At 41.0% G+C, this 144,179-nt stretch overlaps 1 protein-coding gene across 4 annotated transcripts; it reads left to right on the forward strand.

Annotated features, from left to right (window-relative positions):
- Positions 1 to 6,169: 6,169 nt before the first annotated feature.
- On the forward strand, positions 6,170 to 109,495 carry MCTP2 (multiple C2 and transmembrane domain containing 2). Of its 4 annotated transcripts, XM_068409974.1 has the most exons (22): positions 6,170 to 6,664; positions 11,334 to 11,396; positions 12,542 to 12,650; positions 24,058 to 24,200; positions 25,005 to 25,081; positions 26,251 to 26,362; positions 28,293 to 28,328; positions 37,236 to 37,400; positions 39,226 to 39,356; positions 46,046 to 46,232; positions 47,122 to 47,215; positions 50,978 to 51,080; positions 53,444 to 53,546; positions 62,723 to 62,824; positions 63,539 to 63,613; positions 64,415 to 64,534; positions 88,772 to 88,894; positions 91,739 to 91,780; positions 102,243 to 102,352; positions 104,586 to 104,695; positions 107,026 to 107,123; positions 109,421 to 109,495. In XM_068409974.1, the coding sequence occupies exons 1-22, from the start codon at positions 6,191 to 6,193 to the stop codon at positions 109,487 to 109,489; spliced, it is 2,646 nt and encodes an 881-aa protein (XP_068266075.1). In that variant the 5' UTR covers positions 6,170 to 6,190; the 3' UTR covers positions 109,490 to 109,495. The 4 variants fall into 4 exon arrangements, with proteins under 4 accessions (XP_068266075.1, XP_068266072.1, XP_068266073.1 ...); XM_068409971.1 differs by lacking the exon at positions 91,739 to 91,780 and having other exon boundaries at positions 6,191 to 6,664; XM_068409972.1 differs by lacking the exon at positions 88,772 to 88,894 and having other exon boundaries at positions 6,191 to 6,664.
- Positions 109,496 to 144,179: the final 34,684 nt, after the last annotated feature.

Consider the following 144,179-nt stretch of genomic DNA (forward strand, 5'->3'; position numbering starts at 1 on the left):
TTTAGCACCCCACTATGCTTTGCAAGTGAGCCTGTAGCAACAGAGCAGTAGAAGAGCAGGATCTGTATCAACAGACTGGCATCATCTGAAGCCTTGCAGGAAAGCTTAAGCTCAAACGCAATGGCAAAATTTGGAAGCTGGCCAGGACGTGACCCTGCTTTTGCAGCAAGTCGCCTCTGTGATGAAGACGTTAGCTACACTTCAGCAGTGCTTTCCCTTTGATGCTTGTTAGTACTAAAAATAATTCTAACACTGGTTTCCCTAGGGTAATTAGCCTGTGCAGGATCAGACTGAGATTAGACTTTTTCTGGTGCCTTATGAAATTTAAGTGCAGGTATTTACCACATGCTGTAAGACACAGCTGCAGGAAGAAAAGGCTCTCTCACTTTTTCAATATTGTGATGTATGTATTGAATTCGGTGTCCCTTGTTAGTTTATGTGATCACACCCAGAGAGGAATGGCTTCAGGAATGACTGACCAGGTCAGCCTTTCGTTTTGGACTTGTTTCTTCTGCAAAAGCAGAGCAACGCTCGAAGGTGTTAATAATCCAAGGGACATCCTGCCCCTGGGAAAGTATTCCCTTTTCTTTTAAATATTTTAAATATCATATATGAGTGTAACTGGTGCTGGGTTTGGAATTCTCCAGGAGAAACTGGTAACTCTGAAGAAAGGGTTACTTTATTTGGATGATACTATCTTATTTCTGCGGCTGTTGATGCTTATCATAAAGCTACTGCATTTCCAGATAAGGTACTGACAACAGCCATTGCAAAGAAGGAAGCATAGGTTTCTTTTTCTAAAGTAATTCCACTTTTACTAATGATTCATATTTGACTGTCTTCTAGACACAGTGATGAGAAAAACCTGGAGTACTTCGTATGATCTGTTGTAGAAATAACCACCCAGCACATACAGTTGTTGTTTAGCCAGCTGAGAGCTGTTTTCCTGATATTTTTTCCTTTTTTGCCCTGGGAAGAAGGGTTTAATTTATGGCTCCTAGGACCAGAGGGTGGAATTTATAGCAAAAACCTAAAAGAAGGGTGTGAAAAGGGGATCCCAGTCTCTCTCCTCCCTGCTCCCTTATCTCCTTCTTGACGTCAGCCTCGTTTCTCAGCACACTGAATTCAGAAACTACGAATCTAAAGGGGTTATACTCTTATGATAACTTTCAATAGCCAAACACTATGTTGCATAGCAGAAGTGTAATTAACTTTGCTTGTGACTGGTACACTGTCTCATGCGTTAGGTTTTAAGCCAGTGAATCTGTGCCAGGAAGGCAGAGGTTGGGGTGAATATCCTATGCTGGAACAGCCAGAATCAACAGAGGTTTTACAACGAGGGAGTTTCATTACTTCCTTCCAGTATGAACCTATGCTAAGACGCATGCAAGTGAGGAACATCTTCCTAACAGCCTCTAATGGGTGCAAGCTGGAACACAGGAGGTTCCACTTAAATATGAGGAAAAACTTCTTTACGGTGAGGGTGACCGAACACTGGAACAGGCTGCCCAGAGAGGTTGTGGAGTCTCCTTCTCTGGAGACATTCAAAACCCGCCTGGACGCGTTCCTGTGTGATATGGTCTAGGCAATCCTACCCCGGCAGGGGGATTGGACTAGATGATCTTTCGAGGTCCCTTCCAATCCCTAACATTCTGTGATTCTGTGATTCTGTAATGCATGTTAGTGTTTGCAGCTACAATGGGTTTAAATGTTGGCTGGCATTTATTTGTAGCTGAAAACATACCGAATCGGACATGACGAAGATGGATGGCATGCAAAGTGACCCAACGTTTTCACCCTAACTGGATAAGCAAATTGAGTGCAATGATTACCAGATTTATGAAGGCTGTAAGAGCGATGGTGGTGTGCTCAGTTGCGTTTTTATCTTCTTGCTGGCTTTGAGGACGCCTCTTAAAAGCATTAGCGAGGAGTGTTTCAGGGGTGCTTTCAGTGAGCATTGCACACTTCTGGGTGTACAGGGATGGTTACTTAGTGAAGAAAGACAATGTATTCCATAATCTCCAATATGTAAATCAATTTGGTTTTGTTTGCCCATTTAGTTATATTGGGTGCTTTTGTAATGTTTTCAGTGTCTTGTAGTATTTCTCACTTGTGACTTTTCTGGCTTCCTGACAAGACAGTAAGTGAAGTAGAATTGCAGAATGATTTCTCAAGGCTTTCAGTGGCATTTGAAATATCTCTTATAGCCACCTGTTAGAACACCTGAAAAAATTCACTTAGCTCTAGGTATTATAACGATTTAAGGGAGTATGTAGGGAGTGTTATAGTGAGAAAAACCAAAGCACATCCAAAATAAAAAAATCCTAAGGACCATTAGAAGATACTTAAGGGAGGATAAAATGCTAGAAATATTTGTTATATCAGTCAGATGGTGAGCTGTGACCAACTTTTCTGTCACTAATCCTTTCCTTCTTGCCCCTATTGCCCCCAAAAGAGGAGGAGACAGCAGAAGAAAAGGATATAATAAAAATGACAGGTGCAATCAAAAATGGTCTCTCTGAAGGAAGAAATTAAACCATACAGATTCTTCTGAGCATTTGAGATTTAGCAGCATATTAAAGAGAAGGCTGAAGAAGATAGACTAAAAAGGTATTTTTTTCTTACTGCATAAGAACAAGGAGCCATCCAATTAAATGAAAAACGAACAAGTTAAAATTGGTGACAGAAAAATGTTTCTCTTTGGTTACTGTGTGCAGATTTTTTGCTACAAGGTGTCATTGATGCAGGGAAAGAATAAAGAGGCCAAGCTTAGACCAAGGATTTGGCAAAGTACGCTTTTCCCTGTAGTTGCGTAGGTGAGATGGTTGGCACCAAACTTCTGAGGCTGTGGAAGGAAGAGGGAAAACTTCTGGGCTGTGGAGGGTAAGGGGTATGTGAACATGTTGGTGCTGAGAACACTTTTACAAGCAAGGGAGAATTTCTCTCTTTAAAAATTATGTTTCTATTGATGTTGCTCAGTATGGAAAAGAAAAGCAGAGAAAAATTGATGTAGGGAGAAAGAACAGTTATGCATGTGAGTATGTGCTGGTGTGGCACTGGGGGTACCCTGGAAAGCCTGGCACCCCGGCTCCAGCACCGCACTGGGGAGGGAAGGTGGGTCCCCATCCCTGAGCCTCCAGGGACCTATCTGGGGAACAGATTTCTGGTCATGGTGGTGACATGTTTTTTCTGCTTGAACTGGGGAAATGAATAAAAGTGCCAGTCTGGATGTGCCTTCACACTGTATTTACCCTTTTCTCAGATCAGAACAGATTGTGTATTTGTTTTTATGTGTGTATTATAACCATCATTTGTATTAATTTGTTTATAAATAAAATATTTATAAAAGAAAAGTTATAGCTGCAGCAGGAGCGTGGGTATATAGGTTCAGAAGTGGAGTATGGCTGAACCCCTTGGTAATCCAGGGATGCACTTACTGCTTCTGTGACCTCAGTTCAGGCAACCTTGTGCTCCCCACGCAGCAAATATCAATGAATCCATGTAGCTGGGCCATCCCTGCTGCCCTGGCAAAAAAACCCAGAAACTCTTTCCCAAAGTCCTTTTTTTTTTTTTTCTTATTTTAGTTTGTGTTTTTTTTTTGGTTTGGTTGTTTTTTTGTTGTTGTTGTTTTTTTTTATTATTGGGGTTTTGTTGGTTTGGTTGTTTTTTTCTTCCACTGTGATCCTGCCTGGCTTGAGCAGGACTCTGCTCATCCTGGGGTTAAATACAAGTGGGTCTTGGAGATACAATATGGTCCTTGCACCATCCTTGCTGAATGGGCATTTCTGTTTAGCAGCTGAGGGAACATAACTGGAAAAAACATTCAACTGGGGGAAAAGTAACTGCAAAAACCTACAGGAACAAGCCTGGTGCTAGGAAACAAAATCTCAAAGCAAACAAAATAAAAACGACAGCAGTGGGTCCTCAACGTGAGAGGGGTGGAGAATAACAGGAAGGGAATAGGAAGCAGTAAGAGCCTTGGGAAGTGGATGTTGTGAGCTGGGTTCTGCCTGTATTTACAATGGCTTTACTTCAGCGGGGTTTCTATGGGTGTAGGTGAGCAAAGCAGAGAGCTTTGGCAGTAGATGAGTTGTTTAAATGAGTCCCAACAGTGATGTTTCATAATATTTTGTGCAAATGTGTTTAGCCTAATAATTTCTGTTATTGGCATGTGATGTAACGCTACCAAGGAGGCCTGCGGCTGCCTTGTCAAGGTTTTATTTAAAGAGGGAAGAGCCTAAGCGAAAGCTATCAGCTGATGAGAGCAAATGCAGCCACGTCTCTGGTGAGTTGCGGAGGGCATCGTGTGCTGCTCCAGCACGGGCGTTCCTGCCTCTCCGCTCAAATGGGTTAGGGTTGGCAGTTATTTATTTTCTTCTTCCGCTGTAAATCTGATCATCTTGCACTTCGCTGTGAGTTTGGTGAGAAGATAAAGCCCTGCCATGCCTTTGTGTGCTTCAAATCTCCCTCTGTGAGGTTCAGAAAATTGTTTTTCCTTCTCAGTGATGCTTGTGAGGGAAAAAATAATTTCAGTTTGTCCATGTGCACTTTGATACCAAGTCTGACAGAGAGGTGAAAATACTGTGTTAAGCTGATATATCCATACTAGTACACCTTCCTATTTGGGCAAAATTTGTTACTGCCTTGTGAATGCATGTAATGCCATTAAAGCTTATTGTTTTTTTGTATGGAATACAATGATGCTGATATTAATCACTTATATACCCATATAAAAGGGGGGAGGATTGTGCAGCTTTAGTTACGTAGTAACACAGTTAAAAGCATTTTTTTGTAGATGCCTGAACACTCTGCAAGTACTTTCGGGTTATTCATAGAATTATTTGGATCAGTTATTAAGTAACTGGCTATACAACCTCATTCAAATCAATGACTGTAAGAGTAGATGTGTTTGAAAGCAGACAGTGATTTCTGTATCTGGGTTTATCCAACAGTTGTATTTCTATTGCCTCTTCTGGCGTTTTCCCTAGTGATCAGGAAAACAGTGAGATAAGTCAACAATGCGAATATTAGAACACAAATGTTCTGAGTTTTGGAAGCAGCAGTCATGTAGTTAACGGTATAAATTTCTAAGGATATAGGTATATGCTATAAGCTCTGTGTATGTGTCTTTGGGACCGTAAAGGAGTAAATCTGCAGGTTTCATCAGCTTTTTTCTTAATGAGTTTTGATGATGATTTGGCTGTCTCTGCTTCACAGAATAAGGATGGCTGCTCAGATGTTAATGATGACAGACACCGTCCATGAGGACATTCGTGTGCGCAGAAGAGGTGTCCACGTGACAGATGGTGGACAATCCTTATGATGCAGATGCAGTAGGTGACTGTTTTGGCTCTTTTCTTGTCCCTCCCTACTATATAAATGCTTGGTATGAATTAACTGAAAGACAAGAGTCCACCAGTAGGTTTTCAAAATCTGGAAGTGATTCATCCATCCATTTTTCTCCTCATTTTCTCTGAATTGCCTTCTTTATGAGGAAAATTAATTCTGCAGCGGCAACTTTCACTGACAGTGGGTTAATGTAAGGGAGTGTTTTGGGGTCTCAGCTGGGATTTCTCATGTCCTATGTGTCCTCTTCAGCCTCAGACACTTAGTTTGTGGAGCAGTTTTTCGTGTTGTGCTTGTTCACTAACATGTCATGTAAGAATCCATGTAGCATAGGAAATAGACAGAAAAACCCTACATAGGCTGGAAAAATGTCACCAGAAGTTAGTGCCAGCTTTGCCAGCATTTTTCGTGGGCTAGCGTTATCACACTTTAACTCCCATCAGTATTTGTACAGAAACAATTTCAAAATGGATAAATCACCAATTTTTGCAAATCAGGACTTGGCAGAAGAAGAAATACAATGTGTCTTCTTAGCACATAAAGTAGTGGGTAGACATTGCATTTTAGTGTAGGATTAAATACTCCTCTGGCTGTTTTCCTCCTAAATAATCAAACCTACCCACCAGATTGTATTTGGAAGCACTTACTAATGCAGCGTACTTTGTTTTAACTGTTTAGAAAAATGACTGAAAGTCTCACGATGAGACAACATGAATCATAATCTTCAGCGGCTGTTCACTTTCGTGATTGACAACTTGCCTTCTTCCTACATTCCTTTTAGTCACCCTGGGAATCGCTGAAGCCGTTCCGTGCAGGAGGCATTGCTGAGATTCCCCTTGCAGCAATGGACTTGGATAAACCGTCCGTCTGGGGATCCCTGAAACAGAAAACTAGACCGTTCCTGCAAAACCTAAGCGTGAAGAAGACAAAGAAAAGGTCTAGCAAAATGGTGGAGAGGAAGGTCCGCTCCTTGGACCGACGCCTCAGCGTGTCAGTGCCTGACATGCTGAAGGTGGAAACTCTTACGGAAGAAGAAATGACTTATTCCAGTACTCAGGTGTTGTCGAGCTGCTCCCCCAAGAGCTTCTCCAGGTCTGTGGTGTCCGTGGAAAGCAGAAGCACTTCGGTGAGGCTGGCGGGAGAGGACTGGCCGTGGGCGCCGCAGCAGGTGATGCGCACGGAGGTGTCAGTCACCCACCCGGACACGCAAGACGTGGGCAGCCCTGCGTCCGAGGGGAGGAGGAAATCCAGCGACGACCTCTTTGAGCTGCTGCAGAGCACCCGCCTGAGCCCTGCTCTGACGGACGAGGGGGCAGAGGTAGGTGCTTGGGCATCATCCGGGCTCAGTGGCTGTATCAGGCTCTTTGTGCTTCTCCTTGATCGTCTGAGTTATAAAGCGATGGAGGAGAGGGCCCTATTCAAGGAATGAATGGGGGATAAAAATAAGCATAAACCATTCATGATATATAAATTATTGGAGATTAATTCAAATATCCTTTCTGTCAGTCTGGAGCTGCAAAATAACCGTGCTTCATTCTTTTATTCTGGCAAGGTTATGATACTTCAGATTTTTCAGATTTGTTGGAGTTGCTTGATTAAGTCAAAAGTTGTTGCAGCCCTCTGAGCTCTGAAATGTCTGCTGATACATTTGCAATAGTAATTTTTTTTAGTTAATACAGCTTTACCAGGATTGCTATGTAGCAAAATCAACTTTCCATCTACCCACTGAAGGCCCAGCTGAAGGCAGGAGGTGAAAGATGACGGGTGAGCGAGGTGAACTCTACCTCTGCCTGGAATTACCTAAAACAAACACATGATGGAGAACAGTGAACATGCAGCATCATGCTCAGGGCTGTCCTTTGGGTTTGCATTGTGATTAATTAGAGGAAGCAGAAAACCAAATAATTTCTTCTGCATTGCCTGTCTTGTCCCCCTTCTTCCCTTTCCCCCCACCTTTGCAGTCAGTATTTCTGTGGCTGGATGTACTGTCCCATGAACAGGAGGATCCAAATCTAAAGTGCTTCGTATCTGACATGAAACAGTAATTCCTGCCTGGTCTTAGCAAAGTGGGGAATCCTGTGGAGTTGCGCGATGGCTTTCTATTAGAGACAGCACATGAAGATTGAAGCTGCTTAAAATATTTTAGGAAAAATTTGGTTTATTTGTGTTTTGTGGAATTACATCTCCTCCTGTTGAGTTTTCACTGGGAAGGTTAGATTCTTGGACTTTGTTTTGAGGCCTTTTCCGCTTAACCTAGGTGCTACAGTTATGGTAGCTGCTTCCCTTAGTCATCTGAGATGCAAAAATGGAAAACAGATGTTTTGGTTTAAAGTCGTCCTTTGGGAGTGGTGACTTCACGGGTTAATTAATGTTTTTTAAGTGCATGTTCAAAATGATGGTTAGTGCTGCTGTGGGGAAAATGGTCCTTTGTGATGTAAAACTCCTTGTTCTGCATCTGGAAGCTCTGTGTATTCTTACCAAAGCAGTGTTAGCTCCTAGTCTGTTGTGATGCAAAGTATCAGACTGGTAGTAACACATTGGCTTCAACTTGTTGGAGTGTACCATTATTCAGAGGTCTACATAAGAATAGCTGAAATAGTATATAATTTTGTTTCTGTGCTTAAACTTTACTCAAAAGTGGTAGTAACTCACTCAGTATGTGGTAGATTGTACATAATGAACATGTTATTTTATGAGTTTTTCCAGGTTGCTTTAATGATAGCAGCAGTTCTTTCCTGCTGTTGTAGACCAGAAACTCTAACCTCAAATTTACCACAGCAGCACCAAAGTTAATCCTAAATCCTGCTTTGACTTTGAGCAAACTTAAGTGCTTTAGGAGAAGGAGGTATCTATATAGTGATGGAGTAGTTTAACTTCAAGTTTCCTCCAGAGTCTGGTTTATTCTCTGCAGCATTTAAATCGTTCCCAAATTGTATGTTTGTGTATGTGCTTGTGTGTGTAAACCACTTAACATCTACTTTTATACCAAATCATCTTGCTATGTGAATATCCTACCTTCCCTCCTCTGCCTCCAATTACAATTTTTAAATGCAGAAAGAGCTGTTTTTTTTTTTTCTAAAGAATGCATAGCAGAGAGTGAGGCAAAGAGAAGTGGAAATAGATAAGGAATATTGAGTAAATCTAATTATTTTTAAGTTGAATTCAGTAAAAACCTCGATATTCAGCTTTCCATGTACTTCATTGAATAGCTACAAAATTTCTACTCTGTGTGCCTTGGATAGGGACAGTTTATTGCAGACGTTATTGGTCTCCTAATACAGGGTGGGGTTGCTGTAAGGAACACAACAATAGCTCACATAATTCTTTTGTGAGCATCGTTTACTCATCGGTGAGGTAAATCAGAAAGAAGGCAGATCCCTGGAACAAAACAAACTAAAAAAAGCAAAAATGTAGGTTGAGCTTTTTCCCCCTGAATTGCTTGTCACATGCCACCTACTCGTTTCCTGGTTGTCTTTGGTCACCCAATATCATCAGATACTTTCCGAGCCTCATGCATGAGCTCAGTGTGGGCTTGTGGTTTTTACACTTGTCTAAACTGTCAGTACAGAGCTGCCAGTGCTCGGAGCGTGATGCCGTCAGTAACAGCTCGTGCCACAGATACCCTATTTCCATTTCCTAAGAGATTTTACTTTTACTCTCCCTGTTCTCCATTGCAGCCCAGCTAGGCAAATGGAAGGGTGAAGGAGCAACTGCAGTTGTATCGAACCCCTCCCTGACTGATTCAGGGCAGGTTGCAAATGCCACTTTTTGCAGTTGGGTTTTGTCCGTGGTCACGCGTCGTTGCTGAAGTGCTCTAACACAACTTGGTCTCCCTGCTAACGCCTTGCAGTGAGTCACTGTCAACCCAAAGCCTCTTCCCCCTGCTGATGCACTCAGTGCCCTTGTATTTTGAATTATTCTTCTGCAGAAAACAAGAGGAGATAGAGGTCGTAAATCTTGTCAGGAGGAACATTTGATTTATTTTATATACACATGTTCTCATTTGATTTGTTTTTGCACAGATACATTTGGGCCTATGACCTGCTTGGTGGATGTGGCCATGCTTGTTTATACTTTAAAGTTCAGAAACGTCACTGTAGTGAGATAAAATCAAGATTTCAGGACCATATTTTCAGCGAGGCTTTTATCTATATTCAGTGATCTCATTGCGATTAGCTATCTAGAATAATAGCAATTTACATTATACAGAGCTAAAATGAAAAACCAAGCTTTTTTATTTAAAATTATAATCTTGGTTCAAAAATCTGTCCATGTAATGCAATTAAACACAAAGCAGAATAAAGACAAAATCATAACTTTGAGGCTAATTTTTTTATTGCAAATGATATCAAGCTAGCAGAGAAGGGTGCTTTTTTTATTATTGTAATTTCAATGCAGTTCTTTGATTCGGTGTTTATGCCATGTAAAACAAGCTGTAAAGAGAAACCATTATCAGTGCTAATGATGATGCCTGAAGGAGATTCCTGCGAAGCCAGAGACTATGAGAAATACTAGGTTTAATGCACACAAGTGAGTTTTTATGCATCCTAGTCAGGAAATTCAAAGTTAGTGTTCCCACAGCAGCTGTAACTCAGCTCTGTTGTGCGAGAAAACTCTTCTGCTGCTCTTTATGATGATAATTTTTCTACTTTTAATGTGTTTTTGCAAGGTGGCCAAGTTATGATTACTGTGGGAACCACAATGTTAAATTTTGTCTGTCATGCAAGTGAAATTTTAGTTGCAGTGCTGTGTTACTATACTTCCTGATATGTAATATATGTGTTGGGGGTGGGGGGGGGAAGAGGAGAAGAATTACACAAGAGCATATTTATATTTATTTCAGCATATCAATATCTCTGAGATTTATGATCTCTGGTGCATGAGCTGGTTCTTTTTTTTTGTGTTTTATAGTGCTCCACACAATGCAGCTCTCATCTGAGAGATTTGGATGTTGCCACACTGCACGTAATAACATTTTCACATGAGGATTGAATTCCTCCTTCTGTGTGTTTCTGTAGACTGAGGTTATTCTTAGCATAAATCATTGTATTTGAATGGGCTGTGATTGCCCTGTGTTAGACCAAAAGAGTTGTCCAGGCACGTAGGTTGTCTTCAGCTAAAATGATGATCAGAGGCTGTTCTACAGTCAAAATAGCGTCAGAGGTGTCTTGACAGATGAATCCCTTCTGTGTGTCCAGACAGACTAGATGCCGTGCCACCATAGCCTCAAGTTTTTGGATGAGTCAGTATTTAGGAAGAAATGTTTGACTACTTCTCCTAAGCTGGGGACTAGATAAAAATCCTTTGGGTCTTCCAGTTATTGCAGGAAGTGGGGGGAAGTACATGTCCAACATCTTTTTTTCCCTTTTCCTTTGAGTGTTTCTTTCTAACTTTTTTCCTCTGAGCTTTCCACCCCCCTCCCCTCCGCCCCCCCCCCAAAAAAACCTTCTCCTGGACCTTGCCTTTTGGGTGATAAAGAAGAAATTGTAGCCAAGTGGGAGAGGAGCCAGCTCTCCAACCCCAGGATATTGGTGCTGCTGCCACCACTTCTGGCATTTTTTATTTCATCTTAGCAAGGACACTTGGAGATTCAACAAATAAAATTCTGCTCAGGAATAGGGGTCAGCATTGCAACACTGACTGGTAAGTTGCCAGATGCAATAACCTTCAGGCATCAGAAGAGTTTGTGGTAAGGACCTCCAGCACTGAAAGCACAGGTCTCTACTGGGGAGGAGAAGAATTTATTCCAATAGCTGGAAACAGGCACTTGTTTTTTTTTCATTAGACTCAGGAGACTAAGAGCAGTTATTATGAAACAGGACGAAGAAATGTATATCTAAATTATGGAGGGGAAGGTTCTATAAGCAGAAGTGAAAGAATTTCACTAGTTACATGTATGTGTGAGTATTTTCTTGACTCATACTAGGAGTATTTTCCTGATCCCTGTATTACTGTTGTCTAATTCATTGTATCTTTTTTTTTTATAGTACCCATGTGGAGAAATGGATCTAGACTCTTCCATATCATCTCAAATTTTTGATGACCAGATGGTAAGTCCTTTCATTTTAAAGCGTTTTGAAACTTGATCAAAAGCACAATTTATTTTAGATTTAGGTTCTTTGCTTCTTACAAATTTTAAAACCCAGCAGGTGAAGAAGCCTTCTGTAGATTTCTCCAGTGTGGCTTTTTTTCGTTTGTTGGGTTTTTTGTTTGTTTAGTGTTTTTTGGTTTTTTGTTTGTTTGTTTGGGTTTTTTTTTCAGCAGTGCAGAGCAGTTGCTAATGTTTTAAATAGGGCCGAATGTTCTGGATTTTTTAAAGTATTCTATAATTTATGTTGCACTGGTAACTGATGAGAACATCAGCATAAATACTCAAGCAGCAGCCCAGGAACAGACTGGATTAAAATAAAGACAGCAAATACCTTAATGGCTGTAGGGTTTGACGGACAACAAAAACCCAGTTTTAGGGCAGTGCAAAAAGGCATTGGCAGTTTTGACACGTGCTCTTCTCATGTAAAGCACATTTGCCTATTCCGGATGAACTTCTCTACCTCTGATAACCTCTCCAGTGCTGTCCAGAGGCTGTTTTCACCCAACGTGCTGGCTGGATGGTGCTGATGCTGAAGTGTGTAACCCCGGTAGTATCTCTGATGAACAAGGATCCTTTCAAGTTTGCTGCTGCAAAACTTCACAACAAGCATTGCCCGCTGCTGTGTTTCTCTCTTTTAGAACTGTACAAAGAAATGCTTTTCTCTCAGTAGCTATATGAAATATACACTTCCTCATGAGTTCATCAGATGAGTACGAATGGACTCGATGATCCTTATGGGTCCCTTCCAACTTGAGATATTCTCTGAAGGCACAAGAAACAGCTAGAACAAAAAAAGGTGCAGTAGGTTGGTAGGATTTGGCAAGTCTGTGCGTGTATTAATGATTGTTAATATTACCATTCATTTTCAGGTATAACCCTCCTTGTGTTACCCATTGCTTTGTTGAACGTACCTGATGCTGATCATTAGTTATTTGCATGATGAAGCAGAGCCTAGGAAAGAATTTTTTTTTTTTTCCTTTCTGTAAAAGATTGCCCCGAGGAAAGATGAGAACTTCGTCTCTGCAAAATTGAGAGAACACCTGCTTCATTCATGGTGTGCTTCAGGAGGTGTGCGGTGGTGACTGATTTCTTTGTTATCCTTAGGCTCTAGAGGAAGCAAACGATTGCTTGGGTGACCTGCCCAGCCCCTTTGCCTACCTGCTGACCATCCACCTGAAGGAAGGCCGGAACCTGGTTATCAGAGATCGCTGCGGTGAGCCCTACCCTTCAGCTCATTTCCTTTAAAACTCCCATGGCTCTCCTTTCCCTGACTTCAGTTTGGCAGCAGCTGGCTTCTTATCTCTAATGCAACAAGTCATTGACTTGTGTCCCTTGCCCAGTCAGAGCACTCAACGCTTAGGTTTATCCACCTTAGATACACAGGGGAGGGAGCTGCCCTCTGCTGCTCCTCCTGACTGCGCAGCTGCAAAGCACCGCCTTGGCTGGACTTAGCATCTGTGTCTATTCAGGAGCTGCGGAGTCATTAATCTTGAGAAATTCTATTTGAGCTAAAAAAAAAAAAAAAAAGGCCAAAGAATATTTTGAAATTTATTAAATGATGGAGCTGCTCCAGGAGTGCTTTTGGGGTTATCAACAAAGATTTTAATAAAAGGGAAACCATGGGAGCAGGGCTGTAAGCCAACAAGCCCCTCTAATGCGGGATGCAATCTAAGGAGGACAAGATTTAAAAAAAAAAACCCTCAAAAAATACAAAACAAAACAAAACAAAACAAAAAATTACAAATGACATATCAAACAAATTAGAAAAGATTTGGGGAATTCCTAGAAAAACTGTGTGAAAGTGCCAGCTGTTAGCCTGGCTCTTGTTCAGGCTGTTGCAACAGGGAGTAAAAGCGCTTATAAGCAGTCGGTTGGTAGTTTCTCTGTGAGGGAAGAGCTGTCCTGCCAGAGGCTCTGCGGAGGCTTGGAGGGCTCTGCAGCAGCAGCTACTTCAGGACCTTTGAGCTGAACCTGTCAGAGAACTCTTCCATGTGTCCAGTCTTTCTGCATTTTAGATTTATTCTTTCTTTATTTTTTTTTCTGCATGTGGAAACAGTTCTAATACTTTTGCATTGCAAAATGTATCAGCAATTTCTGTTTTGACATGAAGCAATAGGATTTATTCATACAGGTTTAAAGAAAATAAGCTTGCACAGCTTGAAGACCTGTGGAAGGTTGCATCTGGAGGGACCTGCATGGATTTAGAAACCTTTATGCGTGGGGTACTTGTTGTTGGAATTTCCTTTATTATTTCAGTTAACTTTTTCCATGCTGGTTTTTCATGTCTTCACCAAATAGTTACTCTTGGCCAAGGGTATGCTCATTTTCCTCCCAGCTTTTGGAAGGAGTAAATGAATACTTAGATCAAGACCTTTACTCTTTAAACAGAAGCATGTATTTCCTAACAGTGTGGCAGTTCATCAGATTTACTAGCAAGCTGCACAAGCCAGGACACATCCAGCTGCTTATATGGAAAAGATGCTATAAATGAGCAATTCCAGCAGAGTAATAGTTCTGAAGAAGACAAAGCATACTTTGCTCTAGGCTGTGTTTTGTTGCATAAGAAAGCAAATGCTTGTCTTAGTGAAGCATTAGACAACGTAGTGAAACAACATAAGCAAAGGGGAAAAAAAGCATTTGATGGGTCTCTGTGGCCACTCATTTAGTAAACTAAGTATGTGAGATGGTGTATCATTCAATAAAATTCCTGCTTTTTTTTGCACAGACACTGGGATGGGGGAAAATAGTGACTTAATGATTATTCTTCAGTCACCATCATGTTGCAGTGGCAGCTCCTTAAAAAAAAACATGCTGCTGATGCCCTGATGCACATCTTTATAGGTCTCTGCTGTCGTACTGGTTACTTAGGATCTTTGCATGACGCTCAGGCCTGACCTGCAACCACTGTGCTTTTTGCAATGCGCTCTTAAAAGCGGGAAGTTGTCAGCTTTGCTCATCTCTCCAACGTGAGAAAACCTCAGAGAAAACTTGTGGGCCAGGAGAACGCGACTTCCCTCTTCTTCCCCCACCACGACGCCGGATACAGCTGCTGCGCTGGGCTATACCAGCCTGCTCCAAATAATCTGAATATAGGAACATGTTGTCCTCAGCCGGCGTATCCCGCAAGTCGCACTGCGGCTTGGGCTGAGGGCCAAGTCGTCCTCATTCACGTTGTGGGAACAGCAAACCTCTAGCAATGCTGCGTGACACAGCTGGGAGAGGGTTTCAGTCCCTCTTCCCTATGGTTTTCTGGGTGCAACGAGGCGCTGGAGCTCTCCAGTGGGTAATGCCGAGATGCTGGTCCTGTGTTTTATGTGTGTGTTGGAGTTTGAAACCTCCTCTGGTCAGCCTTGTGTGGGCAACTGCAGAAATGCTCTGGTTAGTAGGAGTGGTGGCAGAGTGTCGGAGTTCATAGGTAGCAGTAGCAAGGTCCTCTTTTTATTCATATGAAGTGGTCATACCTAGCGGTAACTTCTTGCCCTGGTCATTGATGGAAGCTGACTCCAAATGCTGTGTGGAGTATGCTATACATTAAATAACAAAATGCTTGCATGGAAACCACAGACAGAGTGACGAGTGTATGCCAGCACCTTTAGCCTATAACAGATTTGACATAAGTTTTGTAAATCTCCTAAATTTTAATACTCAGTTACTATGATATCAGCAATTGCTCTGAAAAAAAAAGTCTCAAAGCAATCATCAAACCCATCACTTTACATTTTGGGGCGGGGGAAGAAGTTCTGTATCTACTCAAAGAGAAAGAAAATGGCACTAACTGTGATGTCCTACCCTCTTCTCACGCATGCACTTTTCCCCTTTAATTTTAATTTACACTTCGCTCAAGCCGAAGGGAAGCAGCCCCAGAGTGTGGGTGGCGGTTGCCCTCTCCTGGCAGTTCCCAGTGCTGGAAAAAAATCAGAGTTGCAGTGTTTTCTTCTCCTATCTTTTTTTTTTGAAGTGTAAGTTGTGTTGTGTGTTACAGCTTTATAGCAACTTTTAGTGCAAGAAGTGATGAACAAGATGTACTTGAAATTCGAGCAGAGTCTCTTGTATTGGCGCTCAGTCTTTGTTTCTGCCTCTGTTTTGTCCCAGTGTAAGAAGTATGTATCTGTGCGTGGATAGAAGTATATAAAAAGAAATCTAAGCTGTGTGATAAAGGAGAAATATTTCTGCCATTGGAAACAGCTGTTGCTGGAAACTCCTGGTTCTACTCAGCAAATTCACAGGGCTCTCCCTGAATTTACACATTGTATGCTTAACAGTCATTAAGTAGGAATTAATTACACTTGGCGGAGTAAAGGTGAGCAGTAGTTCTGCTGATAACTGCAGGCTGTAAGACCAACATGTGACTTTACTTTTTTCCAACTTTCCAGGTATTTTTCCAGACTTTTTGACTTGCTATGTACTGCTCTTTCCAGGATATGTTCTCTTTGGTGTGATTTAAATTCCTCCTTCACTTTACCAAATTTGTATTACTCTTTTTTATTTTTCCTTTCATCATAATATCTCTAACATTTGCTCTTTCCTTTTTTTTCCTCTTTTTTGCCTCTTGCATTGATTTTTGTCTCTCTGTTGTGTCTCTCCAGTCCAGGACTTGCTGTAACTCCTCTCCATGTACCTGTTCTCTATAGAGGGAGTACAGTGCATCAGTCCAGGAGTCTGGCTCAGCTGCATGTGCTCCCTGGTGCTTACTGTAAAGTGCATAAGCAAAGCAGAAAAAAACCCCAGAGTTGCAATGTTTTCTTCTCCTCTCATCTCTTTTTTGAAGTGTAAGGAAAAGAAAAAGCCTCCATATAGCAACACCTAATGTATGTACCCCAGCCAAGGACGCTGAGTGCTGTTAGGGCAGGATCTCGCTTCTGGTGGCAAGGGGAGAGGCTCCAAAAAATCCCCCTTTGGGTCAAAATTGCAGTGTCCCCTCTTAGGGATGCAGGATGAGAGAGGTGTTACCTGTTAGTCATCAGCTTTCTTGGAGTCTGATTTACTTGCTTCTCACTGCTTTCTGGGGTACAGTCTAACTCAGTCATACATTAGAAACTGCCTAAGCAGATGGTAGTGTGCACCTGGCAAGCGGCATTCACATCACCTGTGTGTACCTTTGGTGTCTGATGTTAGATGGTGAATGGGTCCCGTATTTATAGCTCTTGTAATTGATGAACGAAACACTGACAGTTATGGATCTGTCTGTGTATACACACAAAACCAAAAGTTTGGGTTTTGTGTACTTTTTATAGTATTACTGTTACTAGGTGACATGAGGTAGCTCAGTGATGGTGAGTTTGTAGTTTTAATACTGTCAGTAGTAAGAATGCAGAAATGTATTTTATTAATTATCTGTGGAGCACCAGTAGTTCTGCAGAAAAGAGAGATAATTACTCTATATCTTTTTTAGCTTTAGAAAAAATGAAGCATCCTTAATCACCAGTGCTCTAAGTGTGGGCATTTTGTTGCACCCTTAGTGGTTTTATGGCATCGTTGAGCCTTTTTTTTTGTGAAGCTCGTAGCTTCCAGCTCCACATGCTTTGAACTGGGAGGGGCTGGAGCCCATTTCTGCTTGCTGTTTTGCTTTCACAGGGCAGGGTGAGGCCTCATGTTCGTTGGAGTCAGTCTAATGAAATCTGACATGTCCTGCTCCTGTATGGCTCTGAGATGCTCTGGCTGTGCACACTGCTGCCTGTACGAGTCACCTTTGCACAACGGTGACGCTGTGACACCAAGCAGCAACGTGATGCCCCAGCTGTACGGAAGTGTTACCTTCCATGAGCTGACAAACCCAGCTCTACCGCTGTAAGAAAAAACCCAGAAACTGAGGTTTGAGTGCTTGTAAGGCTGAGAAGCCCCTCCTGTTTCCGAATCCTGCACTTTCAAAGTCTGAGTATATTTTTTCGTTTGTTAAATGGTGTGGTTACAAGAAACTTATTTCTCGGATGTAATGTCAGCTGGTGAGTGGCTGTGGTTGCTGTCTTCCGCCTCCCTACCCTGAGCTGTGTTGCTCCAGCCTGAATTTTGTGTGTCTTTTCCACATAGTCTTGTGTTTTCTAGATTTTTACAGGATCTTTGTACCTCGTCTCTCTATTTTCTTTCTTTCAGGTTTCCCTTGTTGTCTCCTGTTGCTGCACTTTGGTTTTGCTCTTTTTTCTTTCCTCTCATTATGCAGCTGAACGTGCGAAAGGAGCAGGGTGGGTTGCAGGAGTACAGAAAGTGCTGTCACCTTTCTGGGCGCATCCTGGCTCCCCCATCCAGAGCACATCCTCATCTGCTCTCACATCTAACACCACCCGCTGCCCGAGGGTCCCGGTGGGCTCCTGGAGCTGGCAGAAAGGCCATGCTGCTTGTGCAGCTCCTAACATCAGTGTGAGCTGTGCCAAAGCTCAGTCTCCCAAGGGCAAAATAAAATGAAAGAGGACAGAATAACGTGTCCTTTTAACTTTAAGCAGTAACGAACCTGCAGTAGCCCACCACTCATAGCTCTGGGCTGTCTGCTCCATGGGTCCACGCTGGTACCAGGGTGCTGGAGGAAGGGATGTGTTGGTGCTGTGCTGGGCATTCGTCAGCTTAGAGCAAGTCCATTATATTGGAAAGCAAATGCTCAGAGCAATTAGGCTGAATTGCTCCCTGCAAACACACTGATTAAATTAGACTTTCTCTGTTTTCAGGGTATCTGCAATTAGATCATTAGTCTTTCAGATTTATTAATTACTGAGATGCATTAGGCAACTTTTCACACTTTTTGAAGGGCGTAATCATGGCTAGTTTACAAATGCTAAGAATTTGAATGGCACTGGGTACTTGTTTTGACATTTTCTCGATCCCATGTAGCTTTGTGTCCAAGGGCTTGTGCTGCGAGCATTTGTCTGTGCCGAGTCCAGTTTCTGGAAGCGCAACGTGTGTGGCTGAAACTTTGCCCTTATACACAGTGATCCCCATGAGCATCCCTCGTGGGCTGGCCGTGGGAAACGGTTGCACAGAGATAGGAACATCAGGAAAATAGATGGAGTTCAAACAAAAGCAATTAATCCATTATAGGCATAGGCACCTTTGGTAAATTAATGTTAAATTAAGAAATACGGGTATGGCAGCACTGGAAAAGAATACCCAGGGCCCGGAGAATACATATGACTCTTCTTTGGTAGATAACTGGTATTTAGATAATGGGTTTCTTAAACTGATCAAGCTCTATCAGTCCTCAGAGCTGGCACTTGGGGGCAGCTGCCTGCGTTAACAGCTCACGCTGGGTCTTTCTGGGAACCCCTATAAGGAGATTTTATTAGGCCAACGACGTAGAATACAAGAAAATGCAGCTATATTTACACTAAATGTCCTCAGTGCTGGCTGGTAATGTAAAAGTGGCTTCTGCCCTGTCCTCACACCCTCCTGTGAGTTCATACCTAAGCCCCAGCTGGGAATACAATGTTCAGTTGGACTAACAGTATTTTGGTAGGGTCTTGGGTATCATCTTGGTTTGTTTATTTTAGTTTGGTTTTTGTTAAACACTATTCCTGAAGTGTCTTGCATAGAGCGTCCTGCATCTGCTTCTTTCGTTTTGTTAATGTTCGGTTCAGGCTTTTTTCCCTCTCTTTTTTTTTCCCTATACATTCTTCCCAGTTTTCTGTTCTTCTTGCTTTGTTGGTTTTTGCTGTGGTGGTTTTTTTTTGATTTTTGGGGGGTTTTTTTGCTTGTTTGTTGGTTTATTTTCCCTTGGAACCTATTGATGATGCTTGTTTCCAAGCAATGTTTCACTTCCATCTGGTCACATAAAACTAGCTGGGCACAAAACTTTCCAATATTACATGAATTTCCTGCCAGCAGAATACTTTTTTTTCTGATTTCCCCTTTAAACCTCAATCTCAGCTATTTCACTACACGAATATAGTGGTTTTCCACTTAGAAAAAGTGTGTGTTCCATTTTAAAATGTCTTTTACTCCTTGTTATAAATAACTCCAGTAATACTATTTCTAGGAAGATTTTAAGGAATTTATTCTTTACATGCATATAAAATAAATCCTTCATTTCCTTCTTCAGATTAAAATTTCGGTTTTTAACCAAAACTTAAGATGGCCTAGGTTATATTTCACACTGTTCTTTTGATATTTTTTTTTTTTTCAGGATTTTTAAGGCAACCTGGTGGTAATTTTTTTTATTTATGTAATGAGACTGGTTTCATATGCTACATTTCCAGTAAGTTTACTCCTATAAAATAGTGTGTGGCTTGAAATTATATCAGGTCTTTTGGTTTGGGGTTTTTTTCTAATTATGAAGCAAGTGGGTTAATAGTATTAAACCCAGTTGATGTGATACATCCCTCGGTAGCTGCTAGAGGGCAGCAGTATCCATTTAAAAACACCATTAACAGTTTCTTGGGCTACTAAACCCTGTCCTGCTGCTGTGTCCCAGCAACTTTGGCTCGCTGAAGCTTGCTCAGATGATTTTTGGTCTGCCTGCACGCGTTGCTTTTTAGTGTTAGTGGAAGAAAATAGAAGTAAAATAGATATTACAGAAATGAAATGAAGGGAGCATCACTGTTGAGATGCATGTTCTTTAATGGGAAAACAGATCCAGCTGATGGAATGATTTTTTTTCTTAGAGGTCATCCTTTCTTTTTACTCTTACTGGGTTTGTTTTAGGCTGAAAAGCAGGTAATCTGGTTTGTTTTATATATTTTGTCCATATGTTTTACTATGTGAGAACCTTCTTCTCATTGCATAACATTTAAATTAACCTCAAAGCATCACACCTTGCTTTTCCCACCAGAAAAGTGTTTACCTTGGGCTAAATTCTCAACTAGTTTCAAGAATAATCAGTCTCCTCGCATGACATTGACATGTGGCCACAGCTGATGTGACTGAGAGGAACGGATTCAGACCTTGCATTGCAGAAGAGCCTGGGTGCACGTGCTTAAAAGTTGTATCTAGGAAATGGCTGCTGAAAAGCTTTTTTCTTTAAATGTCCTGGCTTCTTCAGAAAGTTATTGGGTACCTTCAAGTTTAAAGGAAAATTATAAAATTATAGACTTTTTTAGACCAGTTTATCTCTAAAATCACTAGGCACTTTTTTAAAAGTTATGTTCTTTTGGCTAGATTGTAGATTGTCTCTAATAAACAGCTTTTAATTGATGCAGACGTCTTTCCAATCTTGAATCCAGAAGCCTTCAAGCCTTGAATTCAAATACAGTTAATAATTTGCAGTCTATGCTGTTTGTCCCATCAGGTGAGGCTTGTCCACCTGGCTTATTTCTCATTCCCTGTCTCCTTTTTAATGTATTATGATCACCTGGATGCAATCTGAGGCAGCTTAAAGAAAAACAGAAATGGGCATGTTGATCCAGGGAGGCACAGGAGCTTCATCAATACAACACGAATGACTTGGGGAAGCCTTCAAAGCTCCAGGAGGGGCTGTGGTGCCGTATCCAGCCCCATTGTTTCTCTCCTGGCCGTCCAGGTCTACCCCAGCAAACACCACCGAGCGCCAGCTCCCGCCGCCGAGGTGAAGGTCCGTCTGTTTGCCGGCGCAGAGGTGTCAGCCCGTCATTTGTACGATCCAGGAGCCGCCGACCCCTTTTCCCCACCTGCCTAGTTGAGATGTTCCCCCTCTGACAGCCAGACAGGCGAGCGCCGCCGAAACCCGCGCCCCTCGGCAATTATTTTCCCTAACAATTAACGCCGGTACTAACTTGACACCTTTTTCCTTGTTTGCCTTTTGTAAACCATCATCCCTTTTTCTATTAATTCCCAGCATTAATATTTTCTTTCGCGCAAGTGCCGCCGTTCACCCGTGAAAGAGTTTGAACATTATGTAGCTGTCAAGATAGCGAGGGATTACCCAGTGTGCCTTGCCGGAGTAAGTGACACCACTGAGGCCCTGGTTTGAGATGTTTATTTTGAGAGTAAGCTGACAAGCATGAAGGCCTGATCCCAGAGTGGCAATCTTATTTAATTAAAGGCCCTCTTTTTATTACAGTGCTTTTCCCTGCACAGTTTTTTATATAAATATATATTTCTATATAGAAATATATATTTATATAAAAACATATTTATATGTATTTATGTATAAACATATGCAAATATAAAGGAATATATATAAAATAATAATTATATATATATATAAAATATATGTAAATATAAAGGAAGACATTCTTTTTTATACCTCTCTCTATATGAGAATGATTGCTAAAGCCTGGCTCACATGAGCAGTGCTGGGCAGCCCTTCCCCCTCTTTTATTTTCCTTTACTGTATAACAACCTGTGAAGCTTTCAGAGCAATAATGCAATTGGGATGCTTACTTAGCTATAGTCTTCTTGCTTCCCATCCTCGGAGAAAGGATACTTTGATACTTACAGACACTGAACTTGCTGGCTGTTTGCTTTCTCGGTCTCCTCTTTCTTTCTTCTTGGGTTTTGCCCTCGCTTACAGCGTTTCTGTGCCAAAAGCAGATGAGTTATGGCCATAGACCACCTGCCTTCATCGCCTTCTTCATGCTTTCATTTCATCAGTTGCTTTCCTTATCTCGTTCAGTTGCTATTTCCTGCACAGGATACATTGTGGACATTATTATTACTATTATTGTTATTTTTAATAATGCAGCTTGCTTCTGCTTATCCTGTAAATAAAAGCCAGGGTTTTTTTTCCCTTTTTTCTTTTTAAAGGAGGTGGAAGAAACTAACACCAAAAAGCTTAATGCTGTTATTTCTCAAATTCTGTAGCACCTGAGGGCTACTACCCGTGTTGTGGGGCTACATTTTATCTGTGTGTTCCCACTTGTGGAAAATGTGCTGGTTTTAAGCTGTATATTTTATATAAGAGCATAATCATAGTTTTGAGAAGTGTGCTAGGGAAAGGTCTCGTCCTAACTCATTGAAAACAAAGAGAAGCTGCCCTCTGACTTCCCTGGCTTTGGATCAGGCCCTTATTATTATTCTTTGTTAGAGGACAAGGAAAATTAATGTCTTTTTAAGTTTGCAGCATTTTTCACAAAAACAGGTTGATTTTGGCAATTACTATTTAGGACAAGGATCAGCTGCAGGTAGTATTTGAAAACCAACTAATATTTTCCTTCTGTGAACGAAACACCCCTTATGTGCAGAATTGGCCAGGGCTCTATGACTCTTCTCTTTTGAAATTAAAATAGAATAAAAACTCTCTGTATCTCTTGAAAAGAATTCTTTATGTCCCCGAGACACAGTTCTTCACAGTACTATGTAATTCCAAATAGATGCTAACACATAACTATTTATTTATTGTGTCCAAGTATCTTCACATAACACTGATCAGAGTTTGGATGTTTAAATATGGATTTTTCATGTTCTCACTGTTTCACCAAAGTACTCACAAGACTGAGTGTTGGTTTTACACTGGGTTATCCTGAACTGCCACGTGTTTGTCGGTCAGCAGCTTGGTGGGAACCAGGGAGGGACCAGGTTCGGATTATTTTTGAACATGTGAGGTCTGGTGTACGAGTCAGTCTTTCCCTGCCGGCAGCCCACACTGCAGGCTGGGGGGCAGCCAGGACCCTCACGTTAACTGTTTTCTTCTAATGAAATTGAACTGTTAGGAAGGAAGTTTAATTCCAAATATAAGGTATAATACAGACAATATTGAATATGACAGATAAATGGCACCTGGATCAATTAACTGTATATGCTGCTACACCTCGGTTTTATTCTTCCCCTTATTTGCAGCTTCTGAGATTTTTTTTTTTTATTTTGCAAAGTTTGTGTGTGTTACTAAATGAACCATCTAGTTAAATCCTTTGTGTACCTCGTTCCCCCTCTTGTTTGGTGTCCTGCAAGGTGGTTGGTGTTGGTGCAGATGCCACTGGTTTAATAACAATCATAAAAAGTTGATTCCCTCTTCTCTCTTCCTTTGACAGCTGCAGGTCTCTCTATTGCTGCTGAGTGGCACGAGCCTCACACTCTGTCCATGGACATCTGCTCCATAAAAATAATGGGACATTATTGCCATGGCAAATTGTGCCACTCGGATTAAAAAATGCGTTACCTGAATATTGTTCGTTGTCTTTATGGACTCTATTCTGCGTGTGGTTTTTATCCTGAGCTGGTGAATAATGTCAGTGTTTTTTCACTGAAACTTCAAATTTAGTGTTAAGTAAATCGGCAAGTGACACCAGTGATGAAATCCTGACGGCTATTTTACTATTGTTACTGGTTTCCTTGGAGCTCCCATCCAAGCTACAATGCGTTTGAGTTTTGATCTTTTTATATATTCATAGTCACAGGATCACATTTTCTCTCTTCCAGTGTCTGTAGTGTTAGTTGGCCTGTAAATAGCCCTTCATTCCTGCTTCTGTTTGCTAGTTTCCCAAATTAAAATTTTAACAAAGTTACTAAAGAATAGTTAACATTCTTTAAGAACAACACAGCAGAGATCAAGCAAACTATGAAGGATTTTTGTTGCCTGCTTTCAAACAACTTTCTGATTCTGTTCGGTAGATGTCCTGTAGGAACTAGAAATTTTTATAACGGTAATTAAGTATATGCATGTTATATAAAATAAGTAATTATCATTTATTGTTGTTATTTATTGGTTTATGAACATATAATTTAAGATTGTGGGGTTACATGGGGGCAGTGCTAATCTATTTTTTTTTTATTAATTTTCACAGGTACCAGTGACCCGTATGTGAAGTTTAAACTGAATGGCAAAACTCTATACAAAAGTAAGGTAGTCTACAAGAACCTCAACCCAGTTTGGGATGAGACTGTTGTGCTGCCCATACAGACCCTCGACCAAAAGCTCTGGATCAAGGTAAGTTTTGGGTTTGGGTTTCTGAAAGACGGGTAAATATATATATATTTTTTTTAAGCAATTATTTTCTTCTTTAAAAACGTATTGATTTTTATTCACTGTGTAGCAGCATAACATAAAACACGATTCAGTTTAAGAGTTTCAGCATTTTCAAATTAAAATGCACGTATGTCTTTTCCAGATTTTACTCGCATGTTTTGCTTTCCGTCTGCAAAAACCCAAGTTGAAATAAAACTCCTTGACTGGATACGTTTAAAGCTATGGAGTGAAATGCTGCTCGCTCTTACCGTGCTTGTGCAAACTCAGTGAAACCAATCGCGGTTTCATAAGCACGTTTTAAGAGTGTAATTTGGCTGAGTTGAACAGAATTATTACCTGGGATGCAGCCGTGACAAGTGGCAAAGCCTTTTCTCATTATGAATAACGTTACAGTCACCAGAACTGCAAGCTACCAGTTGCGAGCACTAATTGCTAAAACAGCTGTAGCCACAACTACCTGATTTTTGTGCAGCGTTTCATTATACTAGCGCAGAGAGCATAAAGGAACAGGCACAATCCATAGCAGCACACATGTCTCTGTTTACATAATATTAAGAAGACACTTTCAAAATGCTGTTTAAATATTTAGTTAAAAATACAAATTAAAGCAGGAGATGGAAAATTATCCCTGAATTATATCTAAGCTTTGATCTTTCAAATATGGAATTGAGCTGAAAAGGCTTAAAATATCTGTTCTTTTATTGTCCAGGATAAAACTGGCTTATGAGGTGAAAATTAGAAATATTTATTTTATTTTGCTACCAGGTGTACGACCGAGATTTAACCTCTTCAGACTTCATGGGTTCGGCATTTGTAGCACTCGCTGAACTTGAACTCAATAGGTAATATGTTTGTTTAATTAAGGGTTGTTAAAGCAGCTTGATTGAGAAACACAGGAAAAATAATGAAATGCTTTTGCTCTGGCTTGGAATTTGTCTATTCATGAAAACTTATTTTGATAGGAGAGTGGGGGAGCACATTGGAAAAACAAGAAATTGCTTGAGATAAATCCTGTATGTGCGTGTTTTTATCCAGCATCACGTACAGGATTCAGATCCAACCTGGATGAGCCCAGTTCAGCAGAAGGAGCCCTTTCCTTTTCATGTCTAGGAATAAGAGTTTCTATATGCGGCATTGTTTAGGGAGAGCAACACCAGAATAATTTACGGAGGTGGAAGAAAAAAGTGGGGAGAAGGTTGGGACCCCTTCTTAGCCCCACGTAGCGCGGGGTGCCTTTTCCTGCCTATGATTGGGCTGGGGAGCGGTTTGCCCGGCTGGCTCGAGCGCCCCGTTCCAGCCTCCCCCCGCAGCCGTCCATCCCCGCGGCAGCTGCATCTGGCCCTGATTTAGCACAGAGGCAAAGCCCTGCGCCTTTTGTCTGCTGCTCCTTGGTCTCCGTGTGGAGCGGGAAGCCAGGAATTCAAGTTTTAGTTCTCTCTTTTATATTCCCTTGCTGTGTGACTTTTTTTTTTTTTTGGAGAAAATGAGTTCTCCCTGTGTGGGTATATTATAGCTCCCATGGCTGCTGCATCCGAATTTCTACAAACATTAATGAATTAATCTGTGAGATGGTGCCACCAGGTAAATACCAGCATTCCCATTTTCAGAGAGGGAACTGAGTCACAGAGGGAGATTAAACGCACGCAGAGGTAAGGCAGAATACAGGTCTCGTGAGTCAAATCTCAGCCATTAATGTGAGAAAATTCACTTGGATGAGTTTCTCTGTCACTCTTCTTCCCTGTGGAGGTAGTAGTAACTCAATTCAGCAAGTATCTGCATATGGTTACGAGTATTAAGTAATACTGTATAAACACTACGCTGTGTTATTAGAAGGATGGTGTATTTTGTCAGAACCAAGAAGGAACCCTCCAGGTTTCCCGTTTTAACATTTAAACTCAATATTGGGAATTTCAGACAAGAAGCTGAAATTTGCACAGCTCAGCGTGACCTTTTAATGATAAACTTCAGTTAACTGGAGTCAATAAATGTACATCTTTTTTTTCACTTGTAGAACTATTGAACAGGTTTTAAAACTGGAAGATCCCAACAGTTTAGAAGATGACATGGGAGTGATTGTATTAAACTTGAGTCTAGCAGTCAAGCAAGGAGACTTCAAAAGAAATGTAAGTGGCTTAGGAAATCAAATTTATAGCTGGAATGTGTAGGGAGGGGGAAAAAAAACCTGGCCTAATCTGATTTACTGGGAAATGCCACCTTTATTTTCATCCTCCAAGGCTCAATATTGAAATCAAGATAGATCATAACTTTAAAAAAAAAAGCCCTGTGTTTAACTGGGTAAAAGTTGCATAGACATCTGTAGCTGGATGGTTCTGTCTCGTAGGCATGAACCATACCTGCTGTGATTGCTATTCCAAGGCATACTATTTTCTGATTTCCACCTAGGAGTTTAACATTTAAAAAAAAAAAAAAGTGATTCTTTTTTTTATGACAATTTAAAAATACATTCGTGTGAAATCTAAAAGCAGAGATTTGATGTTAAGACTTAAACTGCACCAGTCCTGCAGAGGAGCACACTGGCTGAGAGGAATAACCCTGATTTTGCCACTGACAGTTTCTTGACTGAGTTCAATTGAACTTGTCTCCTGTTGCTGAAATATGGTGTATTTAGTGATGCTAGAAACCCAGAAGAACCTAGGCAGAGACTGGGAACACCACAACTGAAGCTGAGAGTTTTTAAATTTCAAGTCCTGCACGTGTTTTTTTGCTTTTGTTTTTATCTTTTAAGATTCCTACTTAAGATTTTCCCTTTTAAGATTCCTTTTAAGATTCCTGTGTTTAACACAGAGTGTGGAGCATACCTGTGTTGGTAAACTCGTTCCTGCTCCTGTCCAGCAATGGGTGGGGAAAAGCCAAGATCAGGCATTGACTTGGACTGGCTTGAAAACCAGAGCTAATTTTGATATGTGTAATAAATATGTTAAGAGAAAATCTTCATACGAGTCTTCTATATAGTCTAATATGAAAGTTGCTGTTTACAGCACATCATTGAGTTATAGGTATGTAATTCCAGTCTGAATGGGTTTATTTATAGAAACGTAAATGTTTCAAGGGGTTGGAAAGCAAAATAAGAAAAAGCTAATGTGGGACATCTGCTGTTCATTAGTTATTTTTTAAATAGGTGCCTTTTTTGAGAATTGTAAAATCTCAATTAACATTAAGTTAATTGTAGAGTTATTTCTACCTCAATATGTGATTATTTAAAAGCTTAATAACAACATTCAAACCACTGTTGTTGTATTTATATATCTATATTATGAGATGGCTTTGATCTGGGATGAGAATTCCCCCTCTAACTTGTACGAGAGAGTGTTGTTGGCACACACGTCACTGGATTGCAGGAAGGGGTGAAATAAAGACATAAAGTTTCTTTAGCAAAAAAAAAAACAGTTTATCCAAAAGAACCTCAGGAATTCTTCTGGGATTTTTAGGGAGGCATGAGCTAAAGTGGACCTAGCCAGTGTGACAGAAAATGCATTGGTTTAAAGTAGCAGCTTTTGGTACTCTTGGGTGCTTAGTTAACATTCAGAGTGCAGATAATAGAAGAGTTGATGCACGCTGTAATTTTTTTTAAAGACGATGTTTTAAGCCCTCATATTTCAAATGCAAATTGCTCAGCCATTTCCAGTGGAATCGGAATAGTGAAATGGCTCTGGCCACATTAGCACTTAACAGCAAGATGATTTTTTTTTCCTTTTTAAATTAGCTTACTGTAGAACCAGATGGCACCAAAAGTATAAGCCATGTTTCTTACTAATGGCTCTAGGTCCCTCCACTTTTTATTCTTGATTACTTTTTTAATTTCCTCTTTTTTGGTGCAATGCAGGTATTTGGAGTTTGATTATTATGTTCCGTGAGGGAGGGAGGTAGATGAATGCAGTCATAGATCCAGCCCGTTACTTAGTAATAAGCTCTTCTAACACGTTTGACAAGCTGCTGTTTGAAATATTTTACTAAACACTATCTCCATTTTACTCCTTCTCTGTTTCCTCTCTATGGGTTCTCTTTGGTACGATGGTGGGGACCCATGAATAGAGATGGTCAAGTCGGAAGAAGCGAACTTCATCCAAGGTAATCCGTACTTTTTTCTCTTAAAAAAAACAAAGTCCCCTCCCAAAATCTGTGCCCTCCTCTGAAACAGAAAGGGTAAACACAGGAAAACTCTGAAGTATAGATGCAACCTGTCTTAATGTGGTGGCTGCTACACTTTTCGCCTTTTTTATTTTTTTCAAAGTTATGAGAAATTGCTGCTGTTCTCTTATTGGAGGCGCTATGGTAGCGTCTAGTGGCAAGCCAGAGTCAGACCCCATTCAGCAAAGAGCTGTAGAAAGAGAGAAAAATTGTCTGTACTAAGGAAATGGGTGTAAATTCAACCAAAAAAAAGGAGCTGTGGAGAGTTTGAGTTGCTTAAGGATACCTGAAAGTTGGCTGGTAGTCAGTACTGGAGTTGAACATGGGTCTCCTGGATCCCAGTCTAATCATCTGGGTCGCCTCTTGCCACAGGAGGAATTTGTGAGGCAGTATTTCTTCTGGTTGCTCCTGTGGGTTTCGAAATTCCTTTTGTTCTTGGGATGGAGACCGAGTAGCCAGTTTTCATTACCCGTGATGTAACAGGATTTCCAAGATTAGTGTGTTGCTGCGTATCTACATAACTTGCTTTCCTTGGTCTTCTGTAGTATCTCTGCAGGCTTCCATTACCTTTATATTCCTGTACTGTCCCATTCTTGCATTAGATTTTAACTTCTTCTGGAAACACTGTGGCTTTTTATTCATTCTGAAAAGCTTTTAATTTGCTGTTGAGTAAATAACAATGATATAGAAACTGCAGGCCCCTGTACCCAGCTTGAGAGCTATACAGTCTGACTTTCTGAAAAGCAGAATTTGGCTCTTATGAGAACACATATGCATCTTGGTATTTTCCCAATATAACTATTGGTTTATGCCTAGATAAATTGAATAATTAACCTTCTCTTGTTCTGTTCGTTACAACTGCGGTGTGCAATGTAGAAGAGCCAACCCTCTCAGGTATTGTGCCAGCGAGTACATTTTTGTCAATAGAAGTGCGAAGTACAGCCCTTGGAGCTGGACGGCAGCTCTGCAAGCCCCGGTTCCAGTGATATCGTGGTCCTTCCCACGGCTCTTGGTGCAGAAAGCCTCCAGGCATCCCTGAATGCCATATGACAGAAAGTGGTGGAATAGTGGAAGAGCTCAGCACTTTAGGTTTTAACTAAAGCTCGGGAAATTACTGTACCCCCACTCAGTGTAGCTTGATTCCCCCTTTCTCTCACACGTGCATACACAGCTGACAGCTCTTGACGCTCGTTGGCTTTGGGTCCCAGGAAAGGGAGCCAGGTTTTTAAACTCTGGTCCTTTTTGTCCAGAACAGCTAAACTTCTGTCTTGGTTGCTGTCACTGAAATTTTTTTTTTTTTTTTAGTTGTGCCCTATATCTTATTGCATTTTGAATAATTTTTTTACATACAGGATTTTGGACCTTTAGCTGTAAGCCGTGCTGGCAGGTTGTTCAGTTCTCAAGACTCTGGCTTGTGCCTTAGCATCTTTTAAAATAAAATTAAGAGATGCTGAAGCATGGTACTGAGTTAGGAGAAGTGAAAGTATCATTTAAAAGAGGAGGTGGCGGGGGGGGGGGAAGAGCTGAAACCCTGTGCTCTATTCTGTTGCAGTCACTAGAGGGTAGGAGAGCTTCAGTTCTTCCTGGGGAAGACAGTTCGTGCTCCAGTGTGATCTCTAAAGAAAAGCTCTGTGACCATCCAAAGGCAGTAAAAATATTTCCCAGCATGCGCTGGAAAAATCTGACAAAGCAGTATTTCCTGGTTTATTGATTCTGCTACTGCACTAAAGCACTAGTACTGTACATCAATAACCATCTTTAGTTAGGAAACTCCAGTGTGGGGAAGCAGTACTAGCAGTTTGTGGCAGGACATAAAGGCTGGAAAGAAAAATTGTGTGCATGGGGAATATAGGTGTCGAGGGAAGGCACAAGAGGTTATGGAAGAATAGCCAGAGAGTGTGATGGGGTAGAAAACAATGTTGCTGGATGAGATAAAGATACAGGAATAAGGGGGGCAGGGGAAATGGAGAGGGGTCTGTAACGGATACACAAACTCGACTCTTCTTTGGCTACTGCGCTGACTCTGGTTGGTTGTTGCAGGAGAAAAAGGCCATATACTTTCCATTTGAGCAGCTGAACTGAGACAGATCTAAATTTCATCTCTGTATGTTTAGAAAATAAAAGTTTTCTATTTGAAATGGTTTTCCTGAGGTTTTTTTTTTGGGCTGAACTATAGCTGACCTGTATTGTAATGTTTAGTTTTTCTTCTACAAATACAGGGAAAATTACTTAGTTTAAGGATGGATAAAATTAATAAAACCTTCATAGCTTTTTTTAATCTCTATTGCCGATATGAGAGAAGTCTGGTTATACTCTTAGTTTGATGATTTTGTTATCTTAACGCAGATTTGGTACATCAGTGTCCTACGTGAGTCTTGTCACATCAGTCACAGGATTCTTGCTGGCTTTCCAAATTCACCCCAAATGCTTAGTAGCCCTATTGATAATATTAATACCTGATGCAGCCCCATGTCAGACTGGGGAAGGGGTTCCCGTGGGCGGTTGTGGATGCTGTGCACTCTTCATGTGTGTTCTCTGAGCTCCCTTGCTACGTTTCAGACAACAACGAAAACGGCAGCAGTACGAGATCTCCAGTCTAGCTACTGTTGCCTCACAGTCATTACGGATAGGATGCAGGAAGGATTTCAGCGACTGAATATTGTCCTTTAAATCACTTTAGTACAAGAGCTGTTCAACTGGATGATTTAGCTATCTGTTGATTACACTGTATATATTTTTCACTGCTGCTAGAAGGGAATCATCACACATTTGGGCAGACTCCCAAAACATGCGCAGCACATCCAGAAGCCTCTATTTTTCATGGGAGCTGAGAACAGCATTGTCCTCTGTGGGAGCTGTCTCCAAGAGTGCAGATTTCTTCTTTTTCTCATGGAGGGTGGCATTTGGAGAACAAGTCTTATGAGGAGCAGCTGAGGGAACTGGGGTTGTTTAGCCTGGAGAAAAGGAGGCTCAGGGGAGACCTTATTGCTGTCTTCAAGTACCTGAAAGGAGCTTGCAGCAAGGAAGGGTGTTAGTCTCTGCTCCCAGGTAACAAGCAATAGGATGAGAGGAAACGGCCTCAAGTTGTACCAGGGGAGGTTTAGATTGGATGTTAGGAAAAATTTCATCACAGAAAGGGTTATCAAGCATTGGAACTGGCTGCCCAGGGCAGTGATGGAGTCGCCGTCCCTAAAGGTATTTAAAAGACATGTAGATGTGGTGGTGCTTAGTGGTGGACTTTGGAGTGTTAGGTTAATGGTTGGACTCAATGATCTTAAAGGTCCTTTCCAACCAAAATGATTCTGTGATTCTGTGGTTGGAAAGGGAAGAGGATACCATTAGGCAGTATTGATATATGCACTCATATCTGTGTATTGGCAAGCTCTCCCCTCTTTTCTGTTTGTTTTTTTTCTGGGGCGCAGAGGGAGTTGGTAGCTATCTCTGCTGGAGCCCAACACGCTGATGCTCAGTAGCCTTGTTTGTCTCGGGTGGCTTGAGTCTCACCCTGAGTGCCCCACGCGCTGTTTCCAGCGTTTGTACAGCTGACTAACCTTTAAGTGTTGAACATCTATGAAGCAAATAAGCAGGTTTGCTTGGGGTGGATTGACCCGCAGCAGTTCAGTCCTCAAACAAAAGCGACGCTATTGCCACCTTGATAGCCTAAGCTGATTGAATAAATTGGCTGAAAGGCTGACCGGACCCGAGTGCTCCTCAGCATCTCATCTCAGGGGACAATCCCTCGCTTTCCTTTTTTTTTTCCTGTGTGGGCTGTTAGGTTCAATTTTTGCCTGCCTCATTGTATTTGGCTTTCTCCCACAATACCCCGTGGGCAGCGGTGCTCTCGGAGCGTTGCGCGGAGCGGAGGGACTCGCTTGCCACAGGGTCACGCGCCGTGGCGGCAATCTCGTGTCGGTTCACTTGCTTTTCTCGCTGCCCTCTCCTCTTTTCCCAGGGGGGAGACTGCCTCTGCAAAATGGTTTCCCTGCCTAATGAGGGAGAGGTCCAAAGAGTCTTCCTGTCTGCGTGTTGTTGTTTTCTCAAATGGCAAATTACGTGGCCCAGTTTCGACTCTGACCTCTTCACAGGGATTGCAGCAGGCTTTCTGTTGTCCTGTCTCATCCTTTTAAATGAAAGATGTGAGAGATGGGTTCGCTTCACACTTGGCCACCTCACCATGTCATTTAAATGTACAATTTTTCTGCATCTCTTTATTGCTTCAAAAACAAGTTTGAACTTGGGGCATGTATGTGTGTGTCAGGAAAACAGACAGGTTTGAAAGCAGCCCTGATGCACCAGAGGGGATTCGCTGGGTGCCTATAGAGGGAGATTATATACAAATGGTGTTATTGGGGAGACTCGAGCTCCTAAAGGATTTGGCGAAGCTGGGTCAATGAGCCGGTTCTTTCCCCTCCAAAGCACCATCATTCTTGCTCGTCTCCTATACTTGGCTCTGTGAAGGCAGAATATGGCCCACCTGCTCGTTCTTGTCCAGCTTTCTCTTTAAACCAGAACCAGAAAGTAATAACAAATTGAAAGTTGGTGTGAGAAGCTTTTATATTAATTTTGAAAGCAGGAACTAGATTCTGAAAATGGTACCAGGAGCACTGATTTTAAATTACTCTGTTCAGAGACGTGGGATGTTTTCTGGGCAAATGTTCTTTCTAAGCGGTAGGGAGAAGAACCATCTTCTGTTCCTCAAGTGGCAGGATCCTGCTCTATGACCAGCCATACTTTTGCTTCAGAGAATATTACTCATTACTTACCTGATGTTGCACAGTCCTTAAATCTGCAGTAAACATGAGCTCTTAGACTTTAAAAACATCTAGTTTGTTTTTAAGAGTAAAGCTTTCTAGATATTCTTGTTCTTACTGTTTTCTTTCTGTCTGGCTTGTTTGAGGGATGCTTTTTGTTCAAGTTGTTATCCATTTTACAGCAGTGAACTGCTCATAAAGGTGACCTTTATGCTATCACTGGTTATTTGCAGACAGAGCCCAGCCAAAATCGGAGCTCTATCAGGAGACAACCCCTCAAATTCTGGTCTCAAGGCTATCTTGATTTCAAAAGTGATGGGGGGAGCCAGGGGTGGGATAAGCAAATTTGTCCAATGTCTTGTGCTCGGGACATGTGCCAACTTCCATCATAAAGCATGTGTTTCCTCATTTCCAGCCTTATCGCCTGATCCTAGCTTCAGCCAACTTTTCTGTACCTCTGCAAGACACCTTTACTTTGGTCTGGGATGTAGACAGAGTGAGAGCTGGCTGACTGCAGAGAGTTTACAGGAAAATATAGCAGGAGAGGCTTGAAGGACCTGGCATCCAGTCTGGGAGCACAGCTGGAAAGAGCCCGGGTTCAGCAGCAGGAGGAGCTGAAGTACCCAAGTGCGGAGGCATCCGTGGCCTGGGAGGTAACAGGAAAAGGGAAGAGCTGAATAGATAAAACCACTTCAAAATTGTCACTGATTAAGCAGCTATGTCCTCCTTTTCTGGCCAGAATAGACAGGGCTTTTGACTTTTCTGGTCTCATTGTGAAGGCAGGTTAGTGTAGTGACAGCTGGAGGGAGGGTAAGTATTTGGGGTGTTTTTTTCCGTGCTTGTTTTGCCCCTGAGTAACTTTGTTGGACTAATCGCTGCACTTGTCTCAGCTCTGCTCTAATAGTTTTGCCAACTCAGAGGGAGGCTGTGAAGTTTAATCAATTAACTCTGTGTAAATCAGTTTGAAACACGTAGGTGCAGAGTATCAGAGAGGAGGTACGACTTTTAAAATAAATAATGCAATATCATTTTCTTGTCACCTGGGAGGCATTTTCGGTAGTGCAGGCTTCCCTAGGTGACACTAAAGTTGACTCATTGATGGTCCAGTTCTGTGGGTCTACCACACATCTGGGTTTCCCCAGATGTGCTTCCTTCCAGAAACCGTGAGTGGAATCTGAGACACTGCCTGTTTGGCTGGGATTTCCATCAGGGTGGTCAGAGGAACAGCCTGCCAAGTACCCGGGGAGTCTGGAGAGGTGGCCTCAGAGCATGCACATAGCGGGTCTCTGGTGCACGCGTAGACGATAGGAGGCACGGGAGACGTGCCAGACCTGCTGAGCACATGCTGTGGGAATGACCTGGGCATGTCCAGGAAATCCAAAGCATTCCTAATGTGACGGACTGTCTTGCAGGAGCACGACGCAAGCAGCCATCCCGGGCTCCGTGCTGTTCCATTTGGAGAGAGGCTTGTGGTGGTGGCGGCAGAGCTGGGTTGGGGGAGGTAGGAAGCAAACTGCAGTCATCGAGCCTGTGTCGAGGTGCTGCAGATCAGCGCTATGCCCTAAACCGGCTGCAAACATCTTGGCTTCTCTGTCTAGCGTGATGCTCTAAAGTCATGCTGGATCTCATCCAGAAAGTACCCAGGTCCTGTTAGCTGGAGACCAACGTACACCTCTTCTGAGATGAGCACAGAGTGCTTTTGCAGCTGCGCAGCCATCCAGAAAGGGGGTGCACAAGGCCGTTTGCTAGGGGCCACCTGTTTTGGAAGGTCAGAGTTGATGCACTGCAATGTGTTCTAGTAATACTGAGCTGCAGGCGCTGTTTTTTCTCAGGACTCTCTGGAATCCGGGCTGGTTTGGGTACCTTCCAACAGTCCTTTGAACTGTCAAGTCAGTGGCTAAAAGGGTGGGGGTTACGTATGCTACAGAACTTGGGTAGGAAGGCCCCCAACACTGAGTGACTCCCTAAAATACTGGCCTGGTTAAAAAAATGAAAAGAATCCAAATTTGACTTGAAAACTGAGTGATAACAACTGTCTTTTGTGTTCAGCCTTGAAGCTTTGAAGAGAAGGGGATGCTTTGTTTTTAAAAGAAATTGTAACGCGGATAATAAACTTTGTCTGTTGTTTTTGTGTGAACTAACATCAAATATCTCTTCCTCCTCTGAGGAAGGAGCTGGGGAGGGAGGGAAAATCCTTGGTCCTAAAGCAGCGAGTACATCACATCAAACATGACTATGTTAAATACTAAAACGTTCAAAGTACAACCGAGATAGATAAAGGCTTTGATGGGAAGTGGATATTTCCCAGGGACATTACAAGCAATAATCCAGATGTTATGGTGTAGTGCAACGAGTGTCCATGGATAGATGGGGAGCTCAAGCCAAGCAGCGCCTGCTGTAGGCCTTAGCCCTCCACTCCCATGCTGTTACGCCATATGGAAGCAATCTCCAGGCCCCTTTAATAGCCAGCTTTGGATTCCATTTTCACAGGGCTCATAGAGCTAAGTGGAGCTGTTTTATGGACAAGTTAGATAGAAGCCTTTCCAAGATAAACATCCAATTTGAAATTAGGACATACCAAGCTGCAAAATTATTTTAGGGCATATTTCATGGAAGCACTGCCATTTTTCTAAGGCGATTGCCAGACTGTAGAATGCCCTTTGATCCCTTGTGGACATTACTCCCTTTTTTATAAAAAGGATTTTGAAATAGTTGCAGTGTTTAGGGAGGAATATATCTGCCGGGACTTTGAAGTATGTCCATGGGAACAGTCGTGCTTTAGGTTTTTGGCCTAAAAGACGAACTTCAAAAAAAAAAAAAAAAAAAAAAAAAAAAAAGAAATTACATTGCAGCTGGATTTATGAATCAAAATCTCGTTTTCTTTTTAAAGGTAGGAATTTTTAACCAGTGTGCCAGGAAAGCCAAACGGGGTGTTTAAATAGAAGTATATTAATATGCTTGTGGGATTCAAAGAGTTGGGTATTTTAACCAGTAAAAAGCAAGTAAAAAATTTGTGAGCTCACCACCCATGATTTAAGAATTTTGTTGCTGGGTAATTGATCCATAAAAAGTAATCTTCAGACATCAGGTGCTTTTGCAATCGTTTTATTTAGCGACAACCATTTCTTAACTTGCTTTTAAAGCTAACACGTCCTGTTTTAAAGCAACTTGTGAAATCTTCTCCTCCGTCTTGCTCCCACCTGTATATGACATGATTGAAGCTCTGAAGCGTGGCGAGTTAAAAGTTGCTTCACGGGAATAAAATATGGCAGGATTTTTACTGCGAGAGGAAAAGCATAGCCTTGAGTTTTAATGTTTCCAGCTCACTCCCGCCAAATAAAGGCCTATTTAATCATCCTCTGTCCAGTAAAATATTGCCAGTTAGCAAACCGTTAGTGCAGCCGTGCTATGTAGGATGAAGCTGCGAAGGTAACAAATGTGGCTACCAGGTAACCATAACTCCGGATAAAGAGCCCGGTGGTGTCAGTGTTTTTTCAGCAGGCATCACTATTTTTGATTCGTGGGCTCTGTTTCTGGAAGCAGGAGCTCCAAAGGCAGCGGGCGAAGAGCTAGTGTGGGCGACAGGCGGTTGAGTGATTGAGGTGGTGGGAGATGCGCGTGCAGCCTTTCACCTGACCATAGACTTTATGATCGTGGGCTGTCTCCCCAGAAAGGACAGACCCACGTTTTATGGATGTAGCTGGAGACATTTAAGAGTTTACTTTAGTTTCCCCCTCTTGCACCTCTCCTCCGCAGCACTCTCCTGTGTCTTTCACTGAGCCAAGGTGACAGATTGCTTTCAAAGCTCGAGGTCTGCTCTTACCGAAGCTCAGCCAGGTTAGCTGAAGTTGACTTCTCTGGTGGTGTAAGCTAACCCTGCTGATTTTGCTCGGATGCTGAGCACCATCCCTTCACGGGGCCAGCCGTAGTACAGAACAGGCAGAAAATCCGTAGCATCCTACTGCCCTCCATTCGCTGCTTCCTCCTAGGTGATCATGGTACCTCGCTCACTTCTGGTGCTTTCATATCACAGTCTGAGCATAAAAAATGTGAGTTTGGGTGCATGAATGTTTCGTGTCGCTGATTTGCTTTTCAGTCAAGTTTCATGCGGAGCATGCGACTCTCCGACTCTTTGCGCAAGAATCAGTTGTGGAACGGGCTGGTCACCATCACACTCTTGGAGGGGAAGAACATCCCCGGAGGGGGCTTGGCAGAGATTTTTATTCTCCTCAAACTGGGAGATCAAAGATACAAGAGTAAGGTAAGTATTAAGGATTTCCTTAAGTCTGCTGAAGCCAATAAGGTGTTTGGTGTTTCTTTTACTGGTGTTGCTATCTCAGATGGAACTATTCTTGAATCTCTTTTATATAAGTGAGATCAAAACCAGGAGAACAGATCAGGGACATGAACATTTTACTAATATGTTTTACATGCCAGTATAGAAATAGGAAGTTAGGAATATTGTGTGTATCTGGTTTTGTGCATTTAATATACTCATTGTATTGATGGATGTTTGACATTAATATGAAATGAAATAAAGCTACATGCATCACACGTGTTTTGTTCTATGCCAATACAGAAGTTAGGTTTGCAATGTTAGGTATGCTGGAAAAGCAGACCTGAAATGGTTCCCAGTGCAGGGGAATTATTATAATAATTTTTTTAAAGCACCTTTCTTGAAAAATGTTACATATAGCAGAATCTGCCCCCCAACACAGAATATTCCATGGTTTTGATTTGAATTTTTATTCTTCTAGGCTGTGTTTACTTGTATGTAGTACTGTTTCATGGGAATCTAAGAAATGAAGGGGGTTCCCAAAGATATACATTTCATCTTCAAAGTCTAATAAGGAGAGAGGCTATAATTAAAGTAATATTCTGTTGAGAAAGCAAGAGCTCTGCATGTCATGAACTGGAAGTACAGAGGCAGGAGGAGGAGGAAACAAACCCCCTCCTGTACAAAATGTACAGAGCGAGTTCACAGAACATGACGTTCAGATGTAGGCGCATCTGAAACCTGCACTCTGTCCCCCGCATTGGACCACAAACCGAGGTCACGATATAATGTTTTTATTTAGAAAAGTAGCTTTGAAAAATAACAAATGGGTTAGTTATTTTAGAATAAATATACATTATTCCAGTCAAGATCCCTTTTTATGTTTCTCTTTAATGGTCCGTAGCCTGTGTCACGAATCCGCAGTGCTGCGCTGTTTGCGGTCACAGAAAATGAAAAAGTTTAAAATGAGAAGTCAAGTACAATGTTGCCTGCAGTGACTTAATTGCTTAGTATTTGTGTCTGGGGTCCAGCAAAAGTTGGGGACCGCTGCTTTTACACCCTAATAAGAGTTCAGCTTGGCAGTACTTCATGTTCTTTCCTGGAGTTTATTCCACTTATAAAGTACGATCTCTCATGGTCCAGAAAAGCAGACACGGTGGGAGAAAACTCAGTCATGGTCCAGCTAATCCTGTCTCCTGTTCTCTCAGTGGCCATGCTGATATTGATGGTGGGTGGTGTAGTGTGATATGAATTGCATGTGATTTAAGTCTCAATCCGGTGAATACTCAGAGTAACCTGAACACAAGAACAATCTCACCGAACTCAGAGGAACAATTTACAGACACCAAATTAATTGGATGTTAATAATTTCAAGGCTGCTCCTTCTTTTCCTGTATCTTAACACAGAAGGGTGAAAAATACTGGTTTGGGTTCCTGATTTCATTCAAACCTCTTTTCAAGTGATTGTCCTCAAAAGGTTTATTCTTGATTTCTTCCAGTGAGTGATGGTGATGTTGAATGATGGGCACAGTCCACTGAAAGTGGGTCTGGTGCATCCACCTTGCATTTCAGAATTTCTCCGGCTGTTCAATTCATGTCACACTTGCACATTTGTCGTTACTGGGAGAGAGGGAAGAGAGTTTTTAAGGAAAATGAGGCTCTGCATGATGGGCTGGGGAGCTTCGGGTGGAATGACCTTGGTACTTGATGCCTTAACATCTAGTCTTGTTCTTGTAGAATTGATATGTGCTTTACTGTGGAAATAAGTACCATTTAAGAAAAGTAAATACTATAACTGCATGTTTTCTAGACACTGTGTAAGAGTGCAAATCCTCAGTGGAGGGAACAGTTTGATTTTCACTACTTCTCTGACAGGAAGGATATGTTGGACATTGAGGTCTGGAGAAAGGATAACAAAAAGCATGAGGAGCTTTTAGGAACGTAAGTTTTTTTTGGGGGGGGGATGTTAAGTATAAAAGATAATGTGATTTTTACATATATATTTTTTTAATTGATCAATTTATTTTCATTACCTGTATCATACTGTGTGTTTCTCTCTTTATTCTGGTCATGTCCAGATGCCTCTGTTAAGGGTATGTTTATTAAAACCTGTTACTGGGTAATTGATTAACCACGACCTGAACACAGAGACACCCAAGCTGACTCTGTATGTACTGACTGTAAAATCCAAAATACTGCAGGAACTCAGCAGCAGCCGTTGCTGGGGGAGCTGGCGGCAGCAAGGAGGCAGGACTTCTCTGCATTTGCGTGGTTATGTTGCTCCAGACCCCTCGTGCTCTGCAGGGCTGGTTTGTGGCTTCAGGCTGGTGCCACCACGGGGACCTTTGTGCTCCTTTTGTGTGGCACTGCTGTCCCTTTTCTCTGTTTGCACCTCAGTGGTGTGTCCTTGTAGCCTTGTTTACGTATGGGTCCTGTTACCTGGGTTTGCTTCAGCTGGGTAATCTCTTCCCCATAGCCACAGAGGACTGATCCTGTGGGTTTGGTGCCCCATGCTATTGCACAAGCTCATGTTGCTTAAAGAATCATTTTCAGGGGCAGCCTCACAGGTGATTTACCTGTCTCCTGACTGATATCAGATTTTGTCCTACTACATTATTCCGTTATAGCTTCAAATTCTCAAGTAATGATTTTATGCCACATTAGCAGATGAGACTTTAATTTCTTAACAGGAATAGAATATGGTTCCTACTCTTATATCCTGCTCTTTCCCTTCCACTCTAACTCCTTATTTTGTGCAGCATTAGTACACTCTTTGTTTCCTAGTAGTAACCATATTTTTCCTCCTGTTGCCTCCTCCCTTCTTTTGGCTTGCAGTGTTGTCCTCTAGACCTGTCTCCCCAAGCTGCATCTGAACGCTTGGCTGCATGCAGCAGCTCCAAGAACCATTTAATTTACCGGAGCCCCTCTTTGGTCTGTCCATGCTTATCTGCTTGCAGGATCAGCACCACAACCTCTGAATTCTTAGGGGCAGGGACCCTCTCTGCAGTTGTTTGCCATTCTCACCTGGCAAGGGTTTCACAACTTGCTGACTAAGTAACAGTAACTCGTAAGAACATTCTCTTACTTTAAGCATTCAAATAGTTTGAAGCTATTCACTGAGAAGAACAATGCCCTTTTTGGCTCTGCAAATGTTTGTGGTTTTGCAGAGCAGGAAATGTTTTCTGGCTGAATGCTATTGCTCATCACATGGAGAAGTGGCTGAAGATGAATCTGTTCCTTCCATTCTCACAGTTACTTGTATTACTTCTGATATTCTGTTTAGAGTTCAGAAATGTAGCAGTCTTTGCGGCTTGCCTCTGTTCGGTCTCCCTGATGCTGGAGCAATTCTTCTTTAGGTTTTTCCCCTTCTTTTTTTTTTTTCTACTGGTTTCTGGCAGGTGGTGTTCAATGTGGCAAAAAAGTATCAGCAAAATGCTTATTCTGTTATTAAAGATTTCATCACTGGGAAAGCTTGTGTGTGTTAGATTTACCTTAAAATTATTTTTGCTGTCTGTGTGGAGAGAAAATATTACAGTTGTTGCCTTAAGCACAGCAAATTCACTGTAGCATCAAAACAGGAAAAAAATATACTAGATTTTAAAGAGCAATTGCAAGAATAGCTAAACACCAAATGTGTAATAACAAGCCTTGTTTGTACGGTGTAGAAACTTTTGACACCTAATAAATAATATTTTATGAAGGGTTCAAGTGCAGTCTAATCTGGAAAAGGATTCTGTAGACAAAACAGCATTATGAGGTGCCATGTTTATTGTCCCCATGACTTCCAAGTTGAGTTTTGAGATTTCTGGATTTCACAACATCATTGTAAGAAAGATATTTTTAGTAAAATATTTGCGGGTTCTAGTCGGTCATTACATACAGCATTACAACCCAGCTGCCTTCAAATAATTTGCATGGTTTTAAGGAAAAGGCAAAATTTTCTGGATCTTAATTCTGTGGTCAGTTTGTGGGTACAGTTAGGATTCCTTATGCTCCCTTAAGGCCATGTAGGTTGAACTGTGTTGGTTAGATCTTTAAATATATATATATACACACGCACAATATTTAAATGAAGTTGAGGAGATGCACAAAGTGGAGTCATGTCTGATAATCCAGACTACTAAACTTTTGTGGAATAAAGACTTCTGTTAATTCCTTTAGACCCAGGATTTCAGGTAGGATGGATGCCTTTAACGCCTGGAACATGGCTCTTCTCCCAGGCATAATTTGGTTTCAAGGTAAAGTATTGTTCTTGAAATAGGACCTGAAATGTCTGTGGAGACTATGGAACATGTAGAATAAGAACTGTGTTGGACCTCCGGTACTGACCATCAACACCTGGGGCCTTTGCTTCTCAATTAGTGAAGAAACATTTGGTGCAATTTCATGTCACCCTTCTCCTATTGTGAAATGAACCCTCCCTGTCAGTGCACATCGCAAGCTGAATTATTACATTCAGCCTGCCTGCCTTCTCCTTAGATTTTCTACTGGATCCAGTTTCTCTTCATCGCTTAAAATACTGCAGCGTAGAGTGGTTCAGCTGCCAGGGTCCAGCACTGAGGGGTGGCTGTGTTTTGGTGCTGGATGAAATAATCCCTCTATTTAGTCTGCACAGAACTGTTAGTAACATTTATTGAGTGCTTTTTGTGTCCTTTGGGATAAGAGGCATGCTATAAACAGGAGATGATGTTAAGGTATATTAATAAACAAAGGTGTTAACATGTGCAGAATTTGTCCAGGCAGAGTTAAATTGTTTATGCCGAGTTGTTAGCGAGTGTTCCTGCAGTAAGGGATATGATTTGAAAAAGAGATGCTGCAAAACGTTGGAGGTTTTTTCTTCACATATTTACCTCAAGAAGGAGGTTTTAAAAAAACTGCTAGACTTAAGACCGTGAGCTATGAGATTGGAGTGCATCCAATGTCTTTATGATGAATGCCTCCAGGAAACAGTGTCTTTGCAACAAGAAACACTCCTTATTTTAAAGGCCGTGCTGTTGGGATGGAGCAGTAAAATCTACTGTGGCTGTGTCCAAACCTCTCATTTAAATTTCACCAAGCTATAGGAAAAATCAGACAACCAAAACTTATCTGTAGAATAAGTCAGAATAAGACCTTATTAATTGTCTCCCTGACACCAGTGGCATTTGAAATTCCTTTCCAAATATTAATCATAGGTGCATCTTACTGTAAGCTGTGATAACGATTCTGACCTCTTTTGTGAAGGGCTTTCAAGAATTCTGCAGGGGAAGAAAATGGTAATGTTTTGTGTATTTTTCCATATGTATTTATATATATTTAAGGATACTTACTCTTTGTAATTTGATGAACTGTGGACGGAGCAATAAAATACAACTCCATAATTACTGGTAAGAGGCGAAGCCCAGCACCTTTTAGTGAAATTTTAACATTTGATTCCCTGATAAAGTTAAACAAATAATTTAACCCCAAATTTACTGTGTAGTGTTCTCAAGTAATATTTCTCTGCAAAATTAATAAAAAACGGAAAAAAAAAAAAAAAAGAAAAAGTTTGGCAGCTGAAGATGAGGGCTGTAAGTCAAAAGAACAGCCTTAAATGCAAACTAAAGCTGTGGTGTAATCCTCTGTGGGACTAGAGGTCAATATAGAGGTATAGACCTAAATATTGATCAGGAGGAGGAAGGAAAGCATTTAATTAATTGTGGTTAAAAAAAAGTGATACATTTGTGTGCACAATGCACTCAACTTACAGAACTGTATCCCCTACAGATCTTGTATATAGCCATGTGTGTGAAACACTATACCTGAATTTAATATGTAATGTAGCAAAAGATGACAACAAGCAGAGCTATCCCATTCTGAGACAGGATTACTGTGTTGAGAATTTAACTCAGGAGATCATTTGCATCACCTAAAATACAAATAATCTGAGAGTTTTGCCCTTTGCATTCAGATCAGGCAACTTTTGAGCAAAAAGTGGATTGCTTCCTTAGTTTTATACTGTGCCCATCGCCATAGTCTCTTACCACTTTCCTGTGAAATAGTTATCTGTAATAAGGTCTTGCAGATAGAAAGCTGAGAAAGAAGGAAAGGAAGTTTCTGTTTCAGGAGGATGGGAGAAGTGGTTTGGAAATCATTAGACTCGTTTTAATAGTGTAGAAGTGTTTGTGGGGAAACTGCTGAATTTATGTAGTAAATTGAATGTCTAATTGTTTTACCAAGCTGCATGCTTTGCAGTCTGATCAATTATGTTGTGTAACCTAAATGAAACAGATTGTCTTTTTTTTTTTTCTTAAGCCTTTTGCCATTTGCAAGTGCAAATGTGGATTTTCTTTGCAGTTCCTCAAAAGAAAATACAGAGGCATACCATCACCTTGAGTGAACACAGATGTTTTAAGGAAGTTAGTTTGCACGGAAATCAGACATGATTTGAGGAAGAAATGCTTATGCTCCACCTCCTGCTGTTTTCCCCTCCACATGTGCATCCCTCCTACCCCCATACCCTTATACTCAATCTTTTCTTTGACCTTTGGCTAATCAAAGTCTTTTAATAACAGAAACAACTCCAATTTGCCAAAACAAGCTAGAATTATATTTAACTTTGCCTTTGAGATACGAGCGATTTCTGAGGTCATCTATCGGTGGGACATGCACCGTTTTCTGAACAAGTTGTCTTTTCTTTCTTACCCCATGGAAAGTTCTTAACATAAAAAAGCAAATGCTGCTTTTCCCAGTTGAGTGGGTGGTGTATGAAATGCTGATGTGGGAGATGTGGCCTGTATTGCCAGATGAACCACAGACCAGCTGGCTGGCCCTGAGTTTTCCCCTCTCCTTGCTTCAGTTTCTTCATTTGTTAAAAAAAAAAAAATCTAAAAAAACCCCAACAAGATAATGATACATTCCCCCTTTTGCACTGATACCTAAAGTATCACTAAAACAGCTACAGTCTGAGAAGCGGCTGTGTTAATGCAGCCAAGGTGATGTTGACCTCCAAGGTGGAAGTGATAAGGTTGTCTTCTCAAATGCTTGCCTTTTTTGTGGTTGTTTTGTTTTCCTTTCTGTGTTATCTTCTCTTTTTATATCTTTCTGAAGAGTCTAGGCGTAGCAATGAGCTTCAAATGCAACCTCTCACACTTGGAAATTGTGTTGAGAGGCAGCCTACATGCCGAACAGTGTTGGTACTCTTCTTGGTTTATTTTCTTTTTCTTTCAAAGCACTTGAAAGCAGTTAATAAGAGTAAACTTGCAACCTGTTGTATGTTCAGTGCGGTGAATAGCAAAGAGCACACTTAAGGCAAAGTCATCCCCGTTGATTCTGGTGAGAAGCAGCTTACACAAAGAGCTGTGTTTTAATACACGGAGCTACTGGATGACTTAGAAACTCGTCAGAGCAATGACTTTTACTTCATAACATACTTTGGTTTTTCAGGCTGAAATGTTTTGGGATTTTTTTTTTTCACCCCCCCTTAACATTTGCAGAAAATAGGCTGTTAAGAAGCGGAAAGCATGCAATTTATAGCAGATGGGTATAAACCGCTCCAGCTCTACTACTGGAATGGGATCAATCAGGAACACTACATGCACCATTTACCCAGAAGAAACCCACCTGGGGGAACCCTGTGGAATTTTAGCCTATTAAGACAACACCTTAACAAGTTTAGTTTAAATAAAAACTTGTCGGCAGGCATTAAGCGGAGCGAAAGCTCTCGCTCTCCATCATCCGCTCGCCGTCCCTTTGAGAAACGTGACTCCCCTTGCACTGTGGCAACAAAGCTGCTCCTTCCTTAATTTTTTTTCCCTTTCCTTTTTCATCTGTAACTTTTGTTCAGCCTGTTCTTAAAAGCCAAGCCCCACAGAGGTTCAAAAAAGTTCCACTCCATTTACTGGACTTCTAAATAGAAGGCATTTAGCCGAGCCAAGTGATTAGGCTTTCTGTTGCATTTAACCGCTCCCTTCAAGTATAACTGGCTGTCTAGTGATCTCTCTCTGCTTTAGCCTGTACTCATCTTTTATTATTGTCTCTTTATGAATGTTTCTCTTTTTTCCCCCTCCTTATTTTTATTTTCTGGGGAAGTATAAGTTAATGATACATATTATGTGCAGGGGTTGGGGGGGAACTTTTAAGACAATCCTTCCCTTTGGGAAATATAACAGTACACTGAAAATGTAGCTCTAGTAAGGCTTGTAAAAGAGATTGGGGCATACAGTATAATGTAGCATAAAATGGAGTATGTGACTTGAAAGAAACTAATCCATTTTAGGCTAATGTTTTAAATTTTGTGTTTGCCCCTTTTCTTTTCCCCCAGGTGAAGTAAAATTGTGTTTCAAATCTATCAGAAAGCACTAGGGGATTTTTAGAGGGGAAGTGAGGCAGGCCAGAGTTAAGTTTTCCTACTGTACTTGCAGCCCAAACCTTTTACCTCTGCTTACCAGTAGTGAACCAGCAAGCAAAACTGACAGTAAGTGCAATAGAAACTGCCTAATTGGTTTCCCACGTTTAATTTTGAGATGCCATTTTTTTTGCATTCTTTCCATCCTAAACAAGCAGTACGTTTTGGTGCCTGCTTGCTACTGAAATAATTATAAATGTTGCTTTATTTTATTTTTTTTTTTCCAGCCCCTTTTTCTTATTAACCCTTGGCAATGTCGTTCTAGGTGGCAAGTGGATATTACCGCCCTGCCAATGAAGCAGACCAATTGCTTAGAGCTGCCTCTGGAAAAACACCCAGGGTCCCTGCTAATGTTGATTGCTGTTGCCCCGTGTACGGGAGTGTCTATCTCTGATCTATGTGTCTGCCCTTTGGGAGACCCCAGTGAAAGGCAACAGATTTCACAGCGCTACGTGAGTTTGCATTTTTTTTTAATTTCCTTTTTCTCCTTTTTATTTTTTGTTTTGAAAGTAGTCAAAATTGCAGGGAAAAAAAAAATTGTCTGGTCATAATAACATGTCTCCTACCAGAGAAAACTATTACATGGAATAGTTGTTATGTTTAGAATGACAAGGAGATTGGCAGGGCAGAGAGACCCGAGCAATTTTGCTGCTTGTATTTGTGGGGTTTTAAACTAATACTTTTCTTTGCAAACTTGAATTGTATTAAGATTATAATGGGGAATGAGAGACACTGAATATCATGGAGAGATCATAGTATACTTACCTTTCTTTCCTCCTTTGGGGAGGATATGTTCTGGACGTTCAACTGTTGGAAGATAAAGCCTTATGATGGCTTCCAAGCCTCAATCCTCAAAAGCTGGGCAAGAAGGAATAAACATATATCTCTCTAAGATGGGGTGCGAGACTGAGGCATGAGGAATTTGAACAACACAAGCCAAAGCGACTTTTGAGGAGAGATTCCTCACTCCTGATCGAGTGTGCTGCCCTCCCAACCCATACTGCTTCTCCAGGTCTACCTATGTCCCATTTTCTGTTTCAATTGGCACGCGATACTTGCATAAACATGCAGGGCTCCTTCCAATCTCCACCATAACATTAACGTGTAACTTATGCGAATGGAGAATTTCCTTAGGAGCAGGTAGCGTGTGATGTCGTGAACCTCAGGGTCATGACGCAGTGAGACTGGGATAGTGGAGATGTATTTATGGGTGTATCAGCTGCTGAACTGAAACACTGCAGAAATAGTGATGGATATAAAAATGTAAGTCACTTAGTTCAGTAATTTCTGTTTCTTACTGAATTACAAATGAAATATATCTTTATGCTTTTCTTCTTGCAGTGTATAAAGAATTCCTTTCGGGACATAAAGGACATTGGCTTCTTACAAGTCAAAGTTTTAAAGGCGGTGGACCTGTTGGCAGCAGATTTTGCAGGTATTTTATTTCTGTTTTCCAGCATATGATGCTATAATGTATTGAGTGCTACTTAGACTTTGTGCAGTACTGTCATTTGATCAAGGAAAAGTAAATCTTCCCATCATTTCTCCAGTGGTGAAACCTGTCTCAGGGAACTGAGATACCAAATGGGTTTGACTCCCAAAAAGTCAAAGGTGAGGTCCTCACCTTTGCAGGAAGGTCCAGTGGATGGAGATCTGATTTCCCTTGTAGATCTGAGTGGCACAACCAATAATTTAGCACTTAGCATGGTGTGCTGTTGCATTTTCCAACAGTAATATGAAAAATAAGAGCTGATATGAAGTGATAGTGCCTGCAAAGCAGCCTTTTCCATCTTATATCAGGTGCCTTGTGAGTTCGTGAACAAGACTGAAAGATTTTGGGGGCATCTGACACCGTGCTGAGTGTGTGGGTTTGGGTGGTGCTGCAGGCTGTCACCCGAAAAAGAAAGCTTGCCAGCAATGGGGATGAGAGTGTGACGGTTTCTCTTACAGCTTGTTTGAGGCTTCAATTTGGGATGATCTTTTTGGCTCTCTTACTCCAAGAAAAGGATGGATTTTCCACTGAGCTGTACCTCAAATTGTGCTTGGTCCTGACAGCAATGGACATTAACATCTTTAAAAATACAACTTTATATTGTTTCTCCAGGGAAAGTCTAGGGAATTGATACTTCTCTGTGGCGACTGCCTGGATATTATTATTTTTATCATCTTCTCCAGGATTCTGGAGACCTTTTAATTCCACTCTGTATCTTGCAGCAGCTCATGATTCACAGACACAGCATTGTGTGTTGTATATTTGCTGACACAGTCACTTTTTAAGGTAACTTGTTGATAAAGGCAGGAAAGACGCTAGAGAGAAAACACTCTTGCCCCATTCTTTGGTATTCATGCAGACATTGTAACATGAGAGAACGTTGCTCCTAAAATAAGGACCAAAGGAGAAAGCCCAAGGTTAATCATGATATTTCAGTTTCAATTCACTGCGTAACCCTATAGTGGAAAAAACAATGTTAGTGCAGACAGTAGTACTTTAAAGAGCTGAAGAACTTAATTTGAAAACAAACAAAAAACCTGCCAATAATGAAACGTAGCTTGTACAGAAATGCATTTCTAAATTGACTTAATGAATACATGTATATGGAAATAGGAGTGTAACTGCACCTTACTAACAGATTTAGTAAGAACTGTACCACAGCAAAGCAGAACCTTTGGCAACGGCAAGGGTAGGGCTATCTAGAAATATGTGGGGTTTTAATATAGACAGCGTCCAGGGAAAGAGCTGAGCCCAGGTTATCTACCCTTTGGAAAGCTTCACTGATGCTAACACAGTTGCATCAGTGATGGATTTGGCCCCCTTTCCCTCAATACTGGAGCAGGAGCATGTGGGTGGATAATGAACATTGGAACAGAGATACGCAGGTTCTTGATTCTGCAATTCAAAGACTTTTCATACAGAGTATGTGACACACATTCCTTGTGCATAGCACAGAATGAAATTCTGCTTAAGTAAAAGGTTACTCAGTCTGTCATTATATTCAAAATAACCCAGGCTTTGAGCCTGATTCATGAAGCAAATGACAAATTGTTTTTCAATGGCAGCGCTGAAAATATCCTGGTATTATGCTGTAATAGACCCACCAAATTGCAAAAGGATGCAGCCATTTTAGGTAAAAATAGCATAATTTCTGATCGTGAAATGAGAGACATAAAGATTAATTATCTGTTCTGAGCCATTCATAAATGATTAGTGCAGCAATTATGGGCTTCCATAATAGAGGCCTCCTAGAGCAGTGCCATATTTCCTGCATTGCCAGGGAGACTGCTCAGATTTATTGTTATCGATAAAAGTAAATTCAAAGTCTAGCTAAAAATCAGACAAAGGGAAAAATCACAGAGACAATAAGAGGTACAAAGATTTCCAAGGGTTAATAGAGGAGCAGTATGAGCAGGTAGCGTTCCCTCCCTGTCCTGTCCCACAGCAGTCACAAGTCTTGGGTGGGTGAACTTCTGCAGGTCAGTCAACTCATGACAAGTGTAATGCCATCTTATACCTTATTACTTATTCCCATAATAAAGATTGAATTTTGGTGCGATTTGGGTTTCTGTTGTCTGTTGATTATATGTCGGCATTATAGATTTTAATTGCAAATTTTTAGCCTACTATAATAATAGCTATTAGAAGACAACATAGTATCTGCTGTGGTTTTGAACAGTGTTTTGAAAATCTTTATCTTACCATTTGACATAAATTTTAGGCTGGTTTCCACACGGTTATTTCAAATAGGTAGAAGCTCTTCAGCCACAGCTAGCCCAGTTTGAGCCTCCCATACTTTTATATTCCTAGATAATAGTTTTGTTGATGTGAAAATGACTTTTTCTGCTTTGTTGGATGTTTTCTGTGTACGCGTGAGAGTTCTTCTCAAACACTGCATTTGCTCACTGACCAAAAAGTAGCATTCAGAATACCAAATTATACAGTGGGATTGTTTTTGGCATATACCAGTTTGCATTTCAAGCAGCTTCTCTGAAAGGCTGCATGCATTTTCCACGCTTACCAGGGAAATGGGCACATAAGCTGAAAAGGAGAAAACAAATAGATTCCAGTAATACACATGGTCTTTAAACTTTACTGATATTGACTAGTTAATATCCACTGTTTACATACTGAAAAGGTTCCTGTTTAGTTTACAAACTTCTCAGAGTAAGAACCTTAAGAGCTCTGCATTAATAATACCAAAAATAAGGATTAAGAAAAAGACAGCTTTTGCTTAAATATCTTGTTTGTCCGCTGTCTAAATCCCTGCATTGCTGACATATTTAGTCGCCTACATAAAAGTTAGGCTGGAGTGTCTTTGGCTGAGTTATACATGAACACTGAAGATGAGATTAAGTCAGATATTGAGCCAGACATGCTGATAAAGGGTACTGTGTTCATGATGGAGACTGCTGAGCTGCAATAAGTTGTGAAAGCTACAAATTTATGTAATGTGAGTTATCAAAAAATACATTAGCGAACATGTCTTCACCATAATAGGTTCCACTTTGACAACCTTCTTTTGACAGGATTTTTGGTTGATTTTTTTTTTGGGTTTTGGGGGCTTGTTTGCTTTAAGCACGACACGTGGTTCATGCATGGATTCTCCGGTTGATGTTGGGTTTTGTTTAAACTGCGGCACTGTGTAGGGTCTTCATAGCTTCAAGGACTTGCTCACGTGGAACTGATTGAAGAAATGCTGCTGATACAGACACAGTGCTGTGCTGCTCTTCTTGTGGTGTGGGTGCTGTAAGCAGCTGAAGATGACCACAAACGCTAAGCAGATGATAAAATAGAGAGCTGCAACTGCAGCACTGACGCTTACCTGGGTCAGAATGACAGTACTGCTTTTGTAATGTCGTCTGAATCATTGTCAATGTGAGCAGATTTTTCTTGCTGCTTTTCTAAAAACTTAGAGATGATTCACTGTAAGTCTCAGATTTCAGGTGTTAGATTGAAGGCACCTGAGTGAGTTGTAAGGTAAGTGTTAGAGCTTCCAGCCCTGAGAATGCATCGGAGATATTGTTTATTTAACAAGTCATTCCAACAGAATGAGGCAATTTGCAGTTGTCTTAATGGATCTTATTTTTATTTGGCCAGTCACTTCCCCAGCCCTACTGCAAAGAAAAAGTGTGCATGCTAAATACAATAACTGGTCGACTTCATTTTTTTTCTTTTTTTTTTTTCCATCTGATCTTTCCCTAGGTAAAAGTGATCCTTTCTGTGTATTAGAGCTGGGAAACGACAGTCTTCAAACACACACTGTTTACAAGAACCTCAATCCAGAGTGGAACAAAGTTTTCACATTGTAAGTAGATTGCTTTTGAAAACATGTTGGAACACTAAACAGTTAGCAGCTTAACTATAAAGCTATCAACTTTGGGAAAATACAAAGGTCAAGTTTAAGATATGTCATTTTTTCAGTCAGAGACGATGATGGAGAAATATCAAGTATAACTTAATTAAAGCCTTTTGCCTTTTACTAGTTCTTGCATGGAGTTTATTAATAGAAGTCATTAAAAGAAAAATTACTGTGATATTTATAGGAAGAATCATGACTAGACATAATGGAGTCATAGCTGGATCCAAGAGATAATATAACAGAAAGTAGAGACCAGATACTCACACCTACATTTTCCGTAATTTAAAATAAAATGTTTCATTGAACGATGGTAGAATCCTCATTGAATTTGTAAGTAAGCAGAAAATTAGAGCTCATGTTGTTCCTGGTATAGCTTCTGAATTTGAACTAGACAAACATATCTTACCCCAAATTAGAAGCTTATATTTTTATGAAAATCAGAGTATTATTTTTTTTAGTGACTTTGTTAATAAAAAAAGTGATAATTTAGGTATCACTTTTAGGCAGCACAATTTTTTAGTCTTGCTTTATGCTGACAAAGATTTTTGTGAATAACTGAGATAAACTACTACAGTCTTGGAGACATTTGGGGCAAGGAAGGCAACCATGAGGGCTGGCAACGGAGCATTTATGACAATTGTACCTTTCCACTGGAAGAACAGTTTGAGGATTATGAACTTCTTGCAAAAGCAACATTCATAAATACTGGGCTGAACACGACAAGAAGTATCTGATCTCTTTTATAGAAGTACCTTGCCGGATTTCTGTTTAATTCATGGGCGCAGCTGAATGCGTGTCTCTTGGAGTCCTTTCTCTTACTTTGTTCTCAAGAAGCTTCCACTCAGCGCTGTTTATTCTGAGACTGTGCCAGCAGATGAGTCTTGTCGGATGTTCAGCCAACAAAACAGATCTAATAAGAATGCAAAATTATTTTATTTAAACAGAAAGTTTGTGTCTGTACTTCCTGTGGGTCTCAGCAATGTCAGCTATGGACTATTCCTAACTTTCTTATTGCTGTTGCATGGCTAGCCCAGGCACCAAATCTGCAGAGACAGTCAGGCTCTCTCATGTCTCCTTAGATTTTTGGCCATTTTTTAAAATTTCAATTAAGGACCTTAAAAGCTATTGATGATTTAGATTTATTTTGGAGCAGACTAGATGAACCCATTTCAGCTGGAGCATTCAATACTACTAAAGAGCCCTTCCCATCATATTCAGATTTTTCTGCAACACACTTATCAATGTATGTCACTCTGGGGTTTTAATATTTTATACCACTGGTAGCAGTGTCATTGGAAAATTATAATGGTTTGGAGAAGAGTATGGAAGTATGGTTGCAGAAGTGGCAGGTTTCAATGTATTTTAAAGCTATAATGTCTTGAAAACAGTGCATTTCATGGATGTTTGGTTGCCACTAGTGCCTGGGTCATATCACATGCTACGGCTGCTAGCTGGAGAGACAACCAGGTGCTTTTAGGTTCAGACTCTGCTCCATGAGGAGCAACTCCACCGTGTCACAGGCAGAGGTTCTGGGAGTGGGACTGCTCTGAAAAGACCTTCTCTGGGGCAGAACAGCTGCACGCAGTTAAATAACAAACACACTGTACCACGTATCACTTTCTTTAACTCTTGCACGTGGAAAAAGGAAAAGAGGAGATAATGAATGCAACTCGTAAGTCATCTCCGGTTGCACGTGCTTTTGCAGGTACACAGATATAACTTTTCTCAAATGAGACTCTGATTTATTAAGAATCTGATAAATATTTAGGATCAAGTGCCTGCTGCCAGATCAGTAGAGCATTTGCACTGAATGGAATAAAAATATTGTACATTTGGTCTTTACTTAGGGATATTTTTTTAAGTAATTGGTTTTGTTAGAACCTTAGAAAGGAGATAATTGTTCAATAATTGCTCAAGTCAAATTAAGTTACATAGATTTTGTTTCCTGGATTATTTGTTTAATGTCCTGAAGCCTGGTTTTGAATTCAGCCCTTGACCTCTCCCACTCACCAGCTTTCTCTGTTGGAGAGCTGAGTTTTACACTGTTGGTATCAATATCAATGCACAAAAAATGTCACCACCTGGTAGTTATTTTCTTCACCTAGTTATGGGACTGAAACATGAAGGGAAAGCTTGGGGAGTACCCATAATTTGATTCATTTTTTTGGGGAATTTAATTAAATGCTAGTTTTATACTCTAAGGTGTACGAACTTAATTAGTAAAACAGTATTCTCAGATGTTTGTGGAGGGGACTGTGTGCATGTGTATCAAATATTATTTTTTTTGTGTCTGCACTTTTTTTTTCCAGTCCTATTAAAGATATTCATGATGTTCTGGAAGTAACAGTATTTGATGAAGATGGAGATAAACCGCCTGATTTTCTTGGAAAAGTTGCCATCCCTTTGCTGTCTGTAAGTTACCTTTGCCACGTATATCATTCAAACATCGATGGTTTTGCTGGGAACGAGTTGCATTTCTTTTCCCCGTAGCACAAAGCAACACAGATTTAGAGATAAACAGGTTTTGTGATCTATATGTGCCTTAGTTGGCAGTGTTTATAGTTCTCCTTAGTGTAACAAGCATCGCCAACCCGTTTTAGTATGAATTTGGTTGATTGGGAAGAAAATTGCAGAAGTGTCTGTACTTCATCAGTACTATGTGCCATGTAGGTCTGAAAACATAATTGAGTTGTTCTGTATGTTTCCACATCATCTTCTGGAGGCAACATTTTAAGCATATCTTTGTTCTGTCTTGCTTCTTTTTACTCCAAGAAAGTAATTGAACATCACAGTAGGATTGAGTAGAGATAGCTGTTGTTATTGGCACAGCTGAATAAAATTACCTAAAAGGGGTGTTTTCTGCTCCATAATGCTTTTAAAGACTGGTGGCTTTTGTTCTGTAAACAAATATGTGAAGAGTGAGCGCTACCACGGGAGTATAAAATCAAAACTGGGAACGAAGCGAGCTCAGGGGAAAGTGGTTGCTCTGGAGATTAAGGAGAGTTGAAGCTTTTTCAGAAACGGCCAACAAAGGCTAAAGAAAGGGGAACATAAAAGGGTCATTAAAAGACATTAATAGAGAAATGGGGGAAAAGCAGCTTTATGTTGGTGAGACTGATTTAATTTTGGAACAAGGCTGGGAATAAGAGTGAGTAAACCAGATCAAGAGGATTGTAAACTGCTCCATGTGTATGTTCAATATCACAGAAGATTCTGGTAACTTTTGCAGTAACATTTGGGAAGAACTTTCTAGGCTGTGAGTTTTATTAAATCAATTAGTAGATGAGGCTTGAAACATCATGGGTCTCTTGTGCTCATATCAATCAAGCCATGTAAACACATTTAGCTGTAAGCATGGGGGTTTCCTTGAGTTTTGAGGCACTGATGTTTTGCAGTAGGTTCCCTATGCAGAGGAGAGGGTGTGACGGGTATTTTTGCAGTGAGTACTGTTTTGAGCCGTGTACAAACATTCATGCTTGCAATATATAACGTGATTCATGTGATACGTGCAGTAGTGAGATGCTTTCAGTAATGCACAGTGTGATGTTGTGGGTAATAGGACTCTTGAATAGGCAGACGGTGAATCCTGATTGGAATTATAGAGTAGAAAATTGCAATATTGTTTTGAAAGATCCCTGTGAAAGCACATTCACTTCTGCAGAAAGGCTGGCACACATCTTTCATGGTTGAGGCAAGAATTTGTCATTGAGTTTTAGAGGTGGGCTGCTGCAGGACAGGCAGTATTGCAATAATGAGTTAGTGGGGCTCTGTCCTAGCAGAGACTGGAGAAACGGGAGGTTTCTAGAGGGAAAGCAAATGTCCCATCTGACCAAAGTGGGCCATATAAGCCTCACGGAGTCAGCATAGTTTAGGTAAGGGACCAATCAAGATCAGAGAGGGGAACTGCAAAAATTTGATGTTTCCAAATAAATAATGAACTGCCCAGAAAACTCTTGAACTAGCTTAGAGGATATGAGCCCAACCTAAGGAATGCTTTGTAGTGGTGAAGAAATAGGCCAATGTGCTCCAGTTTTGTTGTTATTTTGTCTAATTAAGTGTATTTCTTGTGTATGTGAATTAATAGCAATGCGACTTCTGAATCTCTTCACGAAAGTGTGTTTGTTTTCATCCACTGTGTGCTCTTTCCAGGTTATAGGGGAGTCCAGACCAGGGGAACCCCTGAAATTAGGGGATACAAAGAGCCTAAGCTATAGAAGCTGAGGTGTAAATACTGGGCTCTTGGTGCCCCACACACTGTCATGTGCTTTGCAATCCTCTTGCCTCCGTGGCTCGGACTGCAGGTTCTTTTTGAGGCTGGGGATATTTTAGATTGTTTGTCTACTTAGTGGCTTGAGTTGTCAATATCTCCAGTTTTAGAACAATATTAGAGTCAGTTGGGCAAGGAGGATGATTTGATGTTTATAGGGAGGAAAAAAAACCTCTTAACATCTTTTATTCCATTTTTGATCACTTTGTTAATTTTTCCCCAAGTCCTCATATCTCTGATGTTACTGGAAGAGAGTGGCTGGAGCAGCTGCTCTCCTGCAGATCTGGTGCTTGCCAAATGGTCTGCGTGATCGGCAGCAGGCTGTGTGGGCTCACAGTGAGATGATGTTAGATTTGGATTTTCTGTTGATTTTATCGGCATTTGTCAAGTATCCCTTAGGAAGCATGTAACAAGGCAGAGGAGGGGGAGTGCATGTGTGTGGTAATGTCCAAACTATTCAGCATAGGTTTTTTTGTCCAAGGTTTGAGACAAAAAAAAATAAAATAAAAATTGTTTATGCTTTCCCTTGCCAACTGATCTTCTTCCTTCCCGTCCAAACTTCTCTGCCTCCTATTTCAGTCAAATCTAGTGTAAATATATTCACCTCTGCTTCTGATTAAAAACCATTTTGCACCTATTAACTTAGTCTGCTCAGAGAACTGCAATTTTCTAAGCTCTTTTTCTTGAAATGGGAATTTCAATGTATGTTGTCATTTTGACTATAAGTTTGAATGTATCCTTTAACCATTTAGATAAATATGCTGAAAGAGAACAGTAGTTAGAGTCAAGGAAGCCTCAGAAATCATATAGGTTTAATTTCTCTAGGTAACCAGGCCTAATATTTGCCTTGCATTATACTCTCTTTTGAAATTTTGCCTTTTTTTTTTTTTTCCTGTTACAAATGCACAAATTTGACTTGTGAGCTGTCAGTAGATGAAGTTAGTTTACTTCAGTAATTGTTTATGGATGACTAGATTCTTTTCTTAATGAAAAATTGCCTTGAATAAAGTATGTGTTGGAGGGATATGAAATGTTTAATTAATTTGACAATGAATTTCGGTTTAAATGTGTTCAGGAGACTTACATTGGCATTTTGCAAACATCCGTACACCTTCATCATCACATTAACACACGAATAACCTTACTACACGAAAAATTCAGAGATGGTGAAATTACTTATGCTTTACATTCATCCTTGACTATGATCTAGGCTTATTGCAGGCACCAAATAAGAAACAAAAAAAATGGGCAGTATGAGAAGAGTTTTAAAGTGTCAGATGAGGAATAAAGCCGAAAACTTCATGTTCTTTTGGTAGGCATGATGAAGCAATATTGGATAAATACACAATTTGCTTTTTGTCATACAGCTCTATTAATAATGCACTGTAGAGACATTGATTTTGATAGCATTGCACTGAATTTGGAATTTTCTTTATTTTGTAGGTAGATGAGGGACAGAGGGAGAGAAGTGGTTATTTGCTTGCATTTTATCTTTAGCTTTTCCATGCTAATCAACCTACGGTATTTTTTTTCTCCTGCCCTTCTTTACATCAAACTACTGTCCTCCTCTAAAACACGTATGAGAGACCTCATCTCAAATACAGCTCTGGTCAGCCACTTTCACAGAAGCGGAATTTAAACTGGAAGAGACACAGATTAGTGCTACCAGGATATTCAACAAAATGGATCACTCTCTTGCCAGAGGTGACCTATAGAGTCTGGCTTTCCTAACCTTTGGGCTGAGAAGGAGATTGCTTTCTCAGAGCCTGGGGAATGAAAGGGAAGACCATTTACACCACTGAACAGAGCAGGCTTTTGTGCTAGAAACTGAAGAAGATCCTGGGGAATGGAGAAGTAGGGCAAAAACTTCATTGCTTCAAGAAAGGAGTTTGATAGGTATAGAAGTTTTGTAGATTTTGGGGGACTTGAACTAATTATCAAAGAAGTCCTTTCCATCTCTGTGTTCCTTTGTGCCCTAGATCTTAGTTAAAGCAACTGTATTTCTCTTTGTGAGGGTCTGTCTTTTTTGTTTTGCTTCAAGAGACTCCTGTCTCCTAGAAGGCTGCAAGTTATTAGAGACATGGGAGCATATAATGTGCTTCAATGAATTTGAAAGCAGAGTATATCAAATATCCACGTGTAGAAAGACCTTTGAGTGAAGTTGTATCACAGAATGGAATGGTTTTTATCTGCTGAATTATCAGCTCAGAGTAGACTTCAGCTGCACCCTTTTTTCAGCAAACAGGAAGAGGCCCATGAAATATTTTCAAGTGCCAAGCAAGGCTAGTAGGCAACGATACACTGAAAACAAGTACTATGCCTTTCGCAAGCTTAATTATCTAAAACATGGACTGGATTCAGAGAGCGGACACCTGATGATTGCAGTTACTTAGCACTTGACCATAAGTGCACAGTCTTTTCCAGGAGAAAGCTTCAGAGTTTGAGAACAGTGAAAATGCTGCATTTATGCAATAGAGGCATCTGTAAAGTGGATCTGACTTTTATCCCTATCATGAACCAGAAATTTTGGAATAGAAAAAAAAAGAACCCACTTCTCTTCCAGAAAAAATGATACCTTGTTTCTGAAATTAAATTCTCCCCCAACCATGCACTGCTCACTGAAATGGTATCAACAGGAATGTTCTTCTCAAGCACCACCTAGGATCCTTGTGCTCACGGATTTTCAGCTCCTCCTCAGACTGCCTAGAAGCCCTTGTGTGGCTGCTTGCTTTCTTTCAGACCATCAGCTCTGTATCTGTTTGGTCTGGATGTCAATCCTCTGCCAAGAACCCAAATTTCCATTCTACTTTGAATCCCACAGAAAGTTGTTAAAAAGTGAAATGTTTGGGGCAAAGAGTTTTGGGATGAATGAATGGGCATTTGGTACAAAATCAAATCAAGGTATATTGCAAGACTGGGGAGAAACAAAAAATCTCTGTTCATGTCCAGGTGGATCAAATATGTGGCTTGCTTTCATCTTTTCCTGGGGAAATATGTCCTTTGCTAAGGGTAGGTGTGTGTCTATTACAAGACAGCTTTATGTTATTCAGGGCAATGGTATGACATTGTGCATCAGCAATGAGCTCAAGCAGGAATATCAGAGGTCCCAAATGCTTCAGATGAATTACCCTTGGAGAGTAGCCATTAGCCTTTCCACACGTCACGGGTGTTGATGTACAGAGCTTTAACCCAGCGTTCTTCTGTCAGGTCATCAATATATGACATTGAATCTGCATCAAAGCTGGATACAGAGTGAAGTTTTCTTAAAATCAATGTAAAAAAAAAGCCACTAAACCATATTTCTTTGAGACAAGAGCAATGAAAAAACACCCTTTGCTGTGTAAGGGTCCTGTCTTCTCCGTGTTTTGTGTCATATCAATCTCGGCTTTCGCTATTTCATTAAAGTTCTCGAGCGGTCAGAAGGTTGTTGCTTAATAGATTTAGCATTGGCTGGCTACATCAATACTGTGTTTAGTCACATTTGTTTTACTGGGGACATCTGTGGGAAGAGTTTAGCGCATATATATTCATTCATTTGAAAGGAACCCAGTGCACTTTGGGCCTTGACTGTATGGTGGTCTTGTGTACCTGAACACTTCCTTCAGCTGAAGCACTGCCAGAAGTTGCCTCTGTCTGAAGTGCCTCTGTAGGTCCAAATACTTAATGCACAGAGAATTTTGGCTTTTCTGCTAACTGATAATTTCTTTCGCATGGTCCTGTATGGAGAAGGGACTGTGATATAGAATATGTGAATTGTTCTGTGAAAATATGCTGATAACTTTGTCTTTCTGTGTTGATTCAGAACAGGGAAATGCCCCAAATATCAGCAGTTCCCATGGGATTAAAATCTTGACTTTTTTTCAGAAGTTTTCTGGTGGTGACCTTGCAAAGTGAAGCATGTCGGTGGGGTAGGCACAGCTGTCCTCATGTCTATCACATGGTTGTGGGCACTCTTGGTTGGTGATTGAGCCCCAGTATATTGTATGCTATTAAGAAGCTTACAGAGAATGCAGGCATTAGTATTCAGTGAGGATATAAAACATAATCAATAAAGGAATAATATTGATTATGCCTCTCTAAGGACCTCACCTGCAGATATTTTCCCATTTGATTTGAATATTCCTTTCCTTCCCTTTTCCTATAAGTAGATGTAAACGTTCATGGGAAACATAACCTATTTTAGACACAACTATCAAAAACATTTATTGAGTGAAGCCCGTGTGAGATCAGATATGTAGCAAAAGGTGTTTGGGTGACAGAAGAAATCTGATCTTTCTGACATTTAGGTTCATCCTGGGACCCCAGCCCCGGCTGCAACATCTGATCACCTTTTCCACAACTGGAGAAAGCATTTAAGCAGTCTTTGCAAACAGCAGAGACTGAGGAAAAGAACGCAGAAAGGAGAAATAAATAGATCCGAAATGAAATTAATATAACTGGCTGTCTTTCGAGATTGAGGGAGACGTTGAACAGAATCTGAACTCTGGCCCAAGAACAGCATGCAATGAAAATGTAGAGTATTAAAAGCTAATTTGGATGTTTTCTTCTGGGCACAGTTGAGACATGCCACCGATCTAATCTCCGTGCAGTCATGGGTGTTAGAATTACCCTACACCTTTTGCTGAACCGCACTGCCTTAGCACGTTGCCAAAACTGTAAGAGAGATTTTTCTTTGACTTTTTTGCACAGTTTTTTCTTTTTATTCAAATGAAAATGCAATGGAGAAATGCCATTTCATAGCCAGTTGTTCTTCTCTCTTGTGCTTTTTTCCCTCTGAAGAAGGTCAAAAGCTAGGATATCTGTATGAATGTTTAGTCTTAGGCTGAGTTATAATTGCACATCTTTTACCAGACAAGTCAAACATTTAGAATTAAAGATGCCAAATGAAGCTCACTGTAAAACTGTGTTTGCACTGCATTACTTTCTGCCCTGTTCAATTTTAAAACAGCAGCAACAACAATAACGACACCATTTTAAAAAGTTTCCCAAGCAACAAACAACCCCCATTTCCAAAGGCAGACAGAGATGGAAGTTATTTGTTGCTGATTTGAAAGTTACTGTGTGAACACACCTGCAGCCTCACCCAAAATGCTTGGTTCGGCTCCAGCTCCTAAAATGAAGAGTCTTTTCCCTAAAGTAAGAATTTTTTTGAGTGCAGAATACCATGAGATCAGACTTGGACCTTATCAGTAGTGACAGCATTTCTTTTCCTTTTTCTGTCAATTTAGCAGCATGTGACTTTCTTTTTTCCTTGTTGGTTATGCTCTTGAAAGATTTAAGAAGTATATCCTAAGGAATATAAAAAGGACTTCTTGTTAATTGTTGCTCCTAGGGTAATAGGACAAAATGTTACGAGAAATATATGTAACTGAAATACATGGAAATTCAGCCCGCAAATTAATAACTATGGAGAATCCAGAATTATGATAGTGATATGTATCAGACACCTGCATCCCTACACACTGGGGACAGCATACCTTATATTGTGTTGCAGGAGGGTCCATGAATCAAAGCTCAGTCTAAACTTGCTGCTGGTGGCATCCCCTTGGACAAACAGCCTCAAGCCAAGTCTTTCTGGCCTTGTATCTCCACTATCAGTAAATCAATTTTTTCAGTTAATTTGGGAAATTGAACAAAATCTTTAATTTCCAAATAAATTTTTGTATTGTGTTTTGTTTTTTTTTTTTTTTCATTCGGGAGCTTTTTCAATTATTTTTTGGCCTTGCTTCGGGTGTGGGGTGGGGAACAAACTGTTGAAATAGAAGAACCCTTTATGATGGGCTGACAATACAGTATGTGGCAGCTGGCCCTAGAAGAGGGGCTAGCCACTTCAGCAGCTCTTCTGTTGCGGGGCTGCAGGTTATCTGAGCCTGCTGGTCTGCAAAAAGTATTTTGCGTGTCCCTTTCTTGGGAGCTGCAGTGTCCTTTGCCACCAACTCCAACCCTACGTGTACTCGCTTGCAGTGAAAGCAGAGGTGCTTTGTGATCAGCTTACTGTAGTGCCTATTATTGTTATTATTTATTGTTATTAAATAATTTCCACATATGCCTGCATCACTCCCAGCATCCTGTTAAGAAAAGCTTTGGATGAGAACATAGTGAAAGCTGGAGTTCCTGGTTGGACACCACTGAGGATGCAAAGTTGGTCCTTGTGAGAGCCTTCTTCCCTTCCAACTGTTAGCCAGAAATCTCATCTACCCTTTGACGAGCTATTTTGGTGCAAAAAAGGTGGAGCAACATTGGGAAGGAAAGTGACCTTTCCCTTGTCTCATGAAATCACTTGGTTTCCATTATGCCTTTTTTTTTTTTTTTTCCCCTTACTCATTTCTGCCATGGTTTATATGAGTGCCTCTTCTAAATGCCAGAGCAGCAATAGCCATTTTAAATATGGTTGCAATTTCATGCCCCCAAATTTCCTCCGTTATCTTTAATCTTTGATCATTACAGCCCCTGAATGTAGCTTTTTGGTAAGCTACAGTTTTTTATGTTACTGCTGTTTGGAATTAACTGGTCTGCTTCCTAAAAAGCCAAATGTTTAATCAATACGTATCCTACTGTGTATAATAAATACATTTCTGCCATCACTTTTTGAAGAGAGAATGCTTTTGATTTGAGCCAAATAGTTTACAAAATGGTGAGGCAGGGTTTTTTGTTGAGGGTTTGGTTTTTTTTTTTTAATAGATGTTTCATGCAATAGGGCCAACCGGCGGATTAGAGCATAGAAATGGTATTGAAATTCAAGGGTGGGGTGGGGGGAGAAGTCTTTTAAATGAATTAGTTAATTTTGAACATTTGTTACATTAGCATTCGCTCCACTTAGGCTGATTAATTTATTCGGATTGCGTTTGTTTCCTGGGTAAGAATTTGACAACCTTGCAATAAACCAAATATTAAAAAGTGAGTTCGTGTACTGGAGTGTGCAATAGGAAGGTAAGTTGTTGTTTGTGTCTCTCTTCCTGAACTTTGGAAGAAAAATCCCATTTTAAACCTGTAATAACAGAGGCTGATTACTTCCCATCAACTCACTGGCTTCCAGGGCAGAATTTTCAGACTGGTTATTGCGTGCGCTGCTCTACTATAAAGTACAAGGTCTGTAAATTAAAGTTGGACCATAAGAGATTTAATCTGCAATTTTATAGGTCTCTAATCCAACGGTCATTTTGTATTTCAGGCTTCAAGTATATTTATTATCAGGGTTTGGGAAGGGTTTTTTTTTTGTGCTTGCAGTTTATTTATTTATTTGTAGTGTCTTTAAACTATATTGTGAATTACAGCTGGGAAAATATTGATGCTTTTTTCTCCCCCCCTCGCCAAACTATAGATTAGAAACGGTAAACAAAGTTGTTACACGCTGAAGAATAAAGACTTGGAACGTGCTTCAAAAGGAGTAATTTACTTGGAGCTGGATGTCCTATTTAATCCTGTAAGTTGAAATATTTTCTCTTTGCTTATCGCTGGCATAAGAAATGTGTGAATCTGCAAGGATGGATGTGGGAGGTGACCCTGTAAAACCTAGGATCCGAGCAGGACAAGTCCTGACCTGGTTGCATCTGGTGGTGGAGGGCTGTTTCATGCCGTGGGTGAAGAAGGATTGGGACATCATAGCTCTGTGTTGGCCGATCCAGGTGGATGGGGACAATGCAGGAGCATTTTTGGGCTGACAAGTGACCACAGGCGCCTTAGGAAGGAGGTGCCGATTACTGTATGCCATGGCTTCATTTGCCACAGTCAAAAAAAGGCTTAATGTTTAGATTATTATACATTACTTTTAACACTTACTTTCTCCCCAAAAAGCTGACCCATGATGTTCTTTTCCCAGGGTGCTGACAGGAAAATTAATGAGGCATGTACACGGTGCACTTAGTTTTTAAGTGGCTGAGTCAGGCTCAATTGTTTATGCCCTACAGCCTTTTACCAAGTTAAATCCTATTTATTAAGGCCGTCGTGGGCTGCACCGCAGCTCTCCTCTTGCTGAAGTGAGTCCAGCCTTGCCCGATTTCACTCATCCATGTTTTTCCTAGCAGCTCCTCCTAAGTCGCATAGAGGCTGAAAAGAGTGAAAGATCCTGAAATTCCTAATCAATGCTGGTAATACAGAGCTGAAATAATGAACTTAAAACTCCGTTTTTTTTTTTTAGGTAAAAGCAAGTATTAGAACATTCAAGCCCCGCGAAAAGCGCTTTACTGAGGAGAACCGCAAATTTTCTAAAAAGGTGAAAATTGTGTCCGGGCTAAGCTCTCGCATCTGTTTTGGAAAGATTTGAATTGCAGTAGCGCAGTTGCAAGAACAAAACGTATTTATGCATAAAATGCCAAACACGTGTAAATTCTGCGTATTTCTGTATATATTAAAAGGTTGGTTTGTGTTAACACGAAATTGCTTTCTGATCTAGTTTGCATCAGTAGTTCTGCTTCGTGCCTCAGAGTGGCGAAAATGATAGCTGTGGATGTTACACACTTCACAGCACCTAAAGCTCAACGAGAGCCTTATTTCCTTCTTTGGGAAGGAAGAAACCAGGTCTAAATTAATTATTTAAAAAGTCCATAGGATTCTAGAACAATGGCCATTATCCTTTTTTTAAATAAAGGTGCACTATAATAAGGCTAAAATTCACTATTTATTTATATGGACTACTCCAAAACACGTACAGAAGAGGTTCGGTGTTTTGATTACATTCTCTCTGGCACTTTTCCTCAGACATTGCTATATTTTGAGAATTGAAGAGGAATGAAGGTAGGTTTGTGTTACAGTTTTATTTAGTTTTGGCATCAAGACGTGCCTTTTTTTTTTTTTCTTTTTTTCTAATGGATGATCTGGAAGATTTGGGTGTAAGCAGAAAGCAGACAGGAGCTGGAGTGTGTCTCTGAAACAGACATATTAGACACATTTGTAATATGTGCCCTGGCATGCATTTGTAGCTTAAATTATCCCTGTTTCTGAAGCAGTAGTAGAATATTAGAGTGTTTGATTAAACTCCTCTTCTCCTCCCTTCCTCCCACTCGATATTTATCAGATCTTATCAAGAAATGTTGATCGTGTGAAAAAAATCACCATGGCAATATGGAATACAATACAATTCCTTCGGAGCTGCTTTCTCTGGGAGTCCACAGTAAAGAGCGTGATAGCATTCGTGGTAAGTGGATTTCTTCTTTTCTTGCATGAGGCTAAGTGATAAAAGATCTCGAGTGTTACCATGCCTTCCTCTCCGCCAGTGTAAAGCCCTTTATCGTTTGCTGTTATTGGTATTTTGCAGCTACATGGCTGCAGGTTTCGAGGCAGCTTGGGCCACATTGGGCCTGATGGACATGGAAATTAGACCTTCAGGAATAGCCTTTCTTTGCTCGGTGCAGAAGTGTTGGCCAACCTGTACCAAGCACCAAGGATGCCCATGTCCATGGCGGGTGATGCCACCCTGTAAAGGCTGAGACCAGGTGGTGACCCTGGATTTTTTTTTTTTTTTTGCTAGGAAAGGAGGGAGGTGGTGGCCAGGAGGGTGATGCAGGGAGATTACTTTGATTTGGGTGATGCAGTCTCGTCCCTTCCATCTTCCATTGCAATGAGGCGGCACTTCGCTGTGGGTTATCAATGCCTGCTACACCCGTGTCCCTAATGCTCATAAGCAGCTCTGCTGACATCGCCTGTTGCAAATCTGTTCTCTTGACAGTAATAATACATTGCTTTTTTTCTAAAAAAAAAAGAAAAGGCTGGTCAGTGAGTTCTGCTGCGCTCTGCAAACAAAAAGCCATGTTCTCCACCTGCCTGTCCCACTTCTCAGCTCTCTCCTTTTTTCCTCTTGGTAGTAAACACCCCATTTGCAGTTTTCTCATAATCCACTCAAGCACAAAAAGGTTTTGCCTGCTTTTTATTCTGCGGTGTGACATTTTCTTCATGCTTGAAATGTTTGGCATGCCATTAAAGGTTGCAAAATCGTTTTGTGGTAGTCCAGCATGCAGAAAGTAAGTTTTTGAGTTGAGTGTTTATTAAGCAATATAACAGCTGCATTTCCAAGATTTTTTCCTTCTTTTACTGTCTGTGAATTATAAGTCGCTTAAAGGTTTTTTTGAGGAAAACACTTCAGTGTGTTTGCTACAGATGAGTAAAGTGGACCATCCCTGATTGAAAGAAGCTCCAGAGCAGACAGAGGAGCTGTCTTTCACCCTGCAGATTGGGGGGATGACTAGCACATAAGAGTAGGTAGGATGAGCGGGTCTTTTCTCTGTATTTTTTTTTCTTCCTGTTGCTCGAAGCTTATTTAGATCATATGTAAAGTTAATGGTTCAAGAGCTGGTGGAGAGCAGAGCAGCTGGTAGCTCACTAAAGCAGGTATGGCTGTGCAAGGGAGCTCTATGGTTGTGCACAAGGGAATCGGATGGTCATGCACACTGGGGCTGGAAAGGGAGAAATGTATGTAAAAACCCAGTGCCGATGTCCTACCATCACCATACAGTGAGAATCTAAGCACGTATTTAAGATATTTGCTCTTAAGAGATTTCGCATCAAAATACTTGTGAAGTTACAGCTGTGAAGTTCAGTTTTCTAGACTTAGGAAAAGTTTGGAAGTGGTGGAGAGGCAGAAAAATAAAAAGGTGGGAAAGTGGGTCTACAGAAAAAGGAATTGATTCCTAGTGAAAAGGAGGATGAGCAGGTTACAAGTTACAGATTATTAATGTCTTTACTGGACACCATAATACTTCTGGTTTCCTGAAAGAAAGTGGATAATGGGAAAGAAATAACAATACATGACTCTAAGAATAATTATCACAGGTTTCTTCTACAAACCAAAATTTAAGTCTATCTGATTTTTTTCCACATGGAAATAATTCAGCTCTGGCGCTTAAAATGAAGTGCTAATTGTGTATGTATCTCTCACTATTTCCAGTGTGTGTTCATAGTACTGGAAATACACACACAGCGTGGTAGGTGCAGCATCCCTCCCTGCCCCCATCCGTATGTAAAATCCACTCTTAACAGGTTAAATAAAAGGTGTACCAAATATCTCATTTTTAAAATTGTCATTCCCCAGCAAGCAACAACCAATATGTTCAGTATCTGGCTTTGTATCAACTCAGCCTGTACCAAATTTGTCATTATTGACGACCCGCTGGTGACTGATGCTGAACACCAAAGTGAGGAAGATGCACAAAGCTTCTCACCCATTTTTCAGCTGGGTTTGTGAAACCATGGCTGGTACCTTAAGTACCAGCCAGGCCCTCAAACTATAAAATGCCTTTTTTTTCTTACAGACGTTGTCCCTTGAGCCACTGGCAATAACCGTTTTGACCATATTCTACATATTCCATATATATTCACCATGATAATCCCAGAGGTTGTATGGTCCTTAGGACCCCCCTCCCCTGCTGTGTTGCCCTTGGTTTCCCTCTACAGGTAGCCCATGCCCCTTTCTCCAAGGGGGAACAAAGAGAGAGAGGAGGAGGAAGACAAGCAGACGGTATAATCATGTGAACCTTGTTTTCTAAAGCAATCAGACAAAAACCACTGCCAGACAGAAGAAAATATTAGTGAGATCATCAGCATGGCAATAGGCGAGGACGTGGTATCTTACACCTTCCTGTTTTAGTCTTCATTACAGCTCACCTCCCTCCCCATTAGCGCTGACAGCTCACGTGTGTGACAAGGACACTAGCTGCTGCTTCTGGGTGCGCAAGAGAAAAAGAGGGAGGAAACAGAGGACAGCACAGGCAGGACACAAGTGAATGAGAAAAATGCTAACACCATGATTTCTCATTTATAAGATACATCATCCCAAGCTAAATTTTTTTTATTAGTTGTAAATGGTGAGAGGGGGACAATCCAGGAACATGTCAGTAAATTAATTTTTTGGTGCTATAAAGGCAAAATCCTATTTTTCTTCAGCCATTCTGTGATTTTAATCTGGTCATTTTAATCTGAGTTAATTGTATAGGCACGGGGGACACTGATTGGACTGCTCAGGCACAGGTAAAATCAGGAATTTTTCAGGTTTAGGGGTTTGGAAAGAGCGTTGAAAGGGAGGGTGACGTGAAAAGCAGAATTTTTGGTCATATTTGCCCTGTGCACAAAGGGTTTGGTGCAAATTGTGTTACACAAATTCTAGAAAAAACATCCTGGGTAGGAGGAAAGAGTCTCACATAGGTTTTCTGGACTCTTTATAGTGTACATTTCATTGTTGGTCTGGTGTGAAAAATGGGCACACGTGTTTGTGTGCCTGGGAATATCAGGAATATTCTCACACGTGGAAAATTTTACCTGTAGAGTTAATCGTGTTCAAATATCAGGAGAGGTCTTAAAAGACTTCGTCCATGTGGTGTTCTCCATCAATTCAGGATTTGGGGGGATTTGTAGATTTTTAAGACCAAAAAGCTCTTCAGGCTTTCTACTCTGTTTAATTTTGATGTAGTTATCTCTCTATTCAACCTGATATGTTGTGTTTTGACTGAAACATACCTCTCAAAAAGGGCTTTATTTTGAAGACACCCAGACACACACTCTAGTACATCCTTGTGTGGTTCTTCTCGTGTGCCTGACACTCTTTATATCCTACCCTGGAAAATTTGCTCCCAGTTTCTGAGGTAAATGTTGTGTTTTTAACCTGGTCCTCATCACTCCTTCCTCTTGTCACACCTTCCTCCATTGAGACATCACTTCCACGCTGCGTTACTGGTGTCCAAAAAGCTGGAGCTGTGTAGTGAGATGTGCCTAGGGGAATGTCTGCTCGCAAGTCATCTTGTAGATCCATGTGATTATAAGCTGTTTGTTTTTGTCACTCATGGATATGAAAACTTGTGTTCTTACCTTTCTGATGCACTTTTGAGTTCCTCATCCTTTTTTCCACATGTAAACACTCCCTGCCTGCTCTGCTCCCCCTTCTTCCCTGGTCGTGGAAGTTAAGCCCATAATAACTGAATCATTCTTACTGTACAATATGTATTTAAAAATATTTTAGAGGTTAGTTTTAGTCACAGAATGATTTTCATGAGGAATTATGCATCATTGCACATTGTGCTTGTGATTTTATACAACATAATTACACCTTCTATTGACAGTTTTCTCTGCATTAATGGTAATTATGTCATTTAATGAAATTACAGTAATTGCATTAAAAAAACTATAATCTGGTGCAAATTAAAAGGATATATTGACTGGAATTTTTACTATCATATATTTTTTTTAAAGTTTGCATGATAGCTGCAAGAGACATTGACAGGATCAGGCAAACGATGGGAAACCAGCCACCACAGCACCTCTGGTGTGACTGGCAGCGCTCACTGCTGATTTCCTTCAGGGTCCCTGCACACTCACCCATGCCAGCATACTTCATTTTTACTGGCAGCATGTCCCACTATATCAGGTTTAGGCTTCTTGCTAATCAGGGCTGCTGCCAGGGTGGGTACAGGTGGGAGCTATTTTTCAGGCTCATGCCTAGCTGGCAGCCGGGGCCAGCCAGACAAGCAATGCAGCACGCATAGGCAGTATTTATTTATTTTGCAGTGACATTGCAATGTGTCTGGTAATTATTTTATGATGGGTTAGTACTGGGAGGAAAGGAAGGAATGCGTGGTGATGCAACGTAATGTGTTCGAAATGTGGAGTTTCTGGTCAAACTGACTGCAGCTATTTAATGGTGGGCAGCTGGGAAAAGGACAGGCATGGGATCATTTTGGAGCAGTAGGGGCTTCCCAAAAAGCCAGCTGATGCAAGAGTAGGGAAGCCCTGGAGGCTGTGGATGCCCAGCAGAGCTGCTGGGGGTTGTGGATGCAGCAGGAAACTCAAACTCAAGCTTTTGAACTCCTTGCTGTAGAGGTGAGATTTTGGCACCCTTCTCCATTAAGATCTCCAAAGCTTTATAAATCCAGACTGATTTGGAGGATGCCCTGTTTCTTGGCACTGGCCTCTGGGGCTGTGGGAACTGGAAGCCTGAGGAGTCACAGGGCAGGCTGGGTGAGGCTGCACGTCTGTGCATTATTGTGCCAGTTTGCTTTGGTCTAATCTGGGATAGCAGCAGAGAGAGATCATTTAGACTCTGTAGCCCATGAACTTCTGGGCATCTCTGAGTGTGCCATTTAACATGCTGCCACTTAAGCTTGCGATTTAGGAGCTGGATCTGAGCCCAGCTAAACTCATCTCATAAAGGAGACACCAACCGTCTTATTAGACATGACCAATTTTTAATCCCTGTTGAACTGGGCTATATTTGTACTGATGACCTCCAGGCAAAGGCCATTAGCTTGTTGACAATGTCCTCTAAAATTGCTAATTGCGTATCAGTAAGAGGGAAATGTTCTTTTCCCTCAGGAAAGATGTTTGTTAAGTCAAAATCTCAGCCTTCGGGAGTTTACTTGGGGTAAGTCTTTCACTCTGTATGGGGACAAGTGTCTCCTCATGTTATGGTTAGACTTTCCCAAGCAAAACACAAAATGTTCCAGTCCTGTTTGTACTGAGCATAATTCAACCCTGGATATGACAACAATATACGGCTAAAACATCCAATTTAACTCGTGCATTGTTTTGCAGCACAAAATGATTTTTTTTTTCCCTTGGTGGGAGGGGAGTTATAGATCAATAAAGGGAAATTCTTGGGACAAAAGTTTAGCAGGGAACATGAGGAACCCATGAAGAAGGGAGACTGGTAACAGCTAGGAAATGCAAACAACATAGGATAGAGACTGAGTCACCAAGCATCTCTCGGACCTCTGGCCAGCCAAGCAGAGGACAGAGGATAATTTTCACTGAGACTTTGCTTGTGACTTACCAGTAGATGATGATAATTCACTTTTCTATAGGATGGGGAAGGAAGATGTGCTCTCACATGAGCTTCCCTAAAATCTTTCTTATTTTCCCCATGAATTGTCCACTAACTTTGAACAAGAAGTTCCCTGATACAAAGCACAAACCACCCCGCCATGACTACATGTGTAACTGATGAGAGGGTATAGTCTTTTTTCTCCCCTTTTTTTTTCTCTGTCCTCATAGCTGAAGACGAAATATAAATCATTGTTCCCAAACTATTTGGGAACAGCATTAAAGTAATGGTAGATTAAAATGTCTCCACATTAAAAAGCTAAATAAAATGAATAGATGTAATCCTAAAGAGAGAAGAATGAGTATTCTTCAAACACTGAATAGGGAACTTGGAAAAAGAAAAAGCCTAAAAAAAAAAAAAAGAAGAAAAAAGTATTAATGCAAAAGAGATGGTCTTTACTTCTGCTTCACTGTAGAGCTTTTGCTAAGGGCTTTTCTCAGCCCGTTTGCAGCTTGTGTTTTGCTACAGTTTTAAAGGAGCAGTCAGCAAAGGGACGAATGCAGTTCCTGTTTAAATAGGGGAGCTGTAAAATAATGCTCTGGTACAAAAATTTGTTCATATTTAAGGCTAGAGCTAATGCTGGAGGAGCAGCAAAAGGCAGGGCTTCAGGAATTCGACCTAGTGAGTAATTCTTCAGAGCCCCTAACATTTCCTCCCCTCTTTTCCTCTGTAAATCCCTGGCAAAGGCACATCTTTAAAATTATTGTCTCGAACTCTAGTGAGAAGGCTGGATCAGAGGTATGTTTTTATTTCGAGCTATTATATCCCAGTAAAAGCATTTTCCTAATGACGGAGGAAGCGTTTACATCCTGCTTCCTCCACGCTGCTCATGGCAGCGCCTGTGAAAATTCACCACTGGTGTGTGCAAAGCCGTTAGGAGCACGTTACCTCTCACATGCAATGAGAAACAGGCTTCTCTAGACAATTAAAGGAGATGGTTTTACCCTTCTCCCAGCAATTTTTACATTTCCAGTATTATTCTTCTGTGGTTGAGGGCAATATGATTTAAGCCTGAGATCCCAGGCTTTGCCTTTGCTGCAGCAGTTAAAATTCCTGGAATAGCAACAGTGATATTGATGATGCTGAGAGACACAGAGCAAAGTAAACACATGTTATTTCCAGCTCTTTCAAAAATGCAAGAACAAACAAGGACAAAGTTAATAGGGAAATAACCACTTAGAAGCTTGACAAGACGATAAACAAGATTTAAAAAGCAAAGTTTGAAGCTTTGGAGTCGGGGTGAGCTGGAGCTGGGCAGAGACCAGTACAAATATCCTTTTTAACTTTAAAAAGGATGGATGATCTTGTGTTTACAACTCAGGGGATTCGAGAATTTGCTTTTTACCAGTAATTTTTTCCAAAATAAAAAGAAAACCATATTTTGCATCTGAGGAGTAATACTCATTTACTATGGACCTCCTTGACAAGCCACTAACCCTATATAGAAAACCCCTTGCTTTTGGGGTTGGGGAGCTTCCTCTTACATTAGTCTATGCTGTGCTCATATTTTTGAGCAATAGTGGTGTTTTCTGTGCCATGTACTCAAAACTTGCATGCATCACATAGGAATGATTCCTTCAGCCCTGGTAATAAGAGAAACCCCAATCCCTGCCTCTCGCTCTTTGATTGCATTAGGTTGTTTTTAGTTGATGATAAGCCTTTTAATGTGCTGGTTGTGTGTGTTAAACTTTATAGTCAAAGTATTCAGGTAAAAGCCCAGTCGTGCCAGAGGATGAGCCTCTGTGCAGCTGGTCAGTGGGAATATGTATGCAGGCATCCAATAAAGAATTAAGGCAATGAGAAAGAAATTCAGCTTTGTTATAGTATATAGGTGTATCCCTAGAAGGTGCCTGCATTAAAATACATGTATCTGTCTCCAGACCTGAATTAGAAATATATAGTTTTCATCTGTTTGGTTATCAAATGACAGCCCACAAAGCCAAGCCCAAATGTGCAAACATTTTATATAATAAAAAAAAAAAAACACTAATGAAAAAGGGCTCTTTATAGCTAAAACCTGAACTAAACACATCCACAAACAGTTCTGACGGGCTTTCTGCTCAAGTTGTGACCTGTTGGAGAACTCTGCTCGGCGCTTGCATTTCCAGCTAATTTGATATCGCCTTTTTTTTTTCTTTTTGTGGTTGAAGCTTTGTCATTTGTTTCGAAGCTGTCATTTTTATTAGTCTCCCTGGCTGATCTTTTTGGGCTCTCGTCAGGTGGTGTGTGTTCTCCATTGTCTGCCTGGTCTTGGCAAGCTGTAGGTCCTTTTATTGCCATATGACGTGGGCGTGCTTGCAGCAGTAGCCTGTAATTATACCCACCACAGGTGACAGTTACAAGAGAGCTTTGGTAATAATTTTAGCTGCCTGAGCTGATGTTTATGAAGAGCAAACCCTCTTTGTGGTCTGGCTGGAGTTTGCTATGTTGTTTTGTACTTTAGCTGTTTGATTTATGAAGTTCCCCCCCTTTTTTTTTTCCTCCTAATATGTAACGTCTTGTGTCTTTTGAAGTTCTGAAGTTTGGTAAGATTATTGTTGATCTTATGCTGTTTTGTACATTTCCTATTTATTTTTCAATATCTTGTATTTATTTTGCCTTGCCCAGCAGGGTAAAGTAATACTCTTGCCTGTTGCTGGTTTTATTTGTATATTTAACATGACTGAACTCCTGTTTCTAACCACCCATTAGCAGATACGCTGTGTTCTCCTAGCTGTGAGACGAATCACAGATTAGCATTTAATTATATTTTTTTCTTTGCCTATTATTTAACTATGTTTTATAAAAGATCAAATTTGCTATCCATGAAGGCAGCACTGTCTCCTTTACTCTTGATGGGGCTGCAAAACTTGCATATGCCAAAGGAGAATTTATCTCATGATTCTTACTGTTACCGTACAAATCTACATCCCGATGTTAGGAATTTGCTACAAAAAATGTGGGAAAGACTGAAGTGCACACTGCCTGAAAGCTGGCCTTTTCTCTTTTGGTGTCTTTCTTTTTGCAGTTTTAGATTCCTTAGAGGAACTTCAGATTAAATACCTCGAGCATCTTCTGAATTTGTGAGAAAGCAGTAGTTTGTAATTCTTATCCATTGACTGGTAGGTTGAAAAACAAGAGGAATTTATTGGTAACCATTTGCTAGCTTGCCTGATCCTGAAGAGATCATATTCCATATCAGGATCCAGTCACTTTTGTTTTCCCAATTTGCCCGATGCCTTTCCTGAAAGTTCACTCTATTAGTAGATTAGAAATTGCATAAACAAAGATGAAATTAGTATTCTAAGTTTAATGAATGCTGCATCTGTGTGAGACTCATTAAACAGGAGCATGAGAGAGAAGCGACTTAACCCACCACTATTGGAACTATCAGAATTTGAGAAGCTTGTGTGTAAAATTCCCAAAGTTTGGCATGGATTTGTGCCATGCAAGCCATTTGGAAAAAGGTATGCAGCTCAGCCCAAACAAAAAAAAAGTAGGAAACCAATGGTATCTACTATGAAAAAAGTATTAGGTGGTGAAATTGTCATTAAAAGAAAAAATTATTTTACTTTCTTAGTTGTGTGTTTTTTCCCCAGAATTCCAGGTGTATTGATTTTCTTTCAGTCAGGATCTGCTTGGTTTTGTCTCATTATTCACATTACTTTGACCTGGCACCTCGTAGAAAGTACTTTAAGGCACTTAGTTTTACAGGAAGATTGTAGACATTGACTATTATCTCCCTTGTCATTGGTGGAGCAACCCTATCAGTATTTTGTTTTTATTTCATTTTGTTTTAATTTTTAAAAAGGCAAATCCTTTATTTTTAACACAGACGTAAGCTTAGAACAGTACATTCCCTTGAAACATATAGGCAGCTTTTATTCTTCTAAAATGAGGGGATAAGTAAAGACATGTCTGTAGGTGGTTTAAATCACTGTAACTCCATTCACTTCAGCAAACCCATGTTATTTAACATCAGTTAAAAATCTCCATCCTCATTTTGGGGGCGAATCCTGTGTGAATAGGAGTAGCAGATTTTCTGAAGAGGAGCAAAATCCTGTAGGTGGCAATGGACCCTCATGAATGAGCCAGCTCTGGCACTCGGGCTTTTGTCAGATTTTTCTGGCAGGTTTTCTTTCTCTTGCTTGAACTATTTTATTTTTAATTTAATTCACCCGTTCTCTCAGCGCTAATCTAAGACTAGTTGCAGAAACCTTGACAACTGGAAGAAATTTCCTATTTGAAGGTAATGCAACATTTTAGTTTTATGATGGAGACAGATGCACCTTGAGGGGTTTCTCTTAAAGCATTTTAATTCTTGTGGGGATTTTTGCCTTTTTTTGCCTTTTTTTTTTTTTTTTTTTTAAATAAGAAAGAGTTGAATCCTTTACAAGATCTGAAAAAAAAGGGGTTTGTATAGAAGCTACAGAGCAAATATATTTTTTTAAAAGCCTGTTCTCTTTTAGTTTTACTTTTCTTCACTAGCAACTAAGATGTGCTTTGACTTAGAGGTTAGACTTAAGCAACCAGGAAGTTCTCAGGTTGTTTAAGGATAGCAATAAAAATATCCTAAATCAGAATATGTCCCTTCCATTTTTTTTCAGCATTCATTGGAAAATAAAGCTGGAGCAATGGGATAACTACAAAATTCCAGAAATCTGATTTATGAAAAAAATCTGGACTATTAATTAGTAATAAATTTGACTACTACCACAGTAAAGGATTACACTGGTACCAGTAGCATCAACAAAGTTTTGATCACTTCCCCAACCACTTCATGAAAATTAAATCTATTAATCTTTATTGTGACATCCACACTGCAGTCAAGCATAGCTTGGTTTTAGGTGGTTTTTTTTTGTTTTAAAGGCAGTGCTGTGATTTTGAGAAGTGTTAATAAATGTGTAAAACCTGTAATGTTTTGTCCTAGTCTAATATGCTGATTCGTTTTAGCCTTAACACTACCCATGTAAAGTCAGCATGTTTACTGAAAGATGTGTCGTATGTAAGCAAAAGTCTCCACTAGAACAGCCTTTATTTTACTCTACTAGCTCAGGTTCAGAACTTTCTAGTTGCTTTTTGGGAGAAGTCGCTGTTTTCTGTACTTTCCTTCAGCTTTCATCTTTTAATGGAACAGAGGAGCTGCACGGCTCTGTATCAAAGCCAATTGTCAACTTTCATTAGGTGTGTTCTATTGTTTGTTCAGATTAGAAATAACTGCATTGCACTTTGACTTTGAAGGCTTGTTTGTTTTTAAATATACTAGGTAGATGTGACCTTTTTGTCATTTGTGGTGCACTTGGCTTGACAAATTTGGGGTACCCATTTAAACAGCAGCAAAAACTGTTTGTAATGCAGGTGCTTCACAAAAGGCACTTTTTGTAGGTCGAGAACAGTAAAACAAAATCCTGCAGCTAACACAAAGCATTAATAGATTCGTATAAAGTACTGTTAACTACCACTGTACCTCAAATACATTGTATGGGGGCAAAAAAACCCCCACTGCTTAGTGAGACTGCAGCACCCGGTTTTAGCAGTGGGTGGGAATCCAGTTACCTAATTTTAAAACCCCGTTATGCATTGTCCATACGAGAACGCTTCAGTCGTGGCCTCTGTCAGAACATGATGGCAAGGAAGTCTAATTCCATTTAAAAATGCAGAAAACAAATTTTCTTAAAATGTTTAGAATATTAAATGGGAAATGCATAATTGATACAGTGATATTAGCTTTTTTTTTTAACCGAACATGCCCATCAGGAATTAGATGATGACTTGTTCTAGCAGTTAAGGAAACTTCCCCAGATACTTCCATGTGCACACTGGGAAAATTAAGTGCAATGATATATTTCAATTTCCTTAATAAACTAGACCTGTTTTCCTAATTCCCTTTCCCTCAAGTCACTCCACAGGGGTTAAGAAATGAAGTATTTTGGAGTTATTATCAGATAACTGTTTCTATGAATACAGAACTAATCTAAGTGGTTTTTTTAAAAAATAGATTTATATTGCAAAGCTGGGAAATAAACAGTGGCAGTAGAAAGGAAATATGTGATTAATAAAAATGAAGACATTTTGCAGGGCTACTCTGGATTGTTTTAATCTTTTTTTTTTTTTTTTTCCCTGGGAAGTAGTACTTCTGTAACAGCATGCATTGCAATGGCTTTCCTGCTTTCTTTTTTAAAAGTTATGCTAGCAGAGATAGCGGTCCTTTAGTGCCCGATGAATACTGTCTTACCCACCGATACCTATAGTAACGCATGGAGTGACTATGAGATCAAATGCTCTGGTTAAAAAGCCTTAGGGAAGCATTATGTGTCTGAGGTCTGATCTATTGTCTGGGAGGTCGGAGAGTGTTAATGCACTCTGCAAAGATTAGACTCCTTCTCTAATTGCTCCAACACTTCCTTAAAGGATTTAAACAGCCAGGAAAGGTGATGCTCCGTGTCAATTTTTGTCTTCTGACGGCCGTTGAAGTTTATCTGTCTTTCCGCGGAGACCACTAGATCACGTAAACCAGGCGATGTCAAAAGCACAAACCTTGAATTAGGACTGAGAGCAATGAATGCCCTTATTTACAACTTCGTTATTTCAGCTGTTAAATACTTCAAGGGTTGGGGATGGGATTGCTCTCACATGCCATGCCATTTACATTTGGTGATGGGAACTCCCAAAGTCCCACAAAAAGTTTAACTCGGAGTTTGATGAAAAGTCACCCTTTCAGTTCTGAAGTGGATCACGTTATTGTCTGCGTCCCTTAGAGCAGGGCCGGTGCTTCCCCACCCCATCCCTGCGGCACCGAGTCAGTGCACAGAGCAGCCACTGCTATTGCATGTAGTACTGCCTATTTATCCAAGTGCTGTGCTAAGTCTGAGCTACTGTGAGGCACCTTTTGCTATTTACCTCAAAATTTTCTTTTTCCTCACTAAGTCTGATAAGGATTTGATTTCCCTTAGTTCATAGAGCCTAAATCATGTATAAAAAGTGACTCAGAAATCTGGTAAAGCTCATGCAGGAAAGTTTTTCTGCTGCTTAACCAGCATGTCCATGCTGACAAGTAGCTGACCCCATCACTGGTTTTACGAAGGAAAATAGAAATTTGTGCAACGGATCAGAACCAGTTAAAAGGACCAGATTGTTATTGTGCAGGCTAGCTATTGGAAAATCAGGTTGAAGCACTAAATAGTTTTGTTGCTGGTTTAGAAGACTAACCTATTATAATAGCTATAATTTGCAATATCTAATGTTTGCGAAGTATGCTGCTTTTGCTTGGAAAAACACTTTAAGAGCAAGGGGTGAAAAAGGGTGAATGTTGCTGAGAAAGGAGAAGCACGGCTCAACCCCCAGAGTATTTGGAAGATTTAATATTTCTGCAACAAGGCTGTGGTATCCTCTCATTGACAGTAGGGTAACATTACTGTAACGAGAGTGGAATTTAACCCATCTTTTTAAAAATGTCCGTTCCTGCTTCACAGACAGATGTTGAGCGTGTCCTGCTTCCCTGCAGCTCGCACAACACCACAGGTCCTGCCAAACAAGAGCCGTCCTGTAGTTATTTTTTCTGGTAGAACAGAAGCTTTTAAATTTGGGATAGTGTCTGTGTTTTTGCTAGTCTTGCAGCATCTAAATGTGTTGGTATACATAATCCGTTTCACACATATAAATGTATAAATATGACCTATATAAATATACATATATTCAGTGCCTCTTTTCTAGACTCTGAACAGATGACGAATACAGCTGTTCAAAGGAGAAAAGGATTTTTTTTTTTTTTTTAAAAAAAAAAAGCCCTCTTGGCTCTGAATCGGAAATTGAGGAGCAGAATTCATCAAGTGCATTCTGATCGTTCTCACATGGGTAGTTCCTTCTTCCCTTCCTGCATAGCGTGTTCCTTTGCACTGTTGCTATATTACATGAAATGTTTCATCTGTATATAAAAATTAAAAATTCAAACAAAAATCTGGCCCACATGAAGAACAGGCCCTTTGGGCATATGGTTCATTATGCATATTCGTTTAATTACTAAAACACTTGGGATGTCTCTACTGCCCTTGCTTTCAACTTGTAAAGTTGGATCTGTTCTGCCGCACAGAATATGTTGAACAGGCATGTGTCATAAAGGACTGCAGTTTTCTCCTGCTTAAAGCTCTATATAATGTTCTTGGCTGGATTGTTAGAATTTACTGAATATTAGCTCAATCCACTGCATCAAAACAGCAGTTTGGGATCTCTTTTCCCTTAACACCTTCTCTAACCCCAAAAAGGCAAGTTTTACAGTGGTTAGTTCTTAGTTGTGTTTAGTATCGAAGTAATGTGAGACTAAGGATTTAGATTTCAGGCACATTCCCACAAAGCACCTAACGTCATGCATTGAAGCTGTGTAACTTTTATTAGCTAAGAAGGGATTGCTGTGATAGTGTGACTTTAATTGATTTTCAGGGCAAACAGGTGGTGATGGTTTAGGCATCCCCTAGTCCCCTGCCATTCCTCATTTGGAGCTGTGCATATAATAGCTTTATTAAAATAAACAATCTTCTGGCTTTAGTTTTACCTGAACAGCTGCCTGAAATTGCAAGAGTCTTGCAACTTTTTTTTTTTTTTTTTAGATTGTTCTGTATTTTGGAAAACAAGATGCTATAGGTCTGCTAGTGGAAAATCTCTATTACACAGTCATGCTGTCAATAATTAGGATTTTTTTTGTGTCGCTGCTGTTGTTGCTAGCTTACAATAGTAACATATTTAGGGTATTATTACTGTGAGTCTCCCAGTCATCTTCATGCATTTGCTTTTTAATTCAGCAATTTTGTCACACTGCAGATTATGAACCTGCTGAAATTGTTTAAGTGTGTTGTAATCACTCTCACTGTTCTCAGTGTCCAGGGTGTGTGTCAGGTGTGGGGAGGGCTGGGGTTCAGTTACGATTTTTGCTCTCCTCTTGACTGTGCAAAATGGGTCTTGGGTAGATGAAGAGACCTTCTGGGCTCCGGCACAGGGCTGTGGTGGGGTAATCCCATGTACAGCATAAGGAAAGAGAATAATCTAAAATTCTTTGCCTGAAAGGATGTCATCTTACTGCTTTATGTGTGCTTTATAGCTGTTTTTAGATTTCTGGTTTTGTGATCTGCGTTTACCAGGATGGTTTTTATTTTGAATTTTTTTCATTTATTTTTTTTGCTCCTTCTGCCCTGTTTCAATCTGGAAACATTTATTTAGGACTGGAGGTTTTGGAAAAGAAGGTACCAGACAGTTTTGCAGCATTAGTGTGTACAAAAATCTATTTCTCATCTATGTGGGTTTACTGCAACCTGATTTTTTTTTTTTTATTCTCCCCATGCCATAGCTGGATACTGCCAGGGAAATAACCTTATGTGTGATCCTCCTGCCACTGAACACTGAATTAAGTGTAATTAAACATACTTGCTTTATTAGAGAGCCCTTTTCCCTTTACTCGCTCAGCTCTAATATACACTATGAATGTGAAGGAGGAAGTCATTAAAGTAGTTTAAACATATAGTTTATGCTTCCCATTTACTACCAATTGTAACCCAATATTGAGAGCCCAAAGTTAAAGCACACTTCCACCAAATACTCTTTACGCTTGCTGTACAATTACGTCACCATCTGACCCTCACTGCTAATGTTTCTCACGATGTTAACAAATATGTCTCCAAAGTAAGTGGACATTTATCAGCTCGGCTAATGATAAATTTTTTCATGACCCTTTTAAGGTGTTCACCTTATCCAGAATAAATAAAATTAACCTACATTTTTGCCTCCTTTTAAATAGCACAGTGTTTTTTTCTGACACTTTTTGGAAGAATTATTTACTATAAGATCAGGCTTTTAACTTGCATAATGCCTGTCTTCCTTGCAAATAGATTTCTGTATGAGAGTAATTTCAAAACTATGACCCTGCTGATAAACAAACCAAAACATTAGAGATAAAAATGACCATTTAATTTAGCTACAATATAAAAAAGACAGATTTTTTTTTTTTTGGCATACCACCCCCCACTTTGTTTTAGGACCTTCCCCCACTGCCTTTGTGATAGTTACCCCTTTAGAAATAACATGCAGATTTATTCCCCTGACCCACTCCCAGTGGATTACCCCAAAAGATAGAAAACTCTTGTAATATTTTTTTCCCTATTTTTTCAATTTTAAGCTTTATTGCTTGAGGGTCTTAATTGTATTTTACTTGGCACAGGAAATGTAAAATATGTTCGATAAAAGCATGAGGGAAAAATTAGAGCAGTCAGCATGCTAGCAAACAGGTATTTCTTCAGTGTCTGCAGCGTAAAAGGATTTGAAGTCTTTTACTCTAAAACTGTGTACGTACACAAATATAGAACCCACAGTTTGTGTTGTTGTAATTGGTTTTGTTTCGATTAACCTCTTTTGGGGTTAGGGATAAAGAGAAGATAGCAGCCACAAGAAAACTGTTTAGAGGCACCCTGAGAGACTTGTGGTGGGCTGTTAGGCTTTGGGGTTTAAATGTATGTGTCTTAAAGGACAAAGGCACCAACCCCAGGCACACACCCTTTTGTGTTGAAAATTGTCATCCACACTGACCAGTTTGACAGATAATCTTCAAATAGCTGGAATGCAATATATAAATCTTAACTAACATATAAACTTAACAGGTGATAAGTTCAGTAAAATAAACTTGAACCAAGTGGCTCTTCCCTGACCCCTCATTAAAGAAAGATCTCTAAGGATCTTATTTTATATTTTCTAGGGTGGCTAATCTCATTAATGTAACTGAAATAATAAAAGTAAAGGAAAACCCTGACTTTTTAGTTGGTTTAATTTTATTTTCTTGTTATTTATCTCTTTCCGATTCCAGGCATTGTTATGAACACAGAATAAATTCATTAAACATGTTAATGACACAAAAGTAATTCAGGATCAGAGTGTGGACATTTTGTAAGTGTTTGCAGTCTTAAGCAAAGCATCCCAACCTTCCCTGATGAAGTTACCAATGTCAGTGTCCCAAGAGGACAGGGAAAACAGATTGTAATATTGTCAACTCTTCTGATTTTGCTGCAACTCTTGCAGAATAGCATGCTTTTTCTTAAAGCACCATTTCTTAGAGTCCTGTGATTGCACATGAATCACAGCTTTCATTTAAAACACAGATGAGTTTCTACTTCCTTAGCAGCAGCAAAGAAAATGAGATCCCCCTGAAGAGTCTAAACCAGACAGTGATAAAAAAGACCCTAACACATAGTGACTTAAGCAGTATGAGATTTTTTCGGATGTTCTTCAGGGATTTTTTTGTTGGTTGTTTTATATCTTATTTTGTTGGAAGTGGGAGACACTGGGTTTTTTCTTTTCTTTTTGAATGTTCAAGCTGGTGTTAAAATTGTGACCCTGATGAGTGTAATTCTTGTCCTTCTGCCTTCTTCCTTCGAAGGCTTTGTTCTGTCACTCCTGGTCCTTGTTGCATCCTCACATAATGTAAATTCTCAAGCTCAAGTCGGGTGTCTCGGGTTTTCCACTGCCTTAACTTCATCCTGGGCCGCTTTCTCAGCAAGCTGCAGCTGGGGCAAGCAGGGATGGGACGCATGGGTATGGCGGCAGGACATGGCTTGGCAGCTGTGTCATTTAGCCTACGCAGGCAACTGAGGTTAGCATGGCTAACATGGCCATGTTGTTTCTGTCACCCAAAGTATCTTCTGAAAAAAAAATCAGGTAGATCTACATGATAGCAGATTGTACAAGCATATCCTTTATTCCTGCTTCTCAATTCTGTGCAGTCATAAATCATAGAATCATAGAATGTTAGGGGTTGGAAGGGACCTCTGGAGATCGAGTCCAACCCCCCTGCCAGAGCAGGACCAATCTAGGGCAGGTTACACAGGAACGCAACCAGACAGGTCTTGAAAGTCTCCAGAGAAGGAGACACCACAAACTCTCTGGGGAGCCTGTTCCAGTGCTCTGTAACCCTTACAGTAAAGAAGTTCTTCCTCATGCTGAGGTTGAACTTCCTGTGCTCTAGCTTGCATCCATTGCCCCTTGTCCTATCGCAGGGCACAAGTGAAAAGAGGTTGCCCCTTTCCTCTTGACACCCAGCCCTCATATATTTATACACATTAATGTAATGTAATAATAAATGTAAATAATAAATGTAAATAATAATGTAATAATAAATGTAATACAGACAGTTATTTTGGGGCACAATTTGATGTTCTGGTTTGGCTTTGGGGTGTTTAGGTCGATTTTTTTGTGTGTGTGTGTCTTCAGTTTTAGATTACAATTGTGTTTGCCCTTGCAACAGAAAGCTTGTGTAGAAGAGCTAAGCTTTTTGCCTGTGATACACCCTTAAAAAATTAGTAACTTGTACGCTGATGTGTGAAGCAATGCAGAGATGATTTGTAATGTGGCATAAATATTTAAAGACCTCTATTCCTTCAGGTCGTTTTTGATTTTGGTCATCGCTGTTCAATACAGCACACGTTTCATACCGCTGTTGAGATGCTCTGCGTTCTTTTACTGGGGACACAAAAAGCAAATTGAATCTGAAGTAAATAGGTTTCTTCTGACAGGGCTGGTTTATATAAGTATAATTTCTCTTCCTGCCACATTCTTCGTTATTGCATTACAATGAGGGAGCAACTCTGCTCATAACCGACCCTTCCTTGAGCTCCAGCTTGGTGGCTATGAAGTGGCATAGGAGCACTCTCACCTGGCATGGTGAGAGCATCGCGCAGATGTGGAAAGGAGAGTATTAGTAAGAGTGATTCTGGAATGCATCCCTGGAAGAGGATCTGTTCTTAAAAAAGAAAAAAAAAATCTTTGGGAGAGGGACTTTAGTGGGAAATACATGCTGTGTGACTGCCTCAACCTTTATTTGCCATGCCCTGAGATGGGGCTATATTAGATTAATTTCCATAATTGTTATAGGCTTCTTTTTTAATATTCTCACTAGTCCAAGGCACAAGCCAGCCCAAGAGCACAAGTCTCATTACTGCACTCACATCAGGCTGAGCCCACACCGTGTACCCTGATTTCTGTTAGCATGGGCTCAGCACCGCTCTGTTCACACGTCCATATTCCCGTATCTGGAAGAGATGCCTCTGTATATACGGGTATACATACACATATGAACAAATGCCCTGCTCTATGTGAGTGTGTTCATTCTCTCCTCTACTCTTTTACTCTCCCTTTCTAAGGGCAGGAATAAGTATCTGTCAGAAATAATTTGTTGACGACAGGCTTATTGCCTCCAAGGGATTTGAATGCCCTTTTGGGGAGCCAGTATCTTACATTATTGGCTAATATCCTGTATTTTGTTTGGGGCAGAGGGACTGAAAGCTAAAAAAAAAAAATGCTAGAGAGTTTGTCCCTGAATATTTAGCGGCAGAAATCTTTCCTCTTTTTATAGAGTCCATTTCTACATACATGGCAACTTGAGACGTAACCCAGACATAAGTTAAAAATATGTAATTCATCTCCCCTGTAAATAAAGGGGAGTATATCTTTGTGTCTCAAATCAAAATCAGTGTTTTGGTTTAGTTCAAAACATAACTTGGACATTCACGGCAGTATCAGCTCAAGTTTTTCTCCTGACTTCGTGAATTACATAGACCGTGTTTATAAGTTGCAAGGAAACTTTTGACGAAGCTGTTAGTAGTTTAGAGTTCAGTTAACTTGTGTGTGGTTTTGAAACTCGGAGTTTTGAATAAGATTTTTCACAGCTCCACTGATGAGGCATTTCATTAGTGTTGGAGCCTACACTAGCTGAGAAAATAACCTTTTACCATAGGTTCCTTGCATGCATTTAATCTCCTTTCACTTTTATTTTTTCCATCTGATGGAATGTATCCCTCTCCTCCTCCCATGGCTGTTGTTTTCCAAGAATTATTCTGTCACAGAACACAGCATCTTTTACTTCTTCACAAAGACTCAGCAGGTCAAAAAGAGCCTGTTTTTTAGAGTTAAAAAAATATAATTACTGTGTAGAAAAATTATGCAGAAAATCCTATCTAATGCCAGGTTTCTAAACCTCTTAAAACTGTTTTATCCCATGACTGTGGGTTTGCTGGTGACAAATGTTTTATGGGCATACTTTAGTAGACACCCGTCTAAAAATCTGTTCTTAATAGTCAGATCCTAAATTGGAACCAGAGGGGCAGAAAAAACAGATTTGAAACGTGTTTCTAAGGGTTTGTTTTTACTTTCGGTTGAGACTGCCTTCTCTCATCTTTTGTACTGCTGTCAAAAGGGCCACTCTCATGGTTGTTCAAACTCCATGCTTCTTGACAGGAACAGTTGGACCCCTCTTCAGTGATTTTCAGATGAAACGGCTTCCAAACCTCCAGAGCTTTAACTTGTAGTTATTAGGCCCTTTGAAATAGCAACACATTAATCAGCTGAAATCAAGTGGTCCTTTCTCCAAGGCTGTAATATTCCTGTTTTCTTCTAGGTAGAACTCTAGTCTAAATATTAGTTTCAAGAGCTCTTTTTTTTCCTCCCTCTAGATATGTCTATCCCATTTCTGTTTCTATTTTGATCATTGTTTTATAAAGCTGTGAATTAAATTGCTCAGTTCTATAATAGGCTTTTATGCTCTCAAATTGCATTAAAAGAAGTAACGCAGAAAGCTAGCTTCCACTTGTTTGACTTTTATTTCAGAAATTGGCCATTGTCCTTTTAACTTCCCTCATGCACAGTCTGAAGCCCAGCAGAAAAGGTGTCAATGATGTAATGGGTTATGTCTGACAGAACTTGGTCTAACGATGATGTGAAACATTGAAAAACTTACGGTTTATTAAAACTGGATCATTTGAAACAGGGGCTTGGTTTCTGTCCCTGAGTTCTGTGATATTGAGCAAGTGATCTGAACCTGTTAAGGATTTCCCTTACGAGCCGATGCATTAGGCAAAAGACAGACTAAGGACCACAAAGAATCGAGAAGATACTGTTCCATGCAATAGCCATTGTGTACATCAGCAGCTGAACCATTCTTGAGTTTTGGCAAAAGGTATTGGTAAGAAAACAGGGAGGATAATGCCGGAGCTTCTCCCAGGCATAAGGTATCACTGGGGAGAAAATAAAAACATGCATGATTGAGAATCTCGTAATTTGGGGAGGGAGGGGTGCGTCTATATCACAGGGCTGCTGGTGCTGTAGTCAGTGTCAGGGAGCTGCATGAGAGTTGATAAAATAGGACATGGGCCTGTTTGGGGAACTGCTTTGAAAGCTGATGCTGCAGAACTACTCAAAAGGCTGTTAGAATGCAGAAATATTTCTATTCGCTTTATAAACACCCTCTGAACTTGTATTATGTACTGTATGTTCACAGCAATCATTTCCCATACCTCCGAGGCTAAATAATTTCTGAATAGCTAAATCAATTTGTCTTGTGTCTGTGTTGTATCACAGTAACGAAAGTTCCCTCTGCTGTGGCGGTAGCAGTAAAGCAACTCTTCTCAAGGAGACGTGGGAGCTCTATCAAAGCATTGCTGTCTGAGTTATAACTCAGCAACTGATTAACCAGTCAGCATTAGAAAGGAAGCGACAGTATGCCTCAACTATCATTTGAGGCTACAGTGAGATTTTTGTAATTAGTTTTAAGTCTTGTTTAAGGTCTGAAACTTAATAACACACAAAATGTACTGTTGGATCTAAAATCACCAAGGTCTTGATTTTGTATCTTGCCTAAATGACCTGTGATTGCAAGGTTGTATTATACTTGTAACTGAGCAGAGTGATGTTCATATAGGATGGTGACAGATGCACTAAAATTGGTTCAAGTCCTGCAATTGAATGAATGAAGAGAGGTTCTTCAAGAGCTTCATTGACTCCTGTAGGACTTTGCCTAGCTGACTGCCAGTGGAGTCTTTTTGCTGTGTTGAGAAGACCAAGTTTGCTAATACCCCAGAGGGATGATGTAAATGCAACCTCCTCCAACAGGCTGAAGCAAATGTTATGAATTAATAGCTGGCAATATGAATTTCCATGAAGGAGTTTACATAAGGATCAGATGTATATTTATATGTATGTGTCTATTTTTATCTATCTAGATATACCTGAGATAGATATCTCTATTGATATATACAATATCAGGTCCTTGTTCTTTAGAGTGACATTTGAGGTAGGACAGGAGCTGGTATCACCTTCACTTTGTCTTACAAAGCAAGTAGAGATTCATCTAAGGGAGCTGGAATAGCTTCAGAGGAACTTGCTCAGGTTAGAACTTTTCATTCATGGAAGATTTTTTAGCTTGGAATATCACAATTTTTGAAGTCTTTATTAATTAAGGCCATGCAAGACTCCTGTAAGACAGATCAAATACCATGCCTTCTTGGCCAGGATTCTTGTGTTTCTCTTGCCTTGCTTACATACGAAAAGAGGCTGTTGGAATCATTATAACTACTAATTTTTTAGTGTATTGGAAAGCAGGATCAAAAAGAAGAAAAAAATCAAAACCAAATCCTCTTCTACGTTCCTATCCTGGAAATTAATAGTATGGGGATATAATGTCTGGATGTCAGCCCATTTTGTAAATGAATATATCTCAAAGATTGTTTTACTGGCCTACAAATGCCAAGAACAGGATGACAGTCTAATTCCTTGCATAGCAACAGCTAACATAAAAACAGGTTCACTCTAGTAAAAGCAACTGCTGTTTGGGCAGGGTTATGGATACAGTCATTGTTTCTTGGTTTATGTCTGGCCCCCGGTAGATATTAACTGGCCATTTGTCTGATATCAGACAAGTCTTTTTGTTTAAAAGTTACAACAGCTGCTGTTTTGTAGAGGTATAAATTCTCACCCCGCTGAATGCAGTGGGAAGTGCTTTGTTGGTACAGTGTGGTTGGACTTTCACGTCCATAACACAAAATACGTTGCCATAAATATCCCATCCTACAAGTGCCAGTGTTGCCTTTATATGTCGTGTCTGATGGGCCAAGGATGAAGGGAGGTAGAGATTTTTAGCTTTCTGATCACCCGTAGAATTTTCCCTTCGTTGCAGTTTAGGGTGACCAAGCTGGTGAAGGGTCTGGAGGGTCTGACCTACGAGGAACGGCTGAGGGAGCTGGGGTTGTTTAGCCTGGAGAAGAGGAGGCTCAGGGGTGACCTTATTGCAGTCTACAACTACCTGAAGGGAGGTTGTAGTGAAGTGGGAGTCGGCCTCTTCTCCCGGGCAACTAGCGATAGGACAAGAGGACACAGCCTCAAGCTTCGCCAGGGGAGGTTCAGGTTGGACATTAGGAAGAATTTCTTTTCAGAAAGGGTTATTAGACATTGGAATGGGCTGCCCAGGGAGGTGGTGGAGTCACCATCTCTGGATGTGTTTAAGAAAAGCCTGGACATGGCACTTAGTGCCCTGGTCTAGTTGACAGGGTGGTGTAAGGGCAACGGTTGGACTCGATGATCCCTGAGGTCTCTTCCAACCTGGTTGATTCTGTGATTCTGTAATTGTATCTGACTCATTTTCACCTGTATTATTCTTAAAATGTAATTTTTGTTTCTGATCATTCCAGGTTCCTTTGGGGGAAGAAAAATCAGATAAATGTTTGTGCCTTGTCTTTAAAGGAGATTGTTTAAAATAGCTTCAAGTTACTACCAGCATTAGGCAGTTCTTCTGGAAACACTGTATGAGTAGAAAAGGAAATGGGATCACAACATGCATTTTATGGCAGTTCTGGATTTAGTTTATTAACTTTGCATTGCCAGCCACTCCAAGTTTGGAGTCCGTTCAGGTATTGTTGGTACTTGTAAGATAGGATTGCAGTTTGGCTTGGTAACTTTTTTTTTTTTTTTTTTTTAAAAAAAAAAAAAATTCTAAGTGCTTTTTAAATCCCTATCATGTTAGTTACATGTTTTGTTTATCCAATTTGCAGAACAGAACTTCAAATTTTGCCTTCTGGTTTTGCTATTAGTGGATTTTGTCAGATACCACTCCAAATGCACAAACTCATACTGTTTCTGGGCAGAGAGACTCCAAGCAACCAGTGAAATCAGAATATGCTGTGCTGAAAAATGGCAAGGGTTATTGGATCCCTTTCCAAAATAATGCAACCTAAATTCTTGCCTCCTGGAAGGTGATGGTCCTTTCTCTGTGCTATGCCAAGAACATAGGTGGGTTAATGGTGAAGATGCATTTGCTGATCATCACCCGTGGAGCGATGGGGGAGCTGGATGGCTCCTGTTGCACAAGAGGAAGAAACTCTCTTCCAGTCTGTGAAAGACCCCTTAGCAATTAGAGTTTGATGAAGTGGAGCAGGTTTACTTCTGTAAGTGGGTCTGTTATGCGCTAGCACTAAGGACAAAGGGCTTTCAGGCTTGTGGAGGTCCCAGGAAGGAGTGAATAAAGCCTTCAGACTAACCTTATGTTCGTAGTCTTGTACTTCACCAGATACAGGGGAGGAGAAGCTAACAAATGTCAGCCTATAATGGATTCAAACAGAATAGAAAGAAAGCGCGCTTTGCGAGCAGATTTTCTTTGCCAAAATAATAATAGGAATGAGGTTAACAGAGATTCAAGGATGAACGTACATAGGGATAATGACTGAAAGGCTTTCTTATATGTCTTTCTCTTTAAACACTTGTATGTATTCCCTTCTGCTGCTTTATTTCTCCCAGGTATTTGTGGTCACTGTCTGGAGCGTAGAACTGTACATGGTGCCCCTGGCTCTGCTGGTGCTCTTTGCGTACAACTTCTCCCTCGTCACAACAGGGAAGGTCAACAACACCCAAGACGCCCAGGCAAGTAAAGTGGCAGTAACATTTCTGGCAGCCCCAGCTTGAATTTGCCCTTGAGCAAAATGTCATGCATTTTAATGGTATTAAGCTAGTTGTGTAGCTAAACAGCATTTTCATTTCAAAGTTACTGAAAAGAAACCTCAACCCTCTCAATTTTCGTGATTCAGTTTGAGCAATAAACCATTCAGAGTAGTAGGAGAAGATGACGAGAGTGTGTAGGAGGGGGATTTCACTTACTAAATAACTGTAAATGTTTTTAACTAAGTTGAATTAAGAAAGACTTACAAAGCGACAAGTTCTTAAAACCCATGCCCCTACTGCTCTTACACATTGCATCACACTGATGATTCATGATTCACAGGATAGTCAATAGAAGCCAAAAGAGAAGTTAGTTGTTTTTAAACCTTGTCCTGTGATCTGAGACCTTAAGAAGCCCTTATTCCTCCTCCCCACCCTATACCTTTAAATGACAAATGCTTTTTTTTTCCCCAGAAATGTGTAGTCTTCAGTTTTTTAACTTGATCTGCGAGAAAAAAAGATTTAAATACAAAAATAATTACAACAAGTGCTACTGTTGGGGTGTGAAATGCTGTTTGATGTTGACCACTGTGTTTACTTACATAAAAAGGGTAATTACTGTTAGAAATGAGAGTAAATTCGTGGATGTCCATAATATTCTGTTTTTAAATGTATAATGATTACAGTAATGAAATATAGGCCGAGTTACAGCTTCCTCCTAACTTTTGTTAAAAAGATGATTGACATTTGTACCCATAAAGAATACCTTTACCCAAAAGAACCAAGTGGATTTTATACAAAGAAATAATATCCTAGAATGAAAAAGGTCATAGCTGGTTTATTAGGTTTAGCGAGAAAAGTCGCTCCTAGTTCAGTTTTCATCCTTTCCCAAGTGGAAATATTGTGAGAAAATAGGGAAAGTTGCATTATCCAGACCAGGACATAGACTTGATTTGAAAACAAATGGTAAAAGAAATGCTTTTCTCCCAATTTCAGCCAAGTCCAGAATAACGTAGAAAGATTCTGTGTGTCTTCAGTGACTACTTTATTTCATCTAGAAAATGAAAACTTCCCATGTGGGAGAATCCCAGGCAAACAGGTGTTTTTGTTTTTAATAGAAAAGACACGATATAAAATAGTAATAACTTACCCAGGAAAAAGTACACAGAGAATACCTTCCGGCACCCATCACTCATCCTATGGTGAGTTTGTTGCATGTTTGAGTGAGGAGGGTCTCACGTAAGTCAACAAAATTGAGCAGTACATTATTCAGGTGGGTGCTACAAAAAGGCTGTATCTGAAAATACACGTTAATTGTAGTAATACTGAAGATAGGTCTATCAGAAGGTTGACCCTTTTCCTGTCACACCTCCTTCGAGCAATGTGATGCTGTGAAATTCAGCAGTGCATTTTGCATAAGCAAAGTTACACATCTGCCTAAGTGCTTTGCAGGATGGGGATCATATGGAACAAGTAGTCAAAGTGCCTTTAATATTACCTGATTTCTTTTTTATGCGTGTCTATGATTCTAACCATCTGTAGGTCAAAACCAGACAATCAGGTGCTACCCCTAGTCACATCTGTCCTGCAGATGAGAAAAGGTTTTCTTCAAAATACCGATGCTTTTTACACTGTCATTTATTTATTTTTCGCTTCTTCAGACCTTGGCTGCCTGTGCACTACCTTTGGTTTTTATGTGCCAGCGTGCACATTTCATGTATAGAGAGGAATGAGTGCAACAGTCTGCAAAAGTGGACCTCAAATTCTCTCTGATTTCTGTGCTATAAAATGGGGATAACAGTATTAACCTTGTATGCGTGATCCAGTTGCCAGCTAAATTCACGAATATTGGTAAAATGGTTTATGATTTACAGATGAGGAGCTTCTACAGAAATGTAAACCATGATCAGTGTTAATTCAGCTGCTCAGGGTGTCCCAGAGTGCCAAAGACTAAATCTGAGTATCTGAGTTCTCACTACCTTCTGCATACTAGATGCAACTGCTTTTCGGGGGGGGGGGGGGGGGGGGGGAAGAAAAAACCCCAAAACCAAAACAAAACCACCCAACCCCCTAAAAAAAAAAAAAACAAATCCAAAACATCTTTTTATTGTGATTCTTCACATTCTTTGCATGTTTGCTGTATTTATACTTGTAGTACACTGATTCAAATGTACCTATTAAATAACCAAGAAGAACTGGGAGGACACTGTTAAAGGCTCAGCTTATGAAATACCTGAATTGAAGGCCAAGTGCTCCTAATTTCAAGCCTTAGCCAAGTCTGTCAGCATAGAAGGTAAAGGGAGGAAATAATGCTGCATAAAAATCTGACTGTGATTCGTGACATTGATTATGTTCATACCAATATATTTTCTAAAGTCTAATGTTTCAGTAATGGACCTAAAGCGAGGGAGCAGGCATTATAGCAGCGAAGATTGAACAAGTTGAGTATAGAGTCCTCAGCCTTGACATACCGGCTGGTTCATTTGTCAGACTAAGAACAAAGCTGTTTACAGACAGTAAAAGTTGGCAGTGAATTTGAAAGCCTGTTGCCTTCAAACTACTGGACACAGCCACTAATGCTTTCTTTAGACTTAAAATTTGTATAGGGTATTGCATGCTTTGTTCAGAATAGCACAAAAAAAAAGTCATCCTTGAATACAAAACATTATTTCTGAAAGGTGAAAGTGCTGGGTTTTTTTGATAACTTGCAATAGAAGTGGGAGAAAACTGTGTAATGAAATGTTGTGGGAGTATCATAAGCTTTTCGAACATTGCCTGTTGCTGAAAAATAAGTATAATGTTTTGTAATATGAACATCTGCTTTTGCAGGAGCTTATGGGCTTGGATGAAGATGAGGATGAAGATGATAAGGTAAGCATATCTCATGATTGTGCTAGCTAGAATCAGAAGGAACGTGGGAGAGCACAAACCCATCATCATATCTCCATGGCACCTTCATTTATTATCTGTATTAACTGGGAAAACAATTGTTACCAGTTTGCTGATTGGCAAATTTGATTGGTTTGTATAACATTCAACAGTGGCGTTACCTACATGAGACCTCTGAACAGTCCCCAGTTTGTGCTTGATATCATAACAGGCACATGTTCATGTATGTGCACTTACAGGTAGGTGTATGGGTGGATGAGGTGCGAAGACATGCATGAGTATGTAAAACCCCTCATCCCATCCATGTCGAGTGCTGGATGGACATTCTGTACTAATGGCTTTCCTCAAATGATTTCACATTTCCATTTCTGTAGGCCAGAATTGGTGTGATTTGTGGACAACTGGTTAAAAATTTCTCAACATTTGTTTCAGATCCTGGAAAAAAAATAGTTTTAGTTCATCGGCTGAAATGTAGAAAGAATTGGAAGGCACATTTCTTATTTCACTGGAGTGTAATTACTTGTTCTTCTCACTCTGAAAAATTCTTTGGAATTTTTTTCAAGTTTATCAAACCACAGTGACAAATGATAAAAGGATTAGAGGGCATGACATATGAAGAAAGATTAAGAGAACTTAATGTATACAGCTTGAAAAAACATAAGTAAGTGAAGGAGGATCTGATAATCTATAAATACTTTAAAGCTAAAAGGTGAGGAATTATTTAACGAGCAACAGCATGCAAAGGAACATTAGCTGTTAGGAAGAAACTGTTCACAAGGCGATGTGAAACTTTCAAATTGCATACTAAGTTAATAAGCCCCTTCTTTTAATATTCTATGTTTTAAGACTGTTACAGTGAAATTGTTGATCATTGAGAAGTAAATCAATACCACAGTTAGCAAATGCACCTTAACTCTTCTCAGTCACAGACACTAGAATTGAAGTTCAGCAGACTAATCGATGAGAATAGTTATTTAAATTTAACCTGCTCTTCTGCGGTGGTTATATTTTAATGAGCAACCAGAAATCTATCAAAGTTATGCAGTGAACTTTAGACAATCTAGTTGAATTACAGGTTTCTTGCAACACACAATAATTGTTTATATGTTCTCATTTATAATTCACTCTTTGCATTGTAATATTGGTCAGCTAAATGGACCAATATCTGGACCTCTTCAGAAGTCGCTAAATGAAATTTGCATCCTTTTCAAAGGAATAGTGTGTATTTCTAGAAGTCAGTGATTTCTATTTTGTGGGTACCTAAAGCTAAACACCTGTAAATATGTTGATCCTACATCTTATTTGTGTGATGCCTAAAGGTGTAACTTATTTGCTGGAACCAATCCCATTTACTACTTTTTTTAATATTCCTCTTTTTCATTTGCAAGTTCTGAGGTGGAACAAAAAAGAAAAAATGTATTAAATGGTATTTAATCCTGTTTCCTGTGCTGTGCAATAGTTTCATTGCTGCAAAGCCAAAACATTTTAGGTCAGGTTTACCCTAGATAGAACTCCAATGACTTTGGTTCTCTCTATAAATACAACCGGGCCACTTAAATATGGATGTAATAACTTTGCATTTTTGCCTCCCTCCTCCCACTAAACAACTTCACTGTCATTTTCTTTCTTGTTTTTTTTTTTTTTTTTAACTAAATGTGCAGGTTTGGGAAAACTCCTGAGAGTCAATGTTGAGCTGCTGATGGCATGGCCCTGCCATTTTGTAATCAGCATTGCCTCTGTCTCTGTTTCATGCACCGTGACTCTTTGAAATGGAGAGCTGGTAGAACTGGCTAAAGCTACTCACAGTAGACACTTCCAGCAGGCTTTCTCATCAAGATAACACTTTATATCCCAACATTACAGCAATAATAATTCATAACTTGTATTAATTGGTATACTGGTGTTATGGGTCTGTGGGATTCTGACACAGAATTACCAGCCACTACATGTGTCCCATGTCAAGTGCTGTGCAGCATTTCCTTAATGTCTTCATCCTGTCCTGGGTATATCCCCTTTGCACCAGTGAGGGACCATGCTTGCGCACTGATGACTTGCATCTTTAAGTACATTAGGTTATTCTAAGTGACTTTTCCAAGTCTGAGGGTGGCCAATGCTCTCTAGGGAGTGCAAGGAAAATGTAGTTTTATGACATTATCTCATAGCAATGTCAACATTTAAACAGACAACTATACTTTAAAAAGTCTGTGTATTTTTTTTTCCTCCCTAATACAAGAGCTCCTAAAGTTGAAATCTGCTAGTTGGGTTGTGGTATACGAGGTCACTGTTTCTGTTTCCTATCATCGTGCAGTATCAAAATATTCACACACATAGCCTTTCTGGGTTCTGCTGCATGTTAGACATAACAGACCATGCTTCTGGGAATTGTAACACACCCTCTAAGAGATGAACTGTTTACAAATTATAAATATACAGACGCTTAGTTCAAAAACCCAAGAGCAGATTAGCTCCCTCCACCTAAACTATCTGTCTTAAATGACAGGCCTTAATTGCCAACTCCCCCTTTCTTTCCCCCTCTCCCCTCCTCAAATACCAGCATGGAGGACTGTAAAAGATAAGAGAGCTCTGTCCCTTTGGCACAAGCTGTTCAGTGGATGATTGCCTTCTCGGATTTGTGCCATCTTGGACATGGAGTTCAGGCTGCGTCGTGTCAGCTCTGGGGTTTGTCAGGCTGTCTGAATAAGGATTGTTTTAAAATTACATCACTGAAACATCTTTTGCCTGCCAGTAGAAAGGTGTAGACAAGTTACATGCAGCTCAATGTAAGTGGTCTGATTGTTGACCATTTCTATTTATTTTACTTTTTTTTTTCTTTTTTTGACGACAACTGTAGAGCTTCTAGAACAGATAGTTATCCTGTTGAATGAGTGTATCATAGCACCCAACTGGAAAGAGTCTTGGAGTCTTCTCATGATCTTAAATTGTCTTGGTAGAAGTTTGCATCTCCTCCAAAACAGACAAAACTTTAATTACTAGTATTTCCAGGTCTCGTAACTGATTCAAAAGAAAACCAGAGACAAAATTACATCAACAACAATCCCTGTTCTTTTTTTCTTGGAGGGTTCTAGCTGGTGGTGAGCCAACATAGCCCTGCTTGGCTAGTGGGACGTAATAGGGAAGAATCAGCTGACACAGTGGCTTTAAGCCAAGTTATTTGGCAACTTCAAAGAAATGTTTAGTATCTCATGTATTGGAAAAAAGAAAAGTGGGGAAAAAATCCCCAAAGAAGAAAAATCCCATGTTTCTAATGTAGAAAATTCTCTGTCAAAAATAGGTACCAAAAATATACAAAGTTTTATGAACACAATTCAAAAAGACTCCAGCCGAACAAATTAAAGTCAAACTTATCCAGTAGCAAACAGCTGACATTTTCCATTTGAGTTAGATTCAGCATGTGGAAACCTTCCGTATGGATCTTATTTGTACGGGTGGATTACGATGAAAATTGCATTAATTTTCTCCACAGTAAAGGTCAGTAATTGAAACATGAACCAAGAGTCTATTGTGTAAGATGCTATATCCCCATACTTAGGAAAGGTCATTCAAGACAATATCATCTCATTGTTTTCTTCCCTGGAAGTATAAATAATTTCATTAGTTTTTCTTTTTCTCTTCAATACAACAATTGCAATATAATATTTCAACATCTCCCATTAAGACTACTGAAGAGAAATGATGGTAAAGACTTGAAAATACCCTTGATACACAGGGTATGTTCAGACTGACAAGGAGAACCTACCTTCCCCACAAAATTATGGGGAAGATCGTGTCCTAAAAAAACCTACAAGGTGTGTGTTTGTGGAGGCGTGGACTCCCTTAAATTGCTGCTCTTTCTTCAGTTGGCTCTTTGTGGCTTCTCTCACTGCTTCCTAATGAATCTAGGCACAGACCACGAATACGGTAGTGATGGAAAAGCCTAAGGGACAGATTCTGCTGCTTGCCTGAGCTATGCTTGGTGCAAAGCTGGAGAATGGGACACTTCTAAGCATGCATAATCATCTGGTCTTGCAACCATCTTGACTGCAGTGTTGCTTGCCCTCCTCAACAAGTTTCCAGGTATCACTTCAGGCACAGTTATAGCTTCTGTAAGTTTTCTCCAAGCTTCTTATTAACCTAACCAACTTCTGGTTAAGACAGAGTTCAGGGGTTGCTCTTGTGCTCTGCTCTTTGCTTGGGAGCCTTCCGTGTGCAAGAAACTGGATGAGGAATCGTCTGTTGTTATTTCTTATTTACACTGCAGCATTGTCTAGGACTGGTCTTATCCGTAGGCATCCCGTAAGTTGGCACAATCCTTGTCTCAGCATCGTGACCCACCCATTCATAGGTTGAGGAGTTGAAACAAGGGACTTGCAGAGGACTTTTAGATATCCTGGGGACTGTAGTATGGCTCTCCTCACATAGAAACCTTAGCAGCCTTATGGCGGTCTAAAATTCTGCCGCTTGCCCTGGAGGTAGGTAAGCCAACACTGTAACTTCTCTAAATCTCTGAAGAAAGATTAAGTAGCAATAGGCAGATTACTGGACCAAGCACATAAACCTCAGGGAGTTCTTGTCCCTTAAAAATTCCAACTATTTAAAATGTTGTTAAAATTTATTTTGAATTGGCCAGATGTAGGGGTATGTCTATCTTTCTCCTGTACCCCAAATTGCTAAAGATCATTACCTAGATTACAGATGATGATCTAGTAGTTTTAAGTCTGAACACCATGTGATTGTTCTTAGCTGTCATGTATTTCCAGAAGAAAGCACTTACTTTGACCAAAAGTGTTTTCTTTCCCCTTCCCATTTTTAAATCAAAGATGACTGACATTTTGTCTCCATGCAGGCTTCTTTCTTGTTGCTTCTGGTGCACATGTTCCTCACCTGAATGGTGTTTTTTTCTGCTGTGACTACCAGTATCACTTTAGAACTTGTAGCAATACCACTAGACTCTGGGTTACTTTACATGTCTATGAAAATATGAGCAAGTACAGAAAATGCCTCTTAAACTGCCTGCATTTCATGCCTGTGCAGGGAGAAAGCAACAGAGTTATGACCTAAGCCTCTCCACTTAAGCTTTTTCTGGGGTTGGGCTTAGGAGACTTGTTGGTCCTCTGTGCACAGGTGAAATTCATCTAATGTAAGCAAAGAAAGTGTAAGCATTGCTGAACAAGGCGTGATGTGGTCATCTTCTGCCTTTTAGCCAGTGTTCCCCCAGCCTTAGCTGCAGGATGATGTGCCATTGCTTTTAAAATGTGTCCTTTCAAGGCCGATGGTGCTCTCCTTCATATCCATCTGAAGTCATTCTATTGGCTCTGGTGGAATTATTCCAGATTTCACACCTTTTTAACAGAGAACATAAATTGACCTGTACGTGTTGCATTTCCTTTATTTGGTAATTATTTCAAGTACACTCAGACTCGCTACATTTCCACAGCCAGGCCAGCACATTTGCAGCATGGTGTTAATAAACAAAAAGATCGTGCGATGCACAGTTTCAGGGCTGCACGAGGCAGTTGCTCCGAGTTTGGCAGCCGTGCTCTCTGGGTCCGCGTCCTCCTGGGAGTGCCGAGCAGCCCTCCTCAACACGCAGCAGACATCGCAGCGCAGGGCAAGGCAGTGACTCAGCAAGGCAGATTGCTGGGTTCGTTTCAGCCACCCTTGGCTCCTGCTGAAGGCAGGATCCAGTTCAAGGTTGCTGTGGTGACTATTTTCAAAGCTCTGCCTGGAATTCATTTTAGCTACCAAGAGACTGTCTGTCACTCCATGGCTACCACCTCCCACAAGAGCTTCGTTCTGCTGCTAGACTGAAGCTGTTAGTGAAGTGTTCCCTGCAGACAATAGAGGCCAGTGGTCTGCTGTTTATTCTGTTTTTTGGTTCCAGAAGTTCTTCATCTAGGAGTGTTTTGGCCTTAAGATGTTGTTTGGCACAGGTTTTGCTGGACACTGGTAAGGTCAGAGTTTTGTAGTCTAGCACAGAGCAAGTTGCAAGTTAAATCCAACTTTGGCTACGTCTGCTTTTCTCTAAATAATTACAGGTTTTTTTTAAAAAAAAAAAAACAGAGTAACAGTGGAGCAAAAAGGCATGCATGCCTGAGCTTTCTTCCTTTCTTTCCCATCACTCTTGTTTGTTGCTAGTACACCGGGAAATTCATATCTGGTACATGGGATAAATCCTGGTAAAACATTACCCTAATGTGCTTGTAGCAGCAGTGGCATGAGATAGCTATTGTAAAAAAGCTAATCGTGAAAGTTAGGCCAGCCCAGGGCTAGGCAGACTAACTCTTCAAATTCATGAAGATATTCAAGATTTTCATTCCTGACTTAGTTGCCTGTATCCTGCTTTCTTCCTCCTTTTGCATTAATCCCTATTTATTTTTTCTCCTCCCCTTTTCCTCATCCTTGCCCCCAAGTGTTCCTCAGCTTTATATATAGAGTTTCCCTTGGCATGCGAAAAATCTGCTGATGAATACCACTTGTTTGAAAGTTGCATGCAAGATTTTTTTTGTGTGTGAATGTTTTATGTGAAATTCAAGTATTTAGAACTTGCTCGTGGCTTCAAGCCTAAGTTTTTAGTTGTGTGCATACGATATTTGCAGTATACATCAGAGATACACTTAGAGAACAACACTGAACATTGTCTTTGCATTTGGAGTGTTGCTTACTGGTTTGGATGTATCCAGTGGAAAAATATCTGAAGGATAGAGTTAAAAAATAGGGAACAGCTTTTTGTAACGATGAAAGCTATTAAATAAGTGATCACAAGAAGTTAGATGATCTCCACCATCCAAGTTTTCAGTTCAGTAATGGATGCTTTGCTACAGCAGAAGCAGTAACTGGTGTTATTTGGTCTTTGTTGCAGAGCAGATGATCGATAATTTTTGCCTTCAGTCTCTTCCTCTGTAGGTCTTAGGATTTCCCCTTGCAAGCCCAGCTCTGACCAGTGTAGCTAACCTGTCGTGAATTGCCATGATAATGCTGGAGATGTCCTCTCCTGGCCTGCCCCGTATTTCACACACTTTCAAAGTCTTCAGCGTTGAAAGTACCTCAATTTTGCAGTCGTGTGGCAGTTTCTTTTGCAACTGTCCCTGAATGTCTGGGAGCAGCATAACGTCGTAGGGAAGGGAAGGAAAATCACAGAGCTGTAGTAACCCTTTGAGTGTGCTTACATGTCCTGTTTATTGTTACATATTTCAGAAATAGAAAAATCTAGAAGAGCCTTTCTTTCAGTACGGCAGAGATTTGTGTCTTCATTTACAAGTTTAAGTTGATGTACATTAGCTGGACACAAAAGACTTAATTTCTGAATTTGCTGGGGGTTGTGTGTTTCTTTTTTTCCTTCCCCTGACATGCTTAATCTTTTGTAAGACCCCTTTTGTGGTTTTGTTCAGGCAATTAATGTAGAAATGAAGGTTTCTTAAATCAGGGTATGCAAGGAAGATTTGAAGTAACACACTGATTATATAATTAATTCTCAGTTGTAAATTCATTTTGATGGAGTTAATTCTTTCCTAGAGGCTGAAGACTAGTTTTGGTCCACCCACAGTGCTGTAATCAGCTAAGAAATAAAGAAGAAAAAAGGCCTTGAAGGAATGCAAGTTTCACGACCGGTTTTAGGAAAAAAATGCCAGAAACAGGCAGGATATTTTATTTGTAATTCAAGCAGAAGCTTCAGAGCTGTTATTTTGAACCATGGGTATCCAAATCCTGTTTTCAAGCAGCATAATATGTTGAGTCCGAAAGAAATCAGGAAGAAATGATACCTGAGGAGGATGGAGAAAATAATCTGGGTGGTGGGACCTTGCACAGATGGGAAAGCGTGTTTAGTGGAAGATGTATTTAGGATCATTTTTTACATCTTCCACAAATATGGTAACGTTCCAATGTACCTTTCTGTATGACAGTTGCCGTTTACTAATAAATATGGACTAGTGACTGTCGTCTTGATGGACTATGAACTCTCTTACTGCTTCCAACAGTGTTTAGTGAGGTGCTGACTTCAGAAAGCATAAACAGCACTCCTAAACCTAAATAATTTGGAAAATCCCGTTTGTCGTACTTCATTTGTCTGCTTCTCTGTTGCTTAACCAGTGACCTAATCATCCTGTAGATGTGTTTAGACTACAGGTTTCCAGAACAAAACAGTAATAACAAAGAAAAAGATGTTGATGAGTTTCCAGGATTTTCAAATGATTCGGCACACATATTGCAGTGCATATTGCAAGGGCAGTTGCTGGTCTATTTTACTCTTTAATAACTGATTTCATTTACAAAGCTTCCTAATCCCAGTCTGTCTCTGCCTTTTCCTTGGTTGGGCATATTTGGTATTATAAATTAAAAATGCCATTGTCTAGGGGTGATTTTAGCACGCATGCTAGGTAAGAATATGCCATGCAATTGTCATTATGTCTTAGGAACTGGTAGTTTCTGTTTTATTTTCTTAGTCTGCTCGGTGGCAGCAGCAGAAGTTAGGTTGTATTGGTTAAACTGCATTACCACCACAATTCTGAGCTCAATCGAAGACGTGTAAATGAAGTCAGCATGATGCAGATAGAGCTGACAGATGATCTTCCTTGCAGCTCTGGGTAGCAAGAGTAGGCTTGCCCTGGAATATCACTTTATCTAAAGTGGTTTCTTTACCCCTCTGAATTTGGACAGAATGAAATTCCCACTGACTGCTTCTCCATGAACTGCTCTCCAACTTCTGCTTCTGAGTTTGGTGGAAAAAAAAGCCAACTATGGCTAAGGGACCATTGTACTATTCTAGTGAGTGAATAGTTAAATATAATCTTAACGTGTCATTTACATTTGAGCCTAACAAGGTTGTAACAGGAGTTGTGCGAAAATGACTTTTTGGTGCTATTTTCACATAAACTGACTATTTATTTATTTATTTTGTTCTGGGGTTATTTCACACCCCAAGGGTTTCATTTTTGTTGGTTGTTTTATTAATGTAAAAATACTCATTTTCACACCCAAATGTGTGATTATTTAAAATGCTGCTTCTATTCATTGTGCACTCACTTGCAACCTAAAGGCAAATATTCAAATGTTTGGAGCTTGATAACTCCGTGGTGGTTTTGGCTGGCTTTTTAAACTCAAAAATTGCTGTGAAGAGAAAAGGGCAGTAAGTAATCCAAATGGTTACAAGGGCTGTACTGTCATGTCTGCCTCTCAGCATCCAAGGATGGTTCATATGTTGTTCCAGCACACAACGACGTAGTGCAGTGCCCTCTCTGATGCACGCAAACCCTCTCGCAGCACAGTAGTGCCAAAAGGCTGTAGCAATGAGCCTTCACCTCCCTGGCCCAGTGCGACTTTAAGTAGCCTCTGACCCTCTCTCCTGCATGGAGAAATAATGTGGGTTCCCAACACAGAAGCAGAATTGCAGCAGGGTTGATCCGAGTGTCTCTGACCCTTGCTTACTTCCCACCCACCCTTTCCCCTGCCCCGGCTGGTAAGGACCATGGAGAACATGGATGCAACTTGCATATTACCAGCATCTCCCCTCTCTGGGCACAGACTGGTTAAAACACAACTTAAAATGTCTTTTTTTCTAAATTGAGCTGATTTGGGAGAGTCTAAATGTGATGTAAAATCAGTGTCCAGGGCTCTGCATTTTGTAATAAGTGAATGTTTTGCTGATTTCTTGCTAGAATATCTGCAACCACACCAATTTGCATGCCTGTATGTGTGTTAGATTGCTGGCAAAGAAATACTGAATGTTGATAATTGTATACTGTTTTCCAAGGCTGATTTAAGTCATTTTGATTTTTAATTCATTCTGTGCTTCCTTTTTATTTCTGCACATGTGTAGTAATGTCCTGTAATGTTGTTGCCTAAAATAAGCAGTAAGAAATGAAGTTGTGAGTTGACTGCTGTAAAAGGAAAATGACATTTTTTCCTTTGATTCTTTTTTTTTCCCCAGGAAAAGAGTGGGTCTCTGTATACAGAATGTTCAAAAAAAATGTTGCATTCACTATCTTGCTGCTAATTTATATACAGAAAACAGCATGGCTGTTGGGAGCCTGCAAAGCTCAGAAAAGTGTTATTCAGAAGTTCTGCACAAGAACATTCTGGTTCTTGAGAAGCACTGAGCACCCAGCACTCCCCGACAGATCAGCTGGACTCAGGGGTGCTCAGCATCTCTTCTGGTTTGACATGCAGCTAGGATCTTCAGTGAAAGCCTACTTTGAGATCCTGCAGTCGATTTGTGTTAGATGTAGAAACCTCTGCCCGTGTGCCGAGGAAAAGGACCAAAATATAGGGAACTATATGACTTCATGTTTATTGTATGTGATAAACCCAGGGTGTGTGTTCTGTCCTTGCTTCAGTGATATACTTGAGTTCATGAATGCATCAGCAGTACTGGAAATCTTACTTTCTTCACATGAACATGTTGACAAATACTGAATGTATGAAAAGTTTTGGGTTTTTTTTTTGATAGGAATCTGAGAAAAAGGGGTTAATTGACAGAATCCATATGGTCCAAGAGATCATCGTAGCTGTTCAAAGCATCCTAGAAGAAATAGCATCATTTGGAGAGAGGATTAAAAAGTAAGTGATAATTTTTTCTTGCTTAGCCATGATTTGCAATGAAGCAGAGCTAGGAGGATTAAGCTGAAGTAAATGTCTTGCTCACATACGCCCAGATTTCTGGTTGTGTCTGTTTGTGATGGTGTAGGGAGTCATGATGCCACACAAGGGAAAATATTGCTTGAAGATATGGGCACAGAAGTTCTCAGGCATTTCTTTTCCTTTCCTTCACGGAAAGGAGGTGGGAATTGATGGTTGATGTTGCCTTTCCCACGCCCTCTCCATGCTGGCCTGGTTACAGGGGTTACCAATCACTTATTTCCCTGTCCAATGCATTGATGTTCTTCTATCTTTACCATTTTGAGCTGTCTGCTTCCTGCTGGTGCCATGAGGAAGCCCAAAGGGAGTTTTCTGGGTCTTGTCGCAAGGGGCGGCGCATAGGGTATTCCTGACCTTACAAAGGAGGGAGGTGAAAAGCCTAAAAAAAAAAAATATCCCCCACACAAACACACACAAACTTTTATAACCCAGTCTTTATTGGAGCTTAATTGACCCACATTGTTTTCTGTTTTGAACACAGTGATGGTTTGTGATCAAGCCACACTTTAATGAGGAGCTGGGTTCAAGCTAAAAATACAGCAAACGCCTGTGCTGTGGTTCCATGCCGGACACCCCAGCTGGGGTGGAAGTGGCCCAAAGATGTATTCCAGTCTATGAACAGGGCACTGTTCTGCCCAGCTGCATGGCAGGAAGGCTCAGAGTGCTTAAGTCCTATTAATTCTTGTATTCATTTTGGTAATAATGGTCTTAAAGAACACATTGGGTATTAATGTGGATGCCCGATGTAATTTCAGAAGAATGCCATTGTAACTCAACAGTAATGTACCATTAAAAAATTGCCACCAAAGTTTTTTCTGTACGTGACAGACTGAATTGTGCTACAGTTTCCATCTGTCACTCTAGTTATACAATCATAGGGAGTTTTAATAGTTTAACTGAATTGAGCTGTTTTGCTATTTTTTTTTACTTTAACTTAAGCTACATTGATTGATAATGATGGGTCCTTTCCCACCTATCTTTACTTAATATTTAATACTTCTATTGAAGCTTAAAAGTAGTTCTTTTAGCATCCTATTAATTTTACTTGTCAAGGGAAGTTCGTCTTATTTTATAGCCTGATAAGTGGTCCATGTTCATTCTCTTTTCTTCCTACTCCCCGTCATCATGATGTGATGAAGTTAGCAGAAAGATTGTATGAAGCAGAGATGCCCAGATCTGTAAATCCACCTATGGGCGGACTGGCATTCATGTAGTCCAGGTGTCTCAATGTTTCGTGCATGCTGTAGAGATGTATCTTACAAGGGCACAGGGGGACAAAATAACTTCAAAGGTGTGTTTGCAATAGCTGCTCACCTTAAGTCCATTGTGGGCTTACAGATGAGTGGTCTGAGTGAAAGGAATTCCTGTTTTGTGATGCAATGCTGCAAAAGTCTGAATGACACTAGTAACTGAGCCTCTTGAGAGTGTTCCACTTGGGAAAACTCTGATGCAGGTCGGTGGTGTGCAGAAGCTTGGACTGCTGCTACCCAAGACAGCCTCCTATGTATGGTGTGGTAAGGAATTGTTGAAAACGTAAGGAAATAGAAGCAAGTATATAAATATTGAGAGATCCGTATAGACTATTATTCCCTAATAGTATACAGAGAAATGACTTTAACTGCTCTTTTAAGGTTTAGCATCAGTCATAATTAATCCATTCCAAGTTATTGGCAAGGTTGAGTCTGGCTGCTTGCCACATCTGAGTCGTGCACCGGCACACATCCCATGTCATCTCCACTGTGGCCCAGTGGGGCCAGCTCAGATGGCTCACACCTGCAGCATGGCCTCATCTCCAGATCAGATAATGTGCCTATGAATAATGGAGAGCTGACGGTGAGCAGAGATGTGTAACAAGTGTGATATGTACGAGAAGAAACAAAACCAACTTGCTACATGCCTAACAACTTTACTGAGCTCCCCAGAGACTATCTTTTCTCTCCATATCATTATATTTGCCTCTCAGATATCTCCCTTAATCTGTTATAGCATCCAGATGCAGGAATCTGCTTATCCATCTTCCAAAGGGTCTGCAAATTACAGTGCATTTGAAAGCACCTAGCACTGCAAAGAGGTCATTGAATTATTATTGGGTAGCAGAGTACAAGCAGTGTCCAAGAGCAGAAACGTTGAGAAGGATTATTGTTTTTCTTTACAGCACATTCAACTGGACGGTGCCTTTCCTCTCTGTCCTGGCCTGCTTGGTCCTGGTAGCAGCAACAGTCATTTTGTATTTTATACCACTGAGGTACATTGTTTTAATCTGGGGTAAGTACTCGACCATGTCTCATTTGCATGCGATAAATACAATATATTATCTATAGAATGAAATCAAACAATCTTTAAACAACCTCTTACACAGACAATCAAGTGCTGTTGCTTAGAGGTAAATGAATATGCTATGGCCTTCTTAAAATTACCTTTTTTTCCCCACTCTGGGTGATCCGATGATCTGCTTTTCTCAGAGTTCTTTATAAGTTTCCAACAGCGCCACAAGAAGAGCATTTGTCTAGATAAGCTACTTTCAATATTATTATTATTCTGCAGGAGAGTAATTAGCTTCCTGGTTCTGGAGCCCCCTGGTAGGGACATGGTAGGGAGTCGACCAGATGTGTTTGAAGAGCTGGACCACGGAGGCCTGGACCCTGGGAGCCTTTTGGGTCTTAACTCCCCTGCAACCAGGAGGAGCAGTGTGCCCAGAACCCCATAGTCTAGCGGGAGGCACTGAGCGTCTCTGTGTCATGGGTCAGAAAGTATTTGTGTGAAGGTGCATCATGAAGTAAAAGAGGAGCTTTTTAATATGAAAACTTTCCTGGTGGTCTTATGAACAGTAACATGATCTTTCACAAAAGGAGATGGCATTCCAGCTGCTGAAGACTTTCTTCATCTCAAAATGGCCTTCTGTCTTATTTAGGGTGATAGCTTTTATCTCGGCCTTGAGGTGCAGTGGCTGAGAACATGGTGCAGGTAATCCTCACCGAACCCTGAAGCTCAGCCCCAGTATGTCTGGGCTGTAGGGACCTCCCATCACCCTGCCAGGGCTGAGCCATCTGCTGCTGTCTTGGCTCTCCTGGATGAAGAAAAAGGAGGGAATGAGAAGGTAACAGTATGAAAAGCCACTCTTGGGCAAAAAATAAATGAAATGAAGGATTAAATCAAACAAAAGAAAGGGCAAAGGGAAGGAGAGAAATTGCTAGGAGTAAAAAGTTCAGTAACAAAATATTGCTGTTCTTGTATGGAAGACATGGTGAGTACATGAAAACTATACATCCGTTCAACATCATCTGGACTGACAGGGCCTTCAAATATGATACATGTAAAACAACTACCCTGTGGCAAGGCTTCGAAAGACCTTATGGTATTTTCTGGTTTTTGAAAATCAGGTACACAGAAAATTGTGTTGGCATTTTGCTACAAGTATATGACTTAAAAGCTGAATCTCAGATGCGAAGCAGGTAAATTTCAGAGAGAAAAGGCTGGAGCAGCCATCACATTTGAAATCACTTTCAGGGAAACTACTGTGAGATTTTCAACAGGGGCATGATGGAATTGAGTGCTGTATTATGATCCTCAGAGGCAACCAGCATTAGAATTTTTTTGCTGTTCTTTAAAATGGATTGGCTGATTTTTTTCACCTAATGATCCTTTGCTCTTCTACCACACCTTTAAGTAGCCACACTACTAGTTGCTATTTCTCAGTGGGGAAGTGGTGGCAGTAGAGTGTTAAGTGGCTGCATTGGCACAAGGGGAGAACTGGGAAGGGTGCTCAGCTCTCTTGCTTTCTCATCCTGGTCCATGCAATAGAGGTGGTGCTGGCTGAGGGCTGCTCATCTCTCCCTTTCCTCAAAGGGAGGAGAAGATAAGATGCCATGAGTTCCACAATAATACGAGCATTATGCTCCCATGGATCTTCTGTCCAGACTAGGGACCACCTCTGACAGCTGAAGCATAACTAAGTCCATGGAGATGGGGAGCACTGTTGCTGCAGTTGATAAGCCAAATTATTCACCCTAAGATGAAAATAAAATTAACCTTGTGATAAGTTTTTACAGTTTCCCACAGCACCATAATACGTCCAACTTGTCATGTCTGGTTCTGCAAAGAGAGGATAAGCTATGAGACATGATGAGGAATGGAAACATTGATTTTCAGAAGAAATGGAAGGAAAAAAGTCTTTATCCTGCCCAGTTCTTTTCAGAGCCCTGTAATTCCCTGGGCATGAGGAAAGGGAGTGTCTTTGGTCACGTAGAATAGCAGATTTAACAGTAGTCTCAGCTGCAAATTTGTACATTCTCCCCACAGTATCCCCCAGAATGAATACATGCTGCAATCTTTTTTTTCATGTTGTTGACAACAGATGATCCCCAAAGTAGAGAAATACCTTTATAAATAATGCCCTCCCCTTCCTCCAGGAGACACTTGTGAATGATTCCCCATGACAGGGAACATGTGCGTGGCTTTAAGTCTGAGGCACTGTTTTCACACTAATTTTTACTTGTGAATTCCTCTTCCTTTTTTCACCTTGCCTGAACAATTTAGGAGGAATGGAATAGAAAGGAGTTGTATTATTTTGTTTGCTTTCTTTTTTTTTTCCCTAGGCATAAATAAATTTACTAAGAAGCTTAGAAATCCCTACGCCATCGACAATAATGAGCTACTAGATTTCCTCTCCAGGGTACCATCTGATGTTCAAAAGGTAGGTAATGAATGGCCACTGCCAACAGAGGCAACAAGCGGCACTGAGAGCGGCTGGGTGCTCTGCTTGGGGAATACGGTGCCGGTGCACTTTTGAATAACGGAGATAAGGAATCGGGAAAATCCGCGAAGGGAGGAGGGGGGAGGGTGTTAGAAGAGAGGGGAGCCAAAATCCTTTGTCAGAAGGATAAAATGATTGCAGAAAAATTATCCTGAAAAGACCTACTTAAAAATGATCTGGAAAATCACCCAGCGTGGTTACTGAGCTACGGTTTCCGTCACCTTTCTGCTCCGGTATTTATACAGAGGGAAGAGAAAAATAGTCTTTTTGATAGAGATAACCATCCAAAAGGATTTGCTGAATTCTCCTTTTTTTTTTTCAAGATGGAGGAGGGGGTCATTATTTCCATGACTCTGTGCTTGCTGTGTTTTTTTTTCACATCAGCTGTCCCTCAAAATTCTTCCTCCCCACCCACCTTGAACTCCAGACCTTCCTTGGACAATGCTCTGCTCATCTTTTTCTTTAGAGAAGGCCTTGAGATGTGTATAAAATACTCTGCAGTTGATCAGATCAATCTTCTACCATTATGGAATTATAACTTTTAATCTAACCAGAATCTATCCTCCCTCAATTTCAGTCAAGTCTCGTCTCTTCTTCCATTTCTTTTAAACAACAACACTGTCTTCAGTAATCTCGCCTATCTTCCTGGAAATTATTTGAACAATAAGTCCTTTAGAATGTCAAGATCTGTTTATTTCTTTTGGAGGAAGGAAAATAGTCTTGCTGGGTAATGAAGCCACACAATATAAAGGATTCTTTCTTTTGTTTTAATCAACTGGAATCTGTGTCCTCAGGCCCTGATCCTGATGCCCTGGATCCCACTGACATTGTACCTTCCTCTGTGAATTGTGGTACTTTCACAGTGAGGTGCTGCTCACTGTGAATAAGGGGATCACAATCTCGCCTATAGTCATTTTACTCTGTTGGAGACAGAAAAGTAATTGCCCACATACAGTGTCGAAGCATCTGGTAGAAACAAGGTTGGAAAAGGCTTCTGGTGACATTTATCTCAAGAGGCCACCAGATTGGTTGGTGGCGGCACTAATAACTTGAAAGAAATCTCACCATAGACTGGTGAAAGGAAAAAAGCTAGACAGAAGTGATCTTAGAGACATTAAGATTCACTGTATTTTTAATTTTTGTCATTGCTCTCGTAGAGCACACTGGATTTGCAGTGATGGTTTGCATATGCCCTTTTAGTGTTTATGTTTAAAGATAAGCTGCTTTTCTATTTATGCTTTATTTAACATTTACATTTATAACATTTCCTTGAGTGGTTTCTATCATTTTGGGATCCTTTGAGCTCTCCAAGGAAAATGATAACCATTTTCTATGGGAGGAATGATAAAAGTTCTTAGGATGGGACAAACCTTCTCGGAGCTTTCCACTAGGGCTAAAAATAGTGAGCCTGTGTGACAGCCACACGCTCTAGTGAAAAGCCATCCATGACAGCTCCAAAGCCCCTAGGGTCTGCTTCATTTTACGTGTTATCAATGCATCATCATTTCACTGTGGTACTGCAACGAGTTAGAAATTATCTCTGTCTGTACATTAGCCATTTACAACCCACACATGTTGGACAAAAGATAGAGGAGGAGTGAAAAAGATGGCACGTTCAGCAAAAGTTTCCCCGTGATTTCCACGGGAATACTTTTCTGTAGCACAACAGACGTTTGGAGGTTACACCATCCTTGTCAGTTTATCACACATGTTTTAACCATTATTTTGTATATGAAATTGTTTTGAAAGGTGGAGGCAGCTTTGTCCAGGTTCTATTTGGGAAAATATTTTCCTTTTTTGAAATGATTAAATACGTTAGCATCCCAAGGTCTGTGTACGGTTTTGTCAACTGTCATCTTATTGTGTGTTGGGATCCACTTGAATTGAAACTCCTGAGAGAAGTTTATTAAACTTATAGGTTAATGCCAGAAAGATAAGAAAAACAACTCCCAAACCAAAACAAACCCAAAAGATCTAGTCTACATTGCTGAAATCAGGTAGAACCCCATGTATCTCATTAGAAAAATCTGCTTTTAATATTTTCGTTTCAAGAAATGATGCATGACTTCTCAAATCCTTCCTGCAATTAATCCCCCATGTTCCTGTGTTTAGAAAATGATTCATTACTTTTGAACCTTCCTTAGTTTCCCTTGGTTTGTCCTCGGGGAGCCATTAACACACACTGTAGTGAGCTAGAGTTACCTAACTGCAGACGTCATGTCTATTTGTTTTTACAGGTGCAGCATGCTGAATTGAAACCATACAGCAGCTCCAGTCCCATCAGGAAGAAGCGGAGTGCACTATAGGGTGCAGCGCGGTTTCGGAATGAAGCATCTCCCTCCGTACCCCATGTGTACACATGCGCTTCCCCCATCCTCGTCTTGCTTCAGAACAACACTCTAATCACTGCCACAGACTTTGTTTTTGAAGATGTGGTTTTTCATAAACACCTATCTTGGGTTGTCTTTTTTTGGATTGTCTTCAGTATGGAGTCGTAATCCTAAAAAGAGCAAGGTGGAACATATGAACTAGTTTGTGGGGTGGGAAGGAGAATGGGAGAGGATGGTGCAACTGCACCTTTTTTTTTTCTTTTTTTTTTTTCCCCCTTCGATTGCAGAGGCAAGGCTGGATGTGGCAGCACTCCCTGTTATATGTAGGAAGAGATAATTCCACTTAGTGTAGCAGATCAGCTGAGCTGATGTGAGGAGATGCTCTGAACCAGTTTTTAACATATCCAACAGATTTATATTAAGATATGAAAGCTATTCTTTTCTGAGTTAAATCACTGTGCCTAGAAAGGTTTAAGCTCTGAATTAATGAGTCTTTGATACCCATCTTCTGTTCAAGCAGTGTACATTTTAAAAAGTTTTTTATCATAATTAGCAGAAAGAGCTCGGAGCTCCAACAGTATCTCAATATTTCATCCAGCACTTGTGGGTTTTTCTTTTTCCTTTTTTTTTTTTCCTCCTCCTTTTTTTAAAGCCCACCCTGTAGTTAACTCTTTGGATACTGGAATCATTGGAGATCCATTGCTGGCAATGGATGCATGAGAACTTTCTGCTGTGAAAGGATTAAGAGACTGTAGAAAAGCCTAACTCACTGACCTGAAAACACTCTGTTGACTTGCCTTTTATAATTCCATCTTATCAGATATTTTCAGCGTAGCTGTTTTTTTCCTGTCTAAATCCAGAGGGGTCAACACTACAGATCCAAGGGAAAAACACTTTATAGCCTTAAAGAAACATGTACTTGTGCAGCAAGAGAGCAAGGTGCCCAGAGATGTGGTTGTGCAATAGTGTGCAGGCTTTGGTCCACCACTGATGTCTCGGTGGAGTCTTTCTTGGCGGTTCACAAGGAGAGGATCAGAAAGTGAAGTCATATGGAAACTGAGCAATGAAGAGACAGGAGAAAGGACCCCTGTTTTCTACTCTGAGAAGAATGTGATTTCTGGCTTGCTTACCAATCTTCTAGCTATTGTGGTTTTTTGCTTTATATAATTCACATAACCAGCATTATTCGTGTTGCTTGACTGGGGAAACTGAAACACAGAATCATATGTAAACCTGCTTAATTTTGGTGAGAGTGTAGCCCTTGGGCCTTTAGGTGCTGTAGGATGTTGTGGGAGTGACTTGCCACCACAATGAGTCATTGGTAGCACGAGAGCTGGAGTTGCTTCTTGTGATTCCCAGGCAGGGGTTACCACCAGCATCCCTTGAGTTGGTTCACAGTACAAAGAAATAGAGAATCCCAAGAGACAGGGTTCTTTTTAACAAAAGACGACTTTGGAAGTAATCTAATTAAAGGTAAAACAGGTAAAACCTTGCTTATGGATCGGCGATCCAAATGGAGTCATGCTGTGTGGTTCAGTAATGCGATCTTGTGGGCATGTTGCATGAATTTGAAGAAGGAAAACAACACCAGAGTATCTTCCACTGGATTATTAGCCAGATTCAGTGTTTTTTCAAGAAGTTTATTTTTCAAAGTAACAAGCCCCACTGTGCCTTCGAATAAGGAGAGGCACATTGTCATGGACTTGATTGGATAAAGAATGTATTTTGCTCATGCAAAGCTGTGTGTAGCTGCAAATGGAAAGACAGAAAAAACATTATCCTGGTTTAAAAAGCCACAAAAATGCCTCTTCGTGTGCACGTGTGCTTGTGTACCCATGCATATACAGAGTTGTGTATAAAGTGTACATGTATAATGTATTTATAGGCAAGTGTGTGTGGGAAAATGGATGAATATACAGACTTAAAAAACTTGAAAATGTTTATGAAAAATGCCAAAGATTCTAAAGCTTATCATCTTGCGTCTGTTCTTCTTCATTTTGTATCTTTCCCGGCATGTCTCTCTGGCTGAGCCAGATCTCTGCATGATTTGATTTACTTTAAGTTAATGAAGCTGGTTGGAAAGAGCCTTGTAGAAATTATAAAATCTCCAGTAAATCTCCTTCTTGAACATACAATAGATGTCCACGGACCCCTTTTGTTAAACCAGTTTCTCAATCTTCTGTGTAAACAATGCCTCATTGTCTCGCTCCAAACTATCGTCTGGTTTATCATGCTGTAGCTTTGTCATTTTGTGAGGACCAAAGTCAGACATATTTAAGCAGACATGTGAGACCTGCTCGTTGATTTGAGTGAAAACAGTCAACTGCAGGAAACATTGTTTATTTATTCAGAAGCTGGGACTGATACTTTAATAGTTTTTTTTTTTCCTATAGATTTTTCCACATGGAACTGATTTCTGTTCAGGAGATAGGGTGATGTCTTTTTTTTTTTTTTTTTTTTAATGTAGATACATTGTGCTTCAGAATAATTTGTATTAGATTGTTATGCTGGAGACATACCAAATGAAAGGATTTGGATGGTCCAGTACCTATATATGTTGTAATGAGCTCTTTGTTTTGATAAATGCTGTTTGAAATGCAATAAACATTTGAGGTTAAGCTGATGCTTTTAATTTATCTGGATTAGGAGGTGTTTTCCCATTGTTTGGAAAATGCTTGCTGTGCTATAATATTTAGTATCTAACTAGGTAAACAAGTGCATTGCTTGACAGTGCAGTGTAACAACTAACACTGAAAGTTAGTTGGAATAGAGACTGCAGTGCGGGAGGAGAGGAGGTAAGGCCTTACCCCACCTGCTTACAGCTCTTTAGCAGGATTTCCTAGCCCCTACCTAAAGGCAAGGAGGGTTATGTGCATTTACTGCACGCTCCAGTCATCAAACTCTTTATTCAGACTTTTCATTTGATTCTTAAAGCAAGATTATTAGTTGATACATGTCTCTGTGTGTCCATTTGCCTGTGTGAATTATCAGTTTTTACATTGTTAGTCTATTCAATGTATAGTGTGGAAATTATAAAATTTTTTAATTTAAGGTAGTCATTTCAGTGCAACAGTGTACATACATTTGCATTCTGAAGTCTCTAAGGTCAGAAGCCATTCAGAAATTTAAATCTAACTATGGGTCTTTTGGATGACTGTGGATTGCAGAATCAAGAAGATATCAGAATATAACTAAACATGTCCACTACTTGTATAGTGTGTAAATAACTGGATTTGACATATAAGTGCAAATGCCATATGTACTCGTGTTTGCCCAAACATAAGTTGCTGCTGAAGGGTTATTTCTTGAATAATCATGAATAGGACTGAGGACTCGGCTCCCCTATGGACCACTGCCGGTAAAACTCTGTCACTGAAATGCACCTGGTGGAAAGCAAGCAAACAACTGAATAAAGCAAAGGCGGTGGAAATGTCATGCACCTTTTCTTTTTTCCTGCTTGCAAAGCTCTGATTTTAACCTTCAGCTGTAGCCGTTCCTCCATCTGCTTCCCCCTCAGTCCTCTCCCGAGCCACCCACAAGGCAGTGGAGAGCCCAGGCTCTGCCCTGCTCACCAGCCACCCTGCGCCCATGTGCGCGGGGAAGGGAAAGTCCTTGTCCCCTAGAGATTATACTGGCTGCTGCTAATTCCCTGCCTGGGGTAAGAGTACTAACAACGCCCTGAACTGGGCTGTCCCACTAGAAAACAGAGGCTTGCCATTTAATTTCCTGTACTCTACATGGGGCTACGTTTTATTTTATTTTTTTAATTTGGAGGACCTGATCCTGAAGGCATTGCCACAAGTGGAACTGGAGTTATTTTCCCATCAGACCAGTAGGTTCACACCAGGAAGGAATTCAGCGGCTCTGATGTGTTAAGGAAAAAAAAAAACCAACAAAATACATTCTAATCAAACCTTAACCTTTAGATTCTCTGTCCTTTAAACTAAGCTGATAGACCATTTGGGGAAAGTTGGCTTTGACTTTAGAGACTACGGCCTGTGTTAGAAGTGAATCCTGTTCTGACTTAATATTGTATGTGTATTTTATCTGTAAAGCTACGTGTGTCAGGGCGCTGGTGCATCTACCCCTTCAAATCACAAGGGGATGTGATAAGAATATCTGCCTTTTAGCATCCTTAAAGTTAGCAACTCAGAAGGAAGCTGAGATACTACAAATGATTGTTAATCTGCTGTATTGCAGATGGAGTGTTTCAATCATTCTCAAATTGGGGTAAATTAAGCCAGGTGAGATTCCATCATTTTGGGACAAAGTATCTGCCTGACAGTTTATCAGTGGGGAAGACTCTTAGCAGCAACAGTAATTATATAGTTCAAGAAACATGAGAAAAAGATATGTTTATGATTAATGTAAATATTCACAAGCATTTAGAAATAATGCAGTGAGGAAAAAAAGCTTCTTGAGATTATACCATTTTTAATCTACTTTTCTCTGTGATGCTTTGACTTAAAACAGTGCAGCATTTCAAGAGAATTTAGAAGGTCATTTTGTTTTGAATAAAAGACGTGCTTTTCTGACACGAATCATGAAACTGAGCTTGGGGAAGCAGGAGGTGGCATTCAGGTCTCGGTGTTTGCAACAACATCTGGGCGGGAATGAGTTCAAGTTCTCAGCGTGGCTTTAACCTGAGGGCTGGTGATTCTTGTTAAATTTTACGTGAAGGAACATTGCCAATCGGTTCCTGCGTGTTGGACTGAACACCTGCAATTTCCCTCTTGGCTGAGCAAGATGATATGCCTCTTACAGGGGAAGAAAGTAAGAGCTGGAAGACATGCTGGTGTAAACTTCATTTGCACTGTTGTCCTAGTGCAACCAGCCTTCTAACCTCTTGAGAACTTCCTTGGAGAAGGAAGGTAGTACAGGCTCATAGACTGGGCACATACATCTGGTTCTGGGTCTTCCAGGGCCAACTATGGTCAGATTTAGATGTTCAACAGATTGCACCTCGCAGTGGTGATCATTGGCTGCTAGAATGGCTCCATGAAGCCATGTGCACATTTAAAGAGTGGCCTTCAATCCATGAAGGAAGGATAAGGCACTGGGCTTCAACAATCTGAGGGGTAGATGGGTGGGTATGAGTAGGGAACCTGTGCTAGACTTGGGCCTTACACTTCCAAATGCATGGTCAGCCTAGATTCTCCTTCAGTCCCAAGGGGATGCGAGGATAAAATGGAGCTGGATCCACACTCCTTCGGAGAAGTGCAAAGTCTGCTCACCAGTATTGTTACAGTGACTTCAAAGATGCTGGCAAATACTTCAGCTGCATCCTCAATAAGGGTGAGTGAATAAAAATGGGTTTGTTTTAGTTACACTACCCTTTATTCCTACTGTGGGTATTTTTTTTAAGGAGATCACCTAAAAAGCATCAAAACAAAATGCATTATTTTTATTTCTTGACCAAACACTTGCTGCTACTTCTATTCCAGCTACTGTATGTGAAGATAGGATTTGACTGATCTTTGATCTCTCACTATCGTGTAAGGTAACTGCTTCTAAGGGCTTAAGTCTGTGCATAGCAAAACCATGTATTATTCACTTATTCAGTACTGCCACCTCCCAAAGTAGAGTAAATACCTTGTCTTCATTTTCAAGTGGAGGGGCACAATGTAAAAAGCGTATATTCCTACAGACAAAAAAAAAGACTGTTAGTTTCATTGACTTGTATGTTAAATTTTGCTTTGATCATGGTAGTCTGGTTTCTTCGTCGACCTTCTGTCTGCCTGTGGTCGGCTCACTCCACAGAGTGAGTATCTGGAGCTGCACAGCAGCTACAACCTTAGAAGAAGGGGCAGGGAGGGGGGAAAAGTCTCCCTCCATCTCTGGCGATAGACGACTTTACTGAAAGTCAATGCCATTGCCTTGCATTTATCACTGCCACTCTTGCTCTGCATATTTTTGGTATTCGCCATGCATTGTTAGCAGTGATTGTCATGTAATTAAATCACTGCTCATCACAAGAGCCTATTTTTATGCTGAGATAAGCATCAGAAGTCTGCTGCAGCGTCCCCCAGATCAATAAAGATGTTCCCTGTAGGATTACAAATAGTCTGGGGTTGTACAGGGCACTAGAATTAATTAGGAATGATTTCTCTTTTTCTTTATTCTTTCAATACATTTTTAATTGTTTATCCATTTTCGATGGGCTTGTTTTTAACTCTACCATGATGGCCCAGATGCTTTTGTTCAGACCTTCTGAGTATGATACGACACCAAATTGGGCAATACCATTTGCTGTAAGCAGTCACTATTATAATCATCTTTTCATAGTCATGTGCAACTATTGCTTCAAAATATGTTTCTGAATAAGATATTTGCATCTCAGGCTTTGCACTTGAGATTACGGTTAAATGGGTTTATTAAGTGGTTGAACTTGGAGATCCAAGTATGATGCGTAACCTTCAGGTGCTATCCTGAAGATTTTGGCATTTTGATCAGAAGACCAGAGGGCAAGTGGAGAAACCTGAGCCATTTACTGAAGAAGCATTTACCCAAGGTCACAGAGCAAGTCTGTGGAAGAAAAAAAAAAAGGACTAATGCTCTGGATTATTTTGGTTTATACTTTCCCATTCTCAGCTGTCCACTTTCCTTTGCCTTGTCTTTAAATTTTCTCCTACTTACGTGCCAAATTGTTTTTATCATCCTCCACAGGACATTGATCCAACATCAGGATCTGCTGGTCCTCCCTGCCTGCTGACCTGTCCTGCCCACAGCGAAGTCCAGGATTAGCAACAGCCTCGTGTCCAAGTCCTGCTGAGGCAAGTGTGTGCAGACCCCAGGAAAGCCCCTCGAGTCCCATTGTTTGCTGTAGAGGTAAGAGCAGGTAAAAGTTGCAATGGATTATGAAGGATAAAATTATTCAAAAGAGTTCTTTAAAAAGAGACTAACCAGAACAAAGTCAATTAAGGTGTCTGGGAGCAGGGTAAACAAGAAATACAGTGTTGAAATTACATAATATTGAGCAGGTACACAAATAGAGGCTGTGGACTGTCTGTGTAGGACACTACAGTAAGACAGAAGTTTCTGGGGAGTTTCTAAAAACTAAGTGGTGGAGTCCACAAATGGATGCGGCATAGGGAAGGTGAAGGTCTTCATTTTCACTGCCCTTCAGTCAAGCAGCTGAGTGCCATGTCCTTCTCATCCAGCACCATCAGCAATGGAAATGGCTTCTTCATCTGTGCTGAGGGGCGTGTTTGCTATCTTGAAGGCTCAGTGAAAAGGTAAATTCCTTTTAGGGAATCGAAGCAGTGTCAGGATTCCTGTAGGGAAATATAGCCACTTCTCTACATGAAAAAGAAATTAACTGTTGAGTGTTTTGCACTTGCATTTCTGTACTAAAGTGTTGTTCTTCATGAGCTGCACCTGAAGTGCATTGAAATCAAATGCCCGCTGAGCTCAAAGGCATTGGATCAGTCTGGCTGCCTCTATGAAAGGGATAGATAGTGGTCAGATTTGCAGCTGATAAACTAGGTGTGCCTAATGCACGCCTGCCCTGGTGATGCCCTGGAAGAGCTTTCCTAAATGCAACATGGTGTTTCTTGGAAATGATTCTTCTAATTGGGTCATGCCCACCACCAAATGAGGCAGGATCCACAGACATTGCTGGAAGCAGTTCTCACCTGATCATGCATGCTGTACGTTCACATGAGCTTGGAGGAGAGGGCTGGAGCTCGTGCTCTGCTCTCAGTCAGTCTGTCCACTCTGTTCCTTCACGGTGGTGAAGATTAACTGATACTCAGTGGCCAGCCCTGCTGAATTTGTGCCAGGGTATTCCCATTTTCTGAAGAGCAGAAAAACTTTGGTTCAGTGGCAAAGAATTGGGCAGCAGCTGTGTTTCAAAAAGCACAAGGATCCTCAAGAGGTCCAAGCTGGTGCAAAGATGCTACATCAGATCTGGCTTCACCCAAAAGCAATGTAGGACAGCCTGTGCCCAGATCTGCTACAGCTGAGATGAAATACTTTAATTTGGACCCATCAAGGTCCAAGGCCATGTGAGCTTATTGCCTGCCTTCCACTTGCATCGCAAACCAGCGGAACATAACATCTCAGTAGGTGGTGGGGTTTTGGGGAGTACAAAACTGCAAAACCCCTTGCCGCCCCAGGTAGCCTGGTGCATGCAAACGTTGCATGGTACATGTACACGACCATGCCCACGCACTCAGAGGTGGTAGCTGTTCAGCTCCTGCCAAAAGTTGACCGTGTCAAAAGTTGACCATGCCCAGAATGTGATGCAATGCAGGCTCCTGTCAGCCAGCCAAAACTGGGCTGCCCAGGATTTGCATGTGGCAGCGTGCATGGCGATTTCAGCAGTTGGTCCTGGCCTACCTCTGCACGACAGAAAATTCAAGATTGCTGCTTTTCCAGTTCTCACCTCCCTCCTTCCTGGGAAGGGGCTCTGAGGGATTTCGTTTGTCCCCTGAGCAGCTGCTCACCAGAGGCAGTGCCCAGGAGTGCAGCCCACAAACATGCTCAGAAAGTGAGGAGTCTGGGGGTGTCTGTGGGGTTTTGCAACTTTTCTATTGCACGTGCATACCGTTAGGCTTCTTTACAGGGGATTTCTTTCCAAATAGTTATTTTCCATTTTCTCATGTCTTTTCCATCATCACAGTGTGACTTGGATTAAGGTAATTCAGAACAGGAGACTCCTCCTATAAAATATATGCTTACCCCAGCAATTCTTGCCAGAAATAATTCTTCCCACTGCCGGGTCTTAAGGTCAGTTTGCTTGCCATCAGCCTTCCCGTTTTTTTAGTAGTAGTATTATTATTAGAGTTCAAGTTTGTGTGAGATAAATTTAACCATGTTATACATTTCAGTTGACTTAGGTTTTGGGGAATGGTTGGCTTTCATGCTATGTCAAAACGTGCAATGTTATGGAAAATTGGGCTGCTTCACCAAAGGGGAAGTATACTGAGATTTTCAGTGGGCCTTAAATTCAGCGGGCACTGTCCCAGTCCTGCTGAAGTCAATACAACTCTCCCATTGCCCTGAAATTAGCCCTGGACAATATTTCTGGGTAGTCATCTCCGTGGGCTGTACTGTTTGCAGTTGCATGGTTGCCTCACAGATAATTTGCAAATTGTCCATGAACCATGTGTAGAAACATGTTTGGTACGGCGCTGATTTAGGGGCAAGGTCTGGGTACACAGACGCAACATGCTGCTCAGAGGCAGCTTCAGCCATGCCCAGCAGCCAGTTTAGAGGTTTGATTTCTATGCAGCACGTCAGGGATATCTGATGGACGGGCTCAACCTCCCCTTCACATGTGTTCAGAGATCTCCAGCCAGGCCAGGATTTGCCAGATGACCACGGCGGGGAAGGCATCAGAAATATTTCCGTAAAAATAACCCCTCCACACCTCCAAAAATTTATCTAGTTCGTGCATGGCTGTTACAAAACCCTCGTTCAGGGCTACAGGACGTGGCTGGATGTTATCAGTCTCGTGTTCCGGCTGGGTTTATTTTGAGGTGGTCAGAAAGGAAATCCTAGTGTAGAGGTGGGTGGAACATTTTTGTTGAACTGATGTGAAAAAGAAAAATACCTGGCCATTTGGAAGGGTTAGAACTCTTAGCATAAGGCTCTGGGAGATGGATGAATGTTCGGAGGGGAGGTGACGGGAGGGTCAAAGGTCCTACGGCATAACTCATCGCTGCGAGAAGTCCCTGTCTCACAGTGAAAGTATAAGAACTGGCTGGCAGCGGCGTGACCCGTAGCAGTCAATTCATCAGGATTTCCCGTCTGAATATGCAGATGTGCGCACAATTATTTTACCTATCTTCGCATACACGGTCCCCGTCCCTGCACGCTTAAATAAATCTTGGCGCTGTCCCTCTCAGAAGGCATTTCAGGTTCAGCCTGGTCGCCTGCATCCTGCACAGTTTTATTCAGCAGAGTCCTTGCAAACAGCCCGTCTCCTCTTCCCTTTCCACTTCCCCTTCCTCCTCCTCCCACCCCACCGCAATCACTGCTGCCCAGACCCATCCTTCACTCACACAAAACTGATCTCTGTTTATGGAGCAGCTGGCAGCAGCAACGCTTGAGCACTGAGCGATGACTAAGAAACAAGCCCACTTTTCCCTTAGCTGTCAGGAGCTTTTAGAAATAACACCCTCCTCTGAGGAAGTCAGAATAGCAACAGGAAAATAAGTAAAACCTATTATAAAACAGTTGTCCAAGAACTTAGGCACGGCGCGGGGTAGAGATCAATATGCTGTGAAGGTTAAATCTATTTTCACACTGTGTTCTATTTCACAGTTTAATGGTGTTTTAATGTGTCTGTCACTGAGCCCCCTTCATGTTATGCAGGTAGAGCCTTTACAAAGGAGAAATAACGTTGGCTTTACAAGCTTCACAGTAACATCTTATTTACCAGCTGAGATCTGACGCTTTTCTCTCTGGAGATACTTCAGGCTTTGACTATTTTATTTTATTTTTATTTTTTCTTTTTTTAGAAGACATAATGTGGTGTTGCATTTACAATAATTTTTAGATGGCTTTTTGGGAATGCCTGTAGAGATGGGAGCAGCAGGAGCGTGTGTGTGCTGGTGTAGAAGGGATAGAAATATCTACTGCTGTTTGTACAAGCTGAATACATGGAGAATATGCAAAACTCCCAAGCTTGAGTTTGCATCCGATCCAAAATGGTATATTTGAATGCTTTAGCTTGAACTCAGCTGACACTGGGATGTTGCATCGGGCTTGGGGAGACCATGGAGGACAAAGCCAGTGGACAAAGAGGAGTGGTCACAGCCCAAAGAAAAGATGCTGAGAGAGGGTGGGGTAGAAGGAAAGCTGATTTCAGCCTGTGCTGGTGGAAAGGAATGAAAGGGGAGGGAGAGAGAGCAAAAGCAAAGAAAGAGTTGCGGTATGAAATCCAGGGTATGTGCAGTGCTGAAGCACAGACACAGGCCTGCTCTCAGTGTTTGGGATGAAGCAGTTCATATCTCCGCAGCTCAGCTCACACCCTTTGCCTAGAAGTTGAAGAAGGAAAAAACTCTGTTCTGCTTTAATTACATCTCTTGAGGTTCATCTAGGGAAGGGAGAAGCTAGGACATCCTAGTGAAAGGGTACTGCTGGTTCATGGCTTCAGATGTGTAGCTGGGTGTGCAAACGCCGCGTGTTGGCGTGCCGACCTGCTTGGTGAGGATGCTTCGACAAACCTCCCGCTGCCTGCAGCTGAGCCAGCACCTGGACGCGGCCTCTGGCTGTTTACATCTCCCTGCAATGAGCCAGGGCTACGCACAGCTGTATTTTCTCACACTGACAGGGCTGAGTAAGCCGCAATCGAGTAGCTCCTCTGGTTTTGCCATGAGTGAATGTGAGTGTCTGTGTAATACAGAGGGACTTGCTCCAGACATCCTCACATTGTAATTGATGTGTGGAGTCAGGGGAGGACAACCTGCTTATGCCAGTGTCTTCTCTTGTGTGATCTCTCTCCCTCCTGTCTCTGCCCTCAGCAGCTCCCTCGCATAGCTGGAAGAGCACTCTCCTTTGCAGCTGCGTTGCCTTCCCACCTCTCCCATCTTTTGCTCCCTCAGTTGCTCTTTACCCTCTTCTCCTGTTGTCTTGCAGCCAAACGACTTCACTCTGCACAACCTCCGGGGGGGGATAGGCTGTAGGAAGGGAATGCATCAGAGAAGGAGATATAATATTAAGTCTTCTTAGGAGCAACTTGTTAAAAACCTCAAGCTTCCCTTCTATTGGATGCTTTGCCAGAGTAATATGCCTTTGCTCTGTCGGGGTTTGCTGAGGGCTGGTGCCTGCTGCAGTGTGAGTTTTTAGACTTGCAGAGCATTGACTTGGCTTAACCTGCGTATCCCACTGTAGCAGAAATGTCTGCGATGTGTGTTTTGGCTTTGGTGTGCTGCGTGTTCTGAGTTCATCTCTTCCCCCCCTTCCGTTTTCAATTGTTGGAACAACAATCTTCTGCTGGATGCAGAGCGCAACTGGCCCTGTATTGTGGGGCCAAAACAAACTCTCTGCTAGCGTGTTTTCCATCCTCCACAAGGTAAAATACCAGTGCTGAGAGCAGCTGACCCCTGGTGAGAGTCTGTTGTCTGGAAATCCAATGACTGACTTAATGGGGCAAAACTTTGTCTCAAGCAATACTGCAGAGAAATGAATTTATGTCCTTTGGAGCTGGGAGGTCAAAGGGTTTGGACCCGTGAGTGGGGGTGACTTATCTTCGGAGGTCTGCAGCAGTTCCCTGACCACCGCTGCCACCAAAGTGGAGCCTGTTGCATTAAAACATCACCAACATTCTGGACTGCAAACCACAGCATTGCGGTACTTGCTTTGACTGTCCTTTCCAAATGGATGGAAACCCCTGAGAAGGTCAGAGCTGGGGGACACAAAACCATGGGGAGCTGGAGCTCCAAGGAGCTGCCAAAATCAATTCAGCCCATTTCTGCCCAAATTTTTCAAGTTCAAGATATTCAAGGTAGGTTGTCACCCAATACCCCTTGCACAAAATCCTTAACACATTCACATCTGGCCTTGTGTGAAATGGTTAGAAAAATATTTTCTCCTCCATAACAGAGCCTGGATTTTGAATCTTGTGTCTTTGGTTTTTTTTGTTTTGTTTTGTTGGGGGGATTCACTTGCCTTTACTTTTTAAGGGCTATTTCCCCGACTTCAACCACTGTAACAAGTCCATGAATATTTGAATTACAAGCTTGGACATACACATTGACAAACACTCGCCCAGGTAAGGCCACCTTTCTGAAAACAGAACTGGATACTTGGTATGGTCCTAATGTTTAGGGACCAAACAGCTTTGAAGTTTAGTGCCAGCTTTTAGAAGTGAAACTTTAGTGCTTTTGGCAACCCATGGCCATGTGCCTTATATTAGGCATTGGAGTTTTGGAAAAGTGACAAAAGCACCACTAAAATAGAAATGTTTCATTATGATAAACTTACTTTCCTGCTTTACAGAGGAGACCTGGGGAAAAATGTTTGTTTGTTTTTTGCCTTGCTAAAAAAAAAATAAAATTTACTGAGGTAATTAATGCAATAATGTAGCTTGTTTAAAATCTCATATTGATTGTGAGTTTCCTCCTGAAATACTAAAATACTGAAATCACAGAATAGAAGAAAATGAAAGGTTAGAAACAGGAAGATGTCCAAAATAATGTGACTTTTAAAGAACTGGTTAATACGCAAGGATTTGATTGCTTGGTGCTGGCTAATTCTAATTTATAGAAGCTAATTGATGATTTTCTAGTGCAAGAGAATTAATGTTTCTGGTAGCTGAGAGGTGTAAGAGTTTTTCATTTCTTGCTGAGAGAAATCCAGCAGTCCCTTGGGATTAGAGTTTCTCCATGGCTGGGTGTCGTTTGCCTGCCTTAGTTGTGTACGCTTTGAGTACTTGCTCGTCTGCAAGACCACATTGGGTGCAGACGATGGTGGCAGAGATAGACTTCAGAGACCTGAACAGCTCCTTGAAAATAAACAGATCTGGATGCTCACAGGTGGAAGGACAAAAGAATTACTGAGCATCAGCCAGGGCAGAGGTTGTGTTACTGTCTAGAGAGAGAATGATGTTTTGCTGGCCTGGTACATAGAAATGAATAGTTCTTTGAATATGTTAGTTTTTTCTTCTACATTTTCTGTTCACATAGCTTGGAAAATATCATTCAGAACTTTTTCAAATGAACATTTGAGAATGCTGAATGATGCCACATGAAGATCTTGTCCTGGTGGATTGTCTCTAGCAGCCTGAGAGGAGGGTCGCGGTCCTGGACTCTGAGGTAATGAAGCTTCAGAAGTTCATAGCCAGTTCCACTTGCATTTCACATCATTTCCAGTGGACTCGAACCTGTGGTGCTTTTTGGCTCCTCGACTGGGTGAGTATATTTCTCAAGTCATGTTTCTGATATTGATGTTCACTTACGGCTGCTCATATTTTCCAAGTATCTTAAATTTCCTTACTTCACATAAAATTGTTTCATGTAACATTAACCCTACAAAACACCAAAGAAGCATCAGTACCACTGAAGCAATTCAAGTGAATTCAAATATCTGCAAAACATTGTTTAATACCCTTACTGGGGTCTAATATTTTGTGAAATTTAATGGAGAATAAACATTACCAAGAAATCTCATATCTCGCTACTCAATAAGTAGTTTCTTTTAAGGAGCTCCTAGTAATGCAGCGGTGACATACAGGTACATGCTGCTAGAAGTTACCTCTGTGTCTTTATAGTTATAGGGCTCAATTTATACCATGTACTTTTGTCAGTAACGTTTTAGTTTTTTTCTCTTTTAATCCTAGATTTGCAGGTGTCCAGTCACTTATGTATGAGTAGCAAATCAGTTCATAACCTGATAGTAAGTACTGTGATAGTAAGTACTGTGATACAAATACAACTTTATACATTGCTCTGAAATTCCAAAATCTTTTTTGCTATTTCCGAAATGGAAAGTGGCAAACTGTCAGTTAGAACTTCTAATCATATTTCATGTTTTATTTAAATCTCCAGCTATGTTTCATTACAAGACTTAAGAAAATATTTTGTAACAGTGCAATAGTTCTGATAATAAGTCAACCTAAGATATCACAGAAAAAAAAAAATTCAACAATTATCCTTCCCACCCAAACCTTTCCTTAGAAGCAGTATTAGAAATTTTTAATGGCATTTTACTCCACTGTTGCCAAAGAGAATTTTATCATTGACTTGAAGGGAAGCAATGTTTAACTCCTTAATTTTTGCATTAGCAGAGAGGAGTCGTTCAGTCGTTAGTGGATCTTGGACTGAAATATAGTTGTTATGAATAAGCCTGGTTCCATTTAACCTGGATTGAGCAGCTCCCAGTTCACCTCAGTTGAGGTTCTCATCTTCTGCTTGCACCCCCCCACAAAAATCTCTGCTTGGATGCCATTATGACGAAATGAAAAAAAAAGTCCACTGATTATAAATAAATTGCAACACTCTGCTGCAGGCAATGCATAGGCTGAAACGTGATAGTCATGGCCCTGACACAATGCCGACGGGAAGCCAGGAGCTGTCAGAAAGGTCAGAATTTCAATAACGTGTCTGTGCACTTCCAGCGCTCATTGCATTCCCTTCTCCTGGTCTGTCGTTTCCTTTCCATACCCCTTTGGAGCATATGCATCCTCTCAACAGACCTTCCTGGACAAGAAATGTAATAAGTAAATAAATGAGGAAAGTTTCAAAGTCAGAAATCTCCTTCAAAACCTCGTGGAAGGAGATATATTTTAGAGCATAAAGATGGCTCTCGCCCATTGAGCTCTCTCGAGCTGCTCTCCTTTCTAATCTGAAAGGTTTGTACCTTTCTGTTTTCTAAAATGATTTGCTAATGCCCTTCTCGTTCTCTGTGTACCTGCCAGTTCTGCTCACAGATGTTGCTCAAATGGAAGTGTTTACAAGGTGTGATTGACCAAGTTTAGGTCTGAAATTTAGTCCACTACATTCAATAAATTTAAGAGTTGTTCTCTGATTTGTGCCTGCAAAATTGTATCAACTCAAGTGCAAATTGGATAAACTCAGATCACCAGTTCTCAGCTGAATTTCAGCCTTATCTGAAAGCACCCAATTGTTATCTACACTTCTGCTGTGGGAGCTCAATGTAGGCTGCAATATCTGCCTGAGGAGCTGGAGATGTAGCCGGCTTAATTCCTCTTGAACTGGATCTGATCGACTTGTCTGGTCATGCAGCAGGGCTGTAATATGTCTAGGAATTGAGTTGTGGTCTCCTGACAGTCGGTCCAGTGCTGTAACCACAACACCATCTTTTGAGCAGATTGCTGATCTTTTTTCCACTTATGGACACCTAAAATATTACCAGTGGAGATGAAGATTCCTGTATAAATATGAGCCTATGAGAACGGGCTTGATCTTCACAACCACCTTTGCAGACATTTTGGGTGTGCATCCACAGCTCCTTTCAGCTTGAAATGTTCAATAGTTTATTTGAAACCAGTTGCGTACTGTTTATCCTTGTCTTTGAAGAAATATTTACTTTTTCTTCAATGAACACAACAAAGGCACAACAATTAATAAACACTTAAAAGCAAAAATATATCCAAAATTCACATCCATAGCGAGTCATTCTAAGCATTTTCTTTTAGACATACCGTTTCTACAGAAGTTTTGTTAGGCCTTTTTTTCCAAGGTATCATCTTCAGATTAAGCCAGGACTCCACTGTGTTGTGGTCCCACCTTGCAGCTCTGCCACATGATACGTGGGAAGATAATAGCAAACAGCTTCTGCCTGGAAGCGTGTGGACCTCACTTTGACTGCAGCAATTTTTATTCTGCAGGTGAGTGCTCTGTATAGTGTGTATATGGGGAGTGAAGCATCTTACTTTCATCCCTTATGTTTGCCCATTTTTACTTGCTTCAGAACTTGATAATGATTGCAAAGCAGCAGCTGGGGAAACAGGCACATCTCGAGTAACATAAGGAGGATTTTAAGCATTGCTAAGATCAAACAAGGCAATCTGCCAGTCTCAAAGAACTTACCTGCAAAACTCCAAATAGCCAGTAGGAATTAAAATGACCATTTCTTCCAACAACCTGCAGCCCTGCTTGTGTGTACAATCATGATCACTGAGCACATGTATCATGATGCTCAGAGGGAAAAGCCTCACTCATAGGAGGAGTGTTGGTAAACCAAGTAAGCCAAGGGGTGTGGAGAAAGGTAGTATCTTTTATCTGACAAACTAATCTCGCTTGTGGGCGCGGAGACAAGCTTTCAGGCATAGAAACTTGTTGCCAGGTCTGAAACAGCACAGTGGCTTTCTGGTTGCAGCTCTCCAGTTCATAGTTGATCATGTCTGATCTTACCTCAGGGGATAAAACCGCCACCAGAAGCTGCACGTCTCTTTTAGTGGGCCTTTCTACTGTAAACGCAGTTCTTTTCTTCCATTAAATTCTTTAGGAACGAGGAATTATTCACAGCTGCTGGATTTATGAACTGGGCACACCAACTGCACGCACTGTATAGACTAAAAATGAAGCTAACTTTTGACTTCCAGTTTGTTTCTTAGCAAACTGGCTGTGTGCATTCCCAGCAGGATTGCTGGAGAGAAACAGTGTCCACTGTATTCTGGCCCAGTGTAATCTGCATTTCTAATTAAGGCTATTCACAAGTTCACTTATCTGACATGTGCAAAGAGCAAATAATAAAGCAATGAGAAAATAGCAATCTGCAATGAAACCTTTGTTTTAAAATTCCTTCTTTTATCTCTCTCTCATATAAACGCCGAGTGCAGATAGCACAAAGGATGCCTTGACAATGGTACGCGCTGCTGCAGAGGGTTGTGGCACTTTTGGTTGTTCTGATCTGCTTTCCATCTTCAGACTCCATCTCTAGGGGGTTACCCACTGGGACACTGAGTGTTTGATCAGAAATGGCTCTGAGTGCTTCTAGATCCTATTGATTTAGGTAGGACTGGGGGAGTCTGCCACTTCAACTTCACATTTATTTAGCTTAATGATCCTTTCTTCTTGGAGCCCTTCATCGTTGGTTCAGGCGCTGAGCTGAAGCACAACCATGTTCAAAACCAGAGCTTCCTAAATTGCTCACTTCTGAGGTTTTGAGTCTTCAGTACGTCTTATCTCTTTTGGAAAGAGAGATGGATTTTGAAACTTTCAGAGCAGCTTATACCTTCAGCCTTTCCTCTGATTGCTTGACACATGTTTTGCAAAAACCCTTCACTTTCTCCCAGCTTTGAGCCTCACTTCTTTCACCCACCTTGCCACTCTTCTTGCTTGGTACCTTATCAGTTGACATTGGCTCTGGTGCTTGCTGACAAGGTACCACACTCTTGGTGAAGCCTCAGGCTGGGTGAGATAGTCATCCAGTCTGCCCCACTGATTAGGCTGGTTAAGTCTGATTTGGAAACTGCTCAGAATAAGGGCTAAACTGGAGTGGAAACCAAATCTCCAAAGGCGTGAAAGGTTCAAGGAAAGTCTCACTTGACTGGGATGTGGGTTGCTGATAATTCCCCTGAGAGTTTATCAGAAGAAGCTGCTCTGGGCCATAATTTGATTTATTGGAAAAAGGTTCCCAGTGACATTTGTTTATCTTTCAATTTTCAATGTGTATCCATACACAAAAATGCTTTAATGGGTTTAAACACCACATTTCATCAATTTGCCTAGGGAAACTGAGGCTGAGTTTTCATTTTTTTCTATACAAATGTAAATCTAGAGGTGAATTTTATTGTTTGTTTTCAGATGTACATTTCCAGTGCTGAGAGAATACAAGCCTTGAAGGTGTATTGGCAGAGGAGTATTCTGAAACACCACAACCTCCCTGTGCATCCATCTGTTGGACTTAGAGGAGAGTTCATTTTTTGAGTTGGTTTAGCTCTTGAGACTTCTGCTGTTGCCATCAGTAAAGGCAAAACCTGCAACATTAGTTCCTGGTTTCACTCCACAGAGCTTTTCTCTGATGACAAATTTTTCTAAAACCCCTCTACTCAGTCCTTCTCAAGTACATAATCTAACATGGTGTATCCCCAGTGTTCAGTAGTTGCAACAGGCTGGTCTAAATCATGGATTGCTTTAAAAAAGCAAAAGAATTTAAAGCTCTGTGGGGCTTTTTTTAGGCGCCTTCTCACTGCTGAATCTTTAGCAGTCCCTTCTTTCTATTTTTCATGATTTCTTCACTGTTCTTTCTAAGATATTCATACTGTTTCTTGCTTTTAGAAGCTAGTGCTAAAAAAAAATTTTAAAAAAATCAAAATATCATAAGACTTGTCATATGTAACCACAAGACTTGGCAATACTTCATTTTCCTTCAAATTTAGCATCTTTTCTTCATACACAGATTTTCTCAGATTTATTTTGCTTGAGGAAGCAGCCTGGATCTTCGATTTTGCTGGGCATAATATAGGAAAAATAAAAGAGGAATATTGGGCCATTGCTACAATTGGGAAACCTAATTTTTATCTCAGTCCATCAGTGAATCAATGCTGGATGGATGGAGGAGCTTGCTCTTGTGACCAGGTGGAGGAAAGCTGGAACTGGGATGTGTGATCAGAGAGCTCTTTTCCATGAAGAGACAGGAAACATACCTGGAGGGAAGTATTCAGAAAAGAGGTAAATAATCTGTGAAGCGGTTAATCTTTGTCCTGTTTGGGCTGTTTTGTCTATCTGTCATTGCATTGCTTCACCCATCCTTCTTTTTTGTTGGAACCAAGGTGTACCATGCACGTTGCCATCTATACCTTTCACAGTTTCTGCTGTCTCTGGCCTTTGGCACTACAATTTGCAGAACTGCTTGGTGAACAGGATGAGAGACAGATCCATTTCAGTTGTTTCTCACTTGCCACCTCCTTCTGTGTGTTAAAATTCAGCAGGATCTTGTCCCTGCTATGATTCACAGCCTAGAAGACAAGAACGCAGCTGGGGGCTGCAGAATGCAACAGGTATGAGATGGGAGATACTTTATGCTGCTGTTGTCACCAAAAATAGATCTTGTAAGACCAATGATAGAAACCCTTAAGACTAAATACAAATAAGAAAGAGCAGAGGTAAGTCTTATTTTTTTATTAGCCACAGAGGAATAAATGTTATGGACATACATGTGCTTCACAGATAATCCCAGCCTGTAATATGCAGCTTTTATTTTCAATATAATCTTAAAATAACAGCATGTAAAATGAGAATTTTGTGCTTCTCCTAGTCCTTGCAGAGGCCCAAACCAAGGCAACCCATCTGTGACCCTTGGGCTAGGAAGATCAGACCCGAGCGAGTCTCACCTACTGTGTTGAGAACAGGGACAACCCACCTCCCTCGCTCATCACAGGCTGTGAAAATGAGTGCAAGGGGTAAAGCGCTTTGAGATCCTCGGATTGGGAAAGGTCAGGAGAGCATCGCAGTCTCTTTCAGGAGCTCCAACACCAAGGGGAAAAATAAATCACACAAAGCTTAAATAGGAAACTGCAGCTGCTGTCAGATTAAATCTGTTACAAGTGCATTCCACTGCCTTGCTGAACAGTGTTTTATTTCACACCTCAAAATGTGAGGCCCTGTGCCATGGACTTGCTCCTTTTTCCCTATTCCCCCAAGATGACTTAACAAGCTGAAAGTGCAGCTGGAAATTAATGCTTCCTGTCTTTTTAAATAATGTGACATTGAAAACCCAGTATTTAATGCATTGGCATTTAACATGCCACAATATTTCAGTTACTTTGCACTGGTTGGGGTGCAGAAGTGTTATTACAGCTGTTCTGAAATTCTGACAAAGAGGTGCATTTCTCTCTTCTTTTTTTTTCTTTTTCCACTATGTCCCACCATAATTGCTTTTTGCCGCATCTCTGAACCGTAACCATGGCGATCTGCCACATTCATCAGAGGACCCTCTTGTTGTTTTGCTTGTGTGAATGTAAGAAGGGGAGAAAAAAATGAAAAAAAAAAAAAAGAAAAAAGAAAGAGGGGGCATAAAATATTTGCAGAACTTTCCAAAAAGAGCAGATTTTCTTTTTTTTCCTCTCTGTGTTTTTTTTTTTTTTTCTTTTCCTAATGACAGAAGCTGTATTGGAGAAGTGGCCTGGCCGAAACACCAAGGACTTCTTCATAGCCTAAAAAAGGGAGAGGAGGAGTCTGGTTGTGGAGGTGTCGCGCTCTGTGGAAAACAGATAACTGGGGCTTTCAAGCCATTTGCCCCTGAAAGGAGAAATTGTTATGTGCAGAAGGGGCAGGAAAGGTTTGCCCTTTTCCATTTCTGTCTGATGACAAACTGGTCCTTGTTTGGAGAACAAGTTAATACGGAACATCATTACCATATTAAAGTCATGCCATTTCTGGCTGGGGAAGGAGAAACTGCCTGGCTTTGGACAAAGATTTGGAGCTGCCCCTTTCTGGGTTTGCTGGGTATGTGGTCTGCTACTCATGCCATGGCTGGTGAGGAAAGAGAGATGTTGAAACCACTGGCTGTGGTGGGGCGGGCAAGAGATGAAGGGGAAAGGGAATGTTCTTGCTCTGAGATATTTTTCAGTGCCTGCCACCTCAGTATACTTTTCTTTCACTGCTTCAAAAAGTTTCAAAAATTAGCTTGCAGACTTTCACATTGAGGGACTTAGGCAGTTCATCTTTGCTTTGTTCATGTCCTGGAGCTTCTTAGAAGAGATGGAAAAGCTGCCCAATGTTCAAAGTTTCCTTTGATCAGCTTTACCCACTCAGAGTAGCCAATTCCAATCCATCAGCCACTGTTGGTGGATTTTCCAGGACACAAGGAAAGAAGAGCCAGCAGTGGTTCTTAGAGGGTCTATCTGGAATCCCATAATGTGAAGCATCGGGCATGGTACGATTTCCACTGTCCAGTCTGTCAGGTGAGATGGCTGGGGATGAGGGTTTGGTGCCCTGTAAAACCTGGCTGTTCTTCCATGAGGAAGTTTAGGAGTCACTCGACATGTATTCATGAAGTGTGATTTAGCTGTAGAAGAGATTTGTGCTCCTGTAGAGGTAATACACCTTATTACCATGGAGTACGAACAACTGCGTGTTACTATTTTACTATCCTTCACCATGACAGCGAGGAACAGAGTGATGAAGCAGCTTTACTCTGGACCCTATGGCAGCACTGACCAGCTGATCATGAGAGATTCCCCAAATGTCCTTGCTGTGGCAATCACCTGTGGCAGTACCTGATTGCCTTCTAAAGTGGTAGCTCTTGACACAAAGCCTCATCTGAATGAATAATTATATGTCCCAACGCTGTAAGTTGTTATAGTCAGGGACCAGGCTTTGTTTTGGCTTTGCAGCATTTGCTGTGGGGGCTCTGGTCTTTGGGACTTTGGTACAGCAACAGGCAGGTGCTGATGCAATTCATCCCAAAGTCCAGTTTGAAACTCGTTCACTCTGAGTCGTCTTGTGTTCCTGCTCTGCAATGGCTGGTAGAACTCATCAGCAGTGGTTGTGGAGCTGTGGCAATTAGGGGAACTTCTGCTCTTCCTCGTTTGCTTTCCCTCAGCCAGCTGCACCTCTGCCCTCTCTACCTTCCTCACTAGTAGTGCTGGTGGATCAAAGCCTATGTGCATGCCACCAATGCCCCAGTTCGCAGGTTGGGATCTCAGCACACACTCAGACTGTGTCAGTGGTTTTAGCCAGCTCACTGGACCATGCATGGTGCTGGCCGAGGCAGGGGCACACATCTCCTCCTGCCATCAGCACAGAAACCCTAGAGGAGGAAGGTTCCTCAGGCAAAGCTGCTTATTGATGTGCCTCAGCGTGGGCATTTGCTGGCGAGGCAGAGCCACCAGAGCATTGCTCAGTGACCTGAGAGGTATTTGGTTGGAAAATGTCTGGTTCTGTTCTCGTCTGGGAGCCATTTGATCCGTCCCCAAAGATGCAGCATAACAAAGACCCTGGGGCCCTCCCATGGGTGACAATGGATACACTGGGGTCTGTAGAGCAAACCGGGTTGTCTACAAGTCAAAAAGTCTTAGAGACCCATTTCTAGGTGGGATTGTCAATATAGAATAACAAAGCAAAAAGCACTCCAGGCTAAATGTTATCAGTGATTATTTTTAAATTTATTTTTACTGTTTCTGATGTGTTCTTCAATCTGTCTTGTTGATGTTTATTTTTCCAGTTGTGATAAGGGTCATATGTCATGCCTCCCTTGCATCAGGTGCTATACAACCATGTACTGTCCTTCCCCCAAACAGTTCACAAAGTCTTTCTCAGTGGATGACTTCTCACTGGCACTGCGGTCACTGAGTTGTATGTGTCCTTTAACAGGAGTTTCTTTAGAGGACGTAGGATTTCTTATTTCTCTTCCCCAAAGCGATGAACCTCCTCACTGGAAATAAAACAGGACATAAAAAGCCCAATAAAGTTTCAAAACAGTTTCCATAATCAAAATTCTCATCTATTCATAATAATTAGCAACACCTAAATATTGAATGATTTGGGTATTTACTATATTGAAGCCTATTTCTCCTTGAGTTCTTTTCTTGATTTCTGCTCCATTTTCCCACATAAGAAAAATTAAGTTCTTCCACACTCCCTAAAAACCTGGGACCTAAATGATAATCTCAAAATATCTTTTCAGATATTTATCAGACATAATGTACAACTTCCAAAATATTCAAAATTCTCTGCCAAATTCAAAAGAAGTGTCTGTGTATGGAAGACCGTTGTGTATGCTGTTTGCAGTGTGCAATCAGAGGACAAATGTAGAATCTTTTTTTATGACTAGGACCTGCACTAAAGCCTATTCCAACCATGTTTGATTAGGGATTCACTAAGTATGTGTCTGCAGATGCAGAAATCTATTAGTGAAAAATTTATATAAAGCTACTCACACTGAATGTACTGAAACAAGGTAAATTAATTTGTGATTAATAAAAAGTGAAACAGCAGCTTTTCACTGAAGAATGGTCTCATCTTTTCTGGCAAGGAAAATAGCATGCTGAAGGAACTACGTAAGGTCCCACGGGACCGTGTGAGGTCCAGCCTGTGAGGCTGCAGGAGCTCTGGGGATACAACACCTCTTCATCTCAAGCAAAAGGGCCACCGTATCAGCTGGGCTCTGGAGCTAATTGTCAAACAGTGTATGCTACAACTCTGAGGTGCCAATTTGAACTTAGCTTTTTTTCCCCCTAGATTTTAGCAACACCCAGAGTTTTCAGTCTCCTGCAGATGAAAAACAATAAACAGGTTCTTCAGGGGTGCATCTTGGTGGGGCTAGAAAGGTGCACTTTCCATATTGCTAATCTCTGAGTGAATTGCTCTGGTATAAGGTAGGTTCTGAGCCACAAATGAAGTAGGTTTGGGGTTTTTTTAGCTCTCTATTTTGGTTGTTACGGCTGAACACAAAATGGGGCTCCATGGGGCCATTCAGTGGAGCTGCCACAGGCGGAGGAAGTTGCTTGAGGTTTCCTCAGAGCAGCATTGCAGCGGTCTGTGTGATGAGCACCAGAAACCGTAATGCCAGGTAGAGTAAATGAAACTTGGAGCTGAAAATTAAATATTTTTAATTAAAATCCACATCTGCAAGCCACTCGCTGGGAGCCAGGGTTTGGCTGCTAAATTATGCTGACACGCTGGGATCACCAGTGTCAGAGAAGGTAATCCCAGAGAGGCAGCCAGCAGATCTCACAGGTTAATATTTAAAAAGCTGCTGGCGCCTGATGGAAACTGTTTTGTGAAATACTTTATCACGGCTGATTGTTTCTGTTCGTGAGTAGTGTCATACGTGGGTAGCTTAGCTGTCACTTCTTTCTACAGGGCAAGCCTGGCCTTGATGCGGATTCCAAGAAGTCTTTAAGCTGTTTTGACATGATGGCCACTGAATTTGGTGTTATGCCAGCAGTGCCATGAGCTCAGATTAGGCCATCCCCGGAGTTGTTCTAAGTTGCTCCGACTGTTCTTTTAGTGGCCGTGGATAACATCTCTTGACCATGCTAGGGTTACCGAGCTGGAGGTTTGGCCTGCGTGCCCCATGCACCCTTCTCCGCTGCTGGCTCATGCCCTTCCGCTTCCCCAGCTGCTCCACTGGCCACCTTGTAGCCGTGACCACAGCATCTCCCTGAGCAGGAGTTTTGTCTCTGTGTGGTCTGAAGAAACACTTGGGGGCTGGAAATGCATGCCAGGAGAGGTTTCAGTTCATCATCTTTTTCTGCTGTTAATGGAATAACTCTGAATCCTTCCTAATGCAGCTATGGAGGCAGGGAAGAGCCAAGGTGGAGTTAATTACGTTCCTCTGCACCACTCTGTGTATCTTATAGGCCGTGAGAGAAACAGTTTGAAGCCTTTTAGCGACAATTTCAAAGCCAGAGAGTAGAGCAGCACATTTATACCTGGTTAATATTCCTCAGCTCTCATCAGCATTTAGCAACCCCCTACCCTGCCTTTACTGCTGTGCCGGTTTTCTATGCAAATGGATCTAATAGTATGTTTTACATTCAAAACAAACAACAACAAAACTTGTATCCTAATGTCTTTTAGCAGGAAAGGAATAATGTCAAGTGGCAGATTAAGAAAGAGGTGCCAGAAATGTTTTAGAAAGGCTTTTGGGAAGAGAAAAGTTGGAGCTTTCTGTTCAGCTCTTAAATCTCAAATTTGGTATTTAAGTTTGTGTCTACTTGAAGGGAGAAATAGAGGTGGCAAGAGCGAGCTGAGAATTTACAGACTTCAAACTTGAAGATCTCTGCAAGACAAAAGCTTGTCACCCTCATATATCTTCCCAATCAGTTGGGAAACAAGACTTAATCAGTTGAGACGGTCTGAGCAAACAGGGTTATCTTTCAGCTTTCTCTAAAAGTGGCCAGATTAATACTTAATTCTTTCTAACAAGAAGTGAAGTCAGGAGAAGCCAGCCCCCCTCGGAGAAAGGCTGCTGTCAGTGCCATGGAGGCGGCGATGAAATGCGAATGGTCAGGTTCACTTTTGTTTAAAATCAATTTCGTTTGCTCCAACACAACCTGGTTGTGTTTGTATTTTCAGTAATGACTGGGAATAATTAATTCTCCTTCATTTAACAGATCCCTCTCTCTCTCATCACTCAAAAGAAACACCCAAATTATGTTAAAAAAATGACTTTGACAACAAACTAACTCAAGATTTTAAGCCAGTTGTCAGTGTCCCTTTAAGTCAAATCCTCTTTCCACTTATAGCACAGACGCATGAAAGAGGAGGCTGCTGTTCCTGAGCGAGCACGGAGGAAGATTGAGTTGTGCGTGGGAGGACAGAACAGGAGAACACTCCAGTTACTTGGGCCACTCCTCCAGCAAAATTATTAAGTATTGTTAGAAAGTACTTTGCAGGAAGGGGAGAAAAAAGTTAATCTCCTAAGCGTAGTGTAATGATGGGGCTGAGCTGGCAATAATAATAATTAAGGAAAAAAAGAACTTTGTTGAAAAAAGTTGGCGAATTTTTCTGAACCATTCAGCCTTATTCTGGGGGAAACAGGAGATAGCATTTTTGTCACTGTTTCCAAACTGGATAAATCACCCAATCTACAAGCCATAACAAATCCTTCTTCTGTTCCAGCTCTTTCTGAAGTTATTTTTCCTCCAGAGAGGGAGAATTACAGCCCCAAACTTGATTCAGAAGGGTCCAGGATATTCAAGCCTTCAAAGGTCATTCAGACACAAACTAAGACAGACCATCTAGCAAGCATGTGGGGACTGAGTTCAAAATCAAATCTAGGTAGTACAAATACCCAGAAGAATTTTCTTTCCATTTGCTATTTTGCCCCATCACTCATATATTGTACTATTGAGTTATCTAAAGAAATAAAGTATGTTTATGTGATCTAGGTATATTCAGCAAACTTTATTCCGCTCCCAAGAGTGCATCCATCAGTTCCAACCTCCATCTAAGCTGTGGACGTGTGGATCGGTAAGTATATCACTGCATCTTTCTACACCCTGTTCCTCGTGATGGCCGATCAGCAGTACTTCAAAGAAAGACCAAAACTGAACCCAGACAAACCCCATAAGCCCGCCGGCAGACAAAAAGGGTGAAGGAGGGATAAATCCTTCTTTCTCTCCAGAAGTAACCACAGAAACCTGATGCATAAGATAAATACAATGCAAATAAAGAGCAATCCAGTCTCCTTTCAACCTTTTGGTGATATACTGGCACGCAGGATTCATGCCTCCTTGGCAATACAATCCCTTTCAAAGGCTTATCAAATTCCAGTTCAGTTTCCTTACTGTAACTGCTTAATTTTAGAAAACTATAACAGAGTTTCAATGCTGAAATAATCAATACTCGTACTTTAATTTTCATGGTAAGATTATTCATGGCCCATCTATAATTAACTGATCTGGTTCCAATAATGTCCTTCAGCTTAAACAGTGCCTTTCTTTACTGTTCCGTTGGACCCACCATCCTGAACCCTGAATACATTTAAGAAGTGTCATCATAAGCTCTTTTAATCTTTAGCTGTTTAAATAAGACAAAGTCCCTTAACCTCTTCATAAGGGAGCCATTGCATTCCTCTCACGTATTTATACCTTTCTCTGTGTTGTTCTTAAATACAAGTACCAGAACTAGATGAAATATTTCCACAGGCTTTTATCAGTGCTTTCAACATTTATAGTGCTATTTTTGTTTTTACCAAAATCACCTATCCTAATGCATTCTAGTAATTCCTTGGCTGACCAATAAACCAGATTCATTCTTTCCTCTGTGGCGTGTAATGGATTTTTTTTTTCCCCCAAGGCTTTGACATTCCTTTTCCCAGGATTTGGTGGATCTTTCTTTGGAAGAGCACAGCTGTAGCAATTCCAGTTTGATGAAGCCATAGAACCATTGACCTTTGCTGGTCGACGAAATCCTATTAGTCCATTTTTTTCTCGGCATCTCTCCAGCCATTTTCAGCACGACTTGCACTTGAAGCGGAGCAGGGGCTGTTTCCATGCCTGGATGGGACTGGTAAGATGAAGAGAAGTCACAATTCTATAATAATAATAATAATACTTGCATAATGACAGTCTAGGTGATCCTCTCTTAGCCTGTGTTCCTAATGTGATTCCAAATTAGCAGATGAAAAGGGATTTTCAAACACCCTGAGAGCGTTAGTCGTACTCTAAGCATCTTTTGCTATCGCGTTTTGCAAAATTACAAATCAATTTGTGTTGCCTATGAGGTTTTCTAAGAGCCACAAAACCAGTTGAAGCAAATTATGGGGACTGTGTGGATCGCACAGATGGTGCTTCAGCAGCTCCATGGTAGTTTCCTGTGTGTCGACATTTAGACCAGTATGGACTGTCTCAAGTTATCATTCACTTTCGGATCAGAGATCATATTTTTATATGAAGAATGCAATTATAAATAGTTTATAAAATGTTAGTACATTATTAATACAGAAGAATACTCAAGTCGTGAATAACATGTTATAGATTATTTAAAGCACATCAGTTCTAGCAGCATAGATGAATATAAACCTAACAAGCACAGTATTGAACAGTCCATAACAATTGATTTACTCATTATTTATGTATCTATTACTACCTGTTGTTCAGTATTTATGCAATTACCCTGACAGTAAATGAATCTAAACTGATTTCTTTTGAAACAATCATTTGGAAAAGTCGTTCTTCTAGATTCTGAATTTTGAATTTATTGAAGAAAACACATAACCATTTTTTTGTCTCTAGTAAATTAAAAACTTGTGATTAATTGTTTTTCGTGGCTTCTCAAATGGTTGTATTCCCTCTGCCACTGCTATCAAAACTCTTTTCCATAAGCTAATCAAGTTATTATACAGACAAGGGAGTAAATTAAAATAATTATGTTCATCTAGGGCTTTGAAAGGAAAAAAGTTTACAACTTGACAAATGGAAGTTAACAGGACTGGTGGAAGTGTGGTCCATGTGCAGGTACATTGGTGAGATGGATGGGATGTACAGCTCTGGTTGTACCTGACATCTGAGCACAGCTCCTGGGAGGACACTGATGAAGGAGGAGGTAGGGTGAATATCAGGAAGCGTTTCCTGGCAGCAAGATCTGTCGAGCGGTGGAATGATCTCCTTGGAGAAATGGAGGAAGTCCTGTCGCTAGAGTCAATTAAAGGGTAGTCTAGACAAAACCCACATTAGAATATTCTCCTATGGACCAGCCTTGCAGATGGGGAGGGAAATGACATGAGGAATGGGAAAATGACCTCATCCATCTCTGTCACCTTTAAAATGCGGAGGCTATGTTTGTGTTGGCTACCCCTCCACAGAGGATGCCAGTAAAGATGTTAATCGTAGGGATGGTTTTGTGATATGGGTGGGAAGGAGTCAGTAAATATCAGTGACTCATAAGAACTGACAAAAAGGCCTTATGACGTGTCTTCTGGTCACTATTTTTTTGGTGAAATCTGTATAATAATTAGCTAATCACATGGGAAGAATACTTTGGTCCATTAGTAGTGCCCGATCAGTTAGTGTTTGGATTGTTAATGTTTGGATTTCATCATCTTAAGCAAAAGATAAGAAAAGAGAAATGATTAAATTGCAGTACACTTAAAAATGTTGGAGCCTCCTGTGCTGGAGACAGTCATCTTGGCTCCATCCACGCCCGCCTTACTCTAGAAATAATGCTGTAGCATAATCAATAAAAGGAGCTCAACTATACCAGGGTAATTGCACCTGGCTGTATTTCATCTCTCGTGACAGACCTTGGCCCTGTGCTCTGTAGCTGTGAGGGCTGCTTGGTAGCCCTTGCCAATGCAAAGCAGCCGTCCCCATGGGAGGGTTGGTTACCTAGGGTACCCATCGGCAGAGAGTCGCTGGCAGCAAAGGAGGGCTCTGCTGACATCTCTGCCCTCTCCATCCTGGTGCCTGGCAGATGGGGCATAACCAGGGACCCCGTCTGCCTGCCTGGCTGTGAGGTATTGGAGCAGCTCCCTGTTGGTTTTGCAGGGGACATAAATGTGATCAGATTTAGGGCTGCTCCACTTTATACAGCATTGGCAACTCCAAGACAGCTGGAAACCAAGAGTGGCTTTAAAACATCCCAGGGATGCAGCAAATAAGTGCTTAGATAAAAAACTAGCCCTACACCTCATGCAGACTGACAAGGGTCTGTCAAACTCTGCTGCTGCTGAGCAGGGAGGAGATAATGATGGTTTTTACCTTACTAATATAGGAATTATTTTCATCCTGTGTAATAAAAGTTTAATAGTGTACATCCAAGGCACAACTGTACAATTCAGCTCATAGTCAGAATGTTATCCTGAACATTACACTTTGGTTAACAAAGCACATAGCAATCCGCTCCTTGTCCAACAGCTAGAGTTTTCAAAAAATCAGGTAGGGAAGGCTTAAAAGTATTTTTCTTTCTCTCACACGATATAAATTGCTTTTGACTGTTTGTTTTTGTTTAGGTATTTATTTTTTTTTCTACAGTGAGTTTACAAGGTCATTAAAAATGAATGCGGGCTTTTAAATTTCTAAATACCAGAGGAGTTCCCATTAGCTCTCATCCTCCTGTCAGTGTCTTTTCGGGAATATTGAAGCCACAGATGCGGAGGAAATGCGCCCAGTCGGTAGATAACGCCTGACTGGCCTCTGACCCTGGGGTTAAACTGCTGTCTGGGCTGTGCGGACCAGTAACTCCCTTCCCAGGGATGGAAAGCTGCCAGGCAGCTGTCAGCATGCCAGGGCATGACATCCAGTGCAGGGACACGACGATACGATATCTTTTTAATGTCCTTTCCTTTCATGCCCCTCTGCATTAGCAGGGACGGGGGGGATTGTGCGAGCCAGCACTGAGCCTTCCGTCGGTTGTGTTTTCGTAGCTGCCAACTAAATCTGATTAGTTTGTCTGCGTTCCCGGGAAAGTAAATCTGCTGTTTATCTCCGGGTCCATCAAATCCGTGGTATTTCGACTGATGCTTGTTAAGGCATATTATTATTTATTTTTCCTTATTGTGCAATAGCCACAAGAATTTTTACAGTCTGTTGAATTATAGGTAAATGGGTGGTTTATCAAGCTAATCCAATGAGACTGGTAAGCCAGAGCCAGCCTCTGTGAGCCTCTGGTGCAATAAGGGAAGGGACAGAAAGACAGAGATTCATGTAGCTTTGATTTGGTCCTGATGGCACTAAGGAGGGAAGAGCGATTGTTGTTGTTGTTACAGCTGGGCAGGCCACCAAAGCGGTTTGCTTGTGGATTGAGCCTTGCGCAGAGACAGGTCCGCTCCGACTGCCCTGCTCGCAGAGTTCCCCCCATGCACTCGCTGCAGAGCACTGCCTGCCTGAAATATTTAACCAGATCGTGCCCTTTCCAAAGCCTGGGTACGCTGTATCTTCGTTAACGCCATCTTGAGCTGATTTGGGTTGGGTACCAGGGAATGGGGCACTCTTTCCTCCCAATCCATCATAAATCATGGTGTTTGCTGCTGCTCTGGTGACTCAGCCTCTGTCAGGTTCCTCCCTGCCCTGGCAGTATTTGCGCTTGCAATAATACTGTGAGTTTACAGATGGGAAATTGAGTTTAAGTGACTTGGCCCAAGCCATGCACAAAGTCTGTGCAGAGCAAGGCACTGAACTGGGGAAACTCAGGTCCTGAGCTAACCCCCTGTTAGCCTGTCCCGACACCATCTTCCTTCCTCCAGCCTGAGATGGAGAACAGAGGTCACGACCAGGCACGCTTTAAAGCATGGCATATAAGCAAGAGTAGACACGGGACTGAACGGCTTCCAAACAGGATCTTCCTACCTAAAATACATCCGGCAGTTCAGCTGCAGAAAAAACTCTTCATTTCCCTCTATATTATACTTATGCTTAGCTGCTGCCTACCCTATATGTGCTTGCATCTTTGTGGTGGGTGAAATGCCTCCTGGGAGGACACAATCTAGACAGCCATTTATTTATTAGAGCCATTTTTCCTGCACTTGGAGCTTTCCAAGCTTTGACTCAGCACTGACTATCAGTGGGATGCAACACGGTCTTCGAGGAATACACATGAACAGACAAACTCCTGGTGCTCATCAGTTGCATGGGCAGTGTCTTCTGCTCTCGATGTAGAAGCTTCTAGTCTTTGTTTTTACCTTTTCTAAAATTATTATTTATTTAGAAAGTAGATTTCAAAATATATATATTTTACACTGTTGCCGTGAATGGCTTCTTAGAAAAAAAAACAGAAGTGATTTTCAATCTGGGAGTAAAGGAGTGAGTACCATGAAAACAGGTCCATAACAGATCTTTTCCTCAGGTGGCAAAGGCCTACAGTTAGTCTCAGTTTGAGTCTTGCCTTGTTATGCCTATACAGAAATTGAAAAATCAGACTCAAAATACTGCAAATGTAGCAGGTTTGGTTAGCACAGTCTCCAATAGAAAGGTGGAGGACAGCACAAGTACAAATTGCTCTGATTTGGGTGTAAACCATTGGATATGGCTTAAACTCAGCATCTCTTAAACTTCCCCCATATGTCCCTTCCACACCAAAACCCCTCACACACAGAAGTATTCAAGTCTCTGCTTAAAACACATATAGACTTGGGAGACCACATCTGCCGGCAGCAACAGCAGCTGTACAAAAGCATCCTCTGCTTGCTTTCATCTCCTTCCTAATGGAAAGGAAAATGGAGCATAAAGATATTCTGCAGAAGGTTAAGTGCTTCCGTCTAAATGCGGTGGGTTTGGAGGAGTCAATGAAGCAAAGCCAGGGGGGGAGGGAAGCGGGCGGGGGGGGCCTGGAGGGGATGCACCGGTTTCTGTTGTGTGGCTGCAGATGTGTTATTCCAATTAACTTGAAAGCAGGAATGCGAGGGGTGAGCAGGGAGGGAAGGTGAGGAAGCGTTTTTATGGCAGGAGATGCAGTCTACGCCATAGACAGTGATGGAGATGGCCCTCCTGGTCTTTCTAAGGTCATCTGGTTTTATGTGAGGCGAGAGGTGTAAAACCGGTACGTAAAACCCAAACAGGAAAGACCTGAACAGCACATGTGGAAGAGCTTAACAGGCACATGCTTGACCCAGGGCTGGGACTGCTGCTCATCACACAGCAGACCCTGTAATTACAGGCTTTGCTGGACATGTCACTGTAGTAAGGTACAGCATAACCCACTTGCCTGAATTTGATGATAAGCCCTAGAGTTTGACTATGTGTGTATGTCAAGGTCTATGGAAAAGCCTTGCTGAGTGGATAGGTAGCACGAGGATGTAGATGGAAGAAAGGCTCTTTAAAACATCCCTTGCTGGACTGCAATGCTGAAGATACCTATAATTGCACTGTGGTGAGAGTCTGGTGTGTTAAACAGTGTTCCAGGATGGAAAAGAGGAGGAAAGGAAGTGTGTAGGGGGAGGACATGATAATACTGAGAATAAAAGTTAATTAAAAAATAAAATCAAGAGAAATGTGTCTCTAAGGCCACTTCTTTCGCAGAGACCACCTGTCAAACGCTTCCCTGTCTATAAACCCAAGATTGGCTTCCAATCTACTGTGCAGTTCTTTAATTTTTAATGCCTCTCCCCTAGTCTCACAGGTGGCTATTATAGACAGAAGCTGTCGCCTGTATAGATACAGATGTGTGTGATGCACGCAGTGAACATGAGTGCTCAGGATTTGGGAACCAACACCAGCCGGGAGCAGGAGCTGCCAAAGGAGGTTGTTAGACTACAGAGAGTAAGGTGTCTCGGCATTGTTAGACACTGCCACGTCTCTTCTTCCTTCTCTTTTTTTTTTCTTGACTCTCCAAAATGTCATCTTGGTGCATTAGAATTGACAACAGCATGAGATGGTGAACTGGAGGCAGACAATTCAAGGTGTGGTGTGTGTATGGGATTTTGAGGCAAGAACTGCTGGTTTTAATCCAAGGCTCCTCTGTATTACAGTACTTAGCTTCCCTGTGGCTGCGATTCCAGGTAAAAAAATGGAGGAGTCGTAATTCTTTTTTTACCTGACTCACAGGGGTGTTGTGAGGCTCAGTTAGTTAATTATAGTAAAGCTTCTAAATAATAATCATAATAACACTTAGCAAATGAAAAGCGGGTATTACTATCGTTAAAGTAATGACAAGGCACCCTGCTGAAAGAAGCAAATATAATGCTGATTATTAAAATCATTTGTATTTAGTGGCAAATGTTGCCGCTGCTTTATAAACTTAGAGATGTAATCTTGTCCCCAAGCCATAACAATAAGTAACTCTAAGTGCTTTGTTGTTAGGTTTCTTGTGATATAGGAACAAACAGGTACCTTCAGTCAGAAGGCTTTTATTTTAAAAATTAAGAGAACAATGGAAGAAAAGAGAAGAAAAGCAATACCTTGCTGAGGTGAGGCCGAAGGTGTGTGTCTTATCTGAGCACAAGCTGGCTGCTCTGCGTGCTCCCTCTTGCGCCCTGGGAGCAAGGGGTGAATTTGGGAGAAGTTGCAAGGGGATTAAAAGAAGGAGGGCAAGCTTGAGTTGAGAGGGTATCTGAAGGCAAGATTTTGGTACAAATGACACACATTAATTAATTATTTCCACCAAGCCCAATCGTAAGCTCTCAGGTTTGCTACTGTCCATATAGCTCATGTATCGTAGGTTTTATTTCCATTACCTCCCTTGAGCTCTCAGTGCCACAGGCTAGCCTGGCTGCTCTGCTCCTCTTTTTTTCTCATGTACATGGCTGCAGCTTTCTCGCAGAAAACTTTCCTGTCTTCCCAGGGTATAGTAGGAATATGCCCCAAACCTGCCAGTGTCTAAACACAGCAGTGCTGTGAGGATATCCCGCTGGGGGAACAGCTAGGATTAGGAAAAAGGGGGAGAGTTTGCGTCAAAACTAGTGAAGGGAGAAAATAACTTGTGATTTTTGAAGTAAACATCCATCTTTTGGGTAATACTATATTTTTTTCCTTCCTTTTTTTGCCCTTTAACTACAGTTTAATTTTTGAGTGACTGGAAGGAGCCAGTCAAAAAGTCATTGCTGTCAACTGGCTAGTGGAAAAAACGCCTGCTCCCATCAGAAATATCCCCACCTCAGCTGGTCATAGCTGGCTGATGCTGAAAACGTCGTCTCAGGAAAGGGTAAAAATATTGCGCAGGTCTCTGGAGAATCTCGTCGCTCTCCGGACGTGCTCTCTGAGTCCTGCGTTAAAACAAACAGTAGAGAGGAAAAAAATCTGCGGAGTCACTGTTTGTGTGGTATATTTTGTGTTGATGGATGGGTTCAGTTACCAGGGCTATTAATCCAGAATTTTTTAGGAACATAAAATTAATTTTTAGAGTAAATAAACTACATAAATAAAATG

The sequence above is a fragment of the Nyctibius grandis genome, chromosome 11, assembly GCF_013368605.1.
Source record: "Nyctibius grandis isolate bNycGra1 chromosome 11, bNycGra1.pri, whole genome shotgun sequence".
In the NCBI taxonomy this organism is placed as follows: Eukaryota; Metazoa; Chordata; class Aves; order Nyctibiiformes; family Nyctibiidae; genus Nyctibius; species Nyctibius grandis.

What these genes read in the sequence shown, in the direction of transcription:
- MCTP2 (XM_068409974.1), top strand. Translation starts at nt 6,191, where the DNA reads ATGGACTTGGATAAACCGTCCGTCTGGGGATCCCTGAAACAGAAAACT. An exon ending in GTTGGCAGCAGATTTTGCAG is followed by an intron (nt 47,216 to 50,977) that starts GTATTTTATTTC and finishes ATCTTTCCCTAG; the next exon opens with GTAAAAGTGATCCTTTCTGT. An exon ending in TTGCCATCCCTTTGCTGTCT is followed by an intron (nt 53,547 to 62,722) that starts GTAAGTTACCTT and finishes GCCAAACTATAG; the next exon opens with ATTAGAAACGGTAAACAAAG.